General features: G+C 39.2%; 1 protein-coding gene and 3 pseudogenes across 6 annotated transcripts; all 4 read left to right on the top strand.

Moving 5' to 3' along the window:
- The first annotated feature begins 31,956 nt into the window (after positions 1 to 31,956).
- Positions 31,957 to 106,303, top strand: ARMC3 (armadillo repeat containing 3). 6 transcript variants are annotated; one of them, XM_016124708.2, is made up of 19 exons: positions 31,957 to 32,051; positions 35,238 to 35,286; positions 46,908 to 47,025; positions 50,653 to 50,778; positions 55,702 to 55,770; positions 55,988 to 56,163; positions 58,577 to 58,771; positions 61,756 to 61,939; positions 70,126 to 70,278; positions 70,406 to 70,511; positions 87,305 to 87,554; positions 90,823 to 90,959; positions 91,811 to 91,979; positions 94,465 to 94,565; positions 95,263 to 95,364; positions 95,802 to 95,897; positions 101,697 to 101,897; positions 103,822 to 103,984; positions 105,726 to 106,303. In XM_016124708.2, exons 2-19 carry the CDS (start codon positions 35,239 to 35,241, stop codon positions 105,933 to 105,935), a joined length of 2,604 nt encoding a protein of 867 aa, XP_015980194.2. In that variant the 5' UTR covers positions 31,957 to 32,051; position 35,238; the 3' UTR covers positions 105,936 to 106,303. The 6 variants fall into 6 exon arrangements, with proteins under 6 accessions (XP_015980194.2, XP_036084033.1, XP_015980189.2 ...); XM_036228140.1 differs by having other exon boundaries at positions 95,790 to 95,897; XM_016124703.2 differs by having other exon boundaries at positions 95,781 to 95,897.
- LOC118609278 lies at positions 71,430 to 71,546 on the top strand (annotated as a pseudogene).
- Positions 106,304 to 118,335: 12,032 nt separating the features above from the next.
- LOC118608724 lies at positions 118,336 to 118,454 on the top strand (annotated as a pseudogene).
- Positions 118,455 to 131,892: 13,438 nt separating this feature from the next.
- LOC118609163 lies at positions 131,893 to 132,008 on the top strand (annotated as a pseudogene).
- Positions 132,009 to 144,179: the final 12,171 nt, after the last annotated feature.

The raw sequence follows: 144,179 nt of genomic DNA, 5'->3' as shown, positions 1-144,179 counted from the left end.
ATCAAGAATTTAATTCTGGAACCGAGACATCCACCTGGAGATAAATTGGCAGGTGGATAAATGGGTCTGGGATGTCTGGTCTAGAGATACACATTTGTAAGTCACTTGTGTAAGTTTGTGATTGATAAGACTGCGTAGACAGAGAATATATATATATATATATATATATATAGAGAGAGAGAGAGAGAGAGGGAGAGAGCATGACAGAGCAAGAGAGAGCGAGCCTGCACTCTCTGTTGAATATTTAATGGTCATGTGTAGGAGTTCCGGAAGGAGCACAGACAGCCAGAGAGGTCAGGTGAAAACAGGAAAAGTCCTGTGTCACCCAAGCTCGGCAAAGAGCGTGTTTCAAACAAGGAGTGTGTGGTCAACAGTATTAGCTACTGCTGTGCAGCGGAGTGAAATAAGGGCTGTGAAGTGCCCATCGAATCCAGGGACATGAAGGTCACGGCGACTTTAGCAAGATCGGTTTTAATAAAGCACTGAACGGAAACCAGAACGAGAAGTTGAGGAGTATGTGGAATGTGGGGGGAGGAGGAAAAGGGAGACAGCGAGGATAGAAAACTCAAGTGCTTTGCAATGAGAAAGTTAGAGAAGAGCTGAGTGGGCGTTAAGAGGCTGAGCAGGCAGGCGGTGCTTAGGTACGCAGGAAAGGATTCAGAAGAGAAAGGTTCTGCTTGAGAGTGAAGAGTTACTAGAGAGTATAAGGCTCCCAGGAGGTGGGCAGGGAGCAGATAGTTATGAATGTTTGGTATCCAGACAGTGAAAGAGTCCTCATGTTACAGCTTCAGTTTTCTTGGTTTAGTAGCAGGTGAGTTTTCTCCCGAGCCTGGGGGAGGGCCGAATGTGTCTGCCTGTGTGTGTGGTGTGAGGGCAGCTGCCAGCGATGGAGGGGAGAAGCTCTGAGACAGTTTTTGTGGAAAGGAGAGTGAATTAATCAGAGAAATGTGAGGGGATCTATCTGAGATTAGCTTTTATGCATTTGCAGTGAAATCGATTTGCTCTGTTTGTGTGACTTCGTGCAGATGGGTTCAGCTGCTGGGGGCTGGATACAGACCATTGGGATCATCAGGGGTGAGATTTTTCCTGACAGGGGAAACGAAAAAGCTGAAAGGCCAAGGCGGTACAGGGTATTGGGGAAAGCGTTATACGACTGCCAAACCATAGGCTCTGCTAGATGAGAAGAGAATTCAAGACAGGAGGTCAGAGCCCCAGAGGCTGAAGCTGGAGCGACTGGGCAGACCAACTGGAAGTCCGTGAGGCCGAAGAATGGTGGCGGTGGGAGGAGCTGAGCAAGCAAGGGGCGCAGCAGGCGTGTGCAGGGGACATTTGCATCAGTGATTCTGAAGGCGGAGGCGGTGTGGATGATGGCGAGACCCAATGCATGTGCCCTGGAGTACACGACTCGGGGTAGAGGGAACGAATGGACACGAGAATGTGAGGAACGAGGGGTCGTTTTGTCACATGGATTGTCGCTTGTGCGTTGTAGCTAGTGGGGATGAGGCAGGGCTTGTAGGCCAGATGCTAAGACTTGGATAAATGACAGGGTTGCGAGTCACCTGAAATCTGTTAGAAGACAATGACAAGAAGGGGAGCTGAAAACCATGAAGCTCAAAAATTGTGGGATTTTATTTGCAAGAGGAAATAATAGTAGTGCCTGGAAGTAGACGTAAGGGTGGACCACAGCCCTGCCTCCTGGTACTAAAGTATGTGGGAGGGGAGGGGGGAAATGTGAGGGCGATGGTTAGAAGTGGGAGTGGGAGATGGGGAGTAGGTTTCATTTGCTGCAAGGTGACGGAAGGAAGGTCAGGGAAAGCCGGCTTGGGAGACTCTTCGATGGCAGAGAGGAAGAGGCTGGGCGGCAGGTGAGAGGCAGAGCACCGGACCAGGGCCTAGAAGTACAGAGTGTTATTGTTACCACAAGCTACAGTCCAGGAAGAGGAAAAATGCCTTAAAATTTTTAAGAAGAAACTATTAATTACTAATCTCTACAAACAAACGAATTCAAACCGATAAGAGCTGGAGCCCCCTCCCTCTAGTAGGTCTCCTCTCACCCTCAAGCAAAGGGGACTTTCAATTTAGAGAAGAATATGTCCAAACTAGGGATTGAACCCCATTTGAGACAATTCTCTTCACATTTGAGGTCTTAATTTTTAATCATGGTTGAATTTAGGGATAAACAGTTCCCCAAGTTCTGGTTGTCCTTCTAACTTTGAAACTCAGGAATGGACACAGTCCTCTAGGGACAGTTTGGTTAATATCAAGTGTAAATGGAGGGTGATCTCACTGTTTCTCCAGGCACTTGTTTGTGCATCCTAACACTGTGCAATTCTTTACAAGCCGATGTTACTACTGGCTCCAGCTTACCTATTTTCATTGATGACTCCTATTTAGACACTGCTGCCAGTCACGTCTCAACTTCATTTCCTTCTCCCCTGCATTTATCTTCAGCAAACTTTAAAAAGCATTCTGACCACTTCTTTAATTCAGTAGGATTATTTAAAACTTTGCTCTCCGCCCACAGGCTGATACTGGCCTTCCCACTCTTACAGTGAGGACGTGACTAATGTTCTTCAAGTTTCCTTTTTTGCCAACATTGTTCTAGAACATCTGTTTGCAAACATTTTCAGCCCGCATTGGTATCTGCTATCCTGTGCTTCTCTGTGCAAGGGCCACTTTCTCTGTAGGTCATGACTTCATCCTCTTCCTTTGGGCCTTTATCAAGCGATCAGATAATTAAATTTGTAGTGTTTCAAACCATAGGTTAAACTTCTGTAGATGTTTATGTCAAAGAGGGCTATTTCTAAGTTAATATGCACAGACAACAAGAACTTAATTTTTTAGATTCAAAATCAGCACCTTAATTATTTTTTTTAAAGTTATTGCATATATTGTATATCTCAAGCCCTATTTTGCATCCCAGAATATGTGAGCCTCTGAGATATATCTGGTTTGAATTTTTTAACCCAACCATTGCACAAAGCAAGGGCATCATCAAGCATTGATTGGAAAAAAGAGTGAATGTAGAGAGAAAATGCTGGAAAAAACACACTTCGGTATGCACAAATTATCCCTCAGGAAGGACTAATCTCTTCCGTGTCTGAATTTTAATGGATGACACTTTATCTCTCTTCCTTTCCTCTCTTCCTAATGATTGCTTTGTGTTTTCACAAACATTTGTCTCTAAATCTTGTTTCCCCTCTGAAACTATAGGCTTGCTGAGGAAAGGGATGGTGACTATCTCTATTTTTAGTCACAGTATCTTACATAATGGCTTACTAAGTCAGTGCTCAGTGAATATTTGTTGACTGAGTGAACAATTAAAGGACACACAATTTAGGAGAGTTCAGTCCCAAGTTGGATTTTTTGGCAAAGTAATTTAACTTTAATTAAACTTCTTTCTAATTAGAAATTTTAACTAATTGATTAAATGTAAAAAAAAAATAAAGAAATCAGTTTGAAATCTGGAAATAAAGATGTTTTTGTAGAGAAGAGGAACTCTTACGGATTTTCTTTAAAAAGCATTCATGTCAGTTTTCATAAGCTGATGTGAAAGGAAGTCATGTATTCACCTGCCCCTCTGAAATCTGGACAGAGCATTTGAAAGTGTCAGCTCCAATAGTTCCCTATAACAGCAAATTAGTGAGAACCATATGCCTGGATCCTGTTAGCTCCAAACAATCTGATTATGAGCAGAAAGAGCATATGCAAGCAAGCATTTCTGGATAAAGCAAACGTTAAAAATAAACAAGACAGTTTAGGAAAAATTAGATTTAATTAAACATGTAAATCGGATACATTGTTATACTGTCACTACAGAGTTATCCAGACCTGGCTAAGAAAGCTACCTTCTGCGATAATGATTATTGCAAGTACTATTAATTTCTGTTAATAATAATCCTTTATTTATTTATGTCAGGCAGTCTAATCCGGCAGCCCAAAATGATGTACCAGCATCATAAGACTATAACAGCTTGGCGTTTTCTCTACAGAATTTATAAAAAGTCTTAGATAATGAAAAATGAATCTGCAACATTTTGATGAGGAAAATAATGGCAACACATAATAATAGTTATGTTCGACTACCCATTCTAATGTAGTTTTGCTATATTAACTGAAGGTCAACTCCTGAGTTGAATGTTTCGCAGGTTATGTGGAATGTAGACTAAAGGAAGAAGAAATAAAGATGTTGTGAGCCATGGCCTTCGGCAGCATCTCTTGGGAGGACGCAGTCTTGAGCTTCGTCAAGACCTGGAGGAAAGCAATAGCCTGAGCCTGGTGCATCTGGAATAATTTCTGTAGTTGCAAACGCCTACAGGTCTAGAGAGGAACTTGGAAACTGGGGTGCCTACTGAGTTGCACCCTACCCCGTGAAGAGTTGGTCTGGCCTAAAGAACATCAACACTAATAAACAAAATACAAAACCTCTCCAAAAACTAAATATGGCTACTTTTTGGTTATCGAAATTTCACTCTGTGTTAAGAATTATGTTAAATGATTTACACGTAACATCTCATTTAATTCCTCACTGCTACCTTATGAAAGGGCACTATGATCCTCATTTCATAGATGAAGAAATGCAAGATTGCTGAGGATTAAATGACTTGCCCTAAGTTACCCAACGGGAACGCAGTGGCGGTGGCGTTCTAAACCAGAGCTACCTTATTTGCAAGTCCGACACTCAGCCCCGACTCTGCTCTACTGCCATTCCATGCAAGAGTGGGCCCGCACTTTGGTCCTTGAATCCCAAAATGCTTGAACCCTGAACTGCTTGGCAGAAGACTTGAGACCCTGTCCAGCTCTATCCAGTCCCCTCTACCTTTTCCCCAAATGCGTCTAATGGAAGAGTTGTTCTGCAAGATGATAGGCAGAGAAATAGGTTCAGGAGCAAAAAAAGTGGGGCGGGGTGGGGGACGGGTAATGATGCAAAGGAAAATTCCTACTCGGAGATTCACATAATAAAGTATCGTCCTAAAGGCTCAGGGAAGTCTTGTGTTAAAGAAACGCTAACTCAGAACATTTCCTTAGAGTCTCCTCTCAAGAATGACTCTCTTTTTGGACTTTTGCTGTTATACCCCAATAGTTCTTGTTCTTGTATCTTTTTTGATATTATACCATTTGAATCAAACTCAATTTTGCTGCATCCTTTTGGACAAAGGCCCATTCTCTCTAAAGAGATTAATTCCTAGCCCCAAACTCGTCCAAATCCCATAGAACTTCTCCCTCCCTATGACCTCATGTTGTTGAAGTCTCAATAACAGCAAGAATATATCCATCTAAATTACAACAAAGACAGATGCTGAGATAAGAGAGAAAATAGGGAAAAGATGATAAGAACAAAGGAAAACAGAATGAAAAAGAAGAGAACAGGGTACTCAATTTTCTTGTTTGTAAGCTCAACAACCTCTTCCTTAGTGACACACATAATGAATAGAAGGTATTTACAAAGTTTCCTATTGTTGAATGATTCCATAAAGACTTCACAAACTTTTTTTTTTTTTTTGCATACGGATTGCAAATTCAAAGTGTTGTCATTCAACAAAGCACGTTCTATCATTCCGTTTTGTGGAGCACTGACTTTTGGCAGAATCACCTCATTTATTCATTCCACAAATATTTATTAGCACCTACTAAATACTGGGATTTTTTTTTCTCTGTACTTAAACAAATAGATTTAATAAATATTGTGTTTTGGAAAGTGATAAGTGCTATGGAAAAATAAAATAGAAAAGCTGAACACAGGAGACCAGATGGGTGAGATCAGAGAAAGTGAAATGCGAGGAAATTTTTAGAGCCGCATTTTCTTCTTTATCTCTTTCATCCTCTTTTCTTCCTCCTGTTTTTTTTCCTTCCTGTGCTTCCTTGATTTTTGTTAGCCATTATTAATAGTGTGTTTTTAAAACATAGATGTTCAAGTTATTTCCAAAAGTATAAATCATAAAGGCAAAGTGATCCGAAATCTTACCATACATATAATTTTGGAGAAAATTCCACTGCATATCTCTACACTTAGGAACACATATACTTGTAGTTTTTCAAAATATGACACGATGCTCTACACACTATTCTATAAACTTCAGTTCCACTAAATAGTATTTTATGCCATTCCATGGCCTTTAAAAGACCATATTCTTATACATACTCCATCTCATTAAAATAACCAAAATATTTTAAAAAATAAATACATTAAAAGATCTCCTTTCTATTTTTGTGCACGTCCATCTTTTCCTCCTTCATAATAGAAGCAGGGCAGTTTCTCATGTATCCTTCCAGTAATAACTTTATGTACATACAGCAAATCTAGATTTATATTCCCCTCCCTTTCTTTCGCAAAAAGTTGTACACTTTACACTGTTTCACACTCTGCTTTTTCACTTACTGCTAGGGCAACCTTTCCCATATTAGCCCAGAGGGGTCCTTTTCCACTTCGGGCATGTGTTGTGTAGATGCACCATGGTTTCTTTAACTGTTCCACCATTGATGGTTATTTGAGCTTAATCAGTTTTAAACACAAGATAACATAAACTCGAAATAGAATGTGTCCGAAACAAAATTTAAGCGACGATACTGAATTTTTTTCTTGAAATAGTAATTGAAGTCAATGGGAAAAACGTTGCACAAAACTTCGGAAGTTATCTATTGCTGCCTTGAGGGTCCCTGGATGAAGGTTTAGGAATGAGAAGATTTCATGTTCATTTCTCATGTTTTAAGCAGCAAAAATTTGTAATAAAATATTGAAAATAATACTTCCTGGGTGTATTCTGATTTTGAATATTTTGTAAATGTTTATATATATAATATAAGCATATATATTAGTACTAATGGTGAAATTAATTAGAAATTCTATGTAAAATGCTTCTATTGCAAATTTCTTCATCAACTTTATTTCTTCGAAGGATATTTATTTATTTTTAATTTTTTTAGGCAAGGCAACCCTTGGTTAACCTCACAGATTGCAAGGAACTTGTCAGCTTACGATCCCTTATTTTTTATTTTTATTATTTTTTATTTTTTATGCCTACAGCACCTGGTCTTCCTAGGTGGTCTCCCATTCAGGTACTAACCTGCTTAGCTTCCAAGATCAGACAGGATCGGGCTTGTTCAGGGAGGCATGTCTGTAGACTCTTCAAAGGATAAAAATGAATTATTGTAAACATTATTATAAGATTGTTCTTCAAAATCATTTGTTTTGAGAAAGATAACTAAAAAATGGTAACATAGAACAAATACCTGTACCAGGCACACCCAAAACTTATCTCACATGATCCTTACAAATCTGTGTTAGACCTTACTATCTGTTTTATAGATAAGGAAATAGAATCAATGGGGTAAAATGCTGTGCCCCAAATTACACATCTATTCAGTTTAAAAGCCAAGATTCAGTCCTCAGTGTCTGCAATCAGCTCTCCCGAGTTGGGATAATGCACTCACTCTACAGTCTATGTACTTTTCCAACTCGCAGGCAGGCTGATTGCAGAGGGTCTATGGTCATTTATTTGTTGACAATTCTCAGATAAATCACCTTCCTTTAAATTAAAAAAAGAAAAATCATTTTGCCATCTTTTAAATTAAGGGACGAAAGATCATTTGTTTTGCAAGAGGCCTAGGTCGGCTTATCCTTTTTCCCGCCTCGGGAACAAAGCTGCTCTGAAAAGTGATGCATATTAGATCACAGGTCTTGGTTTCTAAAATCTAATCGTGGGGCAACAAAGTTTTGCAGACAAACCGTTGCTCCTTACAAAGATAAAAGTAGGAAGAAACAGAGAAAATCACTGCAGAACACATTCTCAGTTTCTACCACAGAGAAACCAGATCTGGAGAGATAAGTATGTCACTGAATAAAAGAAAGCAAAAGAAAAATGGGGTAATTAGAATCGTGTCTTCAGTCTTGTACAGTAGAGCCATATTACCACAGTTTCCTATTTACAGAAATGTGCTATCATCCACTGCTGAGGGTTGTCACTTGACACAAGGTGTTTTAATAGAATTATATCGGAAAAGAAGTGAAAAATAAAGGAGAGGGTCCTATGATTCACACGCTGGAAAAATCTTGAATATAATCTTGTATAAAAATCTCATCTAGGTTGTATAAAAATCTTGTCTGTGTTTTGAGAAATGTTTGTGCACAGAGATTTTTCTTTCCATATCATTTGTCCATCTTCTCTCTCTCTCAGCTTTGGAGAAGTAATTGCGATTTGGGGTCCTCCACTCTGAGGTGACTCTGGTCAGGGAGTCTGCGAATGCTCTCTGTGCATAATAAAGTCAGGACACTCATTTGCAAGAAATAAAGTCAAACTGATGTCCATGGAAAAAATGTGTGTGTGTGTTTATGGGGAGGGCAGGTTCAGGAAGAAATGGATTCTCTTGGGTGGTGAGAATTGTCTGATTTTAGATATTCTGGGAGGAAACCTATTAACCTAGAGTGAAAAGCACCCTCCCAGACACCTGTCCCAGGATATCTCAGCCGTGTAGGCATTCAAACCCCTCTAGTCAAGAACTGCTTCGACCTTCTCGGATTCCTGTACGTATTCACTTCCGAGCCAGGTCCGGGGAGGTGAAATCTGGGACAGTGGAGAAATCATTCCCATTTACCTCAGTCATTAATGTGCAGAGGCAGGAAACTCCTTGTGGTCTGTGGGCAGTGAAGGACGTGTCCTCGAGAGAAATGACATACCTGGAGAAATCAAAAGAACTTTTCCTTATTTCCTCTTCTCAGAGGAGGGTTGAAGATTCACACCAGGAGACCCAAAAGTATGTGTCCACCACTGGGGTATGAAACATCTTTTTTGATAAGAAATAATGGAAAATTTGGTATTGGAGATACTATTCACACTTGGACGCTTTATATTCTTGATCTATTTTCCTGGCATGTATCAATAAAATAAATAAAAATTTAAAATTGAAGTTGCCTCTAGGGAAGGGAATGACATCTACAAAGAATTCTAAATAGGTTCCTAAATTGATCTGTTAAATTTTATGTCGTTAAAAATATTCTGAAACAAGTGTGACAAACTTTAACATTTGTTAAGCTGGATGTTTGGGCATGTGTGTTAAAATAAATTTCACTCTGTGTTTTTCTGGTGGTTTGAAATATTTTATAAGGCAAATATGTTATGGCTGGCTCGGCATCCATACCAATCTCCTCCTGTGCCTCTTTGAGCTTAGAAACTGGAAAACTAAATATCAGACTCTCTTCCAGTTAGGATCCCTGGTGTGATTTAGGTTCCAACAACACAAGACTTAATTGGAATTGACTTAATTGAAGACAGAGAGAGAGAGAGAGAGAGGCGTGAGTGGGGCATCTATTTGTCAGGATGGCAGTAGAGACGGTGTGGCTCAGAAAGTGGGAGCTGTGGTGTGGGGTCCCCAGGAGAGCAGAGGTGGCACGTTTTGGAGCTATCAGGCTCTTTCAGACCAAGCCGCAGGGAGGTTAGAATTGAGCGGAAGATAGAGTTCCAGAAATGTGTAAATCTGCACATTTCACAAGCTGAGTGATTTCCCAGGATTATGCAGAGCTTGGAGATAATCAGGTTGTAATTGGCCAAAATGCAGAGACCTTGTTAAACAGTCAGAGCAACTGATAGATAGATAGAGATCCCAATATGGTCACATCTTTATAGTAGGATGAAATTACCCCTTGATTAAAGACTACTCTAAACATGTCTTTAAAATGTTTGTAAACAAGCCCCTAAAGGATCAGATTGACTTGCAAGTAACTTAACTGCTTGTCAGCCAAAGCAAAGCTCAACTCCCTTTACAGGAAGAAAAAAAATTCAGATATTCAACAACACAGTATTCACAATGTCTCACATCCAAGTATAAAGTCAATCTAGAAAAAAAAAAAGAAAAAGAAAAAGGTCCAGAAATGACAGCCATGATAGAGTCAGCAGAAAAAGCCTTTAAAACAACTATTACAAATATGTTTAAATATTTAAGGAAAAATAAGAACAGAATGAGGAGAAAAAAAGATACTTAAAAGGAATAAAACAGAACTTTCTAGACATGAAAAATACAATATCCGAAATAAAAATTTCACTGAATAGGATTAGTAGTAGATTAGTCATGCAGGAGACAAAACAAAACAAAACAAAGCAGCGAACTTAAAAACACTGCAAAAGACACCAGCCAAACTGAAGCAGAAAGTGGAATAAAAGGATGAAAAATGTGAGGCGATAGAATCGGTGGTCCAGATACATGTAATTGGAGTGCAGAAGGAGAGGAGAAAGGAGAACACAAAAGTCATTGAAAGAGGGGGGCGGGGGGGGGGGAGGTAGAAAAGGAAGGATAAAGGGGGTGGAATGTACGTGACAGAAAGAAGTCCGACCTTGGGTGGTGACCACGCAAGGCGTACAGATGATGTATTATAAAATTGCACACTTTAAACCTGTATATGTTTATTAACCAGTGCCACCTCAATTCATTTAATAAAGTTTAAAAAAATCATTGGAAGAAAAAGGTGTTTGAAAAAAAATAATAGCCTCGAATTTTCCAAATCAAATGAAAAAAAAAATTTTAAACCAAATCGTTGAGAAACAGTGATAAACGTATAACCTTAAAAGCAGCGTGGAAAGAAGGGGTGGGAAGATACAGGACACATAGAAGGAGAGATGGATCGTTTCTGACTTGTGTCTGAAAAGATGCAAAGCTGGAAGGCGCAGGGGCAACATTTCTGACGTCACGAAAGGGGCGCGGCGCCTGCCGGCCGCAACTGGAGCTGCTGGTTTCCGTCATGCCCAGCAGGGGAGAGAGCACAGCACCTTACAGGAAGCCCCTGTCATTACAGACAGGCCCCAAACCTCTTCCCGTGTCCCCCTACTCTGACTGGGTCACATGCCCAATGCTGAGCCAAGTATTCCCGCCTGGAAAATAGGATACTTTAACTTACTAAAGCCAGTCAGGGCTTACGCTGGAACTGGGGGTGGGGCTAGTCATACCTAAACCCCAACACTGGGAAAGTTGAGGTCTTGTTAGAACGGTGGTAAGGAGGAACATGTGATGGGGAGCTGGGCAACGAAGGCTTGGAGGAGATGGCTTCTGGGTGGCTTTAAGGACGATATATTTTAAATTCTCTACCTAAGAGGCCCTACAGCATTGCTGAATCGTGCCTGCTCCATTGGTCCGCTCGCTCTTTCCAATCAGAAAACTATCCAAACAATTTGGATGAGTTTCTACTTAATACCATTTAGATCAAATACGAGATAAACTTGAATGGATGGCTTTGGGGACTTCCGGAAAATGGACCGTTCCACTCCCTTCCCTTCTCCCTCTCCCACTCGACACCTCCTTTCCTTCTTCCTCCCTCTCATTTTCCCCACTCTTTTTGTTATGAGTACCTTGTTTACAATAAAACAAGTGGAACGACCTTTGAGTTAAGCACAATATGAATTAAAATTTGTTTGATAGTGTTGCTGCTTTCAAAGAATGTTCGTCCTACAGGCATTGAGCCTTTGATTCTTCCAGGGGCTATTACATGTACAAATGGTTAGTGTTACATAGAAAAAGAGCAAATGTTCCAACTGCGAGCTCTTTGCAATGGAATAACCAGTTTAAGAGTGGGGATTAGAATCTGTGCAAAGAGAGGCACTCTTGCTCACCGTATCCAATTTTCTCAAACTTCCACTGACAGATGTTTCCCTAGTGACTGTCACGGAGAAACATTGTAATCAACCTAAGCTTACTTAAGCACTTCTATCGTTGACTGAGTCTAACATTTTGGGACAAATTTTGGTTTTCCTGGGAATAATATGTAACTAGTTTCAGAGTTTGCCAATAATAGGACTACACATCAAATAATGTATTATCTGTAATTACGTTTGTAGTTATCATTCTATCATATAATTAGCAATTTTTAGATTACTATAATAATCAAAAGGGCATATATTTTGATAATGTGCTGATTACACGGCCCATAGAATATCGTAATTCTTAAGAAAATGTTTGCCTCTGAGCATTGTTTAAATTCATACAGTAAAAAGTCCGCTCATATAGCTTCTCAGCTGCAAACCACTTAACAATTCCAGAGTGAATTTTTAAAATGCCAACCCTGCTCTCTGAAGAGCCTGCCATTGTGCCAGATTCTGCTGATGGGAGAATGTTTTTCACAGCTTGAACATCAATCCTGAAAAAATATCCAACTGAACTCAGAAATATGCTGTCCAAGAGAATATAGTGAGAGCCACATATGTAATTTCTAATTTCCTAGGAAGCCATATAACAAGGCAAAAAGAAATAGGGGAGATTAATTTTAATAATGTATTTCATTCAGCCCAATGTATCTAAAATACACTATTTCAACATGTAATCAATATGAAATTATTAATACCATCTTTTACATTTTTATACTATGTCTTTACAATCTAGTGTGTATATTAAACTTACAGCACACCTCAATTTAGACCAGGCACATTTCAAGTGCTCAACAGCTACACGTGGTTAGTGGATACCATATTGGACAGCTTAGCTTTTAATGTCAGAAGTATCAAGACCTTGCTTTCCTCATCCTCCCTCCTTGAAGTGGACTGACTTCTATAACCGGGTAGAGGATAATGCTGACACAGGGTATTCTCATCTGTGGCCACGAGCCTGGATTCTGGACCCTCACAAATATGAAGCAACCCTCATGGACTCATGCCAGGAAAGGAGGCTTGGGGAAGAAGGACACCCCTCTCTACTTAAAACATTGGGTGGTTCTATATTTGTCCTGGCTCTCATTTTGTTTCAATATAGGGTGATTGAGATTCAAATAGCTTCTTAATCTGCTTTCTTTCTTCACATGATCATTAAATATGAGAGCAGAGTAACATTGAGAAAAGAATTCTCAGTAATACCTACTTCCACGGGATGTTGTGAAGATGGTAAACTTTTCTGATAGGGCAAAGTTTTCTCTTGGCATAAGGAGAACGTATACTCTAGAAATATTTTGTATAACTAGGAGCATGAGAGGTAGAGCAAGCAGCCTAGCATTTTATGTATTTTTCTGAAAAAAAATTTTTGGAAGGCTGTGTCAGAGATTTGTAGATGTAAAGTCTTTCTAGAGCCAGGTTGGGGGATGGGAGGTACACAGAAAGGGTCAAAGTGAGGGTAAGCATGAATGCAGGGAAGCGAACATGGTCAGCTAGAGATTAAAATACATGCCTTACTCTCTCTTTTAGGAGCTTCTGTCTGGAATGGAAAACCTGCATGCATTAGAGGCCTTTCGCGAGCAGAGGGCTGTCTCGTCAGCAGCACAAATCAAAGTAGCTCTCCCAGGAAAAAGAATGCTTGTTCCTGCTGTGAGCCTGATGGCTCTTTCTCACTCCTTCTGGCTCGTCCTTCCCAGTAGGGTGCTTTCTTTTGGGGGAAAAAAGTGTGTAGGCTATTTTCAAGCACCTGACAAATGAAGGTCATAATGAGAGTTGGTTGGCCACATAGCTATTAAAGTGGTTAAAGACAGAAAATGATACTGGCTAAAACCCAGTCTGCCCATAGCTTATGACCATTTTGACATAACCTATTCTGAAGAGAGTGAAATCATTTTATAATGTTGGTGTTGAGGGAATGAGGCTGAGAATTCCATGTTGTATCATTTGTTCTCTTTCAAAGAATATGATTTAACCCCTGATGTATCCGGACATGATGAAAAGCCATATCATCATGGGGTCTCAGAGCTTGGCCAGGAAATGGGCTGCCAACACTAGACGAGCCACGAAATTAAAACTTTCTAATTCCTCCACAGACTTTTGGAAAGCTTATTGCTTGATTGAGTACCTCTGAGAAACACTTGTACCAGCTGAATAATAGCATTAGAACATTCAAAAATAAAATAAGTTAATATAATACTAATGTTTGTGTGCAAAGCAGATCCCCAGGGCCCTTAATAAAGAAAACCACAAAATAACGGAAATTTACTTTTTTTTAAGGGTACATTATGGTGATTTGATATGTATAGATCGTGAAAGCATTCCCCCCACTTAGTTAATTAACACATCTATGACCTCACAGAAAAGCCTCATAGCTACATAGCTACTGCTTGTATTTAGTAAGAGGAGTGGAGATATACCTCTTTGAAGGCAGTTTTCAAATGAAGCATGATTTTGACCTCCAGATTACTCTCAGACAATGTCTAAGACCCACCCATTCCCATTACAAACCTCTCTAACTTCTTGCTTGAGGAGGAAGCAGGAAAAGAAGAGAAAAGTGGTGACCACATATAAAAGAAACCATGAAGTTCTCTTGTCTCTGGTCTTACCCCTACCTTGTGCCCCAACCTTGCCTTTACTCCCTGATAAAACTCTGAAGGCTTGATGTGTTTGAGCAGAGCACACAGCTCAGTTTGTCCGAGAGCTTCTTTTTGTGCACATTCTCCCTAGGTAAGCTTATCAGTGTCATGAATTCAGATCCCTTCCATACACAAACAGCTCCTAGATCTACATATACAGCACAGACCTTTTCTCTGAGCTCCAGACCCGTAAATAGAGTTTCACAGGAGACATCCCTGAACACAAGGTTTATAGGTACGTCAAACTCAGTGAGTCCAGCTGAACTTGGGATGTTTCCCTGACAACCTGTCCTCTTCCAGTGTTCTCTGTCTCAGTGGATGGCACCACCGTGTCTCTGGTTGCCTAAGTCTGTCACCTGGGAGTCATCCATGACATCTCTGACAATGGTACTCTAACTTCCAGTCAGTCACCAAATCATGTTGATTCTACCTCATGTGTATCTTAAATCCATCCATTTCAGCTCCAGGTGAAGGGCACAATCCTTCAGACTGCCAAGTCTTCCCAAAACTTCTGATACCAGCCACAAGTTTGGGGATTCCCAGGACTAGCTGTCTAAAAATTCAGGGGTCCCCATGCACTCTCAGTTTTGATAATTTGGTAGAATGACTCACAGAACTTAGGAAACTACTTTACGTATGATTACAATGTTATTATAGCACAGGACACAAATCAGAACTAGACAAAGAAAGATACATATAGGGCAGAATCTGGGAATGAGAGGGCTCCAAACTCAAAGCTCCGATGTCCTCAAGGAGGCATTATTCTCCCAGCATATATGTGTGGCAATACACACACAGTGTCACTGACCTCAGAAGCTTACCCGAGCTTTGTAATCCAGAGATTTCATTAAGGCTTCATTAAACAGGTATGGTTGATTGAATTATGGCCCACTTGGTTATGTTTAATCTCCAGCCCTCTTCCCTCCTTGGAGATCAGACTGGTATCCTGTGGCTCAAAGTCCCAATCCTCTGATCGTATGATTGGTCTTTCTGGTGTTGCCAGTCTTCACTTTAAGACTTCTGGTGCAGAAGAGGCCCCACACTGAGTCATCTCTCAGCATAACCTATTAGGTGTCAATCATGCATTAGCATGAACTAATAGGTGTGGTCTGAGGGGTCTACCATGACTAACAACACTTTCCTGTTACTTGGGACATTCCAAGGTTATAAAAATTAACTCCTAGGAGCAGGAGCAAAGGCAGGCCACTCTTTGAGTAAAGTGAATTCATCACTGCACAGCATCTTAGTACTGGCAGGTTGGCGTCTGACAGACAGACTGCATTCTTTCCTTAACTGTATGTATAAATGAGGCCAAAGGCCAAGAAAAAGCAAATTGGGCCTTAGGGAGATTTTAGTCTTCAAATACATCAACATACTTTATTTTGTCTTTAGTTACTTAAACTTCATGGTATATAGAGAAAATATTTAATATTACCAGACACACGAGTGAGAGATGACCCTCCCAATGACCACTGTCACAGCACTTAATTAAACCAAATGTTACAATAATTTTATCTTACCTTTCTCTGGTGATTTATAGCTTACCAAGTGCTTCATATATCTTATCGCTTGGATTGTTAGGCATAACGTAAAAAGAATATAAACAGATAATTCAAAAACCAACTGACATTTAACACAGCAAAATTTAACTTAATTCAACTTAATTCATTTAAGAATTAAGTTGCTCTGGAATTCGTTTTTGTGGCACAGCAGAAGCATCATTACATAACAATGATATGCTGGCCTAGATTCATCTAGGACTTTGTTATGTGGCAGTCTTTTGTTAATATAGGTCAAGATATTTTCTTTAGCAAAAAAAAAAAAAAATTAAAGTTTAACAGTATGTCTACCTCCTATATACATGGGAGAGACCCAGAAAAACTGAATATTTCTTGAAAGTTCAAAATTTGATAGATAGTAGTTTGTTGAGTTATTTTTCTCTAAAATTGAACTCTGTTAGTGTGATTTAAAAATTAAGGTAAAGCAGATTTTAAAAAAACAAACAATTTTCTTCTTGGAAGGAAGCTATTTTTTATTTAAGCAGAATATTTACCTCCTTTCCTCTAAATAGGTAGAAATTCTTTCATTTTCTTTTTGAGACTATGTGAAAGTTCTTTATTTCTGACGTTCTATCAACCTCCCTATCTGTCATTTTCAAATGCAGGGTTATGCCCTCACCTTTTGTTCTTTAAAATTTTATATTTAAACTCAGAAATTCATACTCACCACACTAAGGCTTCTTAGCTTTAATAATATCATATTTTTCTAAGTTTTAAAAAATGGTTCCAGATATTTTTAAAAGAACTGATTAAAGGATTCTGGTTCCTGTTATCAGATTAAGTTCACACCAAAGGCTTACGCCTCCAAATCCATAGAAATAAGAGAAAATAAATAAACTGGCAAATCCATAACTGCTCTAGAAAGCAGGGGGGTTGAAGACCAAAAACTATGAGGCACTTCTAAAATATGGAAGGCAGACAGGTTGAAATCATTGAAATCATAGCTGGAAATGTAAGAAGAACTGCTATAAACGGCTTTTTGTGAATTAATGTATTCTAGTGTATCAAGTAGGGACGTAGAGGAGCAGGACCAGTAGCATATATAACTATCACTAGGTACAGAGAGATTTGTTGCAAGGAATTGGCTTGTCCACTTACACGATTGCGGGAGCTAGCTTAGCAGTCTCTGGAAAGCTGTCGTCTCTGTGTTTGATAATGGAGCTTGACATTCAGAGGGCAGGCAGTCAGCATGGAAAGGTCATGAGTAGGATGGAACCCACAAACAACAGCTCAAACCCCATGCATGAGAAGAGACTGAAACCTGAGCCCATTCTTGTTATATCTGACAGTGGTAACATGGGTATCCATCCTAAAGAAGCTAGGCCTTGTGTCACAGAGCTAAACATGCATACTTGGCTCAGGCATCAGAGAAATGGGAGGATAATCCAGGGGAAGGTAGAATAATTGCAGACCTAGCTGCAATTGCTTCATGCCTTTGAAATGCATCAGCCGATCAGAACAACATATGTGAGTACCCTAACCAGAAACATACAACAAAGGGAATTCTGGGAAATGTAGTTTAGCTTAGCCAAATTGGAACGTGACAAAGCCGTCATATCCAAGAAGAAAAAAAAAAAAATTCAAGAGGAAGAAGTGGAATGCAAGAAACAAAATAAAGAAATCAGTGAAATAGCTTATTAAAATTAAATATGTTGACTTAAAAAATTTTAAAGCCATAAAAAATTGGAAATAATATTTTAGAAGAATGCAATATATGAAATAGCAGTAGTAAGGCAGGTATGAGTAGAGGGAAAGAAAGAAACAAAATGTTGTTAATATTCTTCTGTGATTCTGGGAAAGATATAGTTATTGATTAATTACAACCAAAAAAAATTAGTTTAAGGATGCGTTTTAAAACTATGAGAGCAAGAACAAAAAGGTGAAATGATGTTTTCAGACAATCAAAAACAAAAGATTAGTTACTTACAGAAATGTACTTTAAGATATGCTAAAACAAGTTCTACTGATGGAAAATGATATCAGGTAAAAAAAAGTCTATGTAACTGAATAAAGAGTGCTGGAAAATGTAAATATGTGAGTAAATATAAAATACAGTACTTATTTTTCATTTTTAAATATCTTTAAAATACAGTTGACTACTTAAGACAAAATAATAATACTTCATGGATGTATAACATATATAGAAGAAAAAGCATGATAATAGCACAAAGCAAGGGAGATGGGGCATTACTGTATGCTGTTGTTAGGTTATTAAATTGTATGTACTATGGTGTAATATTATTTGATAGTAGAATGTGATATGCCAAGATGAATATTGTAAGCTTTAGAACAACCTCTTGGTCCCCTCAAAACAAATGAACAAACAAACAAGAAACAATTCAAAGAGATACAGCTTTAATGAAAAGCCAATAGAGAAGATACAGTGGAATACTAAAAAACACTCAATCCCAAAAGAAAAAAGAGAAAAAAAGAAAAAAAGAACATGTGGGACAAATAGAAGCCAAAGCAAGATGGCAAATCTAAATCTATTTTAAAAATTACATTAAATGTAAATGATCTAAACGCTCTAACTAAAAAGCAAAAATCGCCAGATGAGAGAAAAGACATGCTTATTAAAAGACATATTTTAAATATAAAGACACTGAAATGGTAAATCTTAATAAAAAGATAAAATATAAATCATAACAAAAGGAAACTGGCACAGCTATATTAATATAGTCTTCTGGCTTGCATAGTTTCATATAAGTTTTTTTTTTTATTTGTTTCTCTGTTTATAATGTGCCTTTTTTTTTCCTAGGTGATTTCAGAATTTTCTCTTTATCATAGGTTTTTGACAATTTAATTATGATGCATATTGGTGTATTTTTCTTTTCTTTTCTTTTCTTTTTTTTTTTTTTTTTTATCCTGACTGGGATTTGTTAAGATTCTTGGATCATGGATGGCATCAAATTCAAAAAATGTTGACCATTATATCTTCAAATGTCTTTCTGTTCTCTCTATTCTTCTAGAAATCTAATTACACATATGAAATCACATAGACAATTACGGCTCTTCCATTTTATTTCCAGCCATTTTTTCCTCCACATTTCATATTAGAAAGTTTCTATTTCTTATGTCTTCAGGTTCACTGATGTTTTCTTCTGCAGAGTCTAATCAGCTGTTAAGTCCAACTGGTAAATTTTTATTTCAGCTGTTGTATTTTTCAGTGATAGAGTTTACTTTTATATAGCTTTATTCCTCTCCTCATTAAGTTCATGTATTATTTCCATTCTTTGGCATATTTTTAAATACCTATTTCATAGTCTTTTATTACTAGCTTCATTATCACTATCATCCTGGTTCTATTTTTAAATATTTTTTTCTCTTGGATATAAGTCACAGTATTCTTTTTTGCATATCGAGTAATTTTTACTGGATGTTAGATATTATGAATATTATGTTGTTGGGTGTCAAAAATTTTAAAAATTCCTTTAGAGAGTGTTGAAGTTTGTTTGCCTAGTAGGCAAGTTATTTGGAGATCAGCCTGATGCTTTTTTATAAGCTTCATTAAGATGAGTCTAGAGTAGATTTTACATTAGGCTACTTTAGCACTCTTACTAAGTTGCAATCCTTCTGTGATCTCTGCTGAATGCTCCAGGTTTTCAATATTATCTCTCCATTCTAACTTTTTAGAAAATCAAACATCTTCCAACCTCTTGTGTGCTCTAAGAACTTTTCAGCTTATCACTCCTTTCAAGGCCTCGTGGAGGTCCGCACTGCACATGAACAACTTAGTATTTAGCTAAAACCTCAAGAGACCCTTGTGCAGATTCTGCAGTTTTGTTTTCCTCAGTGTTCTGCCTTGCAGATTCTACTCACCCTAGCATTCTCAGACTCCAATCCTTGTCTCTTCGGCTCAGTGAGACCACTGTGGCCTGCTTGGTTCGCCCTCTCTGTGCTACAATCTGGAAAGTGCCTCTAGGTAGAAATCAGTTGTGATCATTAGTTTCATCTTATTTTTTTCCTTTCTCTAAAATATTACACTCCTAGGCTACCCTGAATAAGCCCAATCCTGTCTGATCTCGGAAGCTAAGCAGAGTAGGGCCTGGTTAGTACTTGGGTGGGACACCATCTAGAAAGACCAGGTGCTGTAGGCATAAAAAAATAGAAAAATAAGGGACTGTAAGATGACAAGGTCCTTGCAATCTGTGAGGTCAACCAAGGGTTGCATTGCCATAAACAAACAAACAAACAAACAAATAAATAAAATATTATACTCCTATTTATAGTGTCTAAAAAACTCTTGTTTCAGATATTTTGTCAGTTTTCTAGTTGTTTATGACTAATTCAGTGCCACTTATTTTTGTCATGGCTGAAAGAAAAAATCTACATTTTCTCTTGCTTGTGCAATTGAGCCAATGAATCATATGAAAAATGACCTACCTCCGGACTTTTTAGATACATGAGCCAATAAATTTCCTTTTTAGTTTAAGACAGTATGAGCTGGATTTTTCTTCTGCCTACAACCAAAATTTGTATCCTAAGTGATATGCTATGCACAGATTTGGATCCACAGGCAAAACCTGGAATATTGTCGGGAGCCATTGTGAGGGACTAAAGAAGTCATGTAGCTGATAGCCATGAAGCCGCTGCTGAGACTGCTTAAACAAAGGTTCTAGGAAGCAAGATGTTAACTTAAACATTACTGACCCTGGTGGGGAGACTTGCATCATAAAGAAACCCTTTTAAGATAGGGGAATGTTTTACAGCCCAGAAAAGGATGTTCGTACCCTGAGGGAAGGATGTATAGAAACTTATGTAAATGTCAGCATTCCTATCGTAATGTACTTTGTGCTTCGCCATTGTACTCTGTACTTTGCTATTTGTACTCTGTGCTTTGCTATGGTACTCTGCTATTGTATCCAAAAACTTACATAAAGGCTGTGCTAAATAAACTCGGGGCTGCAGTAGTGACTGTATGCCCTCCCGAAGCGCTTTCCTGTTTTCTTCTTTTTTCTTAGGCTTCACCCCCCTCTTTCAGGTACTGTTCGATCTCTGCCGGCAGGCTCCGGCAGAATATTCTATAGTATTCTTTCTCCTACATTTCCCCCCAAGTTGATCTTTAGCAACACAAGCATTGCTCTAAATCATTTACAGAGTACCTAAACATAATTCAGATACTATGCTAGACTCTAAGAGTGTAAAGATAAAATTCCTGCTCTCAAGAAGCTAATAGTCTACTACAGGAAATTCACATAGATTTAAATAAGGACAACACGGTTTGTTGTGGATTGAATTGTGTCCTCCCCCATAAATATGTAGAAATTCTTTGACACCTATGAATGTGATTTTATTTGGAAATAGAGTCTTTGAAGAGGTAATTAGTGAGGATAAAGTCATACTGGGTTAGAGTGGGACCTAATCCAATAGTTGGTGTCCTCATAAAAAGAAGAAAGTTTGGACACGAATACACAGCGAGGAGAATTCCTTATGAAGATCAAAACATAGACACACACAGGGGAGAAGTCAACTAAACAATTGAAAGTAAAAAATACATAAATAAAGGTTGAAATAAGATACACCATGCAATTATCAAAAAACCAAAAACCCTATAAGAAATATTAACACAAGAAGTAAATCTAAAGAGGGATATTTCATAGTGATAAGTGGATTATTTGACAGAAAAACATAAAAATCCTGTTTGAATGTATCTATTATCCTAGATTGGATATATATAAAACAAAATTTGGAAGTACTGATAGAAGAAATGAATAAGTCACTATCATAGTTGCAGATTTTACAGACCTTTCTCAGTCACTGAGAGAGAAAGTAGGCAAAACATCAGGAAGGATAAAAGATGCGAATAGTGCAATTAACCAATTTTTCCTAGTTGCCATAGAATAATGTACCTGACAATTCCAGGACATACATTCATTTAAAGTGTATGTGGACATTTATCAAAATAGGACATAACCTAGGTCATAAATCAAGTCTTATTAAATTTCAAAAGACTGACATTATAAATATATTCTTCGATCAAAGCGAAAATAAACTAGAAATCAACAATAATAATATGCCTTAAAATGTTGAAATGTTTGTAAACTAAGCAAGATACTTTCAAGTGACCAATAGGTTAAAAGAAATGGCAATAAAAAGTGGAAAATAGTTTTAATTGAATGATATATCAAAATATATAGTATACATTTAAAGCAGTGTGCTCTAAGTGCATATATTACAAATGTTTATTCATAATGGCCTCAAACTAGAAACTACCAAAATATTTATTAATGATAAATACATATAACAATAAATAGAAGGAATACATAAAATGAATAAATAATTATTTCAATGAAACAGATTGAGCTACTGCCATAAGCAACAACACAGATGAATCTCATGGAAATAATGTTAAGTGAAAAAAGTTACACATAAAGCAGTATTGTGTATGATTCTATTCACATGAGATTCATAAATAGCCAAAATTATTCATATTATAGGTCAAAATAAGGGTTACCCTTGAAATGTGTTGACTGGGAGAGGGGTGCCAGGGAGCCTTCTGCAGCATGAGAAATCTTCTATATCTTGATCTAGGTGGTTGTTACACAGGCAGATAATAGTAAAAATTCACCCAATTACACTTTGCTGTAATGTAATTTGTACTTCGATAAGTAAGTAAAAAAGAAAATGTCTCATAAAGTTAATCCCCTTTCAGAATTCTTCTCTTCCGAATTCTCTTGGCTATTCTTGCTTCTTTATTTTGCCATAGTCAGAAGTTTAGAATCATTGTGCTGGCTGCGGAGATGTACTGCTCAGATGTTCTTTTAAGAGAACCTGCAGCGAGAAGGTGAGTGACTGCTGCTCTCTTGCTGTCCTTGGCCCCGCTTGGCCTGTGGTAGGACATGGTGGGGATCTTGAGCCAGACCATCAGCGCCCACTATGGGCTCTTCCATTGGGCCGTCTTTCCTCTAGGGATCCCCATCAGCCTGATGGAGACATTCTCAGAGCTGCATTGAGGCCCGAGGCTCTTCCTACCCAACTGTCCCCTTCCCTCTCTCTTTTCACGGGTTCAGTCCTGCATCGTGTTCTGAGGGCTCTGGCCACCTACTCCTGTTTCCCTCCACTTTATCATTTGTAGGCATTTCCCAATAGACCTCTTGCACATCTAATTTTGGTTTGATATTAACAAGATTGGAAGCCTTGGAGCTTGTAGTCTTTTCTCTAAATCACTAATATCACCATCTTTCTCTGGTTCCTGCAGCTTCCTGTGGTACCAACGGAGAGAAGAGCCTGGATCTTTGCTGTTCTGAGATCCACAGGCCTGTCGTCTTCCACTAATCTGAAGGAGACTCTTTCTCATCTGTTATCACCTTCTCAGACATCTGTTATCACTCTTTAAGTGTGATGTATACTGTTTTCTCTTAAACCTCACCACCTCTAGCAAACGAGTGGATATCTCCATAGGGTAATTACAGAAGCTGAGTTCAAAGTCAAAAGAATGTAAAAACTAGACTATGAATTAAATGACTGCTACTTATGGGCCCAGTCCACTAAGTTAAGCTGATTTTAAAGGCCTGGAGTCAAGTACACAATGAGCATCGTTTACCTTGAAACTTTATCTTTCAGGCTTGTAAATGATCTTTTTTATAGTGTGGCTGCCTTTCATGTGAGGGGATCTTATTTTTCACAGTGGGTGCTTAGTAGTATTATCCTTCTGAATGGTCGACAGGGCTCCCTACTGTTTCATGATTATTTGTAGAACACTGTAGTCTCTGGGGCCCTTAATTTTTCCTCCCCTGGTACAAGACAAATGTACTGAAATTGTGCCAAGATTTCACTTCAACCAATGCATGAGATAAAGAGGATTTACAAGCAAAGAACTCCCTTGAACAGCAGCCAAGAAGCAGATAACTTTTAAATAACACAATGTGGTGGAAGAAACTGCCTTGTGGCAATCCACTGTTGAGAAAAAGAGCAACTATTTACAATGTGTGTTGGCAAACTGTGCATGTTTAAGCTCTAGAAGGGTGAAAGGTGACCATACTGTTTATGAGTTTCCTTACATGGGTAACACTGAATTGCATGTTATAAACAGAAGTCTTATATTTTTATGATTTGTCTGCAATCAATTTCAATTGATTTACAATAATCAACCACATGACTAATTCACTTTGAATAAAAATGAATTCAAAGAATACATGAAAAGAAACACATTATGATAAATTACCTAATATTGTACAGATGTGCCCCCTCACTTGAAGCGAATTTAGATTTATGAAGTAGGTAAATAATAGATAATTGCTTTCTTTTACTTAAGGGCTCTTTTGTTTTTTGATATAAAGTGATTCATCCTCAGATTTCTATAGTGAACTCTAAATGTTCTAAAAGTATAGTTAGATTTCAAAAACATATTTTCTGGAACTTATCTACTGAATCAAATGAATTTTGTTATACTAAGATTCTCAAGTTGTTAACAGTGGAGAACAGACAGTATTATGAGGTTTAATTAGCTTCTGAAACCACTGTTGTGGGTGGTCCATGAGAGCGACAGTACCTAGGGACACTGATTTTAAAATACATAAGACCAGAAGATAAAATGTCTCCTAGCCATGAACATGACTACGTGGACTGTAAAGGGTGCAGGGAAGAAAGAGTCTGAATCTGAAGGTCAGTGGTATGTGGTGGGGTAGAAATTCATCAGATTTCTTACCTTCCGTAGTCCTACTTCATAGTCACCCACAATGTTCTGACAGCTGATTTGCTGCTCAAGTACCTTAATACCAGGAAAGGAAGTGCAGTGATTTAGGAAAATTGGAAATAATCTCATTATAAATCATTTAATAGACACATTTGATGATCTCTCCATGTGTGAATAATATCACGTTACTGGACGGAAAATATTGAGGACAAAGTCCTATAGATCCAACAAAGAAATTCTAATGGTCGGCAAGACTTTAGATGAGTAGTTCTCAAACTTTTCCACAGCATGGCACATTCAGAAAATGATAATATTTGTAAGTCACTCTGAGATGAACTGGAGGAGATTTGAAGGAATCGAAATGGGGCTTGGTGAGAAAAAACTATTACATTTCCATTATATTACATATTTATGGTTAAAAAAAAGAAAAATTAGTAGAGATATATTAAATACTGAGTTTACAAAAAAATTACAAATAAAATTGCCTCAGACTTTTAAATGAAAACGTTGTTTGCTTCTGCGAATATTTTGCACACACATACATTCACACATATGATTTATAGCTCAAAACTGCCATATGTAATTCCTGATCCAAACCTTTCATATTCTTCTTAGTCACCTTGGTCAGAAATTATGTTTACACAAGTAGAGGTGAGAAATATCAGAGTATTCTTCTTCAGTGAATGAAAACTGCTTTCTTGCCCTTAATCAGATACTTTGTTCTTTGATCTTTTAAAATCTTACTTATTAGTAGTTTGGCTGCCTGTCATGCTTATTTGCTCAATCTCCAAATAAATGCGTGGCTATTTTGAAATTGTTAAACTTTGTAAAGCTCTGCGAGAAGCAACTTTACCAAGCAGAATATACTATTTATATACAATTCTTTCGTTTTCAGTCAAAACAACATTTCCAGAGTTATTTAGGTCTGCTCCAGTTCCCCCTTACTGCTTCCAGTGTTTAATTTGTATGCATTAAAATCCACTCTTTGTGCTGTAAAGTTTTATGGGTTTTGACAAATACATGGCATCGTCTACAGTTATAGCGCCATAATAGTTCCATCACTGTAAAACTTTCCTATGCTTCCCCTAGTCAAATATTCTCCCTCTACAAACCCATGGCAACCACTGATCCGTTTTCATCACTATACGTTTGCCTCCTCCAGAATCTAATATGAATGGGATCATATTTTGTACTCTTTTTTGGTCTGGCTTCTTTTACTTAGCAAAATAAAGATTCCTCAGTTTTCTTGTATGAGTTAATAGCGCGATCCTTTTATCCTTGAATAATATTCCATTGTAAGAATATTTCATAATTTTTTAATTCAACCACCTACTAAAAACATCTTGGTTGCTTCCAAGATTATAAATAAAGCCGCTATAACTTTCACGTGTAGGTTTTTATATGGATTTTAAATCAATTTTCAAAGTAGCAACATCGGGAATGAAAGAGGGAATGTCCGTATAGATACTATAGATATTAAAAGATAATAAGAAATTATGAAAAGATTTATATTAATAACATTTGCAAGTCATTTATAGTGTGTAAATTCCTTTAATTACATATACTACCAAAGGTCATTCAAAAAAAAAAAAATAGATAACCTGAATAGCTGTGTATCTATTTTTTTTAAAAAAGTTCACAATTAAAAATCTTTCCATAGAAAACATTTCTGGCCTAGACAGTTTCAGTGATAAATTTTAAGGGAGAAATTTTACCATTTCTACATAAACACTTCCAGAAAAATGAAAAAGAGGAAACATCTCCCATTTTACTTTATGAGTCTGGCACTATCCAGATACCAAGAGTGGAAAAAGGATATTACAAGGAAAGAAAATTACAGACCAATATCTCTCACAAGTATAGATACAAAATCCTTAAGGAAATATTACCAAATCAAATCCAGTTTTATATAAAATGATAATATATAACGACCAAACAGAATGTAAGGCTGGTTCAACATTTGAAAATAATTTCATGTAATGTCACCATATTAATAGACTAAAGAAGAAAAACCACATGATAATATAAATAAATGCTGGTAAAAATATAACAGAATTAAACTTTATTCATGAGAAAAACCCACCAACAAACTTGGAGTAAAAGCAAACTTTTTCAACCTGATAAAGGGCATTTATAAAAATCCCCTACAGTTCTTTGTAAAGACTGAATGCTTTCTCCCTAAGATTTGGCACAAAGCAAGAATGCCTGCTTTTACCACTTCTTTTCAACACTGTACTGAGATTTGACCAAGTGCAATGTGGCAAGAAAAAAGAAAAAGACGTTCAGACTGGAAAGGATGAAATAAAAATGTTTTTATTTATAGATGACATGAACATCTATATTGAAAGTTCTAAGGAATCTACAGATGAAATTACTAAAACTAATAAGTGAGCTTAACAAGGTCATAGTACAGAAGATCAACATATAAAAATCAAATGTATTTTTATGTTATTTATACTAGAAATGACAATTTAAAAATTGAAATTTAAAAATTAGTTTTTACAATAACATCAAAACCCACAAAATACGGATACAATTTTTTAAAGCTACAAGTGCAAAACCTATACATGTGGAGATAAAATTTTAAATATCCAAATAAATTGATATACCATATTTATGAATGGGAAGACTCAGTATTATTAAGCTACAAATCTCTCCAAATTCATCTATAGATTCAAAATCTCAATCAAAAGCCCAGATTTTATTTATTTATTTATTTAATTAGGTGAGGCGAAACTTGGTTGCAAATTGCAATGACCTCGTCAGCTTAGGATCCATTATTATTATTATTATTATTATTATTATTATTATTATTTTACATCTACAGCACCTGGTTTTCGTAGGTGGCCTCCCATCCAAGTACTAACCAGATCCAACCCTGCTTAGCTTACGAGATCAGACGAGACTGGGCTTGTTCAGGGTAGCATGGCAGTAGCCTAGCAGATTTTTAGTAGAAATTAACAAGCTAATTTAAAATCTGTAGGACATGCAAAAGACTCAGAATGGTCAAAACAATTTGTAAAAGAACAAATCTAGAGGACTCATGTTACTCGATTTCAAGACTTAGTATAAAGTTAGAATAATCAGGAGATTGTGGTATTAGTATAAGGATAAATATATTAATCTATGGAACAGAATAGAGTCCAGAAATAGACCTGCATATAAAGGTCTATATATTTCTTTGACAAAGATGCTACAGTAATTTAATAGACAAAGAGCAGTGTTTTCTTCAAGTAGTACTGAAACATTTGGACATCCATATGCAAAATTGTTATCCTCAACCTCCATCTCATACCATATACAAAAATTAACTTGAAATAGACCTAAATGTTAGAGTCAAAATAATAAGACTTCTAAAATGATACATGAGAGAAGCTCTTTATTTTAGGGGTGGGGCAGGGGTTAGGCAAAAATTTCTTAGGGGAAAAATAAAAAAACTCCTAGCTTTAAAAAAAATTAATCGATTTGATTTTAATCAAAATTGAAAGCTTCTGGTCTTTGAAACACAATTTAAAGAAATGAAATGATAAAGCATATACTAGCAGAAAATATTTCCAGATTATATGTATGCTAAATTACCTGTATCCAGAATAGAGAACTCTTAGAACTCAATAGTAACAAGATAACCCAATTAAAAGTAGGAAAAATATTTGAACAGATACTTCACAAAAAAATATAGAAATGGTTAACTAGTACAGAGAATGAGCTCATTTTCATAAGTCTTGAAGGAAATGCAAATTAAAACCAGATGGAGATACCACTACACACCCATTAGAATGGCTAAAATTAAAAAGACTGACAATATCAAGTGTTGTAGAGCATATGAAGCAATTAGATCTCTCACTTATTGCTGTTGGGAATGCAAATATAGCATAGTTCCTTTGGAAAAAATTTTGGCAAGTTCACATAACATTAAATATACACATGGCATAAGACCCAGAAATTCCACTCTTGGGTATTTTCCCAAAGAGGGAGAAACATATGTTCGACAAAAACCTGTGTTTAAATGTTTACAGCAGATTTATTTATAACAGTCCAAAATTGGAAAGAACCCAAATGTCCATCAACCAGTGAATGAATGTTGTACATCCATGCAGTGCAATACCACTCAGCAATCAAGAGAGACAAGCTATGGACACTTGCAACGCCACAGACAAATCTTGCAAGCATTATGCTAAATTGAAGAAGCAGACACAAAAAGCAGTATTGTGTGGTTCCACATATAAGGCATTCTAGGACAGACAAAATTATGGGAAGGAAAACCCCAGATTAGTTGTTCCCAAGGAAGTGGGTGGAGGAAGAGGCTTGACTTCATAAGGGCATGAAAGAAATTCGGGATCATGAAAGTGTTCTATACTTTCATTGTTGTAGTGATTATGCAACTGTAAACATTTGTCAAAACTATCCAACTGTATATGGTAAAATAAATAGGACCAAAAAATAGACACCTGTAGTAAAGACCAAAGACTAGAGTGAAAGAATCGAAACAATGGTTTTAATGATTTCATGAAAACTTTCTAATTTGTTACAACACTGTATTTTCAGAATGGACTCGTATGATGTATTTGTTCAGAACACGGCTATAAGAGTCAAGAACTAGACTTTGGTTCAAGTCCTAGCTCTGCCATTTTTTAGTAGTGACCTTATGCCAATTATTTTATTCATCCTTCAAATGGTTATGATGGGATTTAATGATGCATTTTAACTACTTCATAATTGCCTGGCTCCTAATGAGCATTTGACAAATGTTAGTTATTTGAAGAACATTTAGAAACAGCTTAGGTGGGAGACACACATATATAAACAAATGAATTAAGTCATGTAAAAACGGCAGAAATAGAGCAAGTGTAAGTAAGGTACAGCGATGATACAAAATGAGAAATGTTTCACTGTGTCTAGAGAAGCCAATAAAGACTTTCTGGAGTAAATTAGGATTAAAATAAAATTTGAAAGACCAAGAGATGGTTTTCAGGCCAATTAGGAGAGTGAAGGGCAAAAAATATCATGGTGTACTTGGAGTATTATGAGCAGTTTGATTTTTTTTGTTTGTTTGTTTGTTTTTTAGTGATTAGAGAAGCTATTGTAGTAGAGAGGAATCAGTCAGAACAAGGCTTTGAGTACCAATTTAAGAATCTTGCACATCTCATCATGTATATGGTGGAGCGATTGGGAGCCAGAAAAGACAGAGACATATTTTAAAGATAACTTTGATCATCCTGGAGAAGATGGAGTGAAGTACCATGAAACCAGAAGACAGGAGGCCTTTGAGAAGGCTTGTTAGATAAATCCAGGTAAAGGATGGTGACGTTCTGTACTTGGACTATGGAAATGAAAGGTCAGAATAAATACAAGAGACTTTTAGGGGAATCCAGTAACTGACTGTATATGAAGAAGGATAATTCTAAGATGACTGCCAGACTTCATGCTTGGATGGTGGTACCCCTGGATAAATAAAAAACATGTTTATATTGGAAATATGATGAGTTTAGGTTGGTAGTGTTGAAGAATGAGGTACCTGTGGACAATCAAGTGAAGGTGTCCAGTAAGAGGAAGGATGTATAAGCCTACAGCTAAGTATCAGAGTCTGATTTGGAAATACACACACACACACACACACACACACACACACACACTCACTATATATATATATATATATATATATATATATATATGCATGTGTATATATATGTGTGTATATATATGTATGTATATATATATGGCAGTCAAGTCACAAGTATAAAAAAGATCACTGGGAAAATCAAATAGTATGAAAAGGGAGCCAGGAAGAGATCCCTGGGAAATATCAACATTTAAGGCTTTATAGGAAATCCCTTAAATATACTCATAAAAGTTGGAGGAGATCAAGAGCAAGTCTTATCAAGTAAATCAAGGACAGTGTTTCAATAATGAGGTACCATCAAGAGGGTTATATGCAGCAGTGATGTCGAGGAAGATGAAGTCTAAGAAATAGCCAATCAATTTGGGAAGTTTCAGTGGCGGAGCCAAACTAGATCACTATAGCTTAAAGAGTAAATGAGAGGTTAAAAATGTGGAAGCATCAAAAGCAGGCTACTTTTTGGAAAGTCATGGTTAAGAAAAGAAAGAGAAAAATAGAATGATAGCTAGAAGGAGATACAGGCTCAAAGGAGGGTTTTTGTTTTTTTTTTCATGAGGCCTAGGAAAGACCTCACATACACTGAAAGGAGAAAGGCCGGAAGAGAGGGAGAGGCTGAAGATCCAGGAGTGTAATATTCCATGTTCAAACAGAAGACATAAATCACATGTTATTTGACCATAGAAAATTTAATACAAATAATTTTTAAATATATGTAAAGCTGTTTATCAGGTAATTTAAAAGATGAGAAGAGAAATGATATGAAAGAAGCAATTATAAGCAGCATCAAACACTCTTAGAGCTTGGGGACCAAAGGGGGCAGGTGGAGTTCGAAAAGTATAAAGGGAATTCAGGAGAGGGAGAAAATTTTTGCTAAAGTCAATCAAAGTGTATTTTATGAAGACTGCCCTTGAGCTGGGCTTAATTAAGTAGAACTGAAAGAATATTCCAAGAGTTACTTACGAACTGGAAAATAGTAATCGCTTAATAAATATTTGTTGAATAGATGAAAGAACAGAGTGAGCAAAACTCTACAGAGGAGACGAGTATGGAAAAATTGGGGTGGCGGGGGACAGTAAGTCTGGCTGGAGCTTGTGTGGTGGTCAATATTGGGCACAGATAGAACAGGGATGGGCAGACAGCTTTGAATACCAGACTCAGGAGTTCAGATTTTAGTTTAGGAAGCCACTGAAGTTTGGGTAGGGGAGTAACATGACTAGAGCAATCATTTCTGGAAGGTTAATCTGTGGTGTGTAGAAAGTACTGGAAGCTGGGAGAAACCTAAGTTATCAGTTAGAAGGCCAAAAATGATGACCCGGATTGAGGTGACAGTAAGAATGTAAGAGAGGAAATAGAGGGGGAAAAAATATATAGATGGCTAATTGACTGAACTGCTGATTGGAAATGGGGGACAGAAGAGGAAAAAGGGAAAGAGATTCTAGGCCATTGGGAGGAACGGCAGACAGAAGGAAAGGGGAGGAAGGGGAGGTTTCGAAGGTAGTTTAAGTTCTGTAGGGAAAGAGTGGACATCCTTTCGTTTGGAAGTCATCTGCACAGAGACTCTGACTGAGGCCTGTCGCTGGGAGGCTGCAATAGCAGCTCAGAGCATGTAAACCCACAGCCAGTCCTCTGGTCCGAATCTGAGGCGGTGCTACCTCCTACTTTCCCGTTTCCACCAGCACTGGCCCTCAACAACTAGAAAAAGGACGATTCCAGTGTCTATCCTGCCTCAAAGCACAGGACCCGGGCCACTGAGGACTCACGTGGCTTTTCAGGTATCCACCGCTCCTCTGGCTGGACAAAGGGCGCCTGGGACAGCGGAGCGCGAGCTTCCGGGCGGAGGCGCGCGTTCCCGCGGCGCGCGCAGGCGCGGCCTTTGGTCGCCTAGCAACCAGGGACAGCGCGGGACTAGGAGGCTTCGGCAGGCTGCGGCGGGTGCAGTTCGCCAGGTCTGAGGAGCCGCTGCTCCGCGGGATTTCCCGGCAGGTAAAGGCAGGCGGGTGGCTGCACCCCTACCTCCGCGGTTTGGAAAGGCCCGGGGCAGAGGACCCAGCAAAACTTGATGACGGGGAAGGTGCCACGCAGGTGGGGACACCTGGGGCAACTGAGGAATACTTTGTGAGGGGTTGTTGGTCCCTGTCCTACACCTGCATTGTTAGACCGGGGTTGGTGTGGGTTTCATAAGCATCCCGTGGCCACCTCCCATTTTACAGGTGAGGCCGAGAAAAGGTTCTGAGGGTTTTAGGGTTAGTTACTTAACTCAAGATGTGGGTCCCGACTTGATCTAACCCTTCTCCTCTCCTTTAAGTTTCCTCAAAATAAATCTTCCCAGTAGAAACTCTTTAAGATCGCCTAGGCTGTAAGTTCACGAAGGAGAAAAACGCATGATCAATAAACTCGTGGGGAGAAAAATGTGGCTCTTCTTCCATAATCAAGAAGATGCAAATATAAAACCGAATTGTTTGCATACCCAATGCAATGAAGTTCATACCTTTCACCCAGTTATTTTGCTGTTAGGGATTTATCCTAAAGAAACAGTTGAGAATGTGGATGAAACTTTTATGTCTAAAGATTCATCCATTTATGTCTGGAATTCATTGCTGCCTTGTCCATAATACTAGAAATTTGGAAACAAGTGCTCACCAATAGAATAGCTAGGTACATAGTGGATTTTTAAATATTATTTTGAATGACATGATATGCTGATCCAGTGGAGATGATTAGAGCAAAAAATGGAGACTGGGATTTCAAAACTTGTTCATTAATTTAAGAATTTAGTGGGAAGATGGTCTCAGGAAGTGAAATTGAGAAGAGGGGATAGAAATCCAGGTAGGATGGTAAAATCACTACAGAAGACACATGAAAAAGAAACTATATCAAACAGTGTTCTCTTCCCGAGCTTGTTTCCCAGTGATTTTTATTTTATTCCATGTGCCCTCTTTGGTTTCACAAATTCTCTATAATGAAATGTATTACCTTTATAAGTGGACAGTGGACACAGAACTGTACAATTAAAAATGGTTAAAATGGTAAATTTTATGGTATATGTTAGCACAATTAAATAAATCAATAGACAGGTGGTAAAATAGTCAAAGAAAGCAGGTTTGTTTGCTTCAAAAAGTCAAAGGGATTGATTTTCTTAATTCAATATCTCTGTTGTTTTAAAGGAAAACGAATCTTCAAAGAATAAAATAATATAAGGTAATTTAATTGTATTATGTTGCTTATAAGTGAAATGTTGAGCTTACAAAGTTTTTTTTTTTTTAAACCTTAGGGTCCTCTCTGAAGCTCATATCCTTGGTTTTTATCAGCTGTGTACTTTTTTTTCATTAATAGTTATACTCAATATGGTAATAAAAACACAAACTAAATATTTCCTACTTCAGAATACTTCCTAGGACCAGCTTCATCACTGTAACCCTATATGTTTAGGGCCTTCCAGCTTCTGTACTCTTCAGTATGCAATTACTCAAAACCACTCTCTTGAAATAGGAAAAATAAATTTCCGAGTGAAAATTAGATGATGTAAAGCAACTTTAAGCAGGTATAATTTAATTGTTTCTCAAATATTCATAAATAATTCTTTTGTAAATCTAAGACTGCTATAGTAAGGAATCAATTATAAAGGGCTATGAAATCTTTTTTTTTCCAGAGATTAATCATAGGATAGATTTTCATTCGTCCACATAGTTTCTGCCTGTCTTAAGTGTTATAGGCACAAAGTCTAGGGCCTGCGTGCTTTTCAGGCACCTATGAAAGATATTTGCTATTAAATATATATATATGCATATATATTTACACACATATATATGTAGTTTCTAAAATATGAAAAGACAATGAAAAAAATTAATGTTAAATTGTTTTTTATTAACATTAAAATTTCATTACATTTGAAAATAACTTTCTCATTTTGCAAGAATTTTCAGGTGCTCAAACCACTGAGTGATTTCAGATGAAAAATTTTAAAACCTTTTATAGTGAAAATCATAGACAGTAGGGGGTGTGGGTACATTTTATCAATATATTGGATATAGTGTGAGATAGTGTATCACAGAGTAAGCCACCCAGGCCATTAAAGAGTTTGAATGTATGTGACCTAAAGTTAAGGACTGGGAATAGATGTCTTTCAGAAGTCCCTCTGTGTTTCTATGAACATGTGGTTTTTAATGTATGTGATAAATTCTAGTCAGTGTCTATAATGCTAGGAGCTACTTTCCTTCCTTGACAACTCATCTGAACTAACCCTGACATCGTAGATTCTTTCCAAGGATTTTCTACTTCCCAGGATTTCTCTTGAGACTGTAGTAATTTCCTTGAGACTAGACTATACTGTCTAAGATTGCTTAATGCCAAACATAACCCACAAACTCTCTTAGGAGAAAATGCGAAAGATTTCTAGGGTTATTCTAACAGCCACCAACATCTTGGAAAGTTTCTGGTACCCAGGTGGAGTTATTCCTCTGAGGTGTATCAACTATGTATACTGTTATTTTGACTTTTTTTCTATACGGGCATGAACATATGAGGGCATGTAGAAAAGGGTCTTGCAAGGAATAACCCTAATTTCCCCATTTCTTCAGATTCTCAATGATTTTTTATGGAACTATAGATTAAGTTAGAAAAAACTTTGTTATCTGGGAAAATGACACAAATGTTCATTGGAGTTTATAGATCTTGGCTACGATTCACAAAATCATTACTTCCAGAAAAAAAAAGTTAATTATTTTTATAAATACCCAATGCCTACTATCTACCAAACACTGTTTAATGCAAGAAAGCCCTCCCTTTTTGCCCTCCCTTTTTGGCAAATCATTCTTGCAGATCTCAAAATTAACTTGGACTTAGTCTTCCAAGCCTTACTTAAGTGAGCTATCAGCGTGGTAAATTATGTAACCAAAAATTAAGTCACTAATATAGTCTCCTTTCCAAACAGAAGCCAGGACTAATGCTCAACAATCTTATCCATAAGTTCCTTTAAAATTGTGGCATTTGAAAGAGAGATGTAGGTAACATATTTGTATATATGTGATAATTTCTACATGTATTGCATAGTCTCTTTTTTACGTAAAATTTAAAGGAGGAAATAAATCTCATAAGAACATAGGTAAATGAGAAATTTGTACATACGCAAGGTACAAATGACACTTTAATCGTTTATTACATCTTTTCCAGAATGGGTAAAAAGATAAAGAAGGAAGCAGAACCCCCTCCTAAGGATGTGGTAAGTTTCTGATTTGAGAATTAGTAGCACATTAACAACCAGTTTTAAAAATAAATTGTTCAAACAGTTTGGCATGTACCAGTGTATACATGAGTACACGGTGGCAGAAGTCCAAAGTCTGACTAATGATAAGATTAGTCAGAGAAATCTAACATCATATAAACAAACACTTACAACATTGTCATTACATAATTAGCACAATTAGAGAGTGATTATTAGCTTTTCCAGTATGTGGATGGCATGTTTATAAGCCTGGTTAATGAATAAATAGTTTTGGTTTGTTCTTTTAAATACTTTACATTTGCCAATCTCTCATTAATGTTAATTACCCAAGTGAATTTTCAAAATTTCCTGGAAGTCTTGTTATAGTTATTAGACATGTGTATAAGATTGTCTGAAGATGACCCTTTGGACATCAGAAGCTCTGTATTTTCCAGTTCTGTGGAGAGAGAAGTCTGTGTTCATCATCATTTTCCATTCCAAATGCTTAAGTAATGCACTACTTGTAGCACGAAATTCTGTCACTCTCTCTTTTAAGAGCGTGGTTTTATCTTCTCTTTAAAACTTTGAATGACTGAAAGATTATACATAAAAGAAAAAATGATCTTGGACAGTTTTCAGTTTAGCAACATATTTCAAAAGCCGCTTGGTGTGGTTTTCTTCAAATAAAATGTAAGTGGAAAAAAAATGAGTACAGTAAACTCATAGGATTTTGGAGTTTGAAGGAAACTGAGCTTCGCGTGGGAAGCTGCCTGTCAGCAGTGGAACCTCGTCCCAGCTCTGCCTCTCACGAACTGTGTTTTTTTGACCAAGTTCCCAAATTTAGCCAAGTTATTTCAGTTTTTCTTTATCTCTTCAATGGGACTTGTAATGTCCACCTCATTTTGATTGTTGTATGAATTATAAAGAAATAAAATACATAAAGTTCTTGGTGCTTTGCACATAGGTATAAATCATGGGAATCCTTTCGACTGATGCACATGTGCGTGTGCACACACACTCACCCCACTATGAAACTACTTATGTATGATCCATATAGTTGGGAGCAAGTGCTATGGAAGCATCTATCTGCCCAGGTCAAGGAAAGTTTTGCAGAGATGGTCATTGTGGGTTCCTGATATATTTGTATTAGCCTGGCTGCTCTGCTCGCCTTTGGACATACTCTTAAAACATTCCGAGTTCTCTTACTTTTTCATTGCATCCTAGGTTTGCATTTACCCCTCTTTTTTCCTGCAAAAGAGCATTGCTGACATCTTATTACTAGAAAGTGAAATCATGAACGCAGTACTTGATGACACTTTCTCATTAAAATTAGAATTAAAGAACTATTAAACATGGTGTTAGACATATTTGTCTAATACACTTTCTGTAATTTTATAATATCTTGCTGGTATTGTCCTCTGTATCCTAATCCTTGGGAGAGCCTCGATCTCCATTCCTTCTCATAAAAGGGAACACTAGCTCAGAAGATGCGTAAATGTGAGAAGGAAGATATGGCTTGAACGACCAACATAACTATATTCTGCCTTCCCAAATAATTTCCGTATCTGGGTGAAAGGTTGTTTGTGATACTCTAATACAAGACAAATTTTCTGTGGAATGATTGCATAAAAGAATTACTAACAGAAATGACCTTAGTAGGCAATATTTAGTATAAGGCAAGATATTCATCTAAGGATCTAGAATTATACTGCCAGAGTCTGAATCTTCATACTGTCGTCCACCATCCATGATCTGGGGCAAATTTTCTAACCTCTATGTACCCCAGTGAGGATATAATGGTATGCACTTCACTGGATACCCTCTTTATATCCACTCATAGAGGTGAGGTGAGGTTAGATAAATTTAAGAGGCTTAAAACTACATAAGAACTTAGTAAATGCTGTTATCAGTGACATAGTCGAGGGCACCGTTCATCATTCTACAAAACTGTAGAATTTTGTATGAACTGTCAAAGAAGGCACGTGACCAGCTGTGGAAAACCAGCCAGCTACCGAAATTCCTGGAGACCTAATATGTGACCGTCATGATTCGTGGTCAAGTCTTCGAGCTTACATGCATGGCGACTTGTTTCTCTTAATGTTTCAGAGGCGATTGAGCATCAGTGGATAAATCCACAGTATCTAAACTCACAAGGGACGATGACCTGGCTCCGGAATCTCAGTGATTAAGTATCAAATTAGCTGAACATTTATGGTAATGGGTCAGCTCTTTCCTTCCCTAGTTAAGTGCATATGGGGCACTAAGCTTGGTGAGTACTGAATCAGAGCAGCAGACAATAGTAGAACAGGTTCTACTAGTTGCTCCCTCGCCTGGGCAACCAAACCCCATCCTTTGGAAGACTGGGATATCTCCGGGGGCTTGTTTTTCCTGAACCCTCTTGGTCGACCTCAGAGTTCAACCTTTAATTTAACTCTTTGTCAGAGAGTGCCAAAACTGCCATAGACTTTCTTCTAGAAATGAAGCATCACAGGGACTTGCTTTCGCATCTTTCTCATTCATCATGGATAAACAAACCATGAATTAATAAAAACTATAGTATAAATTCTTAAATAATACACATATACAAACTTGTATGAATAATTAATCAGCTTGCTCACCTTGTTCTGAGTGTTTGTTACCTTGATTTGGGTTATAAAGCCAACTAGAAGCCAAACAAACTAGCTGTTTTCATTTTAACCTTTATGCTTTTTAGAAGATTTTAACTGATATCTGTATATTCTCTACTAAAAGTTCATACTAGAGCAGTGTAGTCTACTTTCTTCTGTTTATCTCTCTTTTTCTGTATAATTGGTTCCTCGTGACCAGTGGGCAACACTTTCCAATAGATATCAAAAGACTTTTATTTGCTCTTACCAGCACCATAAAAATCACTTACCTGTCATGTTTGACTACTTTCACTAAGTTTGACTTTATAATTCTGTGTTCTTTTAGACTTGTGCTAATCTAGTAGCCACTAGCCACGTATGGTTATTTAAATTTAAATTTATAATCATTAAGATTATGTTAATTAAAATTAACAATTACAAAATAAAAAATTCAGTCCCTCAGTCACATTACACTTCAGGTACTCAAATGTCACATGTCACTGTGACTGCCATATTGGAGAATGCAGAGTCAGCATTTTCATCATTAAAGTTCTATTGGATAGCACTATCCTAGAAGCCTTACTTCCTTCACAGAGATATAAAAGAAATGCTATAAATCTATGGCTTCTCTAATTGGCTGAGCTTAAAATTCAAAGCTTACCCAAAATGCTTCCCCTTTCTTTCATTCTTTTTGTAAATAATTTTGGTTCATCATTTATTTTGTGCGGAGCATGAAATTATAATTTCACAACCAGCTTGCTGGTGACTGACTGTGAGTTCCTCACGGGAAAGCAGATGGGATATGTAATTACAGCACAGTATTATTTATTTAGTTGTGTGGCATTCTGCTATAGCTATCATTTTATTCTCAGTGCCTTTTTAAATAAAAAATTACTATAATGCTGTAGGCTCTGTAGGAGAAACAAATATCGTGCCAAGTTTCTCCACGCGCTGCCAAACGGGTATTTCTCTTCCTCTGACAGCTCTTTAGATTGTAACTCTCACAGTCTCAATCTTCCCTTTCAGCTTCTTAGCCTCCATATTATTTTTTTTTTTTATTAACGATGACCAGAAGATACGGTGAAATACTTGTGTTTTCTAAACTGTCCGAGGATTAAAAGATACTATAGTTTTTGTTTAAATGTATTTTCATGTACTCTGCTGCTTTGAGGATTATAGTCATTATCCATGTTTCAACATAGTATATTTATTCACATGCTTATAAAATCGGCTGTAACAATATTGAAATGTCAGAGGGCTCCTAAGTGAAAGTTCTAAAATGGAAAAGAAATCTCTTCTGAAAGGGAGTTGGTGGAGAAAGTAACCAGCCGGAATGCTGGGGGATGTGTCTTAAGTGACAAAGGTGATCCAAGCCTCTGACCCTTAAGGGTTCGACGGGGGGTCGGTGGCCTGGGGAGGGCGGGATGCTAACTGTGGACTCTCTCCCCATAGAAGTGCACACCGAAAGTTTTGCATACATTTCAGTGGGAAAGAGCATCCCAGATGCCCACTGACGGCTCTGTGCACCTCTGGTTTAGAACCTTCTCTCCTGTCATCAACAGACAGTACATTGTTAAGGCACTTTAGGCCATAAGCATAAAAGAGAAGTTTGCAGGGGCACTTTAATATATTCCTCTATAGATATTTACTGAATTTCAATACCCCAGATTTCTTCTAAGTTATGGAGATAGAGAAATAACATAGTATTTTGCCTAAAGAAATGCATTCATTTATCGAGCAAATATTGAATATTCTTTTACATCCTCGGTGTATATCTGAGAGCAAAACAAAGTTCAGGCCTCAAGGCAGCTTCCATTCTAGTGGGGGAAACAGTCTATTAACAAACAATAATATAATTCAGGTAACGATAAGATCACTAAAGAAAAATAAAGTAGGATGCCAGGATGGAGAGTGATAGGGTTGCTTTATATAGGGTCTAAATCAGGGCAACATTTCCCAGTGGGGTCAGATTGTAAAAAGACTTAAATGGAATGAAAGAGTCAGCCATGCAAATATCCGAGTGAGCGCATCCCAGCCGGGAAAAAATAACTAAGGCTTTATTCAGTATATTGAGGGATGCAAAAAGGTTGGTGTGACAAGATTAGTAATCAAAGAATAGGAGGTGGGTCGCAAAGGTGGTGGGATGGTGGTGATCATCTAGTGCTTTTTAGGCTATGTTGCGGAGGGTAGATTTTTTTTTCTAATGTGCAAAAAAGGGAACAATTGGAAGGTTAAAAGTAGAGGAGTAGCAACCCGTGGTTTATATTTAAAACAGAAAAATAAGTAAGATTGTTTATCCACAGTGTGGAAGAAGAGTGAAAACTGGATGACTTATTTGGAGACTAGACCAAGTAGCAACTATGGAGAAGGCCGGAAGTGGCCAGAGTGAGGACACATGTTGAAGGTTGAAAGGGTTTGCTGTGGGGTGTGAGAAGGAGAGGAGTTGAACTGTTTCAAGGTTTTCAGCCTGAGCATCCGAGGAAATGATGGTATAACACACTGAAGTAGACATGTAAAACAAAGAAACAGTACAGGGTGTTAAGTGCTATTATAGAGAAATTCAGAGGAATATAGCTGTGGGAAAGATTTTTAACACCCCAACTACCCGGAACAAAAAAACAACAGAAAATGTATCCAGGAAAATGGAGACCTGATTATTATTAAATAAGCTCTAATCTTCTATAGTTTCAAGTATTATTTTAAGTCTCTAGAGATGAAATAAAACTATCAAGAAGTGGTTGGTGACATGGTGGTCACTGATGATGGCCTTTACGAGAACTATTTTAGTAAGTTGATAAGAGGGAAAGACTGGAGATATTCAAAGTGAAGTATAGTTAGACAATGAAGAAAAGTCAATAATTCATAAGATTTTTGGCTGTGAAAGGGAAGAAGAAATAGTGTGACACCTTGAGGATGATTAATATCTAGAGAAAGTTTGTTTTTGTTTTAAAATAAGAGAATTTTGAGAAATCAGAGTTCAGGGAGGCTATGATGGCTGCAATTTTAAGGGCAGAGTACCAGAGACGAGGGACCCACACAGAGAAATGGCTCCAGAGACCTAGTTAATGGTCCCCTTGGTTTTTTGAATTCTAAGCTACGCAAGGTGAAACTCCCTATGACAAAGAACAAATGAATAACTTAGGGAGCTATAAGCTGAATAATTTTTAGAGCTCACAGAGGTCTAGGAGACATTCTAATTTTGATCAAAAGAGTGGAGAGACCTGTTGAACACCTGGGACATTAGGTAGAGTCTCTAGAAAGTTCATGTCTTAGTAGCAGGATGGCCAACCTAGCCCTAGAGCAAAGACTTTCCTAAACCTGCCCTAATAAAATTTTAAAACAGGCTTAAGTAAATCAAGCTGATCCATAAGTCAGGCAACTACCTAGAATAAAAAATTCAACATCCTTCAAGAGAAGACTCCCCCCTCCCAAGAATTCAGACACTCAGCAAACCCTTTTTTCATAATTTCCAGTGTCCAATCAAAAATTATTATATATGTAAAGAAAAATGTGATTTATAACTAGGAGAAAAATCAGTGATAAGCCAATAGAGTAGATAAAATTGGATGGTGAAAAAAATTCAATTATCCAAAAGAAGACAGGTAAAAAGGAACAGGGAACAAATTGGGCAAAATGAAAACAAATAGCAAGATGGTCAGTTAAAACCCAACCATATCGATAGCTACGTTACATGTAAATTATCTAATATTATAATTAAGAGTGAGAGATGGTCTAACTAAACAAAAAAGCAGGACCCAACAATAAGCTGTCTACAACAAATCTCCTTTAAATATAAAGATACAGATAGGTTAAAAGTAAAAATATGGAAAAAGATATAGCATGCAAACACTAATCATAAGAAAGTTGGAGTGCCTGTGTTAATACCAGACAAAGTCTCTTACAGGACAAAGAATACTACCAGAGAAAAAGATATATGAATCATAATAATAAAAAAAAATCATTTAAAGGAGGAAAATGGTACTAAATGTTGTTCACCTAATAACATTGGTTTAAAATATATTAAGAAAAAAAAAACAAGATATCCTTTGCCAGAGCATCAAAAACAATAAAATATTCAGGTTTAAGTTTAACAGAATAAATGTATATTAAAAACTATAAAACATAGCTAAGATAAAGAAGAAAGACCTAAATAAGTGAAGAGGTACAGTATGTTGGATTCAGGTATTGTGCTGGGGTAAATGCAAAATGGCAAAAAGATTACTTTGGGAAAAAATTATATTTTCATGTAAAGTTAAACATACACTTGCCAGAAAAAGCAGAAATTCTACTCCCAGGTATTTAGTCAAGAGAGATGAAAACGTGTCTACATGAAGACATATAAAATTATGTTCATTGCAGTTTTATTTATAGTGGTTCCAAACTGAAAAAGCTCAAAGATCCATCAGCAGTTGAATGTATAGATTCATACAATGCATCACGATTCAAATAAATTGTGATGCATTCATACAATGAGCTACTACTTAGCAGTAAGAAGGAATGACTACTGATACACTTAACAATATGGATGAATCTCTTAAACTTTCTGCTGAATGAAAGAAGCCATGCATAAAGAGTATAGGTAAGGGTAGTTGCGCATACTGTTTGGGGTAGTTGGTTATATGGAGGTGTACATTTCTCAAAACTCATCAAACTTACGCTTGCAACAGGTACATTGTATTGAATCTAAATTGGCCCTCTGTAAAGTGGGAATAATTCCATTGATAGGGAAGATGAGATAACAACTGAGAATGTGTTTCTCAGAACAGGGGACTTCATTATTTTGTTTCTTGTGCTCTTCCTAGTGTCTTGGATTCATTAGGGGTTGAATAAATGTTTATTGGATGAATGAGTAGATAAAGGTGAATGAGTTACAAGTTCAAAGCACATATTAGGTATTGGGCTGAGCTAGCAGGAGAAACATTTTCTCTAACATAATAGAAGAAAATGTGCAGGTAATAGGTAAATTTGGACCTAGAAGTTGGAAGTTGGAGTTTCCATCTGATAACTTTATTTTCTTGGAGAATTTTGCTAGGGCGGGGAGGAGAAAATGGAAAGGGAGTAGAGTGTTGAGAGTTCCAGAATTGTAGAAAGGTTTGAAATAATTTTTGAGGCGAGAGAGGGGAATAAATTTACAAGAGAAATGTAGTGGGCTTGATATGCAGTGAGGCCCTTCTGAGATTGTTGATCATGAATTTATAGTGATACTAATTTTCTGCGTCATTTAATATTCTCCAAGAATGCTTGGGTGCAAATGCAAAGAAAGCAAATGCAAGCTCATTTATGATTTGAGTTTTCTCAAATTGATTTGGTGAAAAGACAGAGGGACAAGGAGGTTTAGGGTTTGGCAGGAGTGTTATTAAAATAACAGATCATAAAAGTAGAGGGAGTAAATGGACTGAGAATCCCAATGAAATTGAAAAATAGCTATTGTGGGAGTAGCTGAACAATGACTCTGTATCTTTTGCCACTTCCTGGTTGGCTACCAAGAAACCCTTAAAGTCTGAACATTGTGATGTTAAAGAAAGTAGCAAAGTAAGTAGGCCAAGAAAAATTGTTGGGATATTAAACATAATAGCGGAAGACAAAGCTGAATGGTAGATGGTTGCTATTGATTTACATTAGTAGAAGAGATAGAAAAGACCTTTAAAAAGTAATAAGAACATTTCAGCTTCCAGAGAGGATATAGTAATAGTAGGTAACAGTAGGCTGTTTCTTTTACTATGACAACTATGAATCAAGCAGATGGATTTAAAATAAAAAGTTTAATTTTTCTGTGGAAGGGAGAATTTAAAAAACTGTTAATATGAAGTGTTAGTGAGGATATGGAGCAACTGGAACTCTTATTCATAGCTAGTGGGAATCTAAATTGATAAAAGTACTTTAGAAAACTGTTCAACGGTAACTGTGAAAGATAAATATATGTCTACTCTGTGTCTCACCAGTCCTAGGTATATACCCAAGAAAACCAAAGCAATACATCCACAAAAAGACATAAATAAGAATATTCATTGCAGCTTTACTCATAATAACCTCAAACTGAAAGAACCCAAAATAGTATAGTCATACATTGGAATACTATACGCTATAAAAAGTATGACTTAATAACACAAAAAATGTGAATGAATCTCAAAGACATTGTACTGAGCTAAAGAAAGCAGATGTGAGAGGAAGTGTGTTATGTGATTTTATTTACATGAAGTTCAAGAATAGGAAAAACTAAGTGATTATTTTAAAAGTCAGTAATAGTTTCTTTCTGGGAGGGTTTTTGGGAAAAGAGGGTGAGGAAATATTCCAGGGCGATAGAAATGTTTTATATCTTGGTCCGAGCGATCTAAATTCAAATTCAAAGTAGAAGAAATATCAATATACAAAAAACAGTAGATTTTGTTTTTTAATCCAATCCGATAATCCTATATATTGAGGTTTATTTAGCCTATCGATGTTTATTTGATCATAACTATATTTGATTTTATTCCTATCATGTTAAGTGTTTGGTTTCTCTTTGCTATATTATCATGTTGTTGTTTTTTTTTTTTTTTTTTTTTTTTGGTATTATCTTTCTTTTTCCTGAATTGAACAACATTCCTTTGTTAACCTTTCTTTTTGGTAATTCGGAATGTCTACTACTTATCTGTAGCTTATTAAATATACATGTTTAAACCTGTATTTTTCTATTACTGTAAAAAATGAGTAACAACCAGGCAATGAGTCTGTTTTCTTTACCAAAAATTTTTTTTTTACCTGAGATTTGTTAAAAACAACAACAACAACAGCAACAACAAAATCACCTAGACTAGTTTTTATTCTTATAATGTGTCACCAATACTTCAGGAATCCTTTCTTAAAAGTTATATTATGATTCACGACATCATTACTATTTGGTTTAACTATATATTTTATTGTATCAATCTACCACTAATTGTTTTTATATTTTGTCCTCCCCAATTTTGGTTGGAATATTTGCCAAGTAATTTGTTTGAGTATATAGTTGAGTCTGTGAATGCCCAAACATGGCTTTTTTTCCATATAAATGATCTCTTAGCCAGATATAAATTTCTAGAGTCACAATCCTTTTTTCTCTGAACTTAGTTGATTATCCTCAGTACAGAGTGGGATGAAGGGAAGGTCTAGGTCTTTGCTGAGGCCTCATCTTTTGTTATTATTCAATATTACTTTTGCTTCTTATTATATATTTTCTGTTTAGTCACACTCCTATTTTATTATCATAAATACAACATTCATTCATTCCTATTTTAAACCTTTCTAGTATTGTTTTCCCTATTTAAAGATCCTTCCTCCTTATTCCAACCTACTCTATTTTATCCATTGTTCAAATTATATCTAAAATTCTACCACCTCTGTGGACCTTTCTCCATTTACCCCAGTTCAAATTATTTTCCCCTTCCTCATCACAACATTTATTATCTATCTCTGCCATATATTTTTGTACTTTATAGGATTCTAGAATTTGATATCTGGAAGAGATCTAGGAGATATAATCCAACTTCCTAATTTTTCAGATTTAAAAAGAGGTGGTCAGTAAGCCACATTTGTAACCCAGATGACCCTAAGTCCTCTGTGCCTACCCTTTAATGCCTAGATAAAATGATTCTCGAACCTCAATCCCCAAATACTTTCAGAAGTCCTTCCTTAAAATTTATATGGATATCCAGGTCCTTACACTCTCCCAATTATTGTTGCAACCAGTGCCCTAGCCACTGCTGTAGGCTCTGTTAGGAGTACCATTTTTTTTTTACTCGTCACATCACTGGAAATCCACAAGAGCCATAAGCCTGGTGTATATGGCAGGCTTTTACTGAAGATTTGAGAATAAACAACATGACTTTCATAACTCTTAGAGCTTCCAGTATAGAGTTAGACATATACAAACAACAGCTTTAATTTGGATGTTAGAGAATGCTGTCCTAAAATCCAACAGCCATTTCTCCTCCCAAAGGAATTTTTATCCCAGCCATGTCCTTCAGATCATTGATCACTGTCATCTTCTCTGTCTCTTACACTCTTCCAACCTCAACTATTATGTTTCCTTATTCAGAGTAATCTATCTCTTCATTCTCTACCTACAATGGAATGTCAATTTTTGTTATAGCTCAAAACACAAAAAGATGTCCATTTTTAAGAAGGTCAATGCAGAAAACCAGCCAAAGCTTTGAAATTCATTATTTTTTTCCTTTAACATAAGCAGAATTACCTTTTCCATTGATCTCTGGAGATGAAAGAAAAATAGTGTAATAATTTATTTTCTCTTTACCCTAAGAAAGTCTACAGGAGACATGAGTTTGTTATTGTTCATTTCAGCTACACATAAATTCTCAAGTTCTCATAGCAGGATACAGGTCTTCCTAGAGTCTTATACTTTTTCTTTATATGATATCACCCTTTTCCCGTTTACAGGTTTTATCTAATTTTACATTTTGTCATATGCTGTTTTTTATCGCTTTTTAATTGTTTCACATATGTCCCTCTTATTTTCCCAGAAAAAGCGTAGTGGTCAGAAAACAAGTACTGATTATTGAGACTGTCAAGGCATCTAACATATATTGGTACTCAAGGATTCTTATGTATTGAGAATATACTAACATATGTTATTTAATGAGCATCTGTCATGTGCCAGACAATGTGCTAAGTGCTTTATATAGATGATCTCTAATTCTCTCCTTAGTCCTGTGAGAAAGATATTATTATACCCATTATACAGAAAAGGAAACTGAAATCTAGCAATTTAAATAACTTGTTTGATTCCACGTGGCTAAATGGAGAGGCTAAACCTGCCAGATTCCAAAACGCTTTGCTCTTTCCGCCATCCCCCGGCAATTCCAAAGCCGCAATGTCGACAGCTGCCTCTGTATCGGTGATGTTTTTCAAATAAAAACTTCACAGTGCACTTACTGGTCAGTGACCACATCCTTTTTGTAAGGTTGTGTTCTTTTTAAGTCTCAAGACACCATTTATTTTTTTATGTGCTTTTTAAAGCTCAAATGTCAACCTGATATTTTTCTCTCTGCGTTTCAGTTTGATCCACTAACAATTGAAAGCAAAAAAGCAGCAACCGTGGTGTTAATGCTAAATTCTCCAGAAGAAGAAATTTTGGCCAAAGCATGCGAAGCCATTTATAGATTTGCTTTAAAAGGTTTGGATTTTTTTCAGTTTATCTATTTCATTAGTTGCTTAAGATATTTACTACATAAGGGGCACTTTTCTCATGAGTCTTTAACTTACTTCCTGTCAGGTGAATTCTTTCAGACAACCAGAATATCATTTAATGCAATACCTAAAAGTAATGTATCTCCCTAAGTGCCTAACTTAATCTTAAGAAGTAATTTTGTCACTGTGTGGAAGAGTCATTTTGAAAGTTTTATTGTAGTTTAAAAAATTGTAAATGCCACAGGAGCTGAAAGAGCTCCCAAGTGGTCAAAGCCAGAATGATTTGAGCAACAAAATAAATAAGTAGTATTGGATTATAACCCAAAGTTAATAAATATCCATGAGTCTATACAGAAATAAATGAGTAAGTAAATAAATGGGAGAGAAAAGACAAATCTCCTATGCAGAAGAATTCTAAATAACTTAAGTGGATAGTCAGCCCTCAAGGACATGTAATATAACTTCTTCACGTGTGGGCTGTGCATAGTGACTTCTTTCCAAAGAGTACAATATGAAAACAGGGGGAAAAAATGTTTATAGTGGAGAAACCTGACAAAACTACTTTAGCCAGGTGACCAAATCCAACATCAACAGTGATAAGTCACGTTGATAATATGTGCCCTTAACATGATATAATGCAAATGGCATTTTACTTCTGTGTTATTTTTCCCAAAACCCTATAACCCCAGTCTAATTATGATTTTAAAAAAATCATATCCTGATTCAGGGACATCCTACAAATACCTAACCAGTACTCCTCAGCACGGTCTCAGCTACCAAAAACAAGGCAAGTCTGGGAAACTCTCACAGCCAGAGGAGCTAAGGACACATGATGACTAAGTGTAACGGGGGAACCAGGTAGAATCCTGGAAAAGAGGAAGAACATGAGGCTGAAACTCAGGAAATCTGAATAAGCTGTTGATTTTCATTAATAATAATGTATTGATATTGGCTTGTTAATTGTAGCAAATGTACCCACTAATGTAAAGTATTAATAACTCTCTCCTCTCTGTTACTCTGTCCTGAAAACTTTTGCTGTGGTAAGTTAAAGATGCATACTACAGACCCTACAGGGCCAGAGGAAGTGCTTGTTCTCCTCAGCCACACCGAAAAGCCTCAAGATTCATGGACCATTGTGCGGAACACACTGAGGGGTCTTGCCTCACTAGTTAGGAATAGTTAGCCCTAGATTGATCACTGTTCTGGAACTACCTAATAAATATTAGAAATAAGATCTGAAAGTATCAAACCATTTCCAGAGAACTGTGTCCTAGTACAAATTTCTAGAATACAGAAATACCCATTTCTCAAGTAGGTAAAATTCACAATGTTTGGCATCCAATAAAAAATTACTAGACATGAAAAGAAGCAGGAAAATACTACCCATAATGAGGATATAAGTCAATAAGTAAATCAAAAGTGACTGGAGTCTCTGAAAAAGAGAGAGAAGGACAGAAAAAATATTTCAAGAAATCATGGCCAAAAATTCTCCAATTTTGATGAAAACTCTAAGTCACAGATCCAAGAAGCTCATCTAAACCCAAGCACAAAGAATATGAAGAAAACTATACTCAGGCACATCGTAATAAAATTGCTTGAACCAGTGATAAAGAGAAAGTCTTAAACAGCCAGGAAAAACAACAACAACAACAACAACAACATTATATTCAGAGGAATTAAGATAAGGATGACAACAGATTTATCATCACAAATAATGCAGGCAATAAGTCAAGGGAGTAACATCTTTAAAGTACTAAAAGAAAAATAAGAATTTTCAACCTAGAAAAATAGAAACCCAGCAAAAATATCTTTCAAAAATTTGTGTTTTTTAGACATTCAAAAACCGAAGTGGTTCATTGCAAGCAGATCCACACCACTAGTATGGTGCAGTAGGTAGTTCAGGCAAAAGATAAATTATGCCCAATGGAAATATGGACCCACGCAAAAGAATAAAGATAGAATACTAGAAATTGTAATGTATAAGATTTTTAAAATTATTTAAATCACTTAAAAATAAATCGATTATTTCCAAACAAAAATAATAATCATATACTTGTAGTGTGAAATATATGTATAAGTAAAGTATATGACTATAGTACCAAGGTGGAAAGAGGAAAATGGAAGTGTACTATTGTAAATTTCATATGCTCTATGTGATGTGGTATACTACAGCTTGAAAGTGGACTGTGGTAAGTTAAGGACATATCCTACGGGCCCTAATACAACCAGTAGAAAAACAAAACAAAGAATATCAAGTAAGCCAACAAAGGGAAAATATCAGTTTATACAAAGAAGGCAGAAGTAAAACAAAAAAAAAGAAAGAAAACAAAGAATAATGGCACATATAAAAACAAAGGACAAGATGGTGAATTTAAAACTAATCATATCAATAATCAAATGAATGGTCTAAGTACCTCAATCAATAGAGAGAGAGTTATATGTCAGATAAAAAGCAAGACCAAACTAACTCCCGCCACATCTTTTTACTTTCAACAATTTGTGTCATTACATTCACTTAGAATGACATGTAATGACACAAATTGTTGAAAGTAAAAAGATGAAAAACAGATATTCTATGATAGCGCTAATCAAAAGAAAGATGGAGTATATTAATATCAGAAAGACAGAGAAAAGAGTAATACCAGAGATAAAAAGGATCACTTTATAATAATAAAGGGATCAACTAATCAAGACGCTATGAAGAATCCTAAACGGTTATGTACTTAATGTCAGACCTTCAAGATACATGAAGCTAGAAATGCCAGGAGATATAGATATCCACAGTTATAGCTGGGGATTTTGATATCCCCCTCTTAACAAATGAAAGAACAAGTAAATAGTAAATAGTAAATTCCTAAGGATCTAAAAGATTTGAACAGAGATATAAATTAATTTAACCTAATTGATATTCATAGAGCACTCCAAAAACAGCAGAATATGCATTATTTCCAAGTGTATAGAGGATATTTTTCAAAATAGACCGGGCCATAAAACAAGTCTTAGTAAATTTAGAAGAATTCCAATTATGCAAAATATATATCATACCACAATAGACCTAAATTAAAAATCAGTAACACAACTCTGGACCCTTATTAAATAGTTGGAAAGTAAATAGCACAATCCTATGCCTGTTAATTGATTTTATAATTATGTCATTACATGACTGGCACTGTGCTAGGCACTGAGGATATGAGAAAATAGAACAAAATGATTCTCTGTCTTCATGGAAAGTTAAGCTACAGCAGAACAGGCAAACAATGCACGGAAGCCGGTAAGTGGTATGAAAAAAAAAATAAAGCAGGATGGATAGAGAGAGATAAAGAAGACTTGGATGTGATAATAACTTTGGACACAGTGGCCAGAGGACACCCCTCAGGAGGTGCACGATGAGCTAAGAACTAAATGACAAAAGGAAGCCAGCTTGGTAAACATGGGGCGGGGACAGGGACGAATGTCCAAGATACTTGTATTCTAAAGTTTATACTGAGAGGAAAATGCATGAGAGCAAAGAGGAATGTGACAGGCAGATGGCAAATAAGAAATTGGAATGGCACGATCGTTTTGGTGAGCTTCATGATATCCACGCATGATTTTATTTTACCTGTGACGGCAGGTGAGGAAAATAAGGCAACCCTCCTTGAACTTGGAGCTGTGGAACCTTTAACTAAACTGCTCACCCATGAAGATAAGATTGTAAGAAGAAATGCTACTATGATATTTGGAATCCTGGCTTCTAATAGTAAGTGTCAACTTTTAAAAAGCAGCAAATAATCTCACGAAATGCCTTATCCTTCTTTCAAATTTAATGTTAAGCAATTTGTTTTAATTTTATTTAAACTGACTTCAATATTAATGAAAAAGTAAGCATAATGCAACAAATGTATAATTTCATATTTTAAGGGATTTTTTTAAAGTATAAAAATGTGTAAAAACTCTCAAAGTTGGTGATATAGTTTGTTCTGGTCTTATAAGTTGTAGGAGCAATCGTTGTCTCTAAAAAGTAAAACAGTGTTTTCTTTGAGTAAGTATAATGTAGTTTGTCTGCCTATAAGTAAGTTACACTTCATATGTATTTCACAGTGAAGGGAGCCATGGTAAAGAATTTTGATTTATTTTTTTGAAGCTGCAAGCTATGTTTTGCCAAAAATAAATTTAGACACGTATTTACTCCTTAAATCAGATCTATTACTTGTTTGAATATTTTCATATATCTAATAGAGTGGAATAATAGCATTTGTTAAAATAGGCTGTTATGTATATTAGAATATCAGTTTGAACAAAACCATGCCAATAGAGGTGGTCCCTGACTAATGAACAAAATGTGTTTTCCATTTGTAAGTCATTTTCATGCTATAATGGTAGATTTTTAAGTTAGCCAACAAAAACTTTGTGATTTATAATAAAAAATGATATTCCTGGTGGAGACTGAATTCTAATATGAAACTCAGGCTCCTAGGAATAAACATGTCCCTATTATGGCATGTGGCTAAAATCATCATACTTTATCCATTTACCAGTCTCAGCAAAAACACAAGCACAGATTCCTCCCCCACTGTCCTGCCTCCCCTTCACCTCACTTGTCCTGGACCCTGTGAGAGGCGGTGGGGTCTCCTTATTCCATGGTGTCCAGAAGGGCCTGTGGCACTAGTGTCTTTGGAGACCATTATGAGTGAAGAATGGGGCCGGGGCAGGGGTGCTTTGTTTGGCATCTGCGTTGTTATCACTTCAGCTGCAGAGACTCCGCGAACAGCACCTGCAGTGTCAAGACTCTGTTGGGGTTGGAAGGGGTTTGGGGGCAACTGTTGGAGCTTTAGCGGTGCCTGTGCTGTAATGCGGGAACCCCGGGAGTATTTCTGGGGATGACAGCAGGATGAGTACAGTCATGGGGGAGTGGACGTTCCACCGGCCTGGATTACGATAACATTTGTCAACACTTGCATAGCACTTACGATGTGCCAGGCACTGTTCTACAGGCTGTTCATGTATTCAATCATTTAAGGAGGATGGCGTTATTATTTCCTTTATCTGTGCAGCAGCTGAGGCACAGAGAAATTCAATAGGGTAGTAATCATTTATGTCGTGGGGCCTTCATAAATTTATCTCAGGGATTGCCTGTATACAAACTCTGCTGTGTTGAATGTGCTGTATTGAATGTATTTATAATCAAAAAAAGGGAAAATTTAAAATTTTTATGTTTTATTCTGTTAACACACTAGAAGATTTGAGAACTAAAGGTGCTTCGTAACACCTTTTGTGTAACTCCTCTTTTTAAAAATAGGAAAGATCCTTAAAAGATTAGGTTTTTTGCTCGGTCATGCGGTGGTTTAGCCAAAGTTTAGTTAGTACCAGAGCTGAGATTAGAGCTAGAGTTGGAACTTTACTCTCCGACTCACAGTTTAGTAGACTTTCTATTCATCAGATCTTTTATGATTCTTAACATTAGTATATATCTAAGTGAGGTTCTCCTGCTAAATAATTTTGGGGTAGAATGCATTTCATTTGGAAAGGAGAGTTATAATTTCCTGTTTACACTTATATTTTCTAATTAAATGTTCAGGTCTGTATGACTTTTTTCTTTCTTTTGTTCTTAATTTCTATTATTCAATTTTATTTAGTATTCTCATTGTGGAGTTTACAATCTGTAAAGCCCTCCAAATAGCTTGCAAATTTTTTCTGAGTGGGTTTATAAATTGAATTTTACAAGTCTCTGAAGGAGTCTGTGGCCCCAAAATACTGAGAATCACAGTTACATTTGGTTGCTAGATGAGGTGGCTCTGTTAGACCTGTCAAACCACACTCTGCAGGCTGGCCGGCTGGGCTGTGATCAGTGCTAGGACCAGTGCAGTCTGCAGCTGCCAAGCTTAATGATGGAAAGAGCTTTGCCGCCCTTGAGGTCTCCACCGAGTGCTTGAGTCTTGGATATGCTAAATGAACTTCTACGAGCTTTCTTTTGATACTATGACTTGGGTGAAAAAACAAACAATTATTGGAATTAACTAAACTGATTTCCCATTTGAACTATCTGCTGACACGGATCCTCAACTGCATGTGAAGTTCTTTTCTGTTAAGTCGACCCATTAACAGCTATTGCTTCACTTTTCACACATGTCCATGGAAATGTAGAATAAAAAAAATGAATGACTGACTAGTCATTTGATCTAAATGAAAAGTCATGTTTCTGGAATAATTTATAAATAAATGCACCTCTGAAGCTAGCTATACGGTTAAATTGTCATCTTTGGCCAGTTGTAAGATAACTTCTGTTCTGCAGAAATTTGTATCTTCATGTGATTCACATGCACCCAATGATATCACTACATTCATAGTGGATAAACCCACAGAATGCTCCAACAGAAGGCCAGGTGCAAAAGGATGCGTTGAGAGCTGTATTTCCCTTTTGCAGCTGCGTACAAATTCTTGCTGCAGCTTTGCGGATTCTTCCCCACTCCCTGATTTTTTCTTAGAGTAACTGAGCTATGTGCCTAAGCTAATCCTGGGTCATTCAAGACAGACACTTAAATTACTTCGTTAAACCTTTTTTTTTTTTTATCAAAATGGGGCCACCGTCGTCTTCTTTTACCTGCCAGTTTGTATTTAGTTGATGAGGCCATATAACTCACTTAATGAAATCAGTTGAAGAGAGAGTTCATTAGGGTCCTTGTGAGAAATAAGTAGCCTTCGTAACGCAGATTACTTCAGGCAATCTGAAGAGTTTGCCATCATAGGAGAAGGTTGATCTGAAAAGGTACACAAGGTCAAGAATAAATTAGGTCAATTTTATACCACTAAAAATTGTGAATAAGTATGCAATTACAACAGACTGCATGAAGGTACCCCAGGAAGTGAGGTGCTGGCAGTTTTGAAACAGCCTAAAATTATAGGTGTCACACTGTTTAGCTCAAACATATTTATGCGGCCCAAGTACAAGTAGTAGTTTCCATTTATTTTGCCATACCAAAGAGTGTTCTCTGTTAAGAAAGAAGGGGATAGAGATCAATATTGTGCTTAACGTGATGAAGGTAGAAGCTTATCCATTATTTTTGCTGATTTAATCTCAAGAAAAGAGAGATTCTTTGAACGATCTGGTGTCAAAAAGCAGAATAACAAATCGATCGATGGTGCCACCAATTTATCGGAGCTGCCAGTGGGTCTGAACCATCCATTGAGCCATAAGGAAATTGTTTAGTGGCTGAATCTCCTAGATCTGTTGTTGGGCTAAATTCACATCCAGAAGGGAATTTCATGGCACCGAGAATCCTCTGATGAACGCCTTCAACTCGTTTGAGCAGTCCCAGGCATGGTGTCACATACAGATGCAGGAAGGTGGCCCCTGCCCGGGGGAGCAGACCCTTGCTGCAGAGAACTAAGAGGAGCAGAAGAGAACACAGAGCAAGACTTATGGTCAGTGTTGCAGCAGAAACACTGAAGTATAGGGAAGTTTATTTTGTTTATTAAACAGAGCATGTACTCGGAGATCTAAAAGCCCAGAAATATTTTCCTTCGAGCATGTAAAAAAGAGGAACCTTTAGTATGGCCTTCACAAAAATCATGCCAAGCAATACACACTGGACTCATAAGAGTGAGAAGAGACTACCAATATCCTCTTCCAGAAGGCACACATCTGTGCAGTTCACGGAACATCTGGAGGGATCTGAGTGCTATGCCAAAGCTATTATTTCTTAACCCGTAGAGGTAATGTATTTTTTTTTTAATGAGTCTCAACTGTAAAATGATGCCCTCCACCATGAGACACGACCCTTCCCAGAAGCTCCAATACTCTTTTGTGCTTCAAGCCTATTCACATACATGTAGTTGCCTCTAATCTTGCTGGCCCTCATTTAGCCATTTTAAATAAAAACAGGTTGACGAACAGCCACATTCCTGAAGCCCACAGGAAAAGGTGTTCAACACAAGATTAGAATATCCAGCGGTTAATGAGGAACGATTCATCCAGAGACCATCTGCTTTGGCTACTGCAAAGTGAACTTTTCCAAAATTCTGGTAATGCTAATTCTGGCTTACAGACAAAGATAATTGACCAAGAAGAGAAATTGCAAAACCGAAGAATCAGCTATTCTTTATTTCTCAGCAAAAGGGGGTTAAGGATGACCAAAAAAAAAAAAAAAAAAAAAAAAAGCAGGGCCATTCTTGTCTAGCTTTAATTAAGCTTATATAAATAATATAAAAATGAACTTAAAAAATGAATATACTTACCTTCAAGCATTTTTGATAATGAAATAAAATGTAAACAAGATGCATTAATCAAAAAAAGGCTGAGGATAATTTTTATTTACATCCCCCATAAGTTTTATTAAAATCAAAATTCGAAAATACCTTTCCAACAAAACAACAATGAAAAATTAGTGTTACATAATAAACAAGCATAAGATACAGTAACTCAACTTACTGACATGTTTTAGGCACATTTTGCACTTTTATGGTTAATTTTTCTAGTGTTTTGGAAGAGAGTATAATAACTCAGTGGCCAAAGACCAGAGGCAAGAATCTCTCTGGGTTCAGGCAGACCTGGGCGTGAAACCTGGCCCCACCGCTCATTTGCCGTTGAAATTAAATAATAAAACCTATCTCATAAGGGACTATTCAACAGACATGGCCATTATTATTATTAACAAACATTAATATTCTGTTTCTTCTTTTGTAGATGATGTTAAAAAATTGTTAAGAGAGTTAGATGTCATGAATTCTGTTATCGCTCAGCTCGCTCCAGAAGGTAACTTGGTAATCTATATGTATCTCAAAAATGAGACTGCTCTATTTTTCACATTTGATTACATTACTTATTGAAAATAGTTAATGAAATGCCACTGTGGCTTGTCATTTGGGCTCCACCAAGTAAGATTTGGGAAGCTCTGGTTTTCAAAACATGCTTTAGGGTAATGGTCGAATAGGCATTTAGCATACTTGTGTTATTTATTTTTGATATGCAGAAGAAGTAGTTATCCATGAGTTTGCTAGTCTTTGCCTAGCAAACATGTCTGCAGAGTACACCAGCAAAGTGCAAATATTTGAACACGGTGGATTAGAGCCTCTCATCAGGCTGCTGAGCAGCCCAGACCCCGACGTGAAGAAGAATTCTATTGAGTGCATTTACAACTTGGCCCAGGTGAGATTAACTTCTAAAAATATGTTTTGAGCAAAGCTGATTATAGAATTTATTTTCCCATTTAAAAAAAAAGAAAAAAAAAAGGCTTAAAACACGAATTTTGATTAATCGGTTCATCTTAGTACTATTTAGTAGTTATCATTCAGAGAAAAAAATAATGGTGGTGTAGATTCCTTTCAGTCTTCACATTTTAGAAGTAATTGTCTCTCATGAAAAAGCATTTTAGAAATGTATTTAGATTTTAAAAGAATAGAATGGTTTACAAATTCCAGAAAAAGGTAGGATTGTGCCAGATATAATGCATTTCTTCTGAAACAGGAAATGTGACATTCATGTTGAACTGGGCTTGACCTGGGCAGTTACCTAACGGCCTGATACTTGGTGAACTAAGCACATTGGATGAATCATACACCCTAGTCCGTGCACCAAGATGTTGGATTAGGCTTATTTATTGGTGAAAACCCAGCGAGTTGAGTGTGCCGAACGGAACTCATTGCTCATAATCACAAGACGTTATCTCGCTGTGCTGTTTTCCTTTGCAATGGAAAGAAACCTCCCGCCTTCCCTTCCCCCCTGCCCTGTCCTCTGTCTCCCGCCAGCGCCCCTACCTCCCAACTGACCTTCACGCCCTCACCCCCACAGCAGGTCAGCCCCCTGACCCTGTGGACAGCTTTTTCTTCTTCTATTCTGCTCATGTTGCTGGACGATCCCCACGCACATTCGATCAGCTTTTTGATCAACTGAAAATATAAAAACACCATTGTAAGTCGCCAGCAGTGGAGTGTGAAAGGAAGGGATGGCGAAGCAGAGGTGAAGGAGGGGTCGCTGAGAGGCAGAGTATCTGGACAAATCGCATAGGAGAAGAGAGACAAATGGGCTCATGCCGAAGGCCGCAAACGCACGCACTCTGGGCCTCGGTCCTGGCCACTTGCCTGGGCGCTGACGGGTCACCCTCGCTCTTCCCTAAAAGAGCATCCTCCGCCTTCGTTTCCCTTTTCTGGTTGCTTAAGGTTTTCCTTCACCCAATAGGCCTACGTAATCCTACACACGTTTTTGATTTCCATCCCCGAACTCATTATAAGCTCTAATTTCGCTATATTTTTAATCAAATGGAAATGAAGACTTCACTATTCTTTATAACAGAAGTACTAGTTATCACACCGTTGATTTCCTAGGACTGCTGAAACCAAGTACCACAAACTGGGTGGCTTCAAACAACAGGAGTGTACTCCCCCACAGCTCTGCAGGCTGGAAGCCCAAAATCAGGGTGTCAGCAGGGCCACGTTCCCTCTGCGACTCTGGGTAGAATCCTTCCTTGCCTCTTCCACGTTTCTGCTGGTGGCCATAAATTCTTGGTGTCTCTTGATTTGCACCTGCAGCACCACAATCTCTCCCTCTGTCATTTCTCTCTCTCTCATTCTCTCTCTCTCTCTCTCTCTCTTTTTTTTTTTTTCACAAAGACACCAATCTCGAAAGGACACCATTAAGTACCCACCCTACGCCACTGTGACCTTAACCTAATTACATCTGCAATGATGCCGTTTCCAAATAAGTCCACATTTTAAGGTACTGAGGGTCACGACTTCAACATTTTTTTTTTTTGAGGGGATAGAATCCAACCTAAAATAAACAGCAACCTGCAATTTTTTTTGCCTAAAGGAAGCTAAATATTAGAGGTCAGTTGAAGGATACATAGAGGAAAACTAAGCTGTAAGTGAAGCTTTTTCACCTTTAATATTATTTTAAAATGTTATGATTTGGCAGTCAGAGTTTGGGGGCTTTTCATGGCTTCTTGCCTTGTTTTCTCCATTGCTCACCCCAACCAACTCCTTCCCTCCCAACTCACATACAGAATTCCAGACACACAATGCAGAGCAGTGTGTCCAGACTCCAATGACCTCTTGATACTGTAAATATCTTACATACCGACCTGAACTGAACCTGATGTAAATTTGCATGCTCAGGGCCTACCTCATGGTTCCTCATGGCACTGTATGCACATAAGCATTTCATAAACAAGCCAGTTGAATGAAAATAATAAGGAGCTGATGCCATCATTGCATTTTATCAAATACTATTTAAAACAGGATATAGAGTGTGAAGAGAATTTCATTATGCATAGGTTGTGTTGTAATACTGTTTATAGTAATAGGAATGCGCTGCGTAATAAAGAAGAAATAGATGCAGAAAAAGTCATAGATCATGTCTGTTTCCTGTAGTTGACAATGTCTGCCTGGTTAAAAGGAATATTTTGGTGTCGTCAGTTGAGGGTTTGCTTATTTTGGTGAGTTATTTTGGAAGGGAATCTGGAATAAAAGATTTGAAAATTATAATGTTCTTTGTTAGAAAATATAAAGCAAAACTGCATTTTGCTTTAAAAGTTGCTTATTTGATCATTTGTATTTCATGGCAGGATTTTCAGTGTCGAGCTACAATACAAGAACTAAATGCAATCCCTTCTATATTAGAGCTCTTGAAGTCAGAATATCCAATTATTCAGTTATTGGCTCTCAAAACCTTAGGTGTTATTACAAATGATAAGGAGTCAAGAGCAATGCTGAGAGACAGTCAAGGAATGGACCTCCTTATTAAGATCCTGGAAACTAAGGTATATAACATTCATTCAACTATCTATGACAAAATGTATGTCTCCTAAATGTTGTTATAAAATATGAATTGTAGAACATTTTTTTTAAATGAAGTTTTATTATATTTAAGCATGGTACTATGTATAATGAACTGATTTGCTTATTGCTACATAATTTATCACCACAATGAAATCAGACAAATGATAAAGGCCATTATAAAAATAATTTTTAAAATATTCTTGGAGGTTTCTCAAAACATTAAATATAGAGCTACCATATCATTCAATTCCACTTCTGGGTGTTTATCTGAAGAAAACAAAAACACTAACTTTAAAAGATGTATCCACCCCCGTGTTCACTGCAGCATTATTATAATAGCCAAGATATGGAAACAACCTAAATGTGGTGTGTATATATACAAATATACACATACATACATATGTATACATACATGTATGTCTATATACACACACAATGGAGTATTATGTATCCATAAAAAAAGAAGGAAACCTTGCCATCTGCAGCAACATAGAACTCGAGGGCATCATACTAAATGAAATAAGTCAGAGAAAGACAAATACCACATGATCTCGCTTATATGTGGAATCTGTAAAAACAAAGCAAAACCAAAAATATAAAGCTCATAGATACAAAAAACGGAATGGTGATTGTCGGAGGTGGAGGTTGGGAGTTGGTTGAAATGGGCAAAGGGGTTAAAAAGATACAAACTTCCAGTTATAAAATAAATAAGTCATGAAGATGTGATGTACAGCATGGTAACTGTAGTTAACAATCCCTATTGTATATCTGAAAGTGACTTAGAGAACAGATCTTAAAAGTTATCACAAGACAAAAATTTTGTAACTATATATAATGACATGTTAACTAGACTTACTGTGGTGACCATTTTGTACAATATATAAACAATGAATCATTATGTAGTACACCTGAAACTAATATGATGTTAAATGCCAGTTATGCCTCAGGTAAAATCTTCTGGTGTAGAGTCTACAGTCACGCCACCCTGAACACGCCCAACCCTGTCTTGCTCGTATTTTTTAAAAAATAAAAAATAAGGGATTGTAAACTGACAAGGTCTCTGCAATCTGTGAGGTCAACCAAGGATTGCCTCGCCTAAAAAAAGGAAAAAAAAATCTTCTGGTTTAGAAGATTTAATATTTTTAAATTATTACTTAGGATCTTCATGGTTTTCTGAAATGCCTAGAATTAGTCTTTTAAACTTTGCCATAGTGTTCTCCATGGTAAAGCAAGAAGAGTAATTTACCACGCATATGGAGAGTCAACTGCTTTGCTCAGTCTAGCGATTTAAATATTAATTTCATCTTAAAAGTTAAGCTTTTTAGGTCTAGAATAATGTTTGACCAAATAGCCGGATGCCATGGCATACCCAAGTTAAAATATTAAAATTAACCATTGCAAGTCCACAGGTAGTGGAATAAAGCAGTCACAAACAGCGAGTATGACCATGTGACTCGTTACAGAGAAGATGATGTAAAATTAAGAATACTTAAATACTAGTTTCTAAAATCAGTACATCTTATGTTGTGTAAGGGGATAAGAGAGGGAAGAAAACAAAGATGTTTCATATACACACACACATTCAAAACAAAATAAGGAAGAGATACTCATGACAATTACAGCCTCTTCTCTGTAACGAGTCACATGGTCATACTCGCTGTTTGTGACTGCTTTATTCCACTACCTGTCCCATATTCCCTTTGCCCCCAACAGAAAGCTCAGCTCACCTTGGTTCTTTGCCTGATGGCGTGACTCAGACGTCATTCCTGAGGGGTCTGGGCCATTAGTAGCCCTGCCTGGATTGGGTCGTTGTGGTTTCCATCAACTTTAATCCTAAAGTACAGTAATCCTAGTCCTAAAACGCCCTACGGGGTCCCCTGTGTTCCAGATATATCCTTCCTGACCTCTGTTGTGCAGTAGCAGTCCGATTTCCCCTTGGTGGTTGGCATCAGTCACCCAGTTGGCACAGTTAACCCCTTCTTCGCCTGTTGGTTTAGAGGCATGAGGACCCCAAACTGTCTGGGTGGCAGTCTTAACTTTCAGTGCAGTGGAATCACTGTTGGGTTTCCTGGTGGAAACATCTCTGTCTTTGGAGCTAAGACCTCTAGGTCAGCAGAGCATAAGGTCACAGAGACAGGAAGCAAACATTTTGCTAGCGGGTCACTAGAGGTAATGATGAGTGGTGCCACTCCCATTTCTGCCCCCTGATTCCTGGGCCCACGAACCCTGGCTATGGGAGCGACAGCACCATACACTGATGCTGGCTTAGAGCCCGCACAGCCTCCTACAGAACTGTGCCCCAGACCGACAACGTATCACCACCTACGGACCCTGTGAGCGAGTCTCTAAAAGGCCATTCTATCAGGCCTGCTGCTGTAGGATGCTGGGGACCAGGGCGAGGCCAGTGAACCCCACGAGCGCGAGCCCACTGCCACGCTTCTGCTGTGGGGAACGCCCTGATGGCGGCACGTCCTTTCCGTGTTTCTCTCACTCTGACGATTTCCACCTTAAATTTCTAGCTGTTCAGGTAAGCTGCAGTTTCCCACTGCTATGGGGACTTGAGAGATTCCTCACGCAAGAAGGCCACACACTCACAGTGTGTGGAGATTGCAAGGACTATATTTATTTCCTTCCGTTTCTGTCTGCTTAATCGAAAAATATTTCCTTCAGATTTTAAAATTGCTTTCGATGGAAGGTTGTATAAGCACCTTCACTCGGATACCATTACCAGAAGTTTCCAGTAATTATTTGTTATCTATAAAACACTTTGGAATAGAGGAAATGAGAAAAGGTGGGACAAATAGTTAGAATGCTGTTTTATTAATAAATGGATTTGTTTCCTTGGGCCTCCATCTCAACAAAATTAATTTTATTGTGTTTTGAACTTAGTCCCTCTACTAGTAAAACTTGGAAAGTGCACATTTCTTTTAGTACGACTTTCTAAAGTAGCGTTTGCTTTTATTAGGAATTGAATGACCTTCATATAGAAGCACTTGCGGTGATTGCCAATTGCCTAGAAGATATGGATACTATGGTGCTGATTCAGCAGACAGGGGGTCTTAAGAAGCTCCTAGCATTTGCAGAAAACTCTACAATTCCTGACATTCAGAAGAATGCAGCAAAGGCAATTACCAAAGCAGCTTATGATCGTATGTCTCATTTTACACTAACTGAGCATCCATATTCTCTCTTGTAGTCTTGATTTGGGTTAGTACTGACAAACACTAGATATTTGTCCGCCATTTAAGTGACCATTTGAGAATAGTGCTAAACTTACTATTTAAGGCCAAAATTTATCTCAATGCCAATGAGTTAAAGTAGAGATTACTTTGTCAAGGATATAACAAACCTAATATGATTTAATTATAACTCTTTTTTAAATCATTCAATCTTAAATTAAGTTTTAAGCCTTATTTCTCTTGATTTTGGAATTATGCAGAATGTACGCATTGCTTATGATCCTGAAAACATTGTTTCAATAAATCCACACTTGGAATGACATCCATATTGTAATTTCAAGTTTCAGCTAGAGTCATGCCATGTTATAGAGCTGTGAAAAATAATATGCTCATACTACATACATAATACAATTTTCATTTCAGCAGCAAGCTATGTTGACATAAATCTGTAAAATATGAGAGATTAATTATATCACAAGCACCAAAGATGAAATTATGGTTTTAATTTATGTATATTTGGAGTATTTTATTTAGTAAAAGATGTGACTTTATTTTCCCCTTCCACATCACTCCTTGTATTAATGTTGACAACTTTGACTAGTTTAAATGATTTATATTCTAAACATATATAATCATATGTGTACTTATATCTTTGTGTATGTTATGGGAAACATTTCCTTTTCGACCCATGCTGGATTTCTTCAAGGCAAAGTTTTAAAGCAATAAGCCAAATTTCACAGTCCAGTACACTGTAGATAGAGCATGGTCTTGTGAGTTACATGATATGTGCCAAATCTAAAGACAGGCTGTAAAAGTAAGGTTTTCGGTGTTGGCAAAGTTGGTTGGTTCAGTGTTCCGTCCAATGGAAGTAGACCTTATCACTCCTGGTCAGTTCTGCCGTCCATCTGTCCTAGGCCTTCTTACCCATTTGAGACCCAAAGAGAGGGCAATGAGTAGACGGGAACAATGTCACATCTAAAATTTTGCATATCACAACTTCTCTTTGGATTATGAGTATGGCCGGGCCATTGGAAGGTTGTCCCAGCCCCGCTTGGGATAGTGAGTTTCATGAGTTCATCACCCGTCATGTGATGTAGCTCCGGAAGTAGCACTTCATAGAGAGTTCCTGGTGGTCTAGTCCAGCAACTAGTTCCGGTGCTGCTGACCTAGGTATGTGACTGTGGGTGCCTGTAGCCTCTCTGGACCGCTTTATTCATGATTTAATGAGCCACTCACTTGGTGTCAGTAAACCCAACACAGGCAAGTAACAGATAATCACAATGCAGTGTTAAAAGTGCTTGTTGATGGAAAGACAGGGTCACCCAGGAGGGCCGCCTAATGCAGACTTGGATCAGATAAGGCCTCCTGAAATAGGAAGGACCTATTCAGGCTAGGATCTATTGTAAATAATAGAAATTGGCAGTGCAAAGACAGCCCTGGTAGAATGTGGTGGGGGGAGCAGGGACGGTGGGGTCAGCAATACTCTAAGGCAGCAGTCCCCAAACTTTTCAGCACCAGGGGTTCTCCTATGAGAATCTAATGCCTGATGATCTGAGGTGGAGCTGAGGCCATGATGCTAGCGCTGGGGAGTAGCCGCAAACACAGATGAAGCATCTCTTGCTTGCAGCTCACTGCTCACCTCCTGCTGTGCAGCCTGGTTCCTAACAAGCTGCAGGACCGGTATTGGCCTGTGGCCCAGGGTTTTGGGGACCTCTGCTTTAAGGTGATGGAACAGTGTTTGTAAAGGCCAGAGATGGATAGAGTGTGGCAAGTTCCAGAAGTGGAGGCTTTCAGAATGCTTAGTGTCTAGAAGGCAGGAGACAACTGAGACTTACGGCTGTAGAGGGAGGAGCCGATGAGCATTATAAGACAAGTTAAAGACTTTGAACTTTATTTTGATGGCAACGAAGAGCCTTGAACTGGGTTAGAGAGGGGAGGGAACATTGCACACTTTTACTTTTTAAATAAAGAGCACTCTTGTTGCAACGTGGAGAAGAGATGGGAATGTGCAGGACCGGACAGAAAGAGCAGGAAGGGGACTGAGGAGTTGATGTAGGTGACAGGTGAAGGTGTTTTGAAACAGAGATGTGGTGGCCGAAATTGACTCGGAGCCATTGCAAGGACCACCAGCACAATGCATGGCGCAGTGGGAGGGTCCATCATTGTTTGCTGAATGACTGCATGGGTTGGGGGAGGAAGAGGTGATGTCAAGGACGAGGCCCGGTTTCTGGCTTGGACAGCTGGAGGTACAATGATGCCACCCACATAAATGGGTAACTCGAGAGAGGAACAAGTTTTAATTGAAGGAAAAGAAATGAGTTCCATTTTTTAAATTTATGAGGTAAAATACATATAATATAAAATTTACTCTCTCAATTTACCATTAAGTAAATTCACATGGTTGTGGTATCATCAGCACCATTCATCCACAGAACTCTTTTCATCTTGCAAAATGACACCCTGTACCCATGAAAAAATAAGTCCCCACTTCTCCCTCTCTGCGGTCCTGGGCAACCACCATTCTTTTTGTTTCTATGGTTTTGACTATTCAAGGTACTTAAATAAGTGGAATTATACAATAATCATCCTTTCGTGACTGGCTTATTTCACTTAGCATGATGTCCTCAAGTTTTATCAGAATTTCCTTCCTTTTTAAGGCTGAATAACATAACATTGTATGTACAGACCACGTTTTGTTGATCCATTCATTCCTTGGGTGGACATCTGGGTTGCATCCCACCTTCTGGCTATTGTGAATAATGCTGCTATAAAAATAGATGCACAAATATCTCTTCTTCAAGTCCCTGCTTTTGATTCTTCGGGGTATATACCCAGAAGTGGATCATATGGTAACCCTATATTTAATATTCTGAGGAATTGCCATACTGTTTTCCATAGCGGCTACACCATTTTACATTCCAATCAGCAGGGCATATGGATTCTAGTTTCCCCGCTTCTCACCAAATCTTGTTATTTTCCTTTTTTTTTTTTTTTTTTTTGTGGTAACCACCCTCATGGGTGTGAAGTGGTATCTCACTGTTTTTTGATTTGTATTTCTCTAACGATTAGTGATATTGAGCATTTTCTTTATATGTTTATTGACCACCTGTGTATCTTCTTTAGAGAAATGTCTGTTCAAATCTTTTGCCTATTTTTTAAATTAAGTTATTTAATTTTTGTCATTGAATTGTAGGAGATCTTTATATATTCTGGATATTAATTCCTTATCAGATATATGATTTGCAAATATTTTCTCTCATTCTGTGGGCTTTCGCTCTGTTGATTGTGCCCTTTGATGCACAGAAGTTTTAAATTTTGATGTGGTCCAGTATATATACAAATTTTTTTGTCTGCGCTTCAGTTGTCAAATCCAAGAAATCATTAGTGACATTAAATCCAGTGTCATGAACCTCATGTTTTCTTCTAATAGTATTATAGTTACATATGTTCTATAGGAGAAAGTTGGTATAAGTTTGGAGTATTCTGAGGAGCCTGTAATTGTTCTTTGACCAGGGGTACTTTATGAAAATTTGGTTCTTTCTCTTGTGTCCCATGAAAATTTGTTTGTTTCTCTTGTGCCCCTGCCCCAGGCCCTCTTTTTCTCCTTTTCTTTGTAATTAACCTCTTTCTCTTATCTCCATCAACCTTCTGCATATGACTTCTGCTTCCCCCATGTCACCAAAACGGTCCTTGTAGAATTTGACATTGACCTCCCAACTCCTAAATTCTACAGATACATTTTCAGCCTTTTCTTTACTTGATCTTCTTGTGGCATTCAGCACTGTCGATTGCCCCCTTCTCAGGGAAATTCTTATTTTTCGATTTCTGTAACACGCCTCTTCCCTGATGAGGACCCTAATCTTCGGACTGACCAGTTTGCCTTGACCAGCTTCCTCTCACCCGCCTGTCTGTCGTGTCAGGGTTAAACTTGCCTTCCTATCTTGGTTCAGTATTGTCTTTGAAATCTTTATGAGTAATCGCACTTGTGACAGACGGTTCAGCTGACTCCTCATTTGCTTATGAATACCCAGATCTGTATCTAATTATAACCTGTCTTCTGAATTCCTGCCTATATTTCTCATGACTTCCAAGCACATTCAATTACATTACCCAAACTTAACTTTTGAGGCATCTTTAATTTCTTTGAAAATCTGATGAAAGTGTCCCTCCCCCCACCCCAAACGCACATATACACAACATTCTATATATAATTTTAGGGAGTTCATGGGCTACCGGAAGCCCATCTATGCTTTTTGGATCCACGAACTCCAACTTAATAACTCTTGGACTAGAATAAATAGGATTAAGTTCAGATGCCCAAGCTTGGAATCAGAGATTCTTTGATTTTGTACTATCATATGGTTATCAGTTTGTTCTTGCTTACATACTCTCCATTGTACTCTGGGGCATATAACTTATGCTAGACCATAATTTTTATACACATTTGCTCTGGTTTAGGCCCTTAGTCTGGATTCTGATTGTGGAAATTCTGTTTTGACCCATTGGTATCCACATTCTTCCAGGGGCTAGGTTTAGAGGGAAAATCACGTTTTTTAATTCCATCGCTTTTTGAGGTTTCTAGAAAATAACTTTTTTCCCTATCTTTCTGTAAGAAATTTTAAAATGTATTTTCTCGTGCTATAACCTAGTGTAGCCCATTCTGTTTTAAATACACTATCAGTTTTCTCACACCATAGCCTTTATCTATCCCTACTACAGTAGGTTAAAGCAAGAACCTGTACAGGAACTCAGGGACTCTGACCCACTATTTTGGAATACTAAGCAAGCATGGGACAAAAGTTAACTTCCATTGCTTAGCAGAAGCCCCATTTTCCAGATGGGATGAGATTTACATCTACCCTAACATCGCTCAACCGACTGCCCGTGTGTATTATGGTAGCAGTCCTTCACCGTTACCTTGCAGGTTTCATCTGTTACTGTAAAAACTTACATTTCATAACCCAGATTGCTCAGCTGGAAACCTTCCTCTATCCATTCTGGCATAGTCTCCTTCCTTCCTGAGTTTGTTCCACCTTTGGTGACTGTACGAACACTGGAAAAGTGTGTCAAATGGATCTGCAAATCTAATGGGTAAAGGGATGGTTTGGTTTTCTTATAGCCTAGGCGATATCTGGTCTGAAAGATTGCCTCTTGGAGCTTCTAGACAGAGCTGATTCTACAAAGAGTCAAGCTTTCTCTCTGTCCACACCTCTCAATAAATCCTCAGGCGTGAACCCTCTTCTCATTGGAAGGATAGGGCTTTGAGAACATCTCTCCATTCCAAGCTTCTCCACAAGCAGAATTCCCCTGAGGATTTGGAACTGCCTTAGCCAGAACATTTGTGGGTGGAGGGGGCCCACTCTGTTCAGAACACAATGCTAGCACAGAACTAATAATATCCTGCTCCCCAGGGCCAGTGCTAGGGGATTGGCTGGCATCTTCCTCATTTACCTGATTATTCTCTTCTATTTTTGTAGATTTATGTACCTCTTAACACCATTACCTCTTTCATAGTAATCCACAATAATCACCTCTTTCTCCCTGCCTCTGTTCTAGACTGTGCATGTATTCCTTGTCTACCTTTTTTTTATTTTTATCAACTATTGCTTGCCTCGACCTCTCTCTGCCAGACCCAGCCAGATCTGGCATGCCTTATTTTATTTTAGACATGTCTTATTTGGCATTAATAACAATGATAAACTCTAAAAACTTATCAGGATTAACAAAGTTATCTCCTAATACTTCTGTATTGCAAGTAAGTAATCATGAAGCTTTAAAATAACTCTCCACAGGTAGGAAACTTCATTCGTAATGAGGTTTTAACAAATACTGTAAAATACTGTTTTTTAAACTGTCGTTAATAACAATGTAACTATCGGTATTTATAACACATTTTGTACTTTCCATAATTATTTTAAAACTTTCATAGGCTAGGTAATGCATTGTCATTACATGTCAAAATCACTGTTGAAACACACAAAACACGTAATGCACATTCCTTAAGTTTGGCTGGTTGAGTAAAGTTTTAACATGCATTCCCTCCGCCCCCCACCCCCCACCCCATCAGTATGTCTTTGACCTGGTACCAGGAGGAGGAAGGTGTTAATTACCACGTTGCCACGAGGTTTATGGACTGGTATTAACATCTCAGCGGGAGCAGAGATAGAACAATAGCGACTTCTGAGAAGGGGTGAGGAAAATCAGCATTACGTTCAGATTTATTTCCAGTTACTAAACCTCATGCTTTTTATTTTAGTGAGACTGAATAAATGTTATTTTCAAAAGGACATTCCTCTAGTAGTAGCATAATTACTTTGCCATCTTTATTGTCTGTTTAATTAAAACATAAATACTCCTCGGCATAGCAATTCAATGAAGGTACTTGGTTAATATGTTAATTCATCTTTTAAATCTATTATAGCCACACTGCAGTCAGCACTTTTGAGGTTTGATGAACACAGCTGGATTTTGAGAACACTATCAGCAGGGTTGAAAAACTGATTGCCCACAGTATTTAAATTGTTTTTTAAATCTTTCCATTAATTCCATATATACTGTTTTTTGAATGTAACAATTACATACTACAAAGTTAGTCTTTTCAAATTAATCCTTTTGGTCGATTTTCCTGATAGAATCCACACGCAGAGTGTTCTGTTTAGTAAAGTTGATTTAGAGCCATTAGAGAACTCTTAATTATAAATCTAAGCATTTTAGGTCAGCTGCTCTAGAAGAGTTTCAGATCTTGTTTGTTCAGGGAAAACTAATAAGGGCTACATGTATTTTTTAATACCTTGGAAGCCACATACTTCACATTTAAGTGATAATCGCATCTTTTTTTTCATGAAATCGTCGTGGTCTGCCTGAATTCTAAATGAAAGGAAGCAAGGGATTAAGATGATAAGCTTACAGGACATGGTTTATGATTGGTGTAAGACGCAATGAACAGAAGTGTCAGTAATCTGGCTTGTGCCAGCTGTGGCCGGACCGCTCAGCCTACATCCGTCTGTCAGATGAGCAAAGGCCACGAGTATTTGCCACTATGGTGGCATCTGAATATGATACCACTTCTGTGAAAGGGGAGATTTAAAATAAAAAAAATTATCGTTGAAGGAAGACAGAAATCCTATATTAACTTTAAAATGGAAACCTAATTGCAATAATTTCTGATAATATTTCTGGAAATAAAAAAACAACCCAATTAAAATATATATAAGTAATGAATAAGTTCCACATGTAGATGGTGTAATCTAAATTAGCATCAGCATTTTTGCAGAAATTTTTATTTTAACAGATTAGTTTTATATATCAACATTCTAATAACATATCACATTCTTCTATTTCAATCATATAAATTGACTTTGTAAAGGTTAACCGAGGATCAAACCTATGATAAAGTTTTATGAAAGAGCTGTAGATAAATAACAGGAATTATTTGTAAGCTGTTTCTTTTCAAAGTAGTCTCTGGTACTTCTCATGGGATTAAAACTGAGTTTGGTTAATAGATATTTTCTAGGCACTTAGAGCCATTATCTTTTTCCAAATAAGAAAACTATGCTAATGTATGTTTAGATTATGTTTCTGGGAATTTAGGAAGCAATTAAATAATTATTTAAAATTTTGCTACATCAGCATGTATTGTAACTTAAGACAAAAAAATGATTATGATTTTTTTTGATACAACATAAATTCCTTCAGACTTGGAATCATACTTTATTGCTCATTTTCACTTCTCTTCTCTTGAGGATCCAGCTCACCAGCTTGTGCATCTTAGGCATTCTTCAGATATTGGGTTTGTATTTAGAATAATCATCAGATAAACAGGTTTTTGTCCTTAGTGAGAAAAGAGTGTGTGTGAACGCAGCAACATGCCAGGCACATGATTGGTGCAAATAAGTTCTTGCTAAGTCTGAAACATGCCATAGTATTGGTAACACACAGGGGAATAAGAAAAAAAGGCAATATCGGTGCTTCATTTTGCATAATCACTGTGTTCTAAAGGCTGAATATATATATATTTTGTTTAGACTCTTCACGACTAAAGCTAGCAAACAGTTTGAATTCCCATCATATTTTGGTTGGGGAAGTAGTTACACTTGCACGGTTTTTGCAGAAAAATTCTGATGTTTTTTCCCCCCCGCTCTTTTGGTTTACATAAGCTGAAAACAGAAAACTTTTTCATGAACAGGAGGTCGAAAAGTGCCTTATAGCCCTTTTGAGCTCCGAAAGCGATGGAACTAAAATTGCTGCTTCCCAGGCTATTTCAGCAATGTGTGAGCATTCGGGCAGCAAGGAGTTTTTCAATCATCAGGGTAAGCAGACTGGAAAAAACCATCGCGTACATTTTTAGGTTCCCATATTCTGGTCTACATGGATGTTGGTGAAGTCACGTGTTCCTTTTTTTTCTTTTCTTTTTCTTTTTTCTTTTTTTTGCCACAGGGATTCCACAGTTAATTCAGTTGCTAAAAAGTGACAATGAAGAGGTAAGGGAGGCGGCTGCCCTGGCCCTGGCTAATCTGACCACTTGCAATCCTGCTAACGCAAAGTAAGTGCAAAACGGCTATTGTGTGTGGGAGAGCTTACAGTCCAAGGAGTGCTCGTTTTAACATTTTGGCTTTCGGAGCAGTTTACATGTTCATTCAGATGGTCCGTCTCAGGATAAAACTCTTATGCAATCCTCAGAAACCCTTATTGAAAATAAGTCATCAGTTAGGCCTGTCTTCCAAAACTACAGTCACACGCTGCGTGATGACATGTTTGGTCTACGACCGACCACGTGTATAATGGCGGTCACGAAAGATTATGATGGAGCTGGAAAATTCCCACCACCTAATGATGCTGTAGCAGTTGCGAAGTCAGAGGGCCACACATTACTCACGTGTTTGTGGCGATGCTGGTGTAACCGAACCTACTGTGCTGCCAGTTGTATAAAAGTACTGAAGACTGTATTTTTACTGTACCTTTTCTATGTTTGGATGTATTTAGATACACCAGTACTTACCATTTCGATACACAAATACGGTATTCAGTACAGTAGCATGCCATACAGGCTCATAGCCTGGGAGCAATGGGCTGTATGAACCACCTGAGCGTGAGTTAGGCTAAACCATCTAGGTTTGCGTACATGTGCTCTGTGAAGTTCGCCCGATGACAAAACCGCATAAGGGCATGTTTCTCACATTGCATCCCCATCGTTAAGCGACGCACGACTATTATAAAATCTTGACTATTTCTGGGTTTATTTGGAAAATGTGCAGGCCATTTGATTCGGGTAACAGGCTCACTCTCATGGAAGGTTCCAGTACAAATAAAACTGGATAATGCCGGAGATCCTAAAGACAACATTGTATGACGACATTTGATAAATCTGGGCAAAAAAATTTAAAAATCCATTTTAAAAGGGCATAAACATTAGATAAATCTAGAAGATTTTCAAAAGTGAATTTAAATCATATATGGGTAAGTCTATGGCCATGCCGCCCTGAACAAGCCCAATCCTGTCTGATCTTGGATCTAAGCAGAGTTGGACCTGGTTAGTACTTAGATGGGAGACCACCTGGGAAGACCGGGTGCATAAAAAATAAAAAGTAAGAGATTGTAAACTGACAAAGTCCTTGTAATCTGTGAGGTCAACCAAGGGTTGCCTCACCTAAAAACAAACAAACAAACAAACAAAATACATATGAGTAAATACTCTGAAGAAAGTTTGGGAAGCAGTGTTGTCTCTATTCCAAGCACTGTGATATGTGGTTTATGTTCATTGAAAAAGTTGAATTATCAAGATAATCCGTCAACTAATGAGGAAACTGAAGCTCTGCAAGGTTACCTAATTTTCCTGGGTACAAATATCTATTTCAATAGCTGAACTGGAAATTAAATCCAGGTCTGCTGGACCCCAGAGTCTGTGTTCTTTCCTCCACAGATCAGACTGCCTTATCACACAGTAAGAATTCCTCGAAAGTAACTGTTATAAATAAAATAATGATCTGCCCTCCCTATATCTCATTTTGTACATATATTAGGGTTCTCTAGAGAAACAGAACCAACAGGAAATAGATAAATAGGCAGGTAGATGATAGATAGATAGACAGATAGATAGATAGATAGATAGATAGATAGATAGATAATAGGTAGATAGATAGATGATAGATGATAGATAGATAGATAGATAGATAGATAGATAGATAGATAGATAGACAGACAGACAGATAGACAGACAGATTGAGGGATTTGCTCATGTGATTATGAAGGCCAAGAAGTTCCCTGATCTGCTGTCTGCAATACGGAGAACCAAGAAAGATGGTGGTACAATTCACTCCGAGTCTAAAGGCCTGAGCACAGCAGATGAGGTTCCAGATGAAGCAGAGAGGCCCTCAACTGATTGGATGATGCCCCCCCCCCCACATTGATAAGGGGGACTTGTACTCAGGCTACTGATTCCATTGCTAATCTCTTCCAGAAATACCCTCACGGACACTAAAACATAATGTTTTATCAGTGATTTTGGCATCCCTTAGCCCAGTCAAGTTAACACGTAAAATTAATCGTCACAATACATTACTTATTAATTTAGTATAATATTGTCTTGTGGCTAAAATTACCTTTTTGAACTTGAACTACAGCCTCCTCCACCTGCATCATATATTGAATCCATTTCATACCCTTTTCTTCCCTTTATGTATTCCCACACACAAATATTTTAATGCAACGAATAAAAATCTAATGATGCCCAATAAAAACATAGCCAAAATGCATGGGCATCAAAACGAAATTGTATTCCTTTAATAGCTACAATCTTTCACACAGTAATTTCCTAAATTCGGGGTCATCATCATCTGTATGAAAGCACACACATTTCTAGAATATTGTGTCATAATATGTAGCAATTTGAAAATAGCGTATTGAGTGATTTTTTTCCAGTGTAGTCACGCTAGTGCAAAAATCTTATCAGTGGCACTAAAACACTTCCATCTCCAGTGCATTTAGATTTACATATTATCTAGAATACTTTAATAGGCCTCCAGAGTATATAGATGTCTTGATTTGATGTGAGAATACCTGGCTTATATCGTTTCACAATTTTACATAAAATCATAGAAAATTAGAATGGTAAGTAGTTCTAAAAGAGACTGCCAACAGATTTTTTCTTTCAATTATCTATTTCAGATTTTTGTCACCTGACTTTATAGTTTCATCTTATCATCATAGAAAGATCAATTAGGACAGAATGGTCCCTGACTTTTCCTCTATGTTATCAACTTTATTTTTATAGATTAATTTTATTTTTATGTTTTTAATTGCTGTTGTTTCTTTAACCTATTATATACTGTCAATTTTTTTTTGTTTTTGTTTTTTATTTTTTCCAATTCGTGCTTGGTAAGGGAAATGGTTTTATGGATGTTCTTCGAGGTCTCTATAGTTTTACTTCGGACTTTTCGAGCTAAAAAGATATTGAAAACAAATGGTTTTGAGGAGAAAATAGAGTCAGAATTGACATGTTTGTGCCAAATTCAAAATGCTGAAGGTGGGAGCTGAAAAGATTCTACAGTCAATCGAAGGGAATGAAACAAATAGGTTATGTTGTCAATCCTGCTAACAAGCCTCCTCGAGGAGACAACAAAGGTGACAACAAGGGTGGTTGGTTATTTTTATAAAAAACATTCTTAGCTTAAACTTAACATTAGCGACTATTTCCAGCATCACTTTTTAGAAGCAGTCCATTCCATTGTTTTCCTAGAAAAGTGCCGTAGGACTGAGGCCAGCTCGCGGCTCCGCTGCTGGAGTGGCCGGAGTCGGGGGTTAGAGATAGAAAGTTGCTTTTCCACCACACTTAAATGGTAAGAGAAGAAGGCAGAAACCCAGAGCTCATGTCTTCCTTGCATCAGGTGACTATTTGGATACCCTAAAATTGCCTAGACTCATTTTTTTTAATGCAGTTAAGCACTGCGAATTCTAATTTTGTTAAAATGTAACCCATTTCCTAAGTCTAGAACCCATTTGACACCGTACATAGTTTTTACAATATTATTGACTATATTCCTTATGCTATACTTTACATCCGTGTGACTCTTTTTATATCTGGCGATTTCTATATCTTAATCCCTTCTCCTTTTTCACCCATCCGTTTTGGGGTGATCACTTCATAAGTTATATGAATGTCTAACCACTGTGTTGTACACGTAAAGCTAAAATAATGTATGTTGACTGTAATGGATGAAATAAAAAAAATTTTAAAAACAGTAAAGACAGAGGCAAAGTGAAAAAAAAAAAGGAACCTCCTTCTCCTATACTCATATCTCAATGTGCCGAAAATAGATTTCTAATTCTTAAACTCAGACTACCTAAATTGAAGTTGGAGGCTCATCTCATGAACTGAGTAATCACTGGTGTGTTATAATAACATAAAATACCTTTATGTAATGGATTTTTGCACCCCCCCCCAAAAAAAATGCAGGCAAATGAAAATCTTCTAATTTAAAGGAAAAATAAAAAACAACCAGGAAAAGGAAAAACATACTTCGTGATGACTTTTATTGTGAAATTGACAAGTTCTTTTATAAAACAAAAGCATTTTAATAATCTAAAAGTAGAATTTTATAATATATGCAAAATAATTTACGGTCTAGAATATCTGAATTTATATTTTCACACACCTTTCTTTCTTACAAAAGAAAGTACATTCATATGTAATAAAATAGTAAGAGGATGAAGAACTTTGATAGGAATGGTAAGTAAATGACCAGACCATTCATCCACCTCTGGAAGATTTTCAGCTTTCACTATGACTATCGCCTTGATCTGTGCCAAAAGATCTCGCCTAACTGGTATTCTCTGTGAACAAGGCTTCTCGATTCTCAAGTTTTCTAGATATTTGAATTGACTTTTTTAAGCAACAAAACTTTTTAAAATTTGTAATTCGTTTGAATTTAAATCTTCTAAAATCCTTCCCTCTCATCCTCCTGAAACTGATCGTACTGTTATTAAACTTTGGGGATGGAGTGAAGTTATCATTTTGAGCAAGTGACCGTCATATCCTTCAGGGTGGTGTGGTCAGGGCCCCCTAGGAAAGACGGGGTGCTTGTCCCACTCGCTGAGTAAAGCCTCGAGTGGCAGTGTCTTCTGGGTATTGATGCATTTTGCCGACTCCTCATTGGCAGACTGTCAGCATGAATTTTCACTGCGTCTGGAGATATGATTGGCAGGGCCAGTCTTGCCAACGTTCTCTTCAGATCCCTTCCTTTCAGTCAGTTAAAACCGTCCATACCAGGTAATTCTATCAAATTTGATATAAAAGCTGTAAGTGAGGGCCCGAGGCCTCTTTAAGGACTTTTGGTCTTCAGAGGCTATTTATTTTCGTTTGTTCTGCTGATAGTTCTCATGTGCATTCTGCCTATGTAAATTTCCTAGGAATTCAAGCTATAGAAAAGTGAGATTGTAGCTGCTAAGTGACTCACAGGCAGGGAGTGTATACAGAAGACCCTCTGGACAAAGGGACCGTCCGCTTCCTGGGTGAGAGGGGGCGAGGTGGCACGAGATTCCATCGCCTTACTCAGAATGACATATAATTTAAAATGTACGAATTGTTTATTTCTGGAATTTTCCATTTAATATTTTCGGACTGTGGTTGACCATGGGTGGCTGAAACCATAGAAAGCAAAACTGTGGATAAGGAGGAAACAAATGCATTTTCAATTTCCAGTAGTATTTTTCGCCTCAGGCCTTTCATATCCACCATCTTCTCTGCAAAGAATGTTCTTCTACCCCAGCATGCCCGTGGCTCACTCCCTCACCCTCTTCAAGTCTGTTCAAACGTCACCTTCTCCGCGAGGTCTACCATGACCACAGTGTTTACAGCTGCACCCACGCACATACACATATTCTCAATCCTCCTTCCCTCTGGCCCTTTTTTATAGCACTTACTTTATAACATACCATATAACTTGCTCGTTGTGTTTATTGCTTATTTTCTGTTCACCTCTATGACCAGCACCAACGAAGGGAGCACCTTTGTCTGTTTAATCCACAGGTACATACCAAGCATCTTATCCCATAGTAGACGTTCGCGGGGAAAATGGGCTTACAACTAAAATGAAAAAGTATTGTGAAAAAAAGAAGATCTATCTTTCATTAACCAATACCCAAAACTTAAAACAGAAAGTGATCATCTATATTCTTTCCTTTGTTTTTACACAATTTGGATGACAGAAGCATACTTTTCATTCTTTCTTATCTACATAATAAATGTCACAAAATGGATAAAAATATGACAAGGCAATGAATAAGAATAAAAAATAACAATTTGAAGGCATAGGAAAAGAGGTTAAGAACGGCCAGAATCACATATTTGAAGTGATAAAAGGAGAAAGAAAAGTAAAATTATTATTTAAATGAACAAATAAAAAGTTAGAAAGCTGAAACAACTCCACATAAAGAAACAGATGAAAACGCAACCCAAGAAGCAATAATGAGTCTTATATAAAAACAGATTCCATCTAATTAATTAGGACACCATCGCCCATCCTTTCTTGATTCACTGCTCATCTTGACAATTCTCAATTTGTAATACTTTTTGGAAAGGAAAAAAATTTTTGAAAGAGGAAATGTCATTTTCAATTACATTTCATGTTATATTTACCTGTACCCGTCTATCCAATTAGTATTATCAAAGTTTTGCATTATTTATGCAAGTACCTGAGAGAATTATTCTTGGCTGACATTCTTCTGAGGGGCAGATCCTACATATTATAATATTTTTCAACTATTAATCTATAACATCACTGCCATCTGTTGGATCTGATCAGAAATAGAGTTTTTTAAGTTATCCCAAGAATGAAAAGGGCTCAACATTTTCATTTCCCTTTGCTAGCACTGACCAAATTTTGGCTATTGGTAAACTATGAAGAGATTAGAAAATAGTATGATTGTTGACAATATTTTTCAAAAGATACAATCATTTTAGGAAATAGAACAATAAAATAAATTATAAAAAGTAACGACTACAATTATTTTAATACCTATAGACAAGTAAGTAGAAACTGTGGTTTTACTATAGAAAATCCATAATCCCATTATTTACACATAGATTATACTAATTCTGATTCTTCATCATTGTTCCATGTTATGTCCATGAAGAACTGAGTGATTTTCCTAAATCTTAAAGACCACTTCCATCTGCATTTCCTTGCTTGTTATTTTTAGTTTTTATACCCCTTCTTGACTTCCCTCAACAGCAGTGACTTAAGAAAGTTCTAATGGGAGCATATATAGTGGTTACTTAAAAAAAAAAAAAATGATAGATTGCTGGGCCACTGCTGGCCTCCACAATAGCAGAGACAAAGAGCTCCTCCCTAGGGACTATCCTGCTGTTGTGTGAAGTATGGTCAGTACCACAACAAAAGAAGTCAGGAAACATTAAGGAATACACCCCAAAAGGACTCCAGATAGAGACAGAATGCCCACAAACAATATGGATGTGCTTTTGAGTGCTTTGGGAACTTTCGAATGTCCTTTATTATATATGGACGACCTGTCCTTTTTGTATTATCAGTATTAATATATCTTCTCACTCACATAAAAATAAAGCATTGGCTGAATTATCATACCTAGTAGAATTATTCACGCAGTACCATGCCTAAGAAAGCCATGCAACTTGTCCAAAAAATATTTAAAAGCTATGCCTCGTCCAGAAAAGTAAGCGCTTCAAGAAAAGACAGAACTTCATTTATTCACAGTGACCCAGACCCTGTCAGTCATGTCAGTATTGTCAGAGAAGGGCCTGATCTTTAGTGACTTCTTGGAATGTTAACTCTCTCTAGTGTGCACAGAAAGCACTGTTTAAGGCTTTTTGTGTTTGTTTATTTGTTTTTCATTCCCACCCTATTAAACAGAGTTGGGGGAAGGTCATACATTTGTATATTTATTTTTTATCATTTCTTTTTATTTTGTTTATTCCGTAGATTTAAGTATAGACAAATGCCATTTCTTAGAATTGCCTCTATTCTATTGTGCATTTACAGCTGTAGTGCAGTGAATAATGATAGTCATTTTGAAGGGGGGAAAAATAAATGCGCCTCTCTTAACATTGGCAAAATAACGCCCTATTCCTCTAAAGGAAGAGACAGGATATCTGCTTTTGAGGCGGCAAGAGATGTGTACTATCACCCTTTGAAAATAAATTTTAATGTCTGCTCTGGATCATATGTCTTAGCCAGTACACACAGATTCACATAGAATAAGTAATCTTGTCATTTAGAATACTTCTTTAATTAAAGAAACATTGACCACAGAAATAACCCACAATGATTCACAAAATTAAAACAGTCTTATGAAAAAATGCAAGCTCTTGTTACAGGCTTGAAGTATCTGTTGGACTTAATAACACTACAGTTATGTAGTTACTGTCTTTGTTGCCTCGGGTTTTTTACAGGAAAATGTTTTGAGTTCCATCTTGCTTTCTAACATGAGAGGAACTGTGTCTTCATACTGCCCCCTAGTGGCAGTTTGAGAGGAAGTGGGGGGAAGGGCAAAAAAAGATAATGAGAGAATTCTCTGTATTTTAGCGAAACACACACTAATTTAATTTGAAACACTCTCTGGTGTACCTAAAATAATATTTTAAGACATTATTAAAAGATGGTGATCTGGAAAGCGTTTCATTGTGATGCTTTTAAAGAGAGAACATTCTACTGCTAAATGTGTGTTTTAATAGATGTTTGGGTTTGTCTTTGTCCTTTTTTAAGGTGTTGTCACTTCAAAAAGTGTTGACATATTCATTGTTCTGGTGGCTGCATATTTGCTGTGCTGTATAACCATTAGGATAAATATAATAGGCTTGAACAACATAGATTAACCTCATTGTTATTGTAGTTACTCGAGTTGATTTTTTGCTCTTGACTATATAATAAGAAAGATTATTTTGTTTTAAAATTCTTATTTCTATCACTTTGCTGAAAGATGCTTCATCCTTTGAATGAGAATGCTCACATTATAAGCATCCTCCATGGTAACTTGAGCTAGTTTCAAAACCTTTCAAGAAGTTCTCATTCATATTAAGAATGTTTCAAACTTTTATATTAAGGATAATTGCTCAAAGGACTTATTTAAAGTGTCATTTGCTGCTTTAAAAGTCTTCTGAAATGAATAAAGAAAATGGATGGGCAGAGTCATTATTTCTTAACTTAAGAATTATTTCTGCATTATTTCTATCTCAATTTGCTGAGTATTCAGATACATTTCATCTCTACACCTTAGAGTCCAGATTCCTTCTCTGCCCGATGGAATGTTGTTATAACATAAGCTATTCTGGATTGTGAAAAGCATACTAGATTTGAAAAAATACACAGACCAAAAAGCTGGAATTTGCAATAACACCAGTTGGTTCCACATCCCCATTTTGTGACAGTTGATGCCGACTCGGCCTTCACAGTTTGAATTTTATTGGCCACCAGTTTTGTGAGGCTAGTTGAAACCGTGAAATGTTCAATTAGAAAATGACCCATGTGCTTTTATTACCTAGAGAGCAGAGGAGACACTTGCATAACCTTATTTTAAAAGTTGCTGGTACCTCTATCGGGTTTAATTCCCAATGTTACTGATTTTCAGAGGAAATCATCCAACAGTTCGCACGCTTTTGTATTTTGTGATTTTTCTCATGCTGTCTTTCAACTTAAAGCGGTCCTTTAAAAACCTACATAAATTCCATTTTCGCTCACCTTTGGCTTTTTATATGTCTTTTCTCGACATTTTTCGTTCACGCTGGAAAATGGCCTTTACTGCTCATTGATTACACCTAAGCAGGAAGATTGGGGTGGGATTCCCGAGGAAATTGCCCAGCTCTAGCCCTGCAGGTGCTGGACACTTGGCCGTCTAGCTGAAACGTTATCCGAAAATGAAAATTTCACACACACATGCAAATTTGGAGACACAATCGCATTTTTTCCATGATCCAAGAAATCTCAACGGGACGCAGGGAAGTCTCGGCCCTCGTGTCTCGCTGAGCGTGAGCGGACGATGATGATGGCAGCTGGCACGCGTGGGCCAGCCACAAGCTAAGTCCTCGAAATGGAATATACGATTAAATCTTGGAAGCGGTCCTGGGGGACAGGGAGTATTATGGTCACGTACGTTTTGCGGATGAGGAAACAGAGGCACAGTCTTTGCTCAAGGTCGTAGAGGTGGGGTGGACACTCGTGCTGAGGCAGTGTGCCCTGTACATCCAGAGGGAGCTTGCAGGAGCTAAAACTCTGAGTTTCCTCTCTCTCTCTCTCTCTCTCTCTCTCTCTCTCTCTCTCTGTCTGCTGCTCACTGCCTCCTTGACTCTGAACCCCACATCTTCCCTTTGCCTTTCTAATCTCTTTGAACTCCTTCAGACTGGAGTGGCCAGGGTTCCTTGAAGTCCAGTAGGCACCTCTGGAGGAGTGAGTTTTCACCCTCTGCTTTCCTTCCTACCCTCCTTCCTCCTTTCTCCCACGTTCCTCTCCCCGTTATCTCTCCTCTTGTCCTCTTCCTCCTCCTCCTCCTCCTCCTCCTCCTATAAAGAGTAAGAAAAAGGGGAAAATGTATTCAAAAGCTGAAATGAATTTCCCACTGTTTCCCTGAGGAATGATGGAGTGAATCAAATAAATTCTGGCTTATTCTCTTTTTTTTTCTTTATTTCTTTTTTTCAAGAAAACACTATACTTTTTGAAGGTTAAGGGATTGATAATTGTGGAAAAGGTAACGGACTAAAAGTCAGAACTCCATGGTTTTGATCTCATGTTTGTTGATCGAATTGCTTAGTGAGCAAGTTTTTAGTCTCTCTAAATTTCACCTTTCTTAATGATAACAACAACAAAAAAATGAATCTAGATTATGTATTATTATATTTTGTGCCTCTGAGTGATTAGTCTCTACCCAGTATCACAAAGAGTCTGGAACACAACTCTCACTAGAAACTAGATGTAATCACACCTTACTGCTGTAATCATTTTATTCTAAAAGCTAAGAAAGTTATTACCTGTGGAGTCAGGTTTCTTTTGTAATTATTTCATCATTACTCTCAGGTGTTCTTCATGTGCCAGGCTCCGTCCTAGGCTGTGGGAGACAGTGGGAAACATGGCAAAGGTTCCATGACCCTGCTTTCATAAAACTTATATTTTAGTCAGGGAGACACAATACACGAAAGATTGTTTTAAAGGTAATTTCAGAAGTGATAACAGTATGGATTAGATAAAGCGGCACAATGTCATAGAGAGGGGCATGCGTGGCATCGGGGCTGTGAGAGGGGTCTTAGGGAATGGCACAGAGCTTATCAAAGAAGGCCCCTCTGCAGAAGTGACATTAGAGCTGATGAGAATCGGCCAATCCTGCCAAATGCCGGGATTTTTTTTTTTATTTATTATTTGCTGTCACACTAGGGCATTCGGCGTCCTTATTATTTAGTTAAGAAAATCAACAATATGGTATCTCTAATTACTTTGGGATTCTGTCCCTTGTCATCTACGGATATGTAAATAGACTGATTTCCAGGCTAAACAGAAACATTTGGTAACTGCAAAAGCCATTTATTATGATATTACAACACCTTGACCATTATTCCTATTCTATCAGGAAACAAGTCAGCCATGCAAAATGAAGACAGTCGTTCTTTGCGAATGGCAGCTGGTTAATTATTGGCAGGCATTCCAGCTTCGGAAGCAGAAGGTGGCATGTATGGGAGCGAAGTATTGTGATTGAACAGATAGGTCAATAAGGATTCCATGTCACTTGTAAGAAAATTGCATTTGATTTCCCTAGACTTTGATCGACTGCCTCATAATTGGTGACAAAATCCCGCATGCTGTTTGTGGAGGTGCTGTGTTTGCGTGCATTGGTCTCTTTGCAACTAGCATTTCTCTCTTGAGAAACCATAATGTCACAGCAACGATGGCAGAGAAGCACATTCTGAAAGTCTCGAAATCGTGCGCTAGCGCGACATCAGTATAAAAGGAATAATTTAGTTTCATATACTTAAACAATTTTTTTTTGCATTGTTATTTTGCTATAGGATACAAAACTTTACACATTCGTTTCTACGGCTGGGTTTTACTTAAATATGTTACTTAAAAACTCTACATTATAAGCATTTGCTGGCAATTAATTGGGATTCTCTTCCTTACTATTGATTAGCTTTTTAAAACAATATTTCTTAAAAGGGATAAAATTCTCCTGGCTACTGTCGTCAGTCCTGGAGGTCAGCCAAGTTCGGGCACACCTTCCAGTCCTCCGCAGCTGTGGGGCTGCGGCAGGGTCACAGTCGTTTCAGACCCAGAAATTGATCAATTTGACGTACACACTCAACATCTTGAATCATTACCTTTGTTGAAAAACTGGCTGGAACGAGAGTCAGGAATCCTGCTCACAGCATTCCAAATCTGGCTGTGATAACCAGGGGACCTGTTTCTCATAACGGCCAGCACCCCGCCCCCAAGCACCTGTATAGACTCGCGGGAGTCTGCAAGGCTTAAACATGTCAATCCTGAGTCACTGCTGCCTGTGCACCTCTCCTGACCACTAGTAGTATGTCTGCTGCCAATCTGTCTTCCTCGGTGCGACAGAACTCACAGAGACATATGAAAAGTCATGCTGGTGGGAATGGTTGCAATCACTGTTAACAAACAAGGTTCTGATTGCCAATATTACCATCTGTGCCGTCAGGTTCCACATATTACCCTGTATGTGGGCTCTGTTAAACAGATTTCTGTACTGCCCAAGGTCACCCTCGATTCATGTAACCAGCCTTTGCAGATGTGTTAAATGGGGACCTCGAAACTGCAACAAAGATCAAATTCTGAGAGGTACCAAATAGTGTCGTCTGATGACACAACCGAAAATAGAGTCAACGATGTGCGCGAAGAAAAAATACAGACACTCCTCGACATGTGAAATAGTTAGGTCCCTAAGACGTGTCCAAAATTCAAGATAAAACTTCACACGAAAATTTCTTCGCCATACAATTACAGAAGCACTGGGGGAGGGGAGGCAATAACCCGATTTCAAGAGCAGATGTAAATGATACAAGGGGCGATCCCAGTTTTGCTGAGTCTTGTTCCTTCTTGCAAACTTAAAGCTGAGCTGAGTATTTTCCCCTCACCCCTTCTCAACACCCCACAGAGATTTTCTCCGTCGCTCCCTTTGAGTTTATTCAAGTCAATTAAAATATATTGATCTTGTCAGCACTGGGGATATAAATAAGACTCGAACACTGCCACTAAGTAGGTACCAGGTGCAGACATAGCGCAGAGGAGGCAGTGATTAACGAGGAGGGGTAGTGAGGGTCACAGATGGCTTCGCAGAGGAAGGGATGGCTGAGCAGGTTTTGAAGGGTGAGCTGGAGTTCCCCAGGCAGACTTGCGGGAGGGTAGGGAAAGGTGTGTCGGGCATAGGGAACGTGAGTGCAAAGGCACACAGACGCGAAATTGTACAGTATTTTCAGTGAGCCAAAAATAGACGCTATTTGTGTAATTGGATTTTTCCTTAATAATGTTCTCAGTGTCAATGCTGTAAGTGCTTTTTCATTGTGGGGCTTGGAGACTTATATGAAAAACTTTGTGCTGAATTTCTTTCCATAATGTGTGCTATAAAGTAATATTTCAAGATGAATGCCATTCTCTGGATTGTGAACATTTGTGCCAAACATCATTTTTTTAAAAACAAACAAAAAAGTATATGTATGTTTAGCAACAAATGCTCTGAGCTTGTGTAAAAGAGACCTAACCTAGTTTGGGGGCCAAGAAATGATTCCTTGAGGAAAAGATATTTGTACTGAATCTCAAAAGATAAAGAGGAGGATATTCGAGGTGCAGAGTAGGTCAGGATGTGGAAAGAGCGTACGGGAATAGCCTGAGTTGAGAGAGAGCTGGCATATTGCAGGTCGTCAGAGGCCCAGAGTACAGAGCAGCCGGAAGGGGTTGTGGGGCGCATGGGCAGGGAAGGCAGGCAGCCTCAGCTCCTGCAGGGCCTCGAGGGCATGCAGAACTCAGGGGCTTCATCTGAGCAATGGGAAACCATGGAAGTTCTACGCAGGGGAAAAATATGATCATATTTATTATTGTAAAAGAGCACTTTAGCTGTAAGATTACTTACAGCTAAAGGATTGGAGGGAGGGAAGAGAAGAGACCTGTTAGGAGAGTATTCGTACCAATCCACACGAGAGAATATTGGATTGGATTCAGCGGAGAGATGGAGATGGAAAAAAGGGAGAAATCTGAGAAATACAGAAGAGGAAAATAGTCCAGACTTGGTAATAGATTGGATACACATGACATGTCAAACTTCACTTCTTTATACATATATCAAATGATACAAACAGATGTTTTTATACATTCCCTGTGTTGGTGTTTAGCTTGGTTCTTTTTTCGATTTACGTTTTAAACTTGGTTAAGCTCCAACTGGATGGAGACTAATGATAGTAAATATCAGAAATTATTTTCAGATTATCGTGATAACATATGGCCCTATAATTCTGGATTTTGTAACAAAGCAGTTTGACTTCTGTCCCGTTCATTTGGATATTGCCGTATGATCTAGGAAAGTGAAATGTGTCTTTAAAATACGGCAGGCTTCAGCTCGTGTATATATATATATGTATATAAGACAGAGAAAAAGAAAAGAGAATGTCTTGGGTTTGAAAGACAAATTGATGCAAGTCTTTTTTAAAAGTATAAATTCTGCACTCTTTCTCTAATTGAAATTAGTGTTTTTGAAGATAAGAATACTAGCTTGACTTTTTACCGTAAAAATTTAATTTCAGCAACGCTTTTTACACTTAGATAGAGCTGCACGTAAATTATGGGCAGATATGTACACATCATGCAGGTGGTTCTCCGGCTGTGCATGTGTGATTTGTCTTTCTGTGCTGGCAGTTATGTTCAATTTAGTAAAAGCTGCATTCCACCGTGTACTAGAATCTTTGTTCTTTTAAACAGCTAGATTTTTTATGTACTTCCCTTTACTGCCCCCATAAAGAGCAAAGAAAAGAGCAGAAGGTGGATTATAAATGAACCAAAGCCAAATCTCACTCTGTATATGGCGAAGGTAGAGACGAAACCCAAGCAGAAGGGCCGTGAGCAGAGGCACGCCTGATGAAAATTCCTGTATCTCCATGACCGCGTTTTTTTTAAATAAACAAGGAAAACCGAAACAATGTGGCACAACCCTATGTACTCACTTATATTTTCTAAAAGTTCCCTGATACACAGAAAAGACAAGACCTTTGAGGATTTATTGGTATGCATTTATCTAATATACTTCTGGCTTCTGTCATGGATGCCACTGAAATACCTCCACTGTTGGCCTTTTCTTTCCTCTCCAAGATGTTTTACAAAGTGAACATTGTTGAAGGAAAAACCATTAAGTGACAAAGGATTTGTGCATTTTAGCCAAGGCATGTTTATAACGATTGAAAACTACAAAATATCTGGTTTTTAAGGAAGTGATTGCATTAAGTACTTGAAAATAAACCAAAGGAAAAAATGATTTTTGAAAAAGTGAAAGTATAAATTAATTAGAATACATGCATAATTTAAAATTCTTGCTGGCAGTTTTTTTTTTTTAATTCAATGTTTCAACTAAGTTAAATACAAGAAGTTTCTGATAAATATATCAGAGCCCCCAAATTTTCCCTTATTCATAAAATCAAATGACCACCATGTCAATTAATAATAGGAGAGAGAATTAAAAATGAAATTATCTTAAAAGTGTTTATCATATCCCCTAGGAAAGGAAATTAAATGCTGGCCCTCAGTTATCACAGTGAGATGAGATGTAAGACCTTCCTCCCAATATTTTTATATCAACAAATTCTGATTACATGTCATTTAAGGGACGCCTTCCTAGAGATTCCGCAAGAATGGGTTAAATGTACCCTAAGTATGGGAGAAATGGAGCTAGGTGCTGATTTTGCCTTGGTATCAGTATGATGTGTTTTCTCGATGGTCTGATATGAACCAAGGGTAGGAGGTGCCTTCAGGGTCAATACCAACCAAGCCCTTCATTCTCCATGGCTGCCCTCGCTAGTCATTTCCTTCCTGCCCATTCCCTGCTGTCCAGGCTCCTTGACAGCCGGTCTGTGCCATATCACAGCTTCCTTTCACCTGGAGCTACCAGTCTCTTTATCAAGATTTTATTTGTTTTCTCTCTTTGATGGACAATGGTGATAACTTCTGCACTTGAGGTTGTCAGTTCCCCCTTCACAATCAGCAAATTTGACAGTACCAAATTAAATTGATTTCTTTAGAATACAGGGTGATAGGTTCAATCCTACAGCCTCACTTGTTTTTTTCAATTTTGGTTATTAATATCCTAAATGAGAAAAAAATGTGTCAAATATAAGCTTAAAAGAGATGTTGATCTTATTAGAGTCTCAAGTATGCTTTTATTCTTGATTTCCTCTACCCCCATGATGACTTAAATGGATTTTAACACATAGTTTGGGGTCATCCTTTAAAACCAGGATGCTTTATATATCTTATTGTTTAGAATATCTCTTATTTGAAGCCATTCCAAACATTACAACGCTTACTTAAATAGTTTTCCACTCGTTAAAATGATCTCTTCCTGATTTTCACTTATTTTATGAGCTTTTTAAGTATTTACTAATCAAGGACTATAGAATGTATGGTGTTCTTAAAAGGAAATTTAGGTTTTCTAATTCTAAGAAAATATTAGTATATTAATGAATAACTGTAGTCTTTTTATACTAGAAATAGGAAATTTAACAACTGAATATGCCTACCAGACTGAAAATATCTACTTATGTCAGTAGCCTGGATTTGATTTTTGCTTTCTAATTTGTAAAAGCAACACTCACATGCAAAATGATTTACCGCCTTTAAATGTTAAAAACTGCCTACAATTAACAACCTAATTTGAAAAAAGGAGAATGGGCTAAAGAATTTTAACTTAGGATTTCCCATGCTGCTCACTCATTTCTATTTAAAGCGCTGTTTTCTCACTCGTTAGGAATATTTTAATAGGCTTTCTTTGAATAGTATTGCATTGTCTTATAAGTATCACTGATTTAAAAAATGAACAGCTAGCTATAAAGGGTTTCTAAGAAGTAGCCATGCATTTTTCTATAACCAGAAGCTGTAGGTGTAAGAAAAGGATTATTTAAATTCGTTCATACCTGACATTTCCCCAGACTCCATTTAAATCACTAGCACCTCAATCCTGGGCTCATCTCACTGTAAATTGTAAATTCATTTATTTCTAAAGTTGTATTTATAGTACTCATTTGTGTCATAAAGCTCAGTTGAGCCCTCCTAAGATAACTTCTTGACCTTGGACGAATGACACTCGTTTCTCCTTTCATCGCCCCAGCGCTGCTGCCGAAGCCGACGCGATCGATCCCTTAATCAACACCCTGTCCAGCAAGCGAGACGGCGCCATCGCCAACGCCGCCACGGTGCTGACGAACATGGCCACGCAGGAGGCGCTGCGCGGGAGCATCCAGAGCCGCGACGTCATGGGCGCCCTGCTCGCGCCGCTGCGCTCCGCCAACACCGTGGTGCAGAGCAAAGCCGCGCTGGCCGTGGCCGCGACGGCGTGCGACGCCGAGGCCCGCGCGGAGGTGAGAGTCTGAGCAGCACTCGCGCTCGCGTTTCTGGTCTGTCCTTGCGGGCGGGTTAGTTCGGAACGTTTTCAGGGGTCTGAACCCAGCCCTCATTTGGCTCCTTCAAAACCGGTGCAACGCTTTGGAAAACGCATGGGCGTCACCCAACAGAGAAGGCGAGCGTACCCTGTAGAAACAGCATTCTGTTTCTAAGTACGCGTACCTAAGGCAATGTCTTGCCTCTGTGCTCTAAACGATTGCAAATAAACCAGTTGTCCAGTTGTTAAGAAGATGGTATATTCGCAAAATGGAATCTCACATCATTGAAAGTGAACGTACTGTAGCTGCAGACGTCAGCAGAGATGAATCTCAACAAGCCTGATGCTGAGCAAAGTCCAGTCGGCGGAAGGATTCATCTCATGACTCCGTTTATATGACATTAAGAAATATACAAAGCTAAGAAGTATGTTGTTTTGGCATATGGTCATATAAGCTAAAACTATAGAGAAAAGTTTTGAAGAATGATTAAACCCAAGTTCAAGGAAGTGGTTTGCTCTTGGGGGATTAAGGGTGTGGATGTGATTCAGAGGAGGACACGGGGTCAAGGTCATCGAAATGTGCCATTTCTTAAGCCAGGTGGTAGACAAACAGGTGGGCTTTTTACTGTGATTTTTGAAATTATACATATGGGTGACGCAGACTCTTTTGTTTCTCTTATATTTCAAAGTTTTAATACACGGAATTGCATTTTTTATAAGTCCATCATATAAATGTGTTTGGTATTTGTGGTTGGTCCTACTAAGTCTTCGTAAGGGTTTGATATAATCCTACAAACGTCTTTTTATCTTTTGCTTTTCTCATATTGATTTGTCACTGTGGCACTCATTGAAACAGGCTAGAACTTTGTTCCTCTCTCCTTAATATAAATGACAATAGCTATCATTAACTAAGCACTTACTATGCACCAGATACTGTGACTAAGTAAGCACTTTATATTCATTTAAGCCCTACTCGAAATAGGTCTGTTTGTAATCCCCATTTTATTTATGAGGAAAATGAGGCTTAAAGAAATTATGTGCTCCAAGCCAAGTCGGTAAGTGATGGATCAGGGATATGAGGACACATCTTCCTGACTTCAGAGCCCATGCTCTCACGCCACGCCGTTTGCTCAGACAACTACCAAGTCATTCCTCTTCTGTCTTCTTCGTGGCCATTGACTCGGTTACTTGTGATCATCCATTAAAGTAGTAAGATAGCCACCAAATATTAATTTACCAGTTACCATGTCCCAGACGCTATGCTAGGCATCGGGAGCACAGGGTCTTGGTCACACTTCTGTTCAAGTTGCTGAGTAGTCCATCTGTTTCCGGGAATATTGTCAATGACTCTTTAATGCTCTCCCTACCCCGGCCACCTCCTCTCTCCTGCACTGCCTCCAGGCTGTCTTTCAAATATGTGGCCCTCATCACATCACCACAAGTCTCCAATGGCATGCCTTTGCCCTTTGGTAAAAATTAAGCTGATTAGCGTGATAATGCAAGGATTCTCAGTGAAAGGCACCTGCCTGCGTAAGCCAAAGGTCTCTCCCCAAGTGCAGCTCTATGCTGCAGAAATACCATACTATTCGTAATTCTCTTACTTATACGTCTTTGACTTCTCTGCTTCGGAAGCTAGTCTCACCTTTGTCCACCTGATAAACATCTGTTTCTCCTTCAAAACCCAGCTCAGCCATCCTGCCCTCGAATGTGGGTGCGTCCTCCTCTATGCTCCCATCGTGCCCTATGCAGGCCTCTGTGTCTTCCGTTTCGCATTCTGTGGACCTTGTGTGAGCGACTGTGATAAGCTCCTTTAGGAAAGGGGACTGTGTCCATGTCACTAATACACACCTGGCACGTAGCGTGTGCTCAGCAAACAGTTGTTGAATGAGTAAATGAAATGAATGACTGAATAGAAGAATGAATTCAATTTTTTTTTGCCAAAAGAACACATGGAGTTAGATTGTTATCATGTATTGTATTCAAAAATAAAAATGTTCAGAAATTTGGCCCCCTAAGCATAAGATACTTTCGGAAATGTTTCTAAGATGCCAAAGTTACGTAATCTCTGCCAGAGTCCCCATGTGTGAGAAGAAAGTGATTGGAGATGTGTCATATCTCGCAAGGGCTGTTGTTTTCAGGTACCACACGTAGAGACTGGCAGAATATTCTTTTTGTCCTCCACGCTCAGATGATGGAGTATTGCATCTCATACAGTGAAACAAGAGCTGTGTCAAATCTTTTTTTGTTTGTTTGTTTGGAATAATTTTACACATGAGTGATATCTATTAATAATATAACTAATGTAGTTCTGTCCAGTTCTCTTATTCTTTTCTTCTCTTTTTCACTTTTTGGAGAAACACAGAGAAGTGCGAGACTGACAGAAATGGGTCTCTTTCTAGGGAACTGCTTCAGTATTGCTTTGGCCACACAGCCGACTTGGTGGCAGGATTCAGCGACACAAGTGGCACTTGCCTGCGTTGGTTCCTCTTGCCGCCATAACGGATCACCTCAACTTAATGATTTAAAGCAGTAGCACTACCTTACAGTTTGGGAGGTCAGAAGTCTGAAAATGGGTCTTATGCGCTAAAATTGAGGTGTTGGCAGAGCTGTGTTCCTTGTGGAGACGTTAGGGGAAAACCCACTTCCTGGCCCGTTCGAGCTTTTACCAGCACCTGCGTTCCTTGGCTGTCCCTTCCCCCATCACTCCAACTTCTGCTTCCTAGCATTTCTTTTCTTTGGTCCTCACACTCTTGTCTTCCTTTTTAAAGACCCTCGTGATTACACTGGGCCCACCTGTTAATCCAGGACAATCTCCCCATCTTGACTCCTTAACTTAATCACACCTGCAAAATTCCTTCCTGAAACAAAGGCATCATCAGGGGACCATCCTTCTGCCTACCTCAGGGCTAAATGGATGCTCAGCGTTGAGGATTCAAGTGAATAACAGGACATCCTACCTGTAGACAGCGAGAAGCTGGCCCTCTCCCCAGTCCTGCCCTGTGCAAGATCACAGTGACCTCCCCCGATTACTTTACTATGGCCTCTTGTTAACTTTGAACAGAAAACAGGGCTCCCGTCTCTAAGTGTTTGCAACTGATTTCCCCCCTGACTTAAATAAATCTAAATACAGACACATCCTCAAATGTTTTTACATAGCTACAACCTTTAAACAATCAAATAATGACACGTTTTTTAAAGCCTAAGGTTGATATTCTCCTGATGCATAAAAGGTCGGTTTCTCCTCTCAGCTAAGGAATTCAGGTGGCTTGGAGCCCCTCGTCGAGCTCCTGCGCTCGAAGAACGACGAAGTTAGAAGACATGCGAGCTGGGCTATGACGGTCTGTGCCAGCGACGAGCTGATGGCCACAGAATTGTGCAGGCTCGGGTGAGTGGCGCTGTCTCAAGTTTCTGGCTCAGATGAAGAGCGGAAGATGAAGAAGCACACGCTTTGGGACCAAGGAAGGTCGAGCGGTGTCTGTGCTCAGCCTCTCAGCCTGTGGGGTACTCAGGGGGCTCTGCGTGTCACACACGGGCCTGACCTGTGAAGGGGGTGTCTGGTAGAGGCGGGGTCCTCCTCCGGTCCTCCCCACCTCGGGGTCTCCCTTGCCACCTTTACAAAATCGTCTTCAACATTCCCATTTCCATGTTTTCGTCTTGAGAAACGCATCTTTTTCATTTGCCTCTGCAATTGTGGCACAATCCTATTTGTCTCCCAACTTCCAAGGCAAAATTAAGTGGGTGACCCACGACGACCATCTCTGTTTTTCTCCCTCCCCGACCCCAAATTTTTCATCACAATTACATACTTGGCCAGCCTCACCAAATCAATCCTTACCAGCAGCGGACCAGGTAGTTGCTTTTAGCATTTTAGCAGGTAGAGTTTTCTGGTACCACAGTTTTTCCCTACTTCTAGCCATTTTTATTCTTCATAGATATGGCCTAGTCCACTACAAAAGTTGGAGTCCAATGCTAATTTTGCTTTGAACGAAGAAATTTTTTTTTGGAAAGTGTCCTACTCGACTGTTTGAAGAGTTATCACAAGACATGTCTGTTTTAAAAAAGGATTGATTTGTCTTTTATAACCCTGTCAGTATTATTTTATCTAAAAACACAGGATGCTTTATTTAACCTTTCCATTTCAACCTTTCATTCAGGATCTTAGCTAGGTACATAAATGAGATCTTAATGTTGGATTGCGTATGTAAAGCAAATAATGCCTTTTGCTTATATCAACAGGGCTTTAGATATCCTTGAAGAAATTAATCTATCAGTAAGTCGAAAAAATAAATTCAGTGAAGCAGCTTATAACAAATTGCTCAACAACAACCTGTCTCTGAAATATAGCCAAACCGGCTACTTGTCATCAAGTAACATAATTGGTGACGGATTCTATGATTATGGTCGGGTAAGTAGGAGCACTCATTTATTTTTTTTTAGTGTGTATGATAATTTTTCTTTAATCATGATGCCATTACATTGCAATTTCCTAACCACCTAACATAATTTATATTGTTTTAAAGACAGATACTTGGAAATCAGAACTTCATCCTTAACTTTGTCTGACTATAAGATTTTGTACTCATGTATGCTTTTAACTAGAATCTGATTAGTTTTGCTTAAATCAGGTTGCTGTGCTAGTTCAAATTTCACAGAAGATATGAAAGAAGCAGCATTTTTAGTTTTGGGGATTCTGTTACTTCTAGAACTCAGTGTCGATGATAAGGACAGAAGTATGGTTTTTTCCATTTTATTAATTATAATCTAATTGAAATTAACCAAATTATAATACTGAATTTAAAAATGTAATGTAGAAGAATTCTTTTACTTAAGCGCATTTCCGATTATGATATTTAAAACAATATATAGTGCAATTCGGTGTTAATGTTGAGAGAACGAGAAGCTAAAAATTAGACTCCTGAGGACTTTTTGGCATTGCTGCTTAAGCCAGCGTTTTCTATTTCTTCTGGAAACCAAAAGCAATAAGAATGGGGGGAAATTTTAAACCCATAAATTCAATTTTAGGCAGAACTAGGAAACTGATATGATCCGCAGATTTCAAAAAAATTTAAGAATTCCTAAAAGTCTCTGAGATCAGGTAGAAGATGGTCAGGAGAAAGAATGGGGGTGGGGGCGGGGTGAAGCACAGGAGAGCTAGTTGTGGCAGATTTCAGAAAACACCACAAAAAAAATATACTTCCTAAGGTGATGGGAGAACTCAGAAATAGACAAGCCAGACTCATGTGTTTGCCAGGCCCATGCAGAATCTCAGAAACTCGGGGGAGCAAGGCTGGCAGCGGAAGCCCTCTCGGACCAATTTGGTTCAAAGAAGCAGAGGAGATGGGGCCATAAAAAGAATCGCAACAGCTAAGCCATATTTGCAGGAAACACTCTGTCATGGTAATGGAATTACAGGCATTTGGAATAATGAAAAACAGCTAGCCTGAAGCTTCATTGCAGCTCTTCCTTCTGCTTCCCCGGCCACCACTGCCACCGTACCCCACAACACGCGCGCGCGCGCGCGCACACACACACACACACACACACGCACGCACGCACGCACCCCACTGAGAAATCACTGCTCTGAGAAGCCCATCTCGTTCAATGACAGATCATTTAAAAAGGACTGGCACAACGTCAGTACAAAGATGTTTGCAGAAAAATGAGGGAAAGAGCAGAAAAAACAACAGAGGACACATGAGAAAAATGTTGCCATGGATCAGAAAACTAAGACAAAATGTATTTATTCATGAGTTTTTTTTTTAAGTTCAAGAGACAGTATCCTTTATGAAGGAGAATTCTCTGATTCATTCATTCTAATATTGTAGATTTCGAACATGTCAGTGAACCAGAGAGAGAAGGATCTCTCATGTGACAGCACTGGGAAAAGACAGACAATAAACATCACGAGTAAATAAATCACGTCACGTGATTGAAATGATAAGAGCTCTGGGGTGGGGGGAAGCAGGGCAGAGGCTAAGGGGGCTCTGTCGTGCCGGGGAGGACTGGGGTCGATGGTTGTAATTTTTGAAATTGTGGTCAGGGAGGCCTCACCGAGAGGAAACACCTAAGCAAAAGTATGGAAAGGGTGCAGGGGACTTAGCTAAGGAGACATCTGGGGGACAGCTCTGTAGGCAGAGCAATCGAGCCCTAGGGTATAAACATGCTTCGTGCGTTTAAGGAACAGCAAAGTCAGTGTCTGTTGCTGGAGCTGAGTGAACCAAGGGGCAGAGTAGTGGAGACTAAATCAGAGAGGCAAAGAGGGACCAGATCGTGTAAGTTCGGGAGACACTGGGAGGATTTTGGCCTTTACTCTGAATGATGTGGGAAACCGTGGCAGGGTCTGGGCAGAAGAATGACATGCTCCGACTTATTTTAAAAGGATCATGAAACGTATCTTGGATAAAAGAGGGATCTAACTATAATATGGTTGGGAAAAGGGTTCAGAAAGTATTGTGGCCTAATCTTCGGCAGGCTGGTAAAATTGCTAGTGTATTTTCAGCTATCCTCACTACATTTTGAGCAATCTGTTTAGTAATTAGTTACTCTTACAGACCGTAAGTTCTCCCTTATGTATATAGATAGATTTGTAAACTCAAATGCTTCCAGAGACTGCACTGATAACGATGGTGTGAAATGACTGAGTGTAAAGCAATAGAGATTGTGGGGAATGGGAGGGTTATATCCTACTCAAAGGCAAGATGTCCACAAGTTCCAAGGTCCTGTTTCGACTTGTGAGTGCGCGCGCGCACGTGTGTGTGTGTGTGTGTGTGTGTGTGTGTGTGTGTGTGTGAAATTAGACATTTCAAACAGTTGAGAACATGTCCTATCAGTACTCGTTAAAAAATAAAACCCACACGGGCATTACTTCTCAATCTTTAAATTATCTGCAGATAAATCCTGGCACCAAACTTTTGCCTTTGAAGGATCTCTGCTTACAAGAACCGAACGATATCCGAGCCATACTCCTAGTTAATAGCAAATCTTCTGATGTGTGAGTCTTCGGGGTTGGGGCAGGGTGCAGGGGAAGTGCAGATCGTTTTCTGTTTGTCCGTCATCACGTGGCTACATAAAGATCCCCAGTACGATATCTTTCTTTTTCCCTCTACATCTCAGCATCACCAATAAAATAAACACTTGTCCATAAACTGACATAGTAAGGACCATGGAATAACCACCTTTGTGGTTTCTCCCTTGACTGCCTGTTATCGGTCACCTCCACGTGTATTTCAGCAGTCAGGGCTTCCGGTGACATGAAGTGACCGAAGACAGTAGAAGCAGATAGGAGCGAACAAGATGAATTATGTTGACAACTCTCCAGGACTATATGCAAATATACAGCTACTTCCCAGTGTTTATATATATATAATAAGAAGTAAATAGTAGAGGTGAAAATTAAAGCTTCAACAGTCTTCCTTAAAACGGCCATACATATCGATACATGTATATAATACATTTTATGTAACCGATTTTTAAAAAATATCTCCTGTTTAAACTCATAAAAAGCATTTTAATATTCTTTTTGCCTTATCTTAACATCTCCTTTATGCTTTTAACTTGATATGTCATGGTTAAAAGTCAGCTCCAAATACAATTTTCAGGGGGAAAAAAATCTATTTCGTAGGACAAAGCTGATATTGACACATAAATTATTTTAGTTTGTCCATAATTTCGAGTATGTGACATTTTAGTTCTCCACCTCCATCTACGGAAGATAAGTCCTCAGACATTGGTTATGGGCGAAGCATTTCTTCTTCTTCTTCTTTAAGAAGAGCAAGTAAAGAAAAGACCAGGTAAAAAAAAAAAAGATCTTTTTATCTATACTCAAATAATTTCCCCCTTAATTTGGGAGCAAAAAAAAAAAATCAGATTTTAGATTTAAGTAACTTAATTCTTATTATAGTAATATAATTTTATAATTGTGGAAAAGATTTCTGGAAAGGGAACCAGGAAACCTGGTTTGACATTCTGTCTGCTGTGAACCGACAGTGAGATCTTGAACACATGACCTGGTGTCTGTGAGCAAGCTTAGTTTTTTTATATATGTAAATGGAATTATGCCTGGGCTCTGCTTCGTAATGGTGAGAGGAATCAAACATATAAAGGAAGTGAAAATGCCTTATAAATTATAAGATGCCTTTTTGCAAATGTAATGTATTGCTATTTTCCATGTGATTTAAATTGGTTGTGGTTTTTTTCAAATGACAAGAAAAAATAGTTATCATTTTAGTGCTGGAGTTGGATCTCCCACAGAAGAGAAATCAGAACCCACTTCTGGACGAAATACTGCTCTTAGCAAGGGCACCACTAAAGAGAAAGGATTAAGGTAGGGACTACGGTATTTATTCTTCTAATTATAATCAGGTCAAGTTTTAGTTACCCAACAAACCTGGTGGAAGGGAGGGGTGGCTTTTAAAATAGGAAACTTGTCTTAGAAAGTCAGCATGTTGAATTAGGAAGGACTCATGAAATGTAATTAAAATTAACTTTATTTTCATCTCTCACTATCTCTCGAACTTACCCAGAAGGAATTTCTTCTGCCTCTGGGCGAACACAGAGGTCACTTGATCACCAGAAAGCCCAACAGTCACTTTAATTCAAAGATGATTGCACGAAACAGGTCTCCCGTCAGTCATTTAAAAGTCCAACCCTGTTTAATAATCAACCTAACTTTTCTGTGTCCGCTACTGTCTGCCTTTGCAGGTGGTGACGCCAGCTGGACCGTAGTCTCCCCTCCTTTCCCTGCCTTGTGCTATCACAGGCCCTCCCCATCTTGCTCGTGGAAACCCTGGACCCTGTGGGAACCTCCGAGAGGGAGGTCGGTGAAACGGGGCCACGTTCTTACTTGATCGGAACGATTACAACGTGGCTTCGTGCTTTTTAGGCCTGGCATACTTTAAATGTACCTTCTACCTGTTGACATATTTGTAAACATAGTATTTCTCTCGTGAGCACTTTCCTGGATTCTTCCAAAGACCATCTGGACCTCCTGCCACACACCACGGCCCTTTAATTACTGTTGACTTCAGCCCTTCGGAACCTCAGTGGTCTTGGGGCTACTTGGCACGTGTCTCAAGCACCTACTTTCTAAACTGAGACTGTGCCGGAAGGTCTGCTGAGGGGTGTGGGCCGTGGTTTGCTCTCCTCCGGCCTCAGAGCCGTTTATTTTCTGTTTCGGACTTTATTTTCTATTGTCAGTCTCAGTTGCTCATTATTCTGCTGTCATCCACTGTTATTGGTCCAGCCCTGACGCTCTGTGCCCTTCCCCACCTCCCCTGCCTTTCCCTCCTCACCTTCCCCTTCTCCTCCTCACATGGCTGCTCCGTGGCTGCTCCGTGGCTGCTCCATGCTTCCCTCCTCCTAGACTCAGGACTCCTTGAGGACAAGAACACATTCTGACGGGAATAATTTCCCTTTTCACCCCCAGGATTTAGCGCAGTGCTAGGCAATCACATTTATTCAAGAGAATCCGGATCTGGACTTTCTTACAGGAAGTGGTTATTTTGGACAAGACCCACACTTATATACTGTATGTCTTCAGCAAATAGGTCACCTTCTCTTTGCTTGAGTTCCCGCATCTGTAGAATGGAAAATACAAGTATTTACTGAGCATCTACCAAGTTGGCGCTATAGCAGTGAACAAAAACTTCTGCCCTTGTAGAACCTGAGAGGTGACAGACAACGAACAAAATAAACAACACGTCCACGCACACTATGTACCCTCCTAAGCCCAGAATAAGTTGTATCTCCTCTTTGTACAATACCCCCTACTCATGCTTTTGGAATCGATGGGGCAGAGTAGGACACCCGATGGAATAGATTTCTTTCGACACTGAACTCCTCGAATTTCTTATTTTTATCACTCACGTGGAATTTACTGAATACTACCTGGTATTGATTGGTTTTCGCATACCAAAGTCTTCTCTCCTAAATTGAAATTCCAAGTGGGTCGGATCGATGACTTATATGTCTTCCTCCAGCCTTGCCCTGTAATTTATATATTCAAATAGTCGATGGTATCAAAAAGGAAAAGGCACTTAAACTTTGAAAATGTCAATACACAATTTGGGGCCAGACAAATCTCTCTATCTGCTTGCCTGCCTACCTACTCATTCTTCTATGAACGTAGGAAGTACCCCTATTGTTTTGAATTAGCGCAGCAAATCTCTGTTTTCTGAGCTAGTCTTGCTAAAGTCTCTGCAAGAAAGATGAAAGCCCTGCTATCTTTAACCATAAATTGATGTTCCTTCTGAGGATTAATTTCACAGGAGTTAATTTTGTAATTTCTAAGTGCTCATTTCCATATTTGTTTAGAAATGAAATTCATGTACTTACATGAGACCCTTATTCACATAACTTGGCAGCTTTCATGGGAAAGAAGTCCAAATGAAATACTTGTATTTATAGCAGCAGGAAATGACAGTTCAGGAGTTCCAGTGAATTATGTTTCTTTAATCGCTCAGTAAGATTGTCCTTCCTGATGTGCTTAGCCCAGTGCACTGGATGACATCTTCTGCATGCCCAATGACTCTTCTTACTTCAGGCAGCGCATGCAGTGTACTGAGAAATACACCTGCCTCGTTTTATAGGTGGCACTGTGCAATCATGGGGCCAAGGTCTCTAACCCTATGAAGTTACCCTGTAACTTCAGAAAACGGGTAAACCCATCTATCCTTGCTGCCATTCCAATTGACCATCCTAGCATCGGTTTCTAATTTACAAAATTCTTACTATGTTTGTGACTATGTTCCATTTATTCATCTTGAAAAAAAAAGAAAGGGGTTAAGAGGATATAGCTGGGAAATAGTAATTTTTGCTTAGAGATGTTTAGATTTGATTGTATCATAGATTGACACAATCCAATGATTTTATTCAGGCTCCTCTAGTTTTACTTCCACGTCCGCATGAGTGTTTAGTTTTATAGAATTCAATCATATCTGTAGGTTCATGTATCTATGACTACAATTAAGGTAATGAACAATTCTATCACCACGAGTATCCTGCATGTCTATTCGCTCCAGCACCATTTGTTGAAAAGGCTATGCTTCTTCCATTGAATTGCTTTTGCACCTTTGTCAAAAATCAATTGAGCATATTAGTGGGTCTATTTCTGGGTCCTTCATTCTGTTGCATTAATCTGCATGTCTTTCCCTCTACCAGTATCACCCTGTCTGGATGACTGTAGCTATTAAGTAAGCCTTGATATCAACTAGAGTGATTCTTCCCACTTTATTTTTCTCTGTTAAGATTGATTTAACTATTCTAGGGCCTGCGCCTTTCCATATAAATTTTAGAATAAGATTTTTTATGTCTACAAAAATCTCCTCTAAGCTTTCGATGGGAGTTACATGAAACCTAAGTATCATTTTGGGGAGAATAGACCTCTTTAATATGTTGCATCTTAAATCGATGAACATAGTATGTCTCATCATTTATTTAGATCTTCTTTGATTGCTTTCAACAGCATTTTTAATATTCATCACGCAGATCCTTTATATATTTTGTAAAGTTTATACCCAAGTATTTAATTTTCTTGGAGCAATTGTAAGTGCTCCAAAGCTTTTTTGGTTTCTTCATGTCTGTTGTTACCATATAGAAACACAATTGATTTTTGTGTGTTGATATTATATCTTGAAACCTTGATGAACTCACTTGTTAGTTCTAGGAGATTTTTTTTAATAGATTCCTTGGGATTTTCTACATAGACAATTGCGTCATCTGTTCTGTCTTTAATTGTCAATAGTGTGATTTTGATGTGACTGGGAATGGAATTCTTTGGGTTTACTTTATTGACATTTACTAAAATTCTTGACTATATAGATTTAAGTCTTTAACCGAATTAAGGAAGCCATCTGAGCCCTAATTTATTCTTTTCTTTTTTTACTTCATCCTTTCTCCTCTTCTTCTGGGACTTCGATGACACCAGTATTAAATCTTTTCTTTAATTGCACCACAAGTCCTTGAGACTCTGTCAGTTGCTTCTTCAATCTTTTGTTCTTTGTGGTGTTCAGATTGGATAATTTTTTTGATCTATCTTCAAGATCATCGATTCTTTCCCCTGTTATCTCCATTCTGCTATTAAACCAATTCAGGGAGTTGTGTTTTTCTTCTGTTTTGGTTACTGTTATTTTTAGCTTCAAAATCCTATTTGTATACCTTCTATTTCTTTCTGAGACTTTCCAACTCTGTTCACTTCAAGAGTGTTTAACCTGACTTGTTGGAACATTTTACTTACACCTGTGTCACCTCGGCATCGATGTCCACAGTCCTTTCCCATACGAGCAGAGATTTTCCTGGTTCTTTGTCTGCCGAATAAGTAGATTGTAATATCGTGTTTTAAGTCCTGCAGTTCTTATTTATATGTCTTACATATATTCAAAAAGGAATGTTCCTGTGTGTGTGTGTTTGCGCTCTAGCAGGCGCTTGACCCAGTTGCTTTCAGTCTTCCAATGCCGACCAGTGTTCTGTGGGTTGTCCTTCCACTGTCAGTCCTGTTCTCCAAGGCTTTGCAGCACAATTTGCGTCATTCCTGCATGTGTGCCAACCAGTGTCCAGTTTGGGGCTTAGGTGGTGTTCTAGTCCATAGTTCCGTCCTCAAAGTCAATGTGTGTGCTGTTGAGGGTTAGAACCATATATACACAGCTTGGGAGTAAGCTTAGGAATTCCTAAACAAATTTATAGGGTTGCTTTCCTGAGCTCTTTTCTCTATATGGTCTCCCTTGTCTTTTCTGGTTCCTTGGGGCTTCCCTGTTGGTCCTCAAGCCAAAAACTTTATTTACCCCTGCCCTGATACACCTTTGCCGCGACTGCATCCATATCTACAGCCAAACAACAGGAGGACTGAGTGGGTATAAGGCAGTTTTAGGCTCCTAAGGACCCCACTGTCACCACTGTTCTAGCATTCCTTAAGTGCTGGGGCACAAGAAAATAGAGGAAATTAAGAAAAAAGGGAGGGGGGCTTTTCTCCACTTTCCCTCTCTTTCCTGTTTCTTGAGTGGGCTTCTCCTTCTTGAGCTTTTTTCTGTCTGCACCAATGCCCACTTCCAGATTTGGGGCTATGTTTGGTTCAGCTTGGGAGAACAGTAGATGAAAATAAAAAGTTAAACTCAGCAACAACTCAGTAGTAATTCAATGTCTTCTCTGATCTTCCTGCTACTAATTACTTTTCAGAGTCTTCAAATAGCTGTTGCATGCTTCCTGTCCAGGTTTTGTTACTGTATTCGGTGGGAGAGACAGGGCAAAGTGTCCTTATCCATGTTACCTGGAAAGAGAACTCATGCCATTATTTTTGTTCAGCTCATTAATTAATGGGAGAATCAGTAAGATGTTAGTACTGTTTCAGAGAACATTTGGGAAGCTAGGTATTTTATTAAGGAATGTTAGGAAAAGATTGCAAAGTTACATTTAAAAAAAAACTGCAGCTTCTAGGAGTATTTATTCTGCTGGACAGAAATAATTTGTGTTTCTACTAAACACAAATCTGTAAGTTAATTAGTAAGTTCTTTAAGTCTGGAACTTTTAATTCATACCATTTTTTAATGAAACAGTATCTTTACTGTTTCCTAAGTGCATTCCATTTTTTTCTAAGCACAGAACAAGTACATGTCCCTATATAAAATTTCATCGAATCTTTGCCTCTTTATGACATAGAAAGTTCACGCCATCCTTATTTTTGTTTTGCTCTTTTTTTCCATGTTTTGGATCACTTTTTCTTAAAAATTGTGATCCACATTCTTCCTGCAAAAGATCTCAACTCCAAAAGGAAGCAAGGGGTGATACAAGAGTGGCATGGATTCCCTGAGAAGGCAACTTATTTTTTTTCCAATTCAATAAAATTTATTACATACCTGCAATGCACCAGACATCTTGCTAAACAATTGTGCAGAAGACCAATATATGATTTTTATAACATATATCAATCGTGTAGTGTCCTCTTGAAAATTAATTTCTCCCGAAAACTACAGAGACTCGAAAACTGTCATCGTTGTCGAACATTTGGAAACTACATACGGTGTGGCTATTGAGGCATGAGCGCTGTGTTTCTGGGATGCTCTTCAGATTAACTCAGAGCACAGTTAGTGCCTGTTCATTCTGTGATTTCGATTACTGCTCTTTACTCTTACAGGAAAGGCAGAGGGAAAAAAGAAGAGGAAAAAGTGAAGGAGGAGGAAGAGCTTATAACAGTACCAAAATGGGCTGGAGAAGGAAGCCCTGAGAAAGAATGGTACCCTCCCTTCGATCCTGACTTCTGTGTTTATGTGTATGAAGTGACCAAGTCAATACTGCCCATAAACAGTATAAAGGAACAGATCGAGGCTCTTGCCAAGTAAGTTGTCTATATGTGTGTGTGTGTGTATACATTTTCAATTTCTGAAAAATAGTTTTTATTTTAGTGGTTTACATTTCCTAGCCAATTTTCAGATAAGTACACTATAATAACATTGAATTCTACAGCTCCCTGCCTCTGACTCTGAAGCAGAAACGCAAAGAATTGAAAAAATTCTTCATTTCTATTTTAAATCATATTTCTACCAAGAATCAGAACTAAGAGCTGGAAATTGCCTAATGAAAAATGCCTATGTATATGCCAACTATGCTTTAAAAAAAAATTATTAAATAAATTAAATAAGAAAAACAGGCAAAAAAATTGCCCATGTCATTTTCTCCAGCTAAAGCATGAAAAGCATCTTTCAATGTGATCCTGAAGAAGTTATAAATGATGGGAAGTTTTGAAAATTAAATCATTCTTTGGATCTATGGGGTGCTCACAATTTAGAGAAGTGTACTGTGAATTACTTCTTAACTCAACTTATCTCCTAGTATAAATAGCCAACCCCGGTTTTTATGTTATGTGTTTCACACTGCTCTAAAGTGGGAGCGTGAGCGTTCTAAGTTCGGCCAGGCTCCGTGCTCTGCGTAAGCTGTGAAGGTGCCTTCGTAATCAGAGCGTTTAATCTGATTCTGCGAAGAGAAGCGGAGAGCTTGACTTGGTAGCTGCAGGATTAGGAATCTCTAGAAACGGAGGAGACTGGCACCAAGCAGTAGGTAAGCTGCTGGATCGTGCGGCAGCTGCCGTCTCCGTGGGAGCTCGTATCTACTCCAAGCAGAAGCGAGCCGCAGTCATCAAACCTGGATGCGGCACCTGCGAGAAGCGCAGCCGCCAGGTCGTTGGCTTCTTGTCAGCCAGAACGTCGTTGGCTGCCGGGGTTTCCCTGACGCCCTTGAGAACTGGTGGGTCAAGCAGAACTCCAATTTAGCTCATTTCAACATTTGTCAAATTTTCTCATGCTTCGTTCCTATCAGAAATACTCTTCGCCATTCCCAAATAATTGTGTGTGTGTGGTTTTTGTTGTCGTTGTTTTAAATCTGTGCCCACACCAAGATACAGATTTGCCCCCAGGCCTTCTGTTGCTAGCATTGATCGCCCGACACCTGGCCAGGTGGGACCGCCCAGCATGTCAGTGGCTTTCTCTCCTTTTGTTTTTCCCCATTGCTCTTCCCGGCGTTGCATAGACAGCAGAGGAAATTCCTTCTTTAAAATTTGAGATTCTACCTTTACTCCCAGCAGTAGCCTTAGTCTGCAGAGGATTTTTGTGGGTACATTTACTAACTTCTCCAGTGAGATCCTAATATTAGGAGAAGCCCAAAGGCGAAGTACACCACCTCCAATCTGCCGCCTGACCTAACGGCTACTCACTTCTTCTTTTTGCCTGCCCCTCTCTCTTCCAACTTCTGTGTTACATAAATGCCATGTCTTTCTCTAAATTAAAAAATAATACAATTAAAGAAAAATTTATAAAACTTGAAAATATTGGTGAATCTAATGGGAAATTTTCCTATGTGTCCGTCTTGTCTCTGAGTTTAAGTTTCTTAAAAGAAGAACCACGTGTCAATACGATGCCTCGGATTTCAGATTGAAACATTTAAAAATACTTTATAAGAGTAAGATAAAAATTTTAAACTTCACTGATACAAATTTAATGTGACATTGATTTGTAGCTTGTTATGAGTATTGGGAAAATTAGCATTCATTTCTTTCCTTGTGTTGAATGAAATTGGTAGAGTTTCAGTTTATATATGATATTTTGAACAGTATAAACATAATGTTAACCTGCTTATAGTCTGCACATTTTAAAAGATAAAACAAAGAATATAGTTTTTATACATATAATTATACCTATAGTTACACTGAAAGCATCCAAAGTGACATATTAGACTTGATTGTTTTGATCTCAATGTAATTGGCACAGGTATGTGGCAGAAAAAATGGGCGGGACAATTCCTAAAGACAAACTGCAGGATTTCAGCTGGGAACTTCATATAAGTGAACTAAAATTTCAGCTTAAATCCAATGTCATACCAATTGGACACATAAAAAAAGGAATCTTCTACCACCGAGCTTTACTCTTCAAGGTATTTAAGATGTTTGCCTCTTTTGCCATTAAGTAAAAAATGTTTTCTTTTTATCATAATGGACTGAGCCGGCTGCTAACATTTAACTGGATAATAATATTCATCCTATTATGTCGATTGACTTATATTTGCGATATATACACACACACACACATATATATTTGCCAGACTATTGAAAGCATGTCCATTCAACATTTATTAGATACTGACTCTAGGCCGGGATCTCTTCTAGAGTCTGGGAATATAAAAGTACTGGCATGACAGTTCCCATGTGCAAGGGGTCCCTAAACCAGATTTGTGGTTTCTAAGGTGATGTCAGAAAAAGTTCCAGGAGAGAACTTGACGCGCAGCCTGAGTATTAGAGGCTACGCAGGATGTCAACAGGTAAGGAAGAAATACAAGAGTACTCTAAACAAAGCAAACATTTTATACAAAATAGCAGAAACAAGTATGAGAGTCAGTGGGCCATTTGGGAAATATAAAATAGTTTGGGTGAAAAAAGAGGAGGGTTTGACGAGGCCATTGGCCACTGACAATTGATTTCAACCTGCAGCCTCTCTTCTCTCCCTCGAGGTCAAGGGGGTGGGACTGGAAGTTCCAAGCCTCTAATCACATGGGATTCTCCTGGCAACCAGCCCTATCCCCAGGTGTGGTCCGAAAGTCCCCTCATTATCATAACAAAAGACACCTTTGTGGCCCTGTGACTTAGGAAATTCCAAGGCTTTATAGAGCTCCTTGCCAGAAACCTCTACGAAGCCCAAGCTATATTTCTAGTTAGAAATTACAGCATCACAGAGTGCTATTCATTCAGATAAATTACATTAATTAATGAATATAGAGATTATTAAAACAACGCAAATCTTGCCTTCTAATTAAAGGAACATTTATTGAGTGTTCTCTCTGAGCCAGCATTCAAGGCTCTAAGCACTTGAATATTCATTCGCTGTTTCTTTATCATTACATCTGAGGAAGGCAGCTATAATGTTGTTATCCCCATTTCACAGATGAAGAAATGGGAGCACAGGGAGGCTGAGTCATTTGTTTGAGGTGACAATTCGTAAGTGGCTGAGCCAAAATTCAAACCCAGGCAGTCTGAGCCAGCTCTCTTATCTGCTGTGATGTGTCCAAGAAGTTTCCAGATTAACCTTCGAGGTTATCCTTTTAGAATAACCTCCAACTCAGGATGGCATTGAAGAGACAACTTCCAAGAAACATAAGCAAACCCCCGAGGAGGTGGCAGCAGGCAGCCCAAGAAGGACCAGCCACTCACAGTGTTCCTCCTGCTCCATGGCATCACACAGAATAAATCGGCTAGAAACAGGTCCCCCCCCCCCCCCAGTTTGGTCCCTTCCACTGTGTATCACACCCAAAGAGCAGCCTAGAAGCGTGGAAAGATTGATAGATGCACTAGTGCTGAAAGCTCGTGGAATGGCTTTTCACCAATGACATGATCAATCTTGTGCTGATACAATGTGGTGTGACTGCCTGAAAAATGTCACTTCCCAGCAGGACCTACCCAGAGATTTTGAATCTACAGAATCTTGAGGAACAAGGGAAATCACCACATTTTATGGGCTTCTGTTACGATATTCCTCATTTTTTTTTCCCCAGCCTCCTCTCTAAGCACGTCTTTGCAAGAGTTGTTTATTACACCTTCAGTTAAGGTGGGCCTTACAACTAAAGATTTTCCTCCACTCCTCTCCCGCCTTACTCCTGGTTGATCCCTTGTTTTCTCTCACAGGCTCTGGCTGATAAAATTGGCATCGGCTGCTCTCTCATTCGAGGGGAATACGGCAGAGCTTGGAATGAAGTCAAGCTGATGAATAAATCTCAGAAGGGAGTGATTGGGGGTCTCCCTCCTCCAGAAGTATACCTCGTTGACCTCATGTTCCACCCAGGGGGCCTCATCAAGCTAAAAAGTAGAGAAGCAGATCTTTACAGATTTCTCTAAAACTAGCAAATGGACACAAAAGGAATTCAAAGAAGCAATTAACCTATATATACTTTCTATGAAGTTCACCCGTTGATTTTATTTCTTTAAATAAACATATTAGAAACGTACCCCCTGTTCAAAATGAGAACACTTGGGTTGACTTGGTTGTGCTTCTGACTTCAGGTTTTTGGCTAAAGTTTGGTCTGCTTAGATCATATTATGCTCGCTGTTCCTCGTGAAAAGCTTAGTGTCAAAATCAATCCACCCCACTGTTTCATGAGGAGCATCTCTGCCCTTTGAGAATCCTGTATAAAAACAGCCAGCTGCTGTTCCCAGACAAATCTGTGGCTTCGTGACCATCATTCAGGGACATTTGGTTAAATAAATCCGATGGTTTTTAATCTCTCTGGTCACCTTTTCTCACTTGCATAAAGATGATTACTAGTTTGAATATTTATAGATCTATTTTAGGATTACAAAATTCTCTTCTAAACATTTTTGTTCATATTTTTAAAAACTTAGTAAGAATACTGTTTACCATACTTCACTGAACTACAAATATTTCTAAAAACTATTTCCAAAACATTGTTCTTTGTCCTGTCTACGTTGACTTGGAAATATACCTTCAGTTAAAAAACACTTCGATTTTGCTTTTAACACATTTCAACACTGGGTGACAAAAATATTATTTAAAATTTATATAATTAAATATTTTTCTTTTCTGGGAAATTTAGAAATAAACTTTTGCTGAGGAGTCATGTTTTCTGTATTGAGCATCAAACGGAGCAAACACACATTTCAGATGGTAAGAGAAATGAGTAATGTGATGAACCTCAGGAAGTAGGTATTTTCTAGTCAGACTTAGAGTCTAAAATTTACCTGTGGAATCATTTTACTGGAAAGTTTTTAAAAGTGAGTTTAATTTTAGAAATGCAAACCAAGGGTATTCTGTATAAACCAATCTGCAATTTCAAAGAACGTCTAATTCTTTATTTCAAAATAAAGTTCTTTACATAAAATAGTGTGGTAATTGTAAGAGCACACCTTAGGATACAAACCCATCTAAGCATTTTCAAGTCTGTTTTGATCCAGAAAACATTTAAAATGGATTTTAAAATACATAAGATGTAACAAAATAAAAATAAATGAAAACCAGGTGTAAGCTAGGAAAGAAAGTTCAGCAAGGCCAGGAATAAGCTCAGAATTCAAATGCATCCATGAAAATCTTATGCATTTGTTAGAGGTGCGTGAAAACGTGACCCTAAGACCTCTAGCAGCCAGTGCAGAAGGAAATGCTATCAGTTACATGATTTGTAATCGGGGCCACTAGGTAAAAAGCACAAAACAGTTTCTCAAGAGGAGTAAAGACCAGAGAATTCCTCTTTGGGAGCTTCACACAGATGAAACATGTAATAACATCTTTGAAAAACAAGCTCCCTCTAAGTTCTAGAAAGCGTTTTCATAGGACAATGGCCTAACATCAATACGAAACGAGGAAGAGGTTTCACTGTGACATGGTCCAGGTAGACACCACGGTTTTTAGTCTGGTACAGGCTGAAGGCACTTTTTTTTTTCATCTTTGAGACAATTATGTATATTGTCTCTCTCATGCATAGGTTCTACGTAATTCCTGAATCTCTGACAGGTCTTGAAGTTTATGTATTCTGTGTTATCAGTTAAGTCTAGAGCCATAAAATTTAATAATAAGCCAATCTAGTATAAAAAGGAAACACATTTACAATAAACGAAAATTATAAAATACCTAAAAATATATTTAACAAGAAATATACAAGAAAAACTGTAAGATTTTAATGAGGTCTGAAGAAATGAAAACACACACCATTTTCCTTGATTGAAAACTCAGCAATATACTGGGGGAAAAAAGGTAAAGGAATTAAGAAGTGCAAATTGGCAGTTATGAAATAGTCACAGGGAGGTAAAGTACAGCATAGGGAATATAGTCAATAATATTGTAATAACTATGTATGGTGCCAGGTGGGTACTAGAACTAGTTGGGGGGACCACTTCGTAAATTACACAAATATCTAACCACTATATTGTACACCCGAAACTAATTTAAAATAATTTTAAATGTCAATTGTAATTCAAAAATAAATAAAAAGAAAAGGAAAACAAGGAAACTAAGCAATGTAAAGATTTCAGTGCTCCCCATATTAATATATACATTTAGTGTAATTTCATATAGAATCCCAACACCTTTTCTGGAACTTGACAAATTGTAAAATTTATCTGGAAGAATGAATGCATACGAATGCCAATAATATTTTGAAATAAAAAATAAAGAATAGGGCCCATCATATATCAGAACATATATTAAAAAGCAATAAAAAATAAATTAATATGGAATGGGCATAAAAATAGAAACATATTAAGTCCAGGTTTGGCTTTTCTGCACTGCGGGGATATGATAGTTTATTCAGTAGATGATAATGGGAGAATTATGGTCTTGACAAGGGGAGATCCTTTCTAATTATGACAAAATCTAGAAGCCATGGAAGAACTAAGTCAACAAGTTTGATGACATAAAATTTTTTAAATTCCCGTTCAGAAAAATACACCATAAGCAAAAATATTTCTGTTAAGCAAAATAAAATGTAAGCAAAATTATAGGCAAGTTGAAAAAATTTGCAGCATATGTATTAGACAATATGTTCATATCTTTAATAAACAAAGAGTTTCTATAAATCAATAAGAAAGATCATCCACTTGGAGAATACACAGACAAACAAAACAGTATTTTAATAGGACACCTATATAGCAGTAATAAATAATCCCCAGATCTCAATATTTTAAGATAGTCTTTTATCACATTACATGTCAAACACAGGCCAGTAGAGAAGACTCTGCTCCACACAGTCACTTAAGGACCCAGACTGACAGCAGCATTTCCATTTGTAGCTGCACTGTCTGAAATACATGACTTTCTCAGTCACTACAGTTGGCAGAGAAACTACTAAGGATCTCCTGCAGGAATCACACACTGGCCTGGAATAACATGTTATTTAGTCAGAACTAGATCCAGAAAATATGGAGTGTGTCTAGAACCAAGGAGATCTGAGTTAAAATCCAACTGTCCCTTAAAACCTGAGGAAACTGGCAACTGTTGTGGTTGTGAGGTTTCAAAATAATTTATATAAAGTAACTTGTTAGTTTGTCACAATCAAAAGCTACAGTTTCTCTTCTGGAGATCAAACCATTACATTAAAATTAATATCTAACTTTCAAAAATAGCAATTAATTAAATGGAGAAATAGACAGTTGAATAGAATCCTTTTCACAGGCTTCCACCCTTTGAGCAGGTATCATAAATGAGGATTCTAGTTTGCACTTTGAGTGAACACACGTCAGATTTCAAAAGTAGCATTTCCTTGTCAAAGAAGCAGCATTGTCATTCACGAAAAATGCTTTCCTAGAAACTCAAAATATAAAATAAAGTGGATACTAACATCTTTTTATTGACACAGAAGTCTTTAAATACTAACTTGTTTCTCAGTAAGATATCACGACAATAGTCTTCTCCCAAAGGCAGCAATCTGGAGAGAGACACAGGGGTTTCAGGACATGGTGCATTTTCTCTAAGAACCATTCATGGAAGAGCTGTAATCCGCACAGTGATGCTACTTGTTTGTTTTAACTTAGCCGAATATGAAGGGAAGGATAAACTGACTCTCTGAAAACTCTATGGAAAATATCACTGTTTTTGGTGTATCCCTAGAACAATGCAATGAGTATGAAATTAATTATTTAGAGTTTAGTATTTAAAAGTACTGCTCTTTATTTAAAATTACCTGAATACTATTATATAGATCACCAGCAAAAGCTTTGTTTAGGCTTATGCTTTTAAAGCCATGAATAGAATTATTTTAATAACGTAAGTGAATATGCCTTCAAAAGACAGCCATCAAAGAGTCAGATGTGACTATATTAATACAGTAAATTCAAATAGGGCTCTAGCAGAACTGACACAGTACGAGAGAGCCATTGGATCTGCCAACAAATAAGCCACAAGTCACAATTTTAAAAATAAAAAGAATTGTTGGAAAAAGTAAAAAAAAAAATTATTGTGATGATTTCACTTATAATTTCATTATTGAGAAGAATTATAATATAACAGTGGTAAAAAGCCCAGGTTTGGAGTCAGAGGTGAGATTAGGTTCTGCATCTACCTGTGTGACCTTGACAAAATCACCCAACTTCTCTGCCCCTCAGTTTACCCTTCTGGGAAATGGGAATAAACAACGACAGCTATTCACATGTTGTATTCTATATGGCCTGCCTTTGCTTAATCCTAGCTAGTAAGTGGCAAAGCTTTATCTTTGAAACCAATTTGTCCCCAGGGGCTATGGTCTCAATCTATGTGACTAATAAAGCTGCTGTAAGGATGAAATGACAGCTGTGTGTGTGTGTGCACAGGGGCAGGGAAAGTGAGTGTGTAATTGTGTGTGTGTGTGTAATTGTATGTGTGTGTGTCTGTGTGTCCATACCTCTGCCTTTAGCGTATTTGAGGGAATTTTTTATTCTTCATGTATCTGTCTCTTAGATCAGAGGTCAGCAAAAATGTTTTCCATAAAGGGGCAGATAGTTATATTTTAGGCTTGGCGGCCCACACGGTCTCTGCTGCAACCACTCAGCTCTGCTATTGTAGCACAAAAGCAGCCATGGATAATACTCAAATAATAAACTTTATTCAGTAAAACAGAGATGGGCCAGATTTGCTTGGGATGACGAGCGCTTTGAGGGTGGACATGGAAAGAGCTGTAATTTACTTAACCAAGTCCCTAGGCAACCTGGCTAAGCATTCAGAGGAGACTCTCGCTGGCATTTTGTTGTCTTTGCTTTCTCTAAGCTCTAAGATGGATCTGTTTGATGTCGATCAAAGGATACTAGAGAAGATCCCTTATTTTTCAATAAGGATGAGAACAGATTTGACTTATCTAAAAAAGAAAATAAATTTTTCTGTCTTCTAAAGTGTGAAGGGTCTGAGGTTTTCCCCTATTTATAACTTAGCTGCCACAGTTTCATGGTCATTGTCAGGAGACATGAGATTCCTGAGTCAGAGGCAGAGGACTTTCTGACTCAGGCACAGTGTGTTGGGTCAGTTTTCCTTGCTCCATAATTCAATGGGGGTGATGTGGACTGACCCAGATGGGAGCCTACACGTGCAGTGGGTTGTGCTCTAGGAGAGGAGCCCTGAGCTTAGAGAACCCAGTCTTTTATAATGGACGGTAAGCATGCCTGCCCTCTTCACCAGAGAGGAAACACTGTATCTTCCAAGACCATTTCCTAACTACCCTGAAAAGATAGTCCAGAACAAAGGGCCATCAGGAAGCCTCTGTTTGTAGGACATGCGGAAATAAGAGAGGCCCATGGAAATTGTCTCTCCAAAGCTGTATCAATTCTTACGGTATATAAAGCTTTACGGAATTTCTCATCTATAACATAGAAATCATTGATACACGATGATGTGAACTTGCTCTAGCCAGTAATTACATATACTTTTAAAAATATATATTTATATAAATTTTATAAGATTTTATATAAATATATAAAAATTATATATGTGTGTATAATCATTTAAGGAAGGCCACAGTAAATCAGCATAATGATTCATGAGGTCAATTTTCTTTCTTTGGTAGCACTAAAGGAATATTTGTGAGAAAGTATTGTAGTTATCCTCAATACCATCCTACTAATCTTTCGTCCACAAGTTCAAATCCAAATTCCTAGCAAGTTTCACCTTCTCCCTGAGCTTGTCCAGATGCCCTTTGCTCTCCTGGTGACCTTCTATAACACTGTCTTTGGCACTCATTTTGGCATGTTCTCATAAAGCTTACTGCCTAGCAATGCCGTTTTCATAACACACATATATATCATGTAGTGAGAGCATGCATGGTCCCTGGAGTCAAAGAGACTTGGGTTTGAGTCTCGCTTCTGCCATTCTTAACTCTGGGATGTTGAAAAAATTTCTTGATTTCCTTGTCTCTCATGTGGGGATGTAATAATAGTAGCCTCATAAAGTTTCTCTGAGGAATATTAAAAAACAATATTTTAACCTGTTTAGTATAGTGCCTAAAACATACTAAGCAGTCGGCGACCATTGGCTATTATGTTTTGATCTCTCCCAATGAGACAGAAAGATATTTCAGGTCAGGAATATACCTAGGGTAGCTCGAATGATATTTCTTGATTGTCTTTATGTCTCAAATTAACTGACCTTAAAGACGACCATTAGATTTTCATTAGTTTTCATTTTCATTTGGACACTTGCGAAAGTAGTTGTGTGGTAAATAAAGAGAATCACTCCCATCTCTTGCCCAGATGCATTTAAACTTTTGTAACAGGAAGTAAAAAGGCGGAAACGGATACCATCTTTGGAGCGTACGTCTGAGATCATTCCCACTGTGCACGAGCCCATTCCCCTGTCACCAACGGTGTCCACCCACAGGGTGTCCCCTGTGGTGGCTGCTTCATCACAAAAGGACAAAGCATGACTTCCATGGTTTAGTGATTTCATATTGCTGCTTGGTCCAGTTTGTCTGTGATGTTGCCTATTTTCCTTTTAAAGTGCTATTAATTTGTCCAGTTAAGACTACGTAGGTTCTTCTTACCTTGCTCACAATGCATAAGGCTCCATGATGGCTAAGATCTTTCCACCAATCAGAACCTGCAAAGGAACAGGCCCTTGTTTTTACAAGTCCTGGAAATCAGCCTCTGCTTTAAATGTACAGTTGATCCTTGAACAACACAGGGGCTCAGGTGCTGACCTGTTGTGTACTTGCAAATCCATATACAAGTTTAGACTCCCCCAAAACCTGACTACTAATAGTGTCCTGAAAAGCATTACTGATAACAGTTGATTAACACATATTTTGTCTATTATATGTATTACATACCGTATTCTTATAATGAAGTTCACCAGAGAAAAGAAAACATTAAGAAAATCATAAGGAAAAGAAAACACTTCACAGTATTTACTGGAAAAACATCAGCGCAAAAATGGACCCACGTAGTTCAAATCCATGTTGTTCAAGGTCAACTGTGTTTCAGTCACAAGGGTCAGTCTGACCTCAGAGTGATGAACCGAGAGCCATCCATTTCGTTTTCTCGTTCATAGGCACCAGCCCCCAAATCCTGCACAGTCCAACTCTGATTATCTTGAGAAAGTTCCAGTTTGTTTTACACAGGAGCAGCTGGCATACAAATGGAGTCAAGCACTTTTAAGTGGTCATTAATCATACCGATGAGAACAGCTGAAACAGTGTTCTCTCTAAGCACTTACATATCTGACGTACAAATCAAGCGATAGTCCAATTCGTTTATTTATAGGTTCCTTTCTTTGAAAAATCTGAGTTAGTGTCTATCTTTTCTTCTGATTTTATAGAGTTTACTTTTAGAAAAACTTTGAAAAACCCGGATGATTACATCTACGTCTGTATTATCTAGTCATTTCTCTGCTATCATGCATACACAATTTCCTGTGTGACATTTATTTAGCTTTCCAGAAAAAAAAAATTTCGTCTCGTTTTATTAATACAAATAAGAGAGACGGAGATAAATATACTGCTTCCTTAGACTCTTACAGAACAGAAACTTTGACTTGCAATTATTCACTCCTTTGAGAATTAGGATAGAGGAACAAAATTAACTGTTGAATGAGATGAGATTTTTCCCTATGCGGATGTTATTTTCCCTAGCTCATAAGACAATAGTAAAATAAAAAAAAACAAAAATAAAAAGGGAGCTAAGAATTGTCATAAACAGACTTCAGAGCCTCACTCAGAAGTAATGGTATGGAACCCGCCCTGGCTGGTTTAAAGGAGTAGCACGAAACTTATCAATAGTGAAGCTTCTCCATGCCGGGAGCCATGACTGCTAGAGACATAAACATAACGGATGAGTTAAAACCATTTGCAGGATAAACCAAATGCCGCCTCTCGTGCGTGTTCTGTGCAAAACTAGTGCCGTGAGCATCAGGATGGCCGGTCTGTCGCCCCTACGCCGTCACGGCCGGAGAACGTGCCGACGAGCACGAAATTCCACTGCTAGGAAATGAAGAAATGAGGAAGGCTTGGGAAGTCTCTTAATACCAACCGTCTGATTCTGTTTAGGCTTAGTTTCAGGGTCACCTTCACATTATTGGCATAATCCCGAAGGCCCGGGCTGGGCAGAGATGGCATCTGGCTGGGAAACTAGTCCAGAGCCTTGTCGTAAATCACCCCAGGATAGAAGCTAAATCTTGCTTCAGCCTGTCCCTGGCCGGGTTTCAGAGCCCTCGCAGAGGCCTGGGAGAGGACCCTTGGAGCGTGGCTTCCTCAAGAACATGTTCTATTATCATTTTCCATGTGCACTTGACATCTCTGTCGAAGAAACCAGGTAGAAAGGAAGTGAAACCCAAAGAGTTCAGCTATGAACTAGAGACTTCCAGAGAAGTCAGGGTGGATCTTTGGCAATGTCCCATGTCCAAGGTTAAGTGGATAAATAAGACACTAATCTAAGTAGAGGTTTGCAAGTATTGTTCTTCAAAGTATTAAAAACAATTGGAACCAAACTTTTTCTGATGAGTGTATTCATTTCTATAAAAAGACAAAAACTATATGAAATAAATTATCTGGGGAATTTGAGACTCATGTTGTACTCGGTGTCTTGGTTGCAAGATGCCATTGGCCTTAAAGTTTTGTTAAAGTTCTGTTCTTTGCTGACAGCGGGGTTCAGAACACACTACTTCGAAATAGGGCTACTTGGCATATTGAATATTTCTAGTTGAAGAAATTCGAGAAACGGCAGGTACAAGACAGCCTCTGACCCATCCTGTCTCCCCTGACGCAGGTCACGACACCCTCATGTGAGAGACGCTGTCCCTCTACCCAGAAGAAAGGGGTGTCCTTATCATCTAAAGACAGAGGGACCGCGAGAGAAATTTGAACCTCATCTCCTCTTTTCCTGTCCTGTTTTCCCACAACTTTCCACTCTTCATCCAACCTGGTCTAAACATGCTCAGGGGTCACCTTTCTTGGGAGGGAAGGGGGTGTTTTTTCATTTCTTCAAGAAGGCTCTCGCGTAACATAAAACTTGCATTAAATAGATTTCTATGCTTCTCTCTTGTTCATCTGAATTCTGTCAGTCCAATTGACAAGGCCCCAGCCAAAGGGCCTAGGTCGGTAATAAAAACATTTTCCTCCCTTTCGCCGAAGTAGAACTGACTTGAGTCATTTGGCCCATCTTCTTGTCACGCCATGGGGATACTGAATCACTAAAATCTTTGGGTCTTGAAAATATTTAGATGATGGACTTCCATTGGGCGCCGGTACCTGATGGCGTCATATTTTTATTCTTGGAACGTGGGTATGCGGTTTCCACGAGGAGTGATTGGTACCAGCGACAGAAACACTTATTCCCTGGTCTCCTAATCACAGATGCGAATTGTCAGCACATTATAATGAGCATAATGCCTGGAAAGGTGTTTCAGTCTAATGACTTTTTGAAACTTCTACACACAGATGTAAGTAAAATTTGGAACGACTGCATGTAAACAGAGGACGTGTGCCGTGGTCTTGCAGCGGAGGGCGTGGTTCACGCGCCGGCTCTGCCACTCACTGAATCAATAGTTTTAGGCCAGTGATGAACTCCCTGGCCCTCAGTTTTTCTGTGTTTGTTTTTTTGTTTTTGCCCACAAAATGGTAATGACAATAGCTCCCTTCTTGTAGAGTTGGGAGAATTAAATGGATGAACAGACATAACGCAGCTAAAACCTTGCCTGGCACCCGGGATGCACCCAGCGAATGCCAGCTCTCCTCAGCCCATTCCCGCCGAGGCCCCCTGACTCGGGTTCTCAGGCATAATCAACATTAAAAGGAACCTGAGGATAGAAACAATTTACAACCTCCTTCCATTCAGCCCTCAGGCATCGCCGAGGTGACACGACAGCCAATCTAACCACCTGACGGCCACACCGGAAACCCTCCTCTCTCTCCTCACCGCGGTTCGTAAGGGTGCGTTGGAGAGGACAGGTATGCTCTCCCACTTTTGCATGTGAAAACAGGACGAGAAAAATCTGCCCAAATCGTTTCTGACAGCCCTAGGAGTATGATAAAAGGCTTCTTTTTTCTTAAAAGAAAAATCACTGTTAATCTCTCAGTGTCAGGAGCTGGGGCTTTCTGTTGGGAAACACCTGGAGTCCCTGGCTTCCTCCCCCTCTCCCCACCCCCGCCCCGCAGAGGGAGGGCCTCAGGACAGAGCCCGTAATACTCAAGGACAAGGAAAAGGCCTAAAACGTCCATCTCGAGGACTGCATCCAGATAATGCTGGGCTCTGCAGGAATTCAGCACTGCAGAGAGCAGAGGGCCCTCGCGTCCTGCCGGAGACTCCCAGCGTGCCCCAGGCCAACCCTGTGGTGGGCGAAGCTGGTTTCCCAGCCCCCTTCCCCCCTCCCAGACCCTTTCCCCACCCCACACACACACACCCTCAGGGCTCATCAGAGCCTGCTCTCTGGGGGCCATCAATTACAAAGCCTTCCTTCTAGAAAGATGAACTCCTCAGCTGGAGGCTGTAAGAGCCACCTTCGAAGATAATCTGCATTTTAAAAGCATTCAAAACTTGAAGCCCAATAAACGACTCTTTAATTGTGAAATTTCAAGTATCAGTGAACATAGACAAAATGTATTTTTTTTAAAGAGAAATATGTTTGTTATAGACAATATAGAAAATATAGCAAAGAAGAAAGAAGTTTTCTATCACCCACAGAGTATTTGTGTTTTGATATGTTTCTTTCCAGTCTATTAATGTGGACATTTTTTTAAAACACTTAATGACTTACCGAATACATAGATTTTTGTCCCTGTCCCCAACACCGAACACATCTATTTATTGAGGAAGAACGGCTAGGGCAAGAGGGAGCTCTCTTGGCGTCCAGAAGTCCGGCTGCCTCTCCCCTGCCCTGGATTCACGCCGAGTCCCTCCCCTCGTTCATGGAAAGATCTAGCAGTAAGAAGCAAACTGTGAGAAAAGAACTGTGGCCACATGGCCTTTCCTATGCCCTCTTCCTGTGCTTTGAGTCACTGGCTTTCTCTCTAAAGCCTTGGCTTTGTGGAGTAGCAGCCACAACCTGTGACAAGCTGTGTGATAAATAGGATATTGATGGGCAATTACTTGACACCAAATAGCTCCATAAATCAACGTGCTAGAAGCTGGTACCACAGTCAAGGGCAGTGTTAAGCGAATGCAGGCCCCGAAGCCCTGAGAGGTGAGGATGGGGAGCAGGGGCGGCCTTCTGAGCTCCCGGCATGGGATAGGTTTCCTCCATGAGAGCAGACACCCCGCCCTTGTCATACTGCAGCGGGCGCACCCCAAAAAGAAGGCAGGAGGCCTGCCAGTGTCAGGGTTTGGGGAGCCTTGGGTGAGGTTCCAGCAGCCAAATGGCGTTGTTAGTCACCCTGCCCTTAATGCCTTCCTGTGACTACCAGCTCCATGATCATCTGACCTCCTCCAGAGTAGAGCTTTAAAAGGAATTAGTGTTTCAGAGTTCTAAAAGTAATGTTAAGGCGGGGTGGAGAGGGGAATTTTCAAATGGCCAACTTCTGCTTGCTTGTTTAATGTTTAACCAGAGTCCAGTTCTCGGAGATACATTGTGCAAAGATATGCTAATGTTAAGGGTGTAGTTATCCTGTGCAAAGATATGCTAATGGCTAACTCCTGCTTCTGTAAACCAGCTTGCTTGTTCTATGTAATTGTAGGCTTTATAAGCAACCTCCTCTGAAAGCTCGCGGCTGATTCTCTAGTGGGGAGAGTCAGTCGCAGGCTGGCTAATAAAGGCTCACAATTTATCTCAATTGGCTCCGTGGGTCTTAAATTTGATCGTGCCACAACAGCAATACATTCTTAGCGTAAAGAGTTTTTCAAATGTAGATAAACATATAGAGAAGCAACAGTCACCCACGGTCTCATGACGAGAGGTAACTAACCAGTTAACGTTTTGTGCCTTTACAGGCCTTACCCACAATCCTGGATGCTAAGGAGTGGTGGCACTTTTATCCTCTGCTCCCATCACCACCCACTCGGGGACAAAGCTCCCCGCAACCACCACCACCATCACCATCATCACCACCACCACGACCACCACCACCACCCCTGGGCCAATTCAACTTTGCTGGCTCAAAAGTCAGGGAGCTCAAATTTCAGGCAATATCTTTCTGGCCAAAAATGGCCCCAGAATCTTCTCACTGCTTTGAGGCCTAAAACACTAAATCCTTCCTGCTCAGCTTATTCAGATACTACAAGATGTGTCATCCCGACCTAGGAGGAAAAAAAGAAGAAAACAAAGGCCCTCTTTCCTCGACTCTATGGGAGTCACACTTAGACATAATAAATGAAGTGAGGTTGCTTGACTTAATAAAGGCTTCTCGTCTACGGCCATGCCACCCTGAACAACCCCGATCCCATTTGATCTTGGAAGCTAGGCAGTGTTGGGCCTGGTTAGTACTTGGATGGGAGACCACCTAGGAAGACCAGGTGCTGTAGGCATAAAAAAATAAAAAATAAGGGATTGTAAGCTGACAAGGTCCTTGCAATCTGTGAGGTCAACCAAGGGTTGCCTTGCCTAAAAAAAAAATTAAAAAAAAATAAAATAAAATAAAGGCTTCTAATAGTTATTTTGCAAATAATCACTGAGGCTTTTTAAAACATTCCTTTACAACAACATTTTAAATACATAAAAAGCAGGATTGCTCAACATGAACACTCCTGAGAGCTCCTCATCTTTCAGCCAACCCTGGACACAAACCGACACCGGACACAGGTATTTTTTCCTTGCTATGGGGATGGGATCTCATTTCTAATAAGGCTCCTTATCAATTATCGCCTAGATGGAATTCACCCTCTGTGCTCGTAATCACAGGAGCATGGCTAAATGAAAAACACCCGCTTTTGGGGGCGGGGTGCTAACAAAATCAATCCCTCGGCAGGGGGGTGAAAGCTTGTCACCGCTCCTGCGCTGAAATGCACACTTGCATGCTAATTACCCAGAAAGTTCCTCCAGCTCACAGAGGTGAGACAGAAATGCTTGGTCCGAATTCGAGGAGCCTGGTGATTTGCTGCTGCCCGAGCGGTAGAACAGGAACTGAGAACGGTTGAGGCGGAAGCGATCGGAATACAATTTATTTTTAAAGTCATCTCTCAAATGCACTTTCGCCGAGTCAGTCATGTCCAGATTAAGCAGGCATGGGTGTCTGGGTGTCATTTACGAATTAGGGAGGGCTTTTCACTCAGGTTCCGGAGTCTTTGCGCCTGAACACAGACAGAAAAGACAAACCTCAAGACAATTTCAAAGAACCCCTTGATCACGGCTCCAAAAGTTCTGTCCGATGACTGAAAATGCATTGTTTTCTAGTAGGGCTATAATCGAAAAAAATTATTTTCTGACGGAGTGAAATAACACTACGTCTATTCAGCAAAGTCAGTCTGTGAATACAATTTGAAAACTGCTTTCTTCCATTGAAAACAAGGCAAAGATGAGAAACCTACTTTTACTCATGCGTATCAACAGAAAGCAAAAAGCTCTTTGGCTTTCTTAACTTTATCTATTTTCGATGGTGAGTGGGCAACATTGTTTTTCCCTTTTCCCCTTTTTCGGAAGATAGCGTTTCTTTTATTGGGCCACTTTTCTGTGTTCCTCCCGGAAGGCTTTGCAAATCTGCGAAAACCAATCGGAGGTGGATTTTCCCATTTGTTTCTTAGACTTCAGTGGCGTTTTATGCTCTTCTTTTTCCATTCGCGCCAACTTTCTTCTCTTCTAAATGTTCTCTCTCACACCTGTGGTCCCAGTGTGGTTCTGTGCATACCGGAGCCATGTTCCATGCTAGGCCGAAACTCTGGGAAGGCAGAGCCAGGGTACCAGCCTGTCATCCTCGCCGAGTCTAAACCAGCCCTTCCCAAGTCTCTGCGGCCGGAGGCCTGGATTGGGGGCACCGACATCTCCACTCTGCCTATTTCTGCCTCAGATTCGTTCTCTTAGGTTCCAACCCTGCAACTCTATCCCGGCCCTGTGATCAAGCTTTGCCAGCTGAGGGGTGTCACTGTATGTTATCAAAAAGGAACCGAGACTGACATTACAGCCCCACTTCTGCTCTTTGTCCCTTCCCATGGTCATTGTTCTACCTAGAACCTGGCACTGGTTCCCTGGTTGTGCGTTTCATAATGGGCATTATGTCACGGGCGGATGCGAGGCGTGGCTCGCGAGATAACTGGTGGACCCGTCGGAACTTGGTCCAGTCGCTCCCTTTGACGAGATGAGTAACTAGTCATATGCCATTTGGAAGCATGAAGAGAAAGCTGCCTCGCATCTCCCCGCCCCAGCCCCCGCCTTCCCCTCCTCTCCCCGCACGCTCTCATCACTCAACTCACCTTCCATCCCTGGCTCCTCGTCCTTCTGTCCCTCAGCTCACGCCCCAGCGCCACTCCCCTCGTTCAGCTTTCTGCCAGCCCAGTTTCCCTTCTCTGGTTGGTACCAACCCCTCCCACAACCCTCCCTTAAAGATCTCCCTGACGGGCTCTTCCTCCGTTCCCCCTAGTCACCCTGTTCAGGGTGCTCCGCCTTCCCGTCACCCCTCTACCTACATCCCTAAGCCTCCTCCGAGGTCCCCTTTCTAGTCCTTTGGATGCCGGCCCTTGCCAACACCCCAGCCATCCCAACCAGACCTGATGATTCACAAATATCATCCCGGAGAGATGGTTTCCCCACTACTGGGACGGTCTGGTGCGGTTCGGAATTTCCGGGACTGCGGATTGCCAGGAACCTGACCTGGTGAACAGAGGAAATTGGTGATGATAGAACGACCAGCATTCGTTCAGCTTGGAGGCCGCCAGAGACACCTTTAACACGTTCCTTTTTCTACAGACTCCGACTCTTTCCTCTCCTGCCTGGTCAGCCGGCCTGCAGAGGCCCGGATTGTAACTTGCTGCTCCCTGGAACTTGGCCTGTGGCCACAGAGCAAACGGCAAGACCGGTCACAGAGAAGACAGAGAAGAGTGAAGAGTGGAAAGCGTGTAATCCAGCCTCCAGGAGGATGAACACGAGAAGCCTTCGAGGATTTTATCGTGCCGTGTCTGCAGGGCACAGTTCACACAATCGCCAGAAAGCCCATGTCTCGGCTCGATAACCGGGAGCAACCTGCAGATGACAGGTTGCGTGTTCTGATTCGCCATGCTGCCCAGGGACCACGGATAAAACACCCAGAGAAACTGGATGGAGCTCAGATCCCTTGTCCGTCTGGATATTTTGTGGGGGCTGTGAAGATGGAGACACTGCTCATCGGCTGTCTGGAAAGTTCCTTCATTGCCTTGAAGGCGCCAGGATCGTGCACACCCTGTATCTCCACATGTCCCGCTCCTTTAAGGGACCTCGGCTCCCAACTCCCCAACAGGGACCTGACCGCCTCGTGCATTAGTACAACTCCAGTCTGAGGTTTGTGGTTCTGCTGCAGGGGTACTGCAAGCAGATGGGAATACGTGACCCAAGTAAAGGCCTGGATCCCATGGGTGCAAAGTGTGCATGCGGAATTGGTGCATCTTTGACCAGAAGGCTCACCACACCGTGACAGGAAGGACAAGTGTGGCTGCCTTGGCCAGTGCTGCCCTGCTCAAACCCTCCTGGACCTTGCTGATAACTGACTGTGTGGCTCTCAGGTCAGTCATCACTATGAAGTTGCAAAGGGACTGCAAATACGCCATGCCTATTCACCGTTATAGACTGGGGACAATGCCATCAGATGGTGCTGGTGGCATAGTAAGAAAGTAAGTATACCCCCAAACCATTATATCTGGGCGTTTTGCAAACACAAAAGTCAACCCAGAAGGCGATGACCCCAGGTTGAACCACTTCAGGGTCTACAAAGACATCACTTGGTATAGGGCTAAAACGCGGAGCTTGGGAGAAGCAGTGGTCTCAACCCGTCTTTAATGCCCAAAGGATGTGCTGCCAAGATCAAAAAGGTTACTTTAAAGCCAAAATATATATATAATAAAATAAATAAAAATAACTAAAAGAGTTGATTAGGGCCCAAGAAAACATGTTCACCTTTTTCACCTGCTCTATAGACGGTATTGTTGAACTTCCAGAACCAAAGATCGTAAACATGCATCGTAACGAGGGCAGGGTATAGAAGCCAGCAGTGTAGACAACGCAATATGTATCTACACAGTGATATTTACTTAGTACATTCTGAATACTAGTCAATAACACGAAAGGTTATTAAAACTTTTTTCCTGTGCAAAAGGATGGATCTGTGAGCAACATGAGAAACGTTCTAGCAGTTACGTTTTCAGAGGGAACATTGTGTCATAGCAGGTATTTTTTACGGAAGCATAGGCTTCAGCCTAGTCCAAGTGGTTGACTCAGATGTGGTTTCACTCCATATCATATAATCCAAGATTCCAAGCTTCCCTGCAAATGTGAGTGCCCACCAAGTGGGGGATCTGAGGACTGTGCCTCATGAACCAAAGTAGAATGTACCCTTCCACCACTCCCCTCTCCTCTCCTCCATCGTTTATTTGTAAAACAACGATTAAGAACTAATTATCCAATAGTTAATTACTAAAAATTCACCTAACAAGGGTTAGACAATCCTAGAAAATAGGCTGTTTCCCCTCACCAATAAAGATGCTTTCCTTGGACCTTGGCCTTGGCCCGCCTGGTCTAGTTGTAGCAAAAACCCTAAGTTTAGTGAGAATCTCTTCCACTGCTGGTATCTAATTACCCTTAAAACTGGATCAAATTCCTTATCCTCTGTCTTTGATTTCAGGTCACTCCAGCCCGTTAAGTGGGTTTAACAAGGATGTCCTACCCTCAATGTCTTCCTTTAATGATTTTCTATCCATCGACCCCCTCGCTCTGCTCCTTAGCTAAAAATCCCCGGCTGCCTTTACAGTATCTTACAGTATTTGGAGTTAAGCCCAATCTCTCTCCCCTATTGCAATAGTCCTGAATAAATTTCCATTCCCATTTTAACAAATGTCAGAATGTTTTTTTTCCTAGCACTACCCAAATAATCTACCACTTCAAAGCTTATTTAGAGCTCACTGAGCTATGTGAATTATCCATCGATATTTCGTTTTCTCTTTTTCAGAAAAAACTTTATTATCTTCCTTATTGCACATGTAAGATTGTCAAAGATGGAAATGATGAGTCATAATACGTTTAAAGCAACCAGAGGATCTCAGAGAAAATGAATGTTTTAAATTTAAGGTTAATAAAACGAAAGTTGTCGTCTGGTTAGATTCAATAATATGATAACGGTAGAGTTTTAGAGGTTGAAGAATTCCTAGAGGCTACCTTGTTCAAACTTCTTATTTTATAGCAGGGAAAACTGAGGCCCAGGGAAGCAGAGTGATTTGCCCAAGGTTTTTAATAAGTTACTGGCGCTGCTGATTCTGAGTACAGGAGAAGTTGTCTTTCCGCTTCATCGGGAGCTGTGAAACTGAACCAACTAGTTCCTCAAAAGCGAAGAAAGTGTCTTCTTTTTTTGTGGACTCCACCAGAGCTTGTGCCCTTCCCCTGATCCCTCCCTCAGGAACCAGCACAGTCCTGGGTGCCATCAAAGTGTCTAATACATCCTGGGTGAAGAAGTGAGTGCTGGGGTCAAGTGCAAGGGTCGGGTTCTCCTCAGAGCACTAAAGGGGCCCAGTTTTTCACCTGTGAAGTGAAAGGGCTGGATCAGAGAGCACACACTCCCACAAGTGCTTTCCGGTTTACTAAGCACTGTCCCGTTGGGATCCACGTGATGGTTACAGAGACTTGGGAAATAGAGCAGGTGCCTCTCATCCCCATCCACATCTAAGAGAAGTGAGTCGCTCAGAGAGATTGTCACCTGTCCTGTGTTTGCATAACTACTGGGTGCCAGGATCATGACAGGAATCTAGAGACAGCCCCTGACTCCAAACCATTTGCTCCTTCCTCGATTCCATGCTGCTGCCACGCCAGATGACTTCTAAGGTCTTCCACAGTCAGAAACAGAAAATGGAAGAGGCTGAGGGACAGGAGAGAAAGAGAGGAAGAAAAGCAAGTCAAATCTACAGCTTCGTACGCATGCATAACTTTCTATATCTCCTTACTAAGATGATTCATGATAAACCTCTTTATTTCATCACTAGCACAGTTGAAAAGAAGATAATTTATAGTGATCATAGTTAGACTCGTAGTATTGTGTGGAATGATCCAGAAATCATGACAGACTACTGGCCTCGAATAACAAACCCAGTGGCTGGCACCCTCTCCTGGGCAGAATCACTTGGGAAGTGTCTCGTCTTGGAGACTAGCTCCTCCTCCTTTCAGCCTCATAGGAATTCTCCACTAGTGCAGCCAAATCAGAAACAGCCTGAGATGAGGGACCATTCTTAACACAAGGAGAAAGCAATTCCTCTCTGCTTGCAGAGTGTATAGCATGAACCACGCAGCATAGGGCGACTCTTAAATTGCTTATATTTTTCCTTTCTATGATGCTGTTGTAAATTAGCCTTTTTTTTTTTTTTGCATTTGTAATTAGAAGCTAGAACAAATGGGGAGGCTATCGCTCAGGGAGATACATTTGTAGGTGTGCAGTCACTTGCTCAGTATCTCCTTGCTGTAAGTCACTCAAACGCCTCCCAGGAAGCTAAAGCATCAGGACCTAGGCCTCACCCATCCCCATGACCTTCTTTCCCATTTGGGGAGACTCGTGCTTGCCGATTAGAACTCCTTCCCAATTCCCGAGGGGGAGCCTTATAAGTAGATGCTACATTTCTTGCAAGTCCCTTCTGCCCTCAACTTTATTTGGAAAAAAATCCCAAGAACTCTGTCCATCACACATGAACCATGGGCATGCGTATCCAAGTCATTAGCACTTTCAACAAGAGCCGGTCATAAGTCTAGAAGCACACTGCACAGAGAAGTAAGGATCGCTGGTCATCCACATTTCATTTTGCCTGAAAAACAAATTTCCAGGGATGTAATAGCAAATGGATCCTGAGTACTGAGCATAGTGTCTGCCACAGGAAGGTGATTATGAATACTTAGGGATAGAATGGATGCTCGGCTGACAAGATAAAATGAGTAGGAGCCAAAAGGTAATTGCGTTGTACGAGGTTCTTCCTGGAAAACCTGGTTAGCCCAGGATTCTTCCAGTTTCGGCCGAGCCTGTGGGCCTGAGAGCTGCCCGCTGAGCTGGGACCCTGGCAGGGGCACACTGTCCTGGAACGGCGCCGGCTCCCGCTGTCCCCAGCTGGGCTGGACAACGAAGCATCTCTCTGCTTTCCCAGGGTATCACCTCTGCTCTGCGGGCATGTCCAGCTGCAGCCAAGAAATCGGAAGGCCTCGGAAAATAAAAAGTAAACTTTCCGAAAGGCTCAGCTTCTTTCCCAGCCCCACAGGAAGCGGTTTACGTGTCGGGTATTGAATAGCAGTTTGGGCCCAGTTAACACATTCCCTCCCACCACAAATCACCCCGTTGCATTCTCGGATGACATTGGCCAAATAAACTCTGGGATTGCAAGGGGCCGCCTTTCGCTGAAATGCAAAACGAAGGTGGAGAAACGGGATACGGGACGTGGGCCTGAGAATCAGGAACTGATCCGAAATCCACTCGGAGTCCCGCTTCTGTTCTCCGTGCCGTGACAATACAATTTTGGTTACACGGCATATGGGTGATACCACATGGCCCTCCCTTACAGTCGCCCTCGTCCAACTCAACCAGCTCATGAGGAGCTGCTGACAGCCAACAGCTGAAGAAAGACGTTTTCACTGGTAGTGGCGAGCAGATGTTTGTGTGCTGAAGTCTCAGACGGGTTATGGCATTTTAGGCTCTCTTTGCAAACTAAAACTGAACATTTGTTACCACTTGAGGAAAACAGAGAAATGATATTTTACAAAATGAGGCTCTAAGGAAGAATAAACCCCTCTCAGGAAATGGTTTAAACTGCTTAAGAGCACGTGCCACAATGCCCAGAGAAGCAAGGAAACGACTCAGTAATGCCGCTGTCATGTGATATTTCTTTTTGGGGGAGACCCAGCTGGAAGCGGCAGATTGCCTCCCACCCAACCTCTCCCCAAGATGGCATCTGGGTGGCCATAGGTCTGCAGCGCCACTGGGCCTTGTGAGGAGACCACTAATGGACAACTGTGTGCATCTATCTGGCCTTTCTTTTAAGGAGGGAGGGAATATTACGCAGGTACCATGGCCCTGGACATCTGTCTCCGGCCACCAACTTAGTATGTTCTCCGGCTTCTCTGCTCGAGCCCCAGGCTCTGTCAGTCCATTGACCCCTTCGGTCTCTCTCGCTGGAGCATGCAATGAATTCTAGATCTCCCCCACCCGCTTCCCCTACCCCCACACTCTATAAAGACAGAGGAGAGCTGGGCAGGAGCACCACGTGCTACGGCCCCCCAGACATCTTCCTCTGCCAGGCATGGTGCTGAGCAAAATACAGGTGTTTCCTGGAGGTTCATAGCCTCCTGCATGTTGTACCTAGGAAAATGGGCCGCTGGTTCCTGATGTCCTCAGGATTTCCAAAATCTGCCGGATGCTTCTCGCCCTTCCAACCCGTGATAGTCGAGAGCACAGAGAGAGTAGGAAGCTTGGCATTTGCCCTCCCTATCTGACTACTTCTCCAACTTCTCGCATTCTACTAGTGGAGAGAATAGACTTTTCTTTTATTATTGTATCTGCCACCTTTACTCTGGTCTCATGATGGGCCCATATATTGGTTAGCTACTGCTGTGTAACAAACAACTGTAATTTCTTAGTGGCATAGCGCTTGCGAGCCTTTATTTCATTCACGTGTTTGTGGGGACACTGGACGTTGGCTGACTGAGGCTTCACTGGGGCGGCTCTGCTCTACGTGTGTCTCATCCTCCTTCTCGGACCAAAGGGCCTGCCCGAGCCATGTCCTTCTCACGGAAATGGCCTAATCGGAGAAGAACAAGCGAAAACGCACAAGGCTTCTCCAGACCTACGTTCAGAACTTGACACTTTCACCTGCATCTCATTCAGGTCGACGTAAGTCACGTGGCCAACCACAGGGTCAAAGTTTTGGGAAGCACACTCCACTCCTTGGGTGGGAGAAACTGCAAAGTCACAGGGCAAAAGGAGTGAGTTCAGAGAGGGAGAAAGATCTGATGACAATGATACGATCTACCAGAGTGGTGCAGCAAGAGAAACCAGCTTGCTCGCAGTGGAATGCGGTTGGGGAATTCTCTCAAAAATATTAGAGCCATTACATTCGTCTAGACCCCAGAGTCGAAAATGCACGGCTGCTTGACCTAGCAGGTAGATGAAGTGATCCTTGGGGAACATGTTTACCCTTTCCCCTTATTCCAGGTGAAAAACAAGAATCTTCACCAGCCTGCCAAGCTGGACAGATTGTTTAAGAAAAGTACTCCACTCCCCAGCATTTTTGGCCCATGTTAAATGATCGCAAAGAGAAGACAGCTTCCCTCCAGTGGGCCCTCCTGGCCTCTGCCTCCCGTATCCCACCCTTAGAGGATTTCCTGCCCCCAGATTGTGCAGGAGCCTGCTCATAAAGCTGCAGGCCAGACCGAGCTCCACTAGCTGGTCCTTTTAATGGCCCTGCAGTGACAATCAAGTGACAACTCCTTCCTTTACACAGAGGCACATATTATATTCTCACCTACATATAATTAATTAATAATAGGAGGAATACTGATTTTTTTTCCTCCCCAACCTGAGGATCCACAACACCTAGGCCTTCAACTCTTGGAATGGGATGAAAACCTCAAAGAATAATACTCAGAATAGACATCATGCTCTTCTGAGATTGAACACTGGTCCAGAATGGGTCTTATCTCTGTCTCCAGAATTACCTGGTTATTAAAGACTAAACATACCAACATACTACAGGTATTAAAGCCAAAGGGAGCACATGACGAAATGGGGATTCAAAGAGTCCCAGGAATCCTTTTAGATGATAACAACACTAATACTTTGAGTATTTACATTCCAGGTACTGTTCTAATCCATTTGCATGCATTACTCACTTAACTATCTCTATAATCCTTTGAATCTACCATTATTATCTCCCCTTTAGAGATGAAACTTGAGGCTAGGAAGTTAGATAACTTGCCCAAGCCCAGGGTCTCTTAGATAATGAATGCTGGGGTCCTAATTTCAACCCGTATATCTAGAAATATGTGGTCAAGAGCCTCTCACGTTCTCCTCCAGGGGAAGAGATAAAGTCATGGAGGTTGCAGGTTGACACAGGTGCCTGGGAGGACCCTGAGAAGACCCAGGCCCACACGGTGGCTAAGATCATCTAGACCAGAGAGACATCCTGGTCTCCTAATTAAGCGCAAACCTGGCTTTTCCCTGTCTCCGGCCCCTCCCCATCCCCCTGTCCCCCCTCCCCACACCATATGGTCCACAAAAACACCATACCCCAATGTCTCCGGGGCACCCCAGCCTTACAAAAAGCAGCTTCCTTCGCTTTCATCTTTTCCTCCCTTCCTCCTTCCTTTTACCAGTTTTCTCAACCTCTTACTTCTTCCTTGATCCCTCACCCCGCCCCCACTCCCATCTGGGGACTGGCAGTGCTCTTCGCTGTCAAACTCATTAATAGACAGGTGAAGGCCTTCCAGGAACAGTTCCAGAACCTCCCCAATTAGAGGGCTCCCAACCCCAGAGCTGGCCGCCTGCCCAGTCTCTGCTGAGAGGCGGACGATTCTGAGGTGCTGGGCGCCCCCTAGTGGGTCCTTCGCTTTGCCAAATCCCACAGACACAATAACCTTTCTATCTATCTACAGGGGAAGATGCCTTCAGTTAGGAGGAAAAAAAAGGTTGGCGAAATAATGGTTCTGTTCTAATAATACAACAAAACCACAGAAACTTTCTCCGCTCTCTCACTTCCTAAAATAGTTCTCTAAGAAGGTAGGCAGAGTCAAAAGAAGGCCGTGAAGCAAAGAGCTACTGCGCATGACGGCAATGTCCCATCTGTCTAGAGCATCCAGTGAGATTCCCCAACACAAACGCAGGGCGAAACAGACTGTGGAGTAAATAGTGATGCAGAGACGTGACTGGAAAAAGCAAAGGGCAGGAGAGATGTGGACCCGCCGACAGCCGTGTCTCCAGCCGGCTGTGGCGCTGTGAGCCTGTTGGATTATACTCGAACACAAGTTCCAATACATGTACGTTTAAAAGCAGCAAAAGTAAGTTCAAGAGCATTCGGAGTGCTCTTGGGGGGATGGGTGAGCAAAACAGTCAGTATTTGCGTCACGTGTTTCTTCTTTACAGTCATCCTCCCCAGGCAAGAGAGCTACGAACCCTAAACATGGGAAGAAAATTTCTCTGTTTTGAGCATAACGCCCTCCTTGTGAAGACGCATAGTGTGCCAGGCTATACAGCTGCCTTCAGACACCCTGAAGGAGTCCTACCCGCAGATTCTGGCTCCCTCCTCCTCATTCTCTTTAAATAGCAGATTGTTCCAAATGAAAATCTCCCCTGAACGGTTGACCTGGGATGAAAGCAGATTGCTTTAACTCGTAACTTTGAAAGTCAGGTCGGCGTAACCTAGAACTCTGGGAAATCTTAAAAGCTTGCGTATGGCCAAAGTAATACGTTCCTGTATCAATCATTCATGGAATCCTGTGCAAATGCAGTTTTTAACAGATGTTAGTGCGTGCATGAGCTGGAAGGGCATCTCTGTTAATCACTGTCTGCTTGTTCTGGGGACAGGGGAGACCTCACTTCTACTACAGGCTCAAGTTCAGGGTAGGTTAGGAATAATATTTCCATTTAGATATTTTTAAGGGAACATTAGTAGAGGCTTAAAATTTCCTGACAAATGGCAGGACTTAACTGTGTGACCGGTGTGACTCTTTTAATGGCTTCACACGGGCAGTAATTATTACTCATTGGTCTCATTTGATACACGCTAATTCCAACCTTGTTCAGATCAATTTGATTTGAGGTCTCTGTGTCTCATAGTGACAAGACGGATACTAAGGGGAATGGTGACACTTTCTAAGAATGACGATTCCCACACATGTCCCAAAGGAAGAACAGGTCGTCGCTGGGACAAGGTGGTGACGGCTGCTCCAGGCACAGAGAGAAACTGAGGGCGGGCAGGGGCTGAACATCCTGGCACCATATTTTCTCTTGGCGGTTGCCCATCTCATTAACAGAAGGAAGCTCAAGGAGAGAGAAAGACTCTCCTGGTCAGGTTGGGTCTACACGGCCTTGTGGCTATTCCTTGACGATAACTCCCAGAAAGATTTATTAAGAATGCCTGTGCCAGCACTTATTTTTATATAAAGTTTTTGTCACAGTTATATAGGAATCATTGTAAAATTCAGACATAGACATATATTTAAAATGAGAGCAACGATGACTGTTTAAAGAACATGGAAAAATTGAAAAAAGACAGAGATTAGGTGATTTGGGGGCAAAAATGTTTCTGTCTGCAGTATTGAGTTTACTGCCGTTGAAGAAATAGTATGCCCTACAAGGTCTGGTTACTTGTGTCCCATGTGCCCTTGGCCATAGTTGGGTTATCAGCTGTGGGCTGTGGCCAGATTCAGGCAACTCTGCAGAAGGTCGGTTATTCACCACCCACTTCGTTGACATCATCGTCTAATTGTAAACACCATTAACTAAGGCCAAGGAGTTAGTCGTGCCTCCCAAATAACAAGCCACTTTAAAAGAAAAGTAATTTTTCATGTTCCATCTATTAACCTGGATGTACTCTGGTACAGAAAGCTAAAGTGTGTTCAGACAAGACCACTGTCCTCACACTAGGCTGACGGAGTAGTGGCCGTCCGCCAGAATTGCCTGCATTCCGGTGATGGCTGGGCATCACTCTCAGAGTTCCCGATTCAATAGATCTATGGCGAAACCTGAGCATATGCATCTGTGACATGTTCCCATGTCACATGTCCCATGACTCTGCTGACTGCGGCCACACTTGGAGAACCACAGACCTAGAATCTGAAAACATTGCCCACTTAGGCAAGCCAGAGTCTGTCTGTCTGTCTTTCTTTCTTTCTTTCTTTCTTTCTTTCTTTCTTTCTTTCTTTCTTTCTTTCTTTCTTTCTTTCACAATATTTGCGTACCAATAAACATAGCAGACACTATTCACTCCTAGAAAGTTAACTCCCACCTTGACTTATAACTCTAAATTAAAGTTTTGAGAATCTTTAAATTAAAGTCACTTCATTACTAACCCATGGAATTCCCGTTTTAGTTTTCCTCGTGTCCTGGAGAGATTATCGCTAGAAACCAGGAAGACACTAAATTCAGAAACGGGTCACCTTCCAATGGACCACACTGAGGGGATCTGAGCCAAATAAAGGCACGCTCAACTACTTTTTCTCTCGTTCTGTGCACTGAATACATTCAAAGTCAGTGGAATCTCTGAGACATCTGGGACAGAGAAAAAAAAGTAAAGGGTTATAATCTAAATGCAACAATTGAAAAGCAAGGAAAGGGATTCGGAAGCACGTGATAGCTTTATTACGCTGAATTGCCCATTTTAGCACAGGATATTTAAATGGAAAAGAGATAGCAAACTCTCCCTATGGCTGTATCAGAACGACTCTCCATCCCCTCACTAGCCCCGGTGCCGCAGATCTGAAGACCGATGTTACAGATGGTTAATGTGTAATTATATGCTCAGGGTGCCGCTTGAGCCGAGCCCTTTGTGTCAGGAGGGTGCCCTCAACCGTGAGCTCTGCGGTCAGGGTCCTTGACACCCTCAGCAAAGAGCTGGGCCCCATCCATGTTCATTCAATGATTACTTTCCACTGTCACAGTTAACGATGGTGACCATACACCAAAGACCACCTCTGTAACTGCCTAGGTAGGACTCAATGATTGGCTTATTTAAAAAAATGATAAAGAATGTGGTTCCATAGTGTAGCGGTTAGCACGTCTGCTTTACACACAAAAGGTCCTTGGTTTGTGCCCCAGTGGAACCACCATCCATGGTCTACAGCCATGCCACCCCGAATTAGCCTGATGTCTGATCTTGGAAGCTAAGCAGGGTTGGGCCTGGTTAGTACTTGGATGGGAGATCACCTAGGAAGACCAGGTGCTGTAGGCATTAAAAAAAAAAAAATGATAGAATGAGCACATCTGATTTAGCTGTACACGTAAGTTCTAGTGTCTGTTAAAATGGTGTCATACTATTTCACAGCTAAATTTTCTGTCGTGCAGCATATTTAATCACATCATGTTCTTATACATGCTGATGAGATTGGGTTTTTGGATAGTAATGGCCAGGTTTTCCTTGATTCTCCAGACTGTGTATAGCATAGTCTAATGGGATTGTAAAGTTCAAAGTCTTGGCTCTTCAGCACTGAGAGGAGGAAGGGACAAAGGCAATCTTAGGATTCTGGGAAGGAATAAACGGAGCTCTCAGCTGGGCGTGAGAAGCCACAGATGAAACGTCTCTGCACAGTCGGGGTGCTCCTTCACTTCACGGGGTGATTCTTTGGAAAACACAGACTTACACCTCTCCCCACCGGGAATTTCCTCAGTGTTGAAGAGAACTCTGCTTCCCGTCTGAACCCAAAGAACCCGAGCTCATCCCTCAGCATCTACAGCAGCATGGTGCTCACAGCACTTGATAAAATGCAGTTGTTAAAATGAAATGTTGCCAGGAACTGATGCTTGAACGCTTCGCAACATCACTATGTTTGTTAAAAGATGAATCGTTAGATGTTATTTTGTAGGACTCAGGGTGATAGTTCTTCCTTCAGAGACTTAAAGCTGTCAAATGTCACATGTTAACTTTTTTTGTTTATGCATTTTTATCCCACCTTGTTCAACACATAATTTGAAGAGGCTTATAAATATGCATGCTAGTTAATAAGAAAATATGAATAGAAAGTCAGGGTGAATGGGTGGACTGGGATATGTCCAGAACATCTTATGCAATTTCCTAACGTGGAGATTAAGGCAGAAATTTGTCCTTGGGCTTTTCAACAGCCAAAGACAAATCAGAGAAATGAAAAATTCATACTGGCTATGAAAAGAAAACATACTAAAACATACCAAAAGAAAACACCTGAAGAAAGGCTTTTTCCCAGTTCCTGGGTTGAGAGACCCTTCCCACACGTACACTCCTATGGGAGATGCCCTGGCCATGTTGGGTTAACCTCATCCCTCCGGGTAAGCCCATCAGGGCACAAATACTGGAGCTGGAGTCAGAAGACCCATGCTTGAGTGACGGTTCCAGTTAGGTGATCTTGGGACAGTCACTTGCCTCTTATTAAAGTAGCAAAACATACTGTACAACGGGCATGAAAATTAAGATGAGAAAAAGGGAGATCACAAAATGCTGTTCGAAGGCAAGGCGATTTAAAATTGTGTTTTCTTTATCATTGCCTTAGCCTTCCTTGTCATAAAGGTCGTGTCTGCCCTCACAGGTCTCAGCGGTCCCCTAGGCGCGTACTCTATATCTGGATTCAAAACCAGTAAGCATCCTGGAGAGCCGATTCATTTTTGAAGGCTCTCTCTAAGTAATCAGTAAGTGTGAACAGTTCCTGATTTATTATAGCGCTTCTCAAGTTCAATCTCTCGATCAGCAAGTCAGAGATTAATCTGAGAAACCTATTCATGTGTTCATTTGTCACAATTTCTAGTTCTCCCCAGCCCCTTCCCTCCATCCTTTCTCGCCATCCTTTCCTCGTGGTGCAGCCTGACACACATCTCAGGAAGGCTCTGCACACACAGCAAAGTCTAAGGCAGAGCACTGGCAATGAATCCAATTTTATTTCTGTATACTCATTTTTTAAAAAGTCATCATCTTTTGTCCCTAAAGCCACATAGAGATGATGTCAATTGCTTACTTACAGAGGTTCAATGTAATAAGTAACTTTTTTAAATCCCAAATACTCAAATACCAAAGATAAAATAAAACTATGGGGAAAGTGTTACAAAGCCAAGGTAAAATTTGACCAAATGATCATCAGAAACAGAGGCTTAGACTTGTAACTAAAATGCTAACATCATTGGAAATTGTCTATTTTTAGTTTGCTGTTTGTGATGGCAACTGGCTCCTTGAGATGATAAAATCTCTTTACTAAAACAAAGAACTCATACAAGACAAATAAAGAACAGGTTATCCGTTTCTTGTCCTATAATTTTTCATCAACCCCACTTCCTCTTCTCATGACACATGGGCACAGGTCCTCCAGGTGAGAGGGGCTCAACGGCTCAAATTTGTAAGCTACATAAATACATTTCATCTACGAGGTCATCATTTAGAAAAATGCTGTTCGAAGGCACTAACCATAGGTGAATGTAAGTGATAATTTCTTCGTACTTAAAAAGACAAGATCTTCTATTTATGACAATATCCATCCCAGATTTCAGTAATTTCCCTCATTTTTTTTTTTGAAGACAAGAAATGGAATAGGAAGTATACTAATGCTTCATATATCTGAAAAAATTTTGGTAACTCATAAATTAATTTTTTTAGATTGAATAACCTTGCTTCTTCAAAATCCCAAACTTAGAAAAAAAATCAGCTATCTTAAATGGCAATTTTTCTAAAATAAATTATACATGTAAATTATTTACCAGGGAATTTCAATTCTTTGACGATATAAAGACATTATTTCCCCTCAATCACAACTTTCAGTGGTCTCGTGTCATGAATTTTTCCTTTCTCCTAGTGATATCCGAAGCAGAATCCATAATTTCCAGTTACTTTGAGTTATTAAAACAGAGCTGGCTCAATTCAAAGCTCCTCTGTCCCTGATACAGACCAGGTTTGGAGGTCAAGGGCGTGGAGTGGGGTCTAGGGCGTGGTGGCCTGTTCATTCTTTCTACCACCCTGACATATTGCATACGGCTTGCAGGGCGGAAGAGGCTGTTGGCCCCACTTCCGGGTCTAGCTCCTCTCTGTGGGGAGGTACAGGAAGGACAGGGAAGTATGATGGCAGTGCTGTGTTCACAGCACTCAATAACTAGCAGTTATTATGATAATGAAATGTTTTTCAGGAACCGATGTTTGATGCCTTGCCAGAACGCTATATATAGCTGGATATTCACTCAGGTGCAAGTGAACAGATTGATTTGACATGTCGCATAGGATTCAAAATGACAGCTCTCTGGCTTGCCTTTGGTTTGGTCTAAAACTGGTCATCTAGACTGATGTGGAAGATGTCGCATGGGTGGTTTGTATCCTTTCATGGGACAGAATTCAGATTCATCCCAGCCCCCTGGGTCACTGAAGACCCTGAAGAGCAGGAGCCTAATCTCCTTGTAAGGGTCTCCAGCAGTCCATACTTCTGACTCTTTCTGAGAATGGAGCACCCCATCATTCAGCTCAGTGGTCCCTTGAGAAGTCCCACAGCACTTACCCTTCCTCTAGGTCCCATACTTCTTCATGTAGAGCCATGGGAAGATATTTTTTCCTTCACTCATGCAGCATGGAGAATTTGGTTGGGGTGGAGCTGTACCCTGCTTCTTCCCAGGCTAGTATCGTGTGCAGATTACTCCACTGGACCTTCCTCCTTCAGAATGCTCAGGACCAAAAACTGACAACAGCCTCCATGTGCTTGTATGCCTCAAACTCTAAAGAATTCATGACAAGTATTCTTAAGAATCGTCTCACTACCCTGCCTTGATTTGTGAAGCCTTCAGCCAGGATACCAAAGGCAAACTTCCCCTTCTTGAAGGCACTTCTATTTCTATAAATAATTATCTTGCAGAAAAGGAAATAATTAATTTAAAGAAAAAGAAGGCAGGTTTACTTAAACCTTATTGGGGAGCACATTCGATCTGATCAAGAAGTAGATTAAAATAAAAGTCTTCAGGAAAAGAGCTAAAATGTTGCTTCACTTTTCTCAGGAAGAGTAATTTCTAAAAAGTTGATTATGAAGAAGAAAAAAAAAACCACATTGCTACACGTGACCTCCCAGATTTCCATCTCACTATGTAAGAGCCATGGTTTGCTCTTTCATTGTTTGGAAGCCACGCTATTTCTTAGCCTTATAAAAGAAAGCTCCTTATGCATCATGTCTTACAACAGAGGAAAATATTGCCTTGTGGCCCCAAAAGAACCCTCAGCTGTCATTTCTCAGGCATTAGGATGTTAGGATTGGTGGAGCATTCCTCAGGGAGAAATCAATGAATATGCAACATGACTTAAGCTTTCTGTTAGTGGTGTGTGTGTGTGTGTGTGTGTGTGTGTGTGTGTGTGTGTGTGTGTGAGAAGTGTTAACAACTTTGACTTACATAGTTTGGCCAATAACTAAAATCTAGTTAGAAAACTAAATAACAGAACTTTCCTCTGAAGAGATGGCATAACAAATCAGAGTTAATGCAAGCATTTTATATCAACTACTAACTATATATATGTGTGTGTATACACACACACACACACACACACATATCTGTCACAGCACAGTGTGGCACTCAAAAAAATGTTGCTGACATTAATAGACTACACAGATATTATAACAGAAAATGATTTCTTACTCTTGTACATAATAAGTACTAAAAAAATGTTGGTTCCTTGAGTAAATACCCATAATATTGGTGAATTAAAGTATTAACCAATCTATTGCCTTTTAAAGACTAGTTAAATTCTGGTTACTCTAGCAATATTATGTGTTAGGAATCTTATTACCTTCTGATATCTCATCTAAATGTTTAATGTTCTTTATTTATATTAAATTGATACACCTGCAAAGGATAAGTAGAAATTCAGATCTGATCATATCTCAAGTTTTAGTCCCAGACCTAAAGCTAGAACCTGGGATGAGGTCGAGTTTAAGGGGCATCACACTGAGCGGAAACTGGACTGTAACATTGCATTAGCATAATCTTTACAGCCCGGTTTGCAAGGCAGGTGAACGCAAAATCCTAAATCAGAATGAGTCTCATAGGCTCACACAGTTTATAAGAATATATTAAAACATTTGGCTCCTATTATATCCGATCCCCCTTGTAGAAGCAGTATTAGAGCACGGTGGCTAAAAGCACATGAAATGGAGCCAGGCATTTAGAATGTCAAATTTTAGCCACCACCACCACCACCACCACAACCACCATCACCACCACCCCACTCTTTGCTATGGAACCTGTGGCAAGTCACTTCCTTCGGTGACCTTGAATTTCTTCATTTATGACTTCATTTATTGAAGTCAGATAACGACCACTGCCTCATCATTGGTGGTTAACTAAGGTCAGTTATGCACAGGGATTGATGGAGTGCCTGGAATTCAGACTGTCACATGTCATTGGTTCTTATTTACCTTCTCACCTCAAGTAGTGCCCACAAATAGCCTGCTCACTCTACTTCTCTTGCTTTGAATGCTTTCCTCTCAGCTTCACAAATACTCTTTCCACGCCCACCTCCAAGCTCACTTCTACTATAAAACTATCTCTGACTTCCCTAGCTTATCCACAATTATGTTTCTGCTTATGTGGATCTACATCTTGACCGCAATATACATCCTGACTGCACCTTGGTTAGAGATGTCATGAAGACAGAAATAATATCATGTCCACGATTTTATGACCTCTCACAAGCACTTACTAAATACTTGTTTATTTATGTTCTTAAATGAGGTTACAGTTACAGTTGTGAGAATTTACAGATGCTGCCTCTTTAAATCATAAGTTGAACATATAAAGTTCCATAAAATTATAAATAAGAAGTAATCAAGAAGCAAGCAATTTTTATTCAAGTGAACATTATTTATTTACAAGGGCATAAAAATAGATGATACCCCGTGTGGATAATTACTAGATTTATGTGAACTTGACTTTAAGAGAAATGGTGTGTGAATGTTCTGCCTTTTGGTGTGCAATTCAGTCATCCATAAGTCTGGAAAGATTTGGGTAAATAAAGAGAAATGAGACAAAATATAATCAAAATAGGCTGCAAAGACCTGTTTATTCAGCTATTAAGGTATGCAGTAAAATGGATACTTTTAAATTAAATGTGTATTCATTATAACAAAAATGAATATGTTCAAGTAAAATATGGGTTTTTACAGCATTAAACTAAGAATTAAGAAAATCAGACAGCATCAATATATTGGATACAAAATAGATATGATCATTTTAGTCATTTCTATTTTACTATGGCCTTTCTACCAGGTTCTCCAGTGAGTAGAACTTATTGAAAAATAGATTCACTTTAATAAAGCAAGAGAACTAGAATGGATGAAACTTTCACTCACATAGTGAAGCATAAAGAATCTCTACTAAAGTTCAGAAAACACAAGTTGTCGGTCCGCTTCTGATCCTTCAGGTATGTGACATTGGGGAAAACATCAGCCTTCCTGGACCTCACCTGACCAAAATGTAAATGAGGTTGAATCTGATGACTCCTAAAGACCCTCCCACTCTGACAGTCAACACAATACTTGCATAGCCTTGGGAGAATAAATTCCAATTATACTCAAGTATAATTGAAATATCTGCTCAAGTTCTTTGTTATGAATGTTAAGAAGATCGTATCTTTAAAACATTATTGCATGAAACTCTGAGTGAGTACCCTCCAGCTTGGTGGAGGTGTAGACTGGTTTGCAGAGGATCGCTTTAACTGTGATGAAATTCAGAGCACAGGCCTTAAAAATCCTGCTCTTCACTTGGGACCAAGATGTTTTCACAAGATTCTTGGGACCTAGAAAAAGTGGAAAGCTCAGGAAACTTAGGAAGCTTGGAATGGGGTCTTCTGGCCTTGTCTGGGCAGAAGACGTGGTTTTGAGACCACTAGTAAATAGCGAGAAGTAAGACTGTTTATATGGACATAAGCATGGAATTGAGATGGAAATAAAGATAAGCAAATTTTCTGCAAACTATGTTTACCTGGGCTTTCTAAATCTAGCTGTTTACATGTTTCATATATGTAAACCCCTCTCTAATTCCCCTTAAGTAAAATTCTAATATATGGAGATTTACTGCTGTATAAAAATCTTCTTTGGCTGCCCAAATTCTAATTTGTATGTAACCATCCTGAGTCACCTCTTTCAAGGAGAGTTTTTTTTTTTTTTTCAAAGGAACTGGTTATAGGGAAGAAAAAAGGGGAGAAAAAACAAAAGAGCAAAAATATTTTTAGTGCCACCTTATGAAAAATATAGTACTCCTTCCCCAAACATAAAAGTTTGTATTTCTAAAAACTCCTGAGCCGACTTTTGGTTCTGGTCATGATGAAGTAACAAGTATCAGATTCACCCTCTCAACATAAAAAGTACAAAATTAGACACACTATGTGAAGCAACTGTTTTCAATCAGTAGACAACTGACAGCACGGAACTGTAATCTTTGAAAGGAAGAAAACAGCACATTCACGCCTGAATCTGCCTGGGGGATTATAAACAGCGCACAGACAACAATGGTCTCACTGAGGTGAGGAAACAGAGTTTGGGTTCAAGGATGTTAACGTGGCTAGAATTCGAGGTAGAACACAAAGAGGAGGGAGCTTCACAGAGAAGTTCTAAAAATCTTGGATTCTCAAAGGGTCCTCTTGAGTCTTTGGCTGAAGACTAAGTGCTGCGAGGGCAAGGTGAGAGCCCGTGGGGCAGGGAACAGTGATTCGAGGGTTAGAACAGGACAGAGTTTCATGCAGGACTCGAAGATGTTGTAGCTCTGACCAGCCAGAGTGCAGAGAATGCGCTGAACACCTCGGGCACTCAACTGAGAGGCTAGAAAGGCCACATCTAAAGCAAAGTGACTCAAGTCTGAAATAAGTCTTAGCAGGATCAAGTTGATCCTGTGGTAAATTAACTGAATGCCGGAAGTAAACATCAAAATTCAATACTAAGTAGCATTCTCAAAGAATATAATAATAATAAAAAAAATTACTAGGTGTGATACAAAGCCAGGGAAGGTGAGCCACAATCAGGAAAAAAAAAAAAAAAAGCTAAGAGAAACATATCCAAAGAATTATTAGACAGACTCTCAAAGAGCTATTATAAATTTGTTCAAGGATTTAAAGAAAAAATGAACATATGAATTAATAGATATGGAATCTCAACCTAGAAATAAAACTGATAAAAAAAAAAGGGGGCAACCAACAGAAAATTATAGACTTGAAAAATGAAATATCTAAAATATAAAGTTCACTGTATTTGTTTAATGACAGATTAGATCCTGCACCAGAAAAAGCCAATGAACTTGAAGACAGGATAATAGAAACTTTCAAAACAGAAGGATGTAGAGAAAAAAGAACTTTCTAAGTTAATATTAACAGAGCCTCAGTGACCTGTGGGGCTACATCAACTAATCTAACATACACATAATAAAAGTCTCAAAAGAAGAAGAAAGAGTTTGAGGCAGAAAAAAATATATGGTTGAAATTTTTCCATCTCACAAAAAATTTCAACCTGAAGATTCAAGAATCTCAACAAACCTCAGGTAGCATAAACATAGCAATAACCGCACTTAGGGCATATGATAGTCAAAATGTTGAAAATCAAGCCTTAAAATCAGCTGGTGAGCGTGGTAGGAGGATTACATTACATGTAAGAGAATAAAAATGATTTTTGACTTCTATAAGATAACAACGCAAGCCAGAAGCCAATGGGATGACATTTTTAACGTGCTAGTGTGTGCGTGTGTGTATGTTGGGGGCTGGGGGACTGTCAGCATAGAATTCTATAACTAGTAGAAATATCTTTCAAAAGCAAAGATGAAAAAAGAGATTTTCAAAACAAAAGCTGAGAGACTTTGCAGCCAGCAGGACTGCCCTACAATAAATATCGAAGTGTGTTCTTCAAGCTGAAAAGAAATACTATCAGTTGGAAATTCAAATCTACACAAAAGAATGAAGAACACCAGACATTTCTAAAAAAACATTTTGTGTTGTTTTTAATTTTTTTTACTGGAAAATTGACTATTTAGAGCAAAATTAAACAATGCAATGTGGGGTGACAGTATATGTAAAAGATGTATAACAACAATAGCACAAAGTGAGAGGTTGGTAAGTGGACTATGTGGTTTAATATTTTATTTTGGAATTGGTATAAAAGACTGTGATAAATTAAGGATCTATGTGGTAATCTCTAGGGCAACCATCAAAAAAATAAATTAAAAAAAATAGGTACAATTTAAAGCATCGATAGTGGGGAAATAGAATACCAAAAATGCAAAAAACTCAATCTAAAAAAATTGTGGAATGAGGCAAAACAAAACAAAACAAAACAAAAAACAATCAGATGGTTAGAAAGCATATAGCAAATAACCTCTGGCTGCTTGAAACAAAAAGGTTAGGTATCACCTTTTATTTAGGCTGCCTGGCTTAGTGATTTTGCTGTTCCAGCTGCCTGTAGAAGGCAACGGAAAATTTTAAATTTTGATGCCAAACAGACGTGCGGTTAGGGTGTCCGAACAGTCCTCTCCATGAACTCCGAGGTCACCCAGCAGTTGAAAACCAGCCAGGTGCAGAGGTCTTCAGTGAACGTGGGAGTGTGACCTGAGGGTTGACAGATGGCAAGGCTGAGAAACAGGTCATGGGTATTGTGGACGAAAGTAATCCAAGCCTCAAAGTGGGGTTTGTTTATGGTGGAAAGAATTCCAGGTGAGGGGCACGCTGGAAGAGGTTCTAGGGAGAGAAAGCCAGGGACCGGACAGGAGAATCTGGGCTCAGAGAATCAGATGGTAGGAGAGGATGCGTGAACAGAGGGGGCCGAGTTCTCTCTCCGTTTCCTCTTACTGTCCCTCTTGCATTTACTCCCATTCTTTAGAAACTGTCATTCTGCCTGGACTGTGCTAAGAGGACCCCAGTATATATATTTTTATTTCTTCTTTTCTTCTTTTTTTAAATTTTAATTTAATTATTTAAATTAGTTTCAAGTATACAGTACCTTGGTTAGACATCTATATATAGTTCATAAAACGATCCCCACAATTGCTGCCTCCCTCCCCTGGCCCTACACCTAGCCATCATATTAATGCTAACTGCATTCTCTCTGCCATGCTCCCTATCCCCGTGACCATCTATTGACTACTAATTTGTACTTCTTTAACCCTTCACCCCATTCTCCCAGTCCCCCAACCCCAACTTCCCCCTGCCCATCACCAAATTGTCCACTATATTTGAGTCTCTTTTTGATTAGTTTGTTCTTTTTGTTTCTTAGATTCTGCATATAAGTGAAATCATATGGTATTTATCTTTCTCTGTCTGACTTATTTCACTCAGCATAATAACCGCTAGGTCCATCCATGTCATTGCAAATGGTAGAATTTCATTTTTTTAAATGGCTGAGTAATATTCCATTGTATATATGAACCATAATTTCTTTATCCAATTGTCTGTTGATGGGCATCTAGGTGGCTTACATATCTTGGCTATTGTAAATTGTGCTGCCATGAATATTGGGGTGCATAGATCTTTACGAATTATTGCTTTGATTTTCTTTAAGTAAATACCCAGCAGTGCAATTGCTGGGTCAAAAGGTATATCCATTTTTAATTTTTTGAGAAACCGCCATACTATCTTCCATAGCCGTTGTACCAATTTGCAATCCCGCCAACAACGTATGAGTAGTACATTGTTTTACTGTTGCTGTTTACAGCAGAGCAAAGCTCTGGATGGTGATACCAAAGGAGCAGGAAATACCCAGTGGGACAGAACCAAGACTCAGGGCTGGACTCTGCCTCTCCAGTCTAGGGGAAATCCTTGCTGAAGCTCTATTCTGCCCTAACACTTAGAGGGCTCTGGGTTTCATGTATGGAGGCAAATTCCTCCTTTACAGATAATGTCTATGGTTTAATTCCATCACTGCTGCTGTAATGTGAACACTAGCAACTTAACAGCCACACGTTTTGTTATCTCCATCTGTAAGCTGTGGAGCAGGAGATTTACAACGTACCCAACTGGCGGGGAGTCCCACAGCCATGACAAAGACTTTTATGTCATGTGTAATAAAAAAACAAAATTAAGACTCCATTTCTCCAGCTTTTAAAAATAATGTGTAACCAAGTCAACACACTATTTCGCGATGACTAATAAAATCTAATTTAAATACAGACTTTAGTAATTTATAAAATTGAGAAAATCGCCAAAGACTTACTAAGGTTTTGAACATTAGCCAAAACATACGACCGATATTTTCTTGTTCTCTCATGACCCCTTTCTTGATAATCATAAAATTCAAGATCTTCCTTATATTAAAAATATTGTAAGTCGATGACGGGTTCTAGAGATGATTCTTTACTCTATCACCTTGGTAGTGCTTCTAAAGCGGCATTAAATACAAAGACTAGTCTCTCCCTCATCTACTTTGTAACTCTGATTTCCTCATTTTTTCCAGTGGAATTTAGGAAGTTTCGCTTTTTTAACCTTGCAATAGACGTTAGGGAAAATCATTCATTTGACTCCTAACTCTTTTTGGAGGTAGCACTTTCTTTTCAGCCCTGGAGTAGAAACTGGACTTTTGTGCCTCTCTGAATGTGATGTCAAAGGGGTCGCAGTTTCCATTGCAGACTCGTTCCTATAACGAGCTCCCGAAACATCTCACTTCAGATTGCCTCGGACCAGAAGCCAATCAGACAGGCAAAGGCAAGTCTGCCATGCGGTTATTTCCCAAATCTGATGTTTTGATGCTTTTGTTTTACTTTTAAATGTGGCCAATTCCACATGCCTCTGAGCTCGTGGGCAGAATTAAAGTAAATACACCGATGTGGAGCAGCAGACAAAGTCTCTCGCACACAGATATAACACAACTCAATCAGACTCAGCTGTCTGCATGGCAAAGGGCCTAAAAGAAAGGCTTTGCACAAAGCTTTTGAGGTCAAGAAACCCATGGCTATGTGGAATAATTTGCTCTTACTTTTTTTTCCCTCCATGGTTCTAATTTTTAAGTGTAGGGGATTACCCATTGTCTGTAGCTCATTAATCATGGTAGCTTTTGATTATGAAAAGTGCAGTCCAAAAGACAGTACTCTGAAGACTTGGCAGAGAGGTTCCAGGCCCATCCCTTCAATGTGCCAGAACACCCTGCATCCTGCCAACTATGATTACACTTGGCATTAATTGAAGATGCTGAGAGCTATAAGCCTTCCTGAGTTCAGCCACCTGGAGCAGATTAAAATCTGGGTCCTGCCGGTGAGGAGGTCTGAGGGATTGGGAATACAAGGCTGTTTTAATCTTTTCCAAGTCAGGCTGTTTAGAAATATCCATACATCAAATGTTCATGGATCTCATACAATTTCCTTCTCAGGGGAAAATTCAATTACCAGTAACATGAAGTGGGATTAGCTCGTTGTGGCAAGCCATCTGGAGAGAGAAGATTCACCATCCCCTGTA

Source organism: Rousettus aegyptiacus, unplaced genomic scaffold, assembly GCF_014176215.1.
Source record: "Rousettus aegyptiacus isolate mRouAeg1 unplaced genomic scaffold, mRouAeg1.p scaffold_m13_p_10, whole genome shotgun sequence".
Taxonomy (NCBI): Eukaryota; Metazoa; Chordata; class Mammalia; order Chiroptera; family Pteropodidae; genus Rousettus; species Rousettus aegyptiacus.
This window is presented reverse-complemented; position numbering and strand designations above follow the sequence as displayed.

Excerpts from the sequence above, each read along its gene's own strand:
- ARMC3 (XM_016124694.2), top strand. The coding sequence starts at position 50,442 with ATGACAAAAGGAAGCCAGCTTGGTAAACATGGGGCGGGGACAGGGACG. Across the intron at positions 58,772-61,755 it reads TTAAGATCCTGGAAACTAAG|GAATTGAATGACCTTCATAT; the intron begins GTATATAACATT and ends TGCTTTTATTAG. Across the intron at positions 61,940-70,125 it reads TACCAAAGCAGCTTATGATC|CTGAAAACAGAAAACTTTTT; the intron begins GTATGTCTCATT and ends GGTTTACATAAG.